General features: G+C 32.5%; 10 protein-coding genes, 1 non-coding gene and 2 pseudogenes across 17 annotated transcripts; 6 read left to right on the top strand and 7 right to left on the bottom strand.

Moving 5' to 3' along the window:
• Window positions 1–13,278: 13,278 nt before the first annotated feature.
• On the bottom strand, window positions 13,279–15,586 carry LOC107923606 (wee1-like protein kinase; annotated as a pseudogene).
• A 3,830-nt stretch (window positions 15,587–19,416) lies between these two features.
• LOC107924694 (wee1-like protein kinase) lies at window positions 19,417–23,188 on the bottom strand. Of its 5 annotated transcripts, none has more exons than XR_001691833.2 (5): window positions 22,962–23,182; window positions 22,260–22,846; window positions 19,940–21,674; window positions 19,797–19,856; window positions 19,417–19,693 (listed from the first exon to the last, which is right to left on the bottom strand). XR_001691833.2 is itself a non-coding variant. In XM_041081079.1 (2 exons), exons 1-2 carry the CDS (start codon window positions 20,221–20,223, stop codon window positions 19,820–19,822), a joined length of 321 nt encoding a protein of 106 aa, XP_040937013.1. In that variant the 5' UTR covers window positions 20,224–20,697; the 3' UTR covers window positions 19,781–19,819. The 5 variants fall into 5 exon arrangements, 1 of the variants encoding a protein (XP_040937013.1); XR_005904853.1 differs by having other exon boundaries at window positions 22,260–22,747; XR_005904854.1 differs by having other exon boundaries at window positions 22,260–22,747; window positions 23,024–23,182.
• Window positions 23,189–42,095: 18,907 nt separating this feature from the next.
• On the top strand, window positions 42,096–46,030 carry LOC107923991 (autophagy-related protein 18a). Its single transcript, XM_041081078.1, has 4 exons — window positions 42,096–43,373; window positions 44,019–44,217; window positions 45,140–45,266; window positions 45,743–46,030. The coding sequence occupies exons 1-4, from the start codon at window positions 42,528–42,530 to the stop codon at window positions 45,831–45,833; spliced, it is 1,263 nt and encodes a 420-aa protein (XP_040937012.1). The 5' UTR covers window positions 42,096–42,527; the 3' UTR covers window positions 45,834–46,030.
• A 2,320-nt stretch (window positions 46,031–48,350) lies between these two features.
• LOC121209754 (glutathione S-transferase F13) lies at window positions 48,351–49,523 on the top strand. The gene is made up of 3 exons (XM_041081077.1): window positions 48,351–48,605; window positions 48,714–48,762; window positions 48,860–49,523. The coding sequence occupies exons 1-3, from the start codon at window positions 48,459–48,461 to the stop codon at window positions 49,321–49,323; spliced, it is 660 nt and encodes a 219-aa protein (XP_040937011.1). The 5' UTR covers window positions 48,351–48,458; the 3' UTR covers window positions 49,324–49,523.
• Window positions 49,524–52,105: 2,582 nt separating this feature from the next.
• TRNAG-CCC (transfer RNA glycine (anticodon CCC)) lies at window positions 52,106–52,176 on the bottom strand. Its single transcript has one exon. It is a non-coding gene; the product is annotated as a tRNA-Gly (tRNA).
• A 137-nt stretch (window positions 52,177–52,313) lies between these two features.
• LOC121209972 (dephospho-CoA kinase-like) lies at window positions 52,314–59,275 on the top strand (annotated as a pseudogene).
• A 14,873-nt stretch (window positions 59,276–74,148) lies between these two features.
• LOC107923196 (desiccation-related protein PCC13-62) lies at window positions 74,149–75,661 on the top strand. The gene is made up of 3 exons (XM_016853416.2): window positions 74,149–74,602; window positions 74,741–74,966; window positions 75,051–75,661. Exons 1-3 carry the CDS (start codon window positions 74,274–74,276, stop codon window positions 75,429–75,431), a joined length of 936 nt encoding a protein of 311 aa, XP_016708905.1. The 5' UTR covers window positions 74,149–74,273; the 3' UTR covers window positions 75,432–75,661.
• A 19,346-nt stretch (window positions 75,662–95,007) lies between these two features.
• LOC121209753 (putative indole-3-acetic acid-amido synthetase GH3.9) lies at window positions 95,008–98,507 on the bottom strand. Of its 2 annotated transcripts, XM_041081075.1 has the most exons (4): window positions 98,064–98,507; window positions 97,840–97,941; window positions 95,999–96,822; window positions 95,008–95,756 (listed from the first exon to the last, which is right to left on the bottom strand). In XM_041081075.1, exons 1-4 carry the CDS (start codon window positions 98,351–98,353, stop codon window positions 95,185–95,187), a joined length of 1,788 nt encoding a protein of 595 aa, XP_040937009.1. In that variant the 5' UTR covers window positions 98,354–98,507; the 3' UTR covers window positions 95,008–95,184. The 2 variants fall into 2 exon arrangements, with proteins under 2 accessions (XP_040937009.1, XP_040937010.1); XM_041081076.1 differs by lacking the exons at window positions 97,840–97,941; window positions 98,064–98,507 and adding an exon at window positions 96,908–97,765.
• Window positions 98,508–108,589: 10,082 nt separating this feature from the next.
• On the top strand, window positions 108,590–113,268 carry LOC107924175 (protein LOW PSII ACCUMULATION 1, chloroplastic). Its single transcript, XM_016854488.2, has 9 exons — window positions 108,590–109,092; window positions 109,794–109,897; window positions 110,261–110,396; window positions 110,554–110,785; window positions 110,926–111,083; window positions 111,752–111,940; window positions 112,264–112,364; window positions 112,586–112,682; window positions 112,984–113,268. The coding sequence occupies exons 1-9, from the start codon at window positions 108,856–108,858 to the stop codon at window positions 113,056–113,058; spliced, it is 1,329 nt and encodes a 442-aa protein (XP_016709977.2). The 5' UTR covers window positions 108,590–108,855; the 3' UTR covers window positions 113,059–113,268.
• A 1,125-nt stretch (window positions 113,269–114,393) lies between these two features.
• Window positions 114,394–114,741, top strand: LOC121209971 (protein RALF-like 33). The gene has a single exon (XM_041082021.1). It carries the CDS (start codon window positions 114,394–114,396, stop codon window positions 114,739–114,741), a length of 348 nt encoding a protein of 115 aa, XP_040937955.1.
• A 500-nt stretch (window positions 114,742–115,241) lies between these two features.
• On the bottom strand, window positions 115,242–117,186 carry LOC107924177 (heat shock factor-binding protein). Its single transcript, XM_016854492.2, has 5 exons — window positions 116,951–117,186; window positions 116,406–116,459; window positions 116,174–116,197; window positions 116,067–116,109; window positions 115,242–115,618 (listed from the first exon to the last, which is right to left on the bottom strand). The coding sequence occupies exons 1-5, from the start codon at window positions 116,951–116,953 to the stop codon at window positions 115,473–115,475; spliced, it is 270 nt and encodes an 89-aa protein (XP_016709981.2). The 5' UTR covers window positions 116,954–117,186; the 3' UTR covers window positions 115,242–115,472.
• A 1,190-nt stretch (window positions 117,187–118,376) lies between these two features.
• Window positions 118,377–120,312, bottom strand: LOC107924741 (xyloglucan 6-xylosyltransferase 2). Its single transcript, XM_041081074.1, has one exon. It carries the CDS (start codon window positions 120,045–120,047, stop codon window positions 118,668–118,670), a length of 1,380 nt encoding a protein of 459 aa, XP_040937008.1. The 5' UTR covers window positions 120,048–120,312; the 3' UTR covers window positions 118,377–118,667.
• Window positions 120,313–138,642: 18,330 nt separating this feature from the next.
• Window positions 138,643–141,906, bottom strand: LOC107923607 (SNF1-related protein kinase regulatory subunit beta-2-like). Of its 2 annotated transcripts, none has more exons than XR_005904852.1 (2): window positions 139,673–141,070; window positions 138,643–139,567 (listed from the first exon to the last, which is right to left on the bottom strand). XR_005904852.1 is itself a non-coding variant. In XM_041081073.1 (2 exons), exons 1-2 carry the CDS (start codon window positions 141,226–141,228, stop codon window positions 139,114–139,116), a joined length of 606 nt encoding a protein of 201 aa, XP_040937007.1. In that variant the 5' UTR covers window positions 141,229–141,906; the 3' UTR covers window positions 138,643–139,113. The 2 variants fall into 2 exon arrangements, 1 of the variants encoding a protein (XP_040937007.1); XM_041081073.1 differs by lacking the exon at window positions 139,673–141,070 and adding an exon at window positions 141,077–141,906.
• Window positions 141,907–144,179: the final 2,273 nt, after the last annotated feature.

The following is a 144,179-nucleotide window of genomic DNA, read 5'->3' as shown; positions in this document are numbered from 1 at the left end:
TTGGCCCTCCAAAAATGATAACCACTAGTCACCAAGCCCCCTCGAGGCAGGAACCCAACACAAGCCCAACACAAGGACTAACACAGAGAGACTTAATTCACGCCCATTCCAATAACATACGGGGAACTGTATCAGAAGTTATTTGATGCACACATAGTATCTCCATTTTATCTCGAGCCCATGCAACCTCCATATCCCAATGGTATGACACGAATGCCCAATGTGAATACCATGCAGGGATACCAGGACATCAATTGAGAACTGCACTGGGTTTAAAAAGGCGGTGGAAAGGTTCATTAAGATGGGGATTGTGAAGTTTGACAACCCATTAGGACCCAACGTAGCAGCGAATCCGTTACCCAACCATGCTGATAAAGGGGTAAACGCAATAATCGAAGGTGAGAAAAAGAGAATCAAACCGACATTGCAGAGATAAAAACCCCATTGAGTTGGGTCTGGAGACAAATGATAGAAGGAGGTCTCATCAAACAAGATTCAAAAGAAATGCCCGAAGGAATGAAGACGTACTGCGAGTTTCATGCTGAAGAAGACCATGACATTCAAAACTGCACTGAATTCAAGGCCATGGTGCAAAATCTGATGAACAACAAAGAGCTAGAATTTTATGAAGAGATCAAAGGACTTGAAAATGGAAAGTTTATGCCTCGGAGGAGGGGCCTACGGGAAAGGCCCCAAATCACCCAGTGGTGATTATTTCAAGGCCAACGAGTACAGGATCTGGAATACAACTGGCGCCAAGGGTCATAATCCAAAAACCTGTAGCCTTTCCTTACAAGGATAGCAAAAAGGTTCCTTGGAATTACGACTGCAATGTGATGATCACGGGAGAGGAGAACCCGATAAATGCTTCAGAAGAGGGTAATGACGCAGGTTTCTATACGCGTAGTGGAAAACGTTACGACCTGGGAAATACAAAAAGGGAACCTATAAAAGGAAAAGCCTTGGCGGTTGAACAAGATAAAACGAAGACGACCGGAATTGAACCGCAAATTAACACACCGGTGACTGAAAATGAGGCTAGAGAATTCCTAAATTCTTGAAGCATAGCGAGTATAGCGTGGTGGAACAATTGCATAAGCAACCTGCTCGCATCTCAGTGCTCGAGTTACTTCTAAGTTCAGAGATACATCGTAATGCGTTGGTAAAAGTGCTAAATGAGACTTATGTCGCTAAAAATATCTCAGTGAACAAATTGGATCGCCTGGTTAACAATATAAATGCCGATAACTTCATCTTCTTCAACGATGATGAGATCCCGCCAGGTGGTATGGGATCTACCAAGGCCTTGCATATCACTGCCCGTTGCAAGGGGTGTATACTACCGGCGGTACTCGTGGACAATGGATCGGCCCTGAATGTTTTACCCCTGTCCACATTAAACAGGTTACCTGTGGATAGTTCTCACATGAAATCATGCCAAAATATAGTGAGAGCATTTGATGGCACTGAGAGAAAAGTGATGGGGAGAATCGAGATACCTCTATTGATTGGTCCAAATACATACGAGGTGGACTTTTTGGTAATGGATATTAAACCATCTTACAATTGCCTATTGGGGAGGCCTTGGATCCATTCTGCAGGAGCTGTACCATCGTCACTTCACCAAAAGTTAAAGTTGGTGATAGAGGGTCGATTGGTGACTATAGGTGCAGAAGAAGACATCATTGCATCAGTCACCGATGATATGCCATACATAGAGGCTGATAGTGAAGCGATAGAATGTTCATTCCGATCATTGGAATTCGTAAATGCCACATTTGTCATCGAGATGAGCAAAATCCCAGAGCCTAAGATATCCAAAGCTACGTCAATGAGCTTACAGCTAACGATAGGAAAGGGAGCATTGCCTGGAAGAGGATTGGAAAATACCTCCAGGGAAGGGTTGGAGTACCGATCCTAGTTAACAAACAGGACCGTTATGGTTTGGGATATAAGCCTAATGCGAGGGAAAGGAGGAAAGAGATGGAGAAAAAGCAAGAAAAGAGAAGTGCACATTTGGGCGGGATAGAAGTCAAGTGGGGACCGATAACCTTTCCCCATATATCTAAGACTTTTGTTTCAAGGGGAATTGTCTACCCTGAAGAGAAGGATGAGGTTACAGAAGGAAGGATTGAGAGGTTGGACATCAATGCCATATCCGCGGAAGAAAGGGTGGAAAGGAATTTATCGGGCATTCGTCCTTACGAACCTGGAAGTGTTTTGAATAACTGGACTGCAGAAGAGATCCCTGTAACATTTAGAACTAATTCAGAGTAATATTCAGAACACTTGTTGCCCTAAGCCTGGGGGTGATAAGAATCTTTTGTAAAAGGCACATGTCCAAAATCTGATTTCAGTGAAAACTTATCATTCAGTTTCATCTTGAGCAAATATTCTTTCATTCTTTTCATTCCCTTTATAATCATAGTATGCCTACAAGTATTCTTAGATTCTTTTATTTAGGCCTCCATTTGTTCCAATAACAGGTCTTCAGATATCAACGAGATGAGCGACTCTGTTACTAATTCAGAGTCTCTATTTGAGCAAGACATGAGTATAGATAATCCTCAAGATTTTGAAGGTGACCAAGACAGCGTTTTATCTCTGGATTTGTTAAGAATGATGGAAGAAGAGGAAAAACAAATTCTACCCTATAAGGAATCAGTAGAAGTTGTGATCTTAGAAGAGGGCAGAGAGGTAAGAGTTGGCGCTTGCATTGCCAAGGAAACAAGGCGAGACCTTGTTGAGTTGCTTCAAGAGTTTAAAGATGTCTTCGCATGGTCCTACCAAGATATGCCAGGTTTAAGTACTGATATCGTGGTACACCGATTGCCTATAAAGGAAGAATGCAAACCAGTCCAACAAAAGCTTCGAAGGATGAGGCCTGATGTCTTGCTAAAAATAAAGGAAGAAGTCAAGAAGCAATTTGATGCTGGTTTCTTACAGGTGGTCAAGTACTCAGAATGGGTAGCCAATATAGTCCATGTTCCTAAGAAAGATGGGAATGTGCGAATGTGTGTGGACTACAGAGACTTGAACAAAGCCAGCCCAAAAGATAATTTCCCACTGCCTCATATCGATACCTTGGTAGACAACACGGCCGGATACTCACTGTTCTCTTTCATGGATGGTTTTCCGGGTACAACCAAATTAAGATGCTTTCTGAAGACAGGGAGAAGACCACATTCATAACGATGTGGGGGACGTTTTGTTATAAAGTGATGCCTTTTGGATTGAAAAATGCGGGAGCAACGTATCAGAGAGCCATGGTAGCATTATTCCATGATATGATGCATAAAGAGATAGAAGTTTATGTTGATGACATGATCGCAAAATCCAGAACAGAAAAGGAACACGTGCAAGTTCTGAGAAAACTGTTTCTGAGGTTAAGGAAGTTCCAGCTAAAACTTAACCCAGCCAAGTGTACTTTCGGGGCTAGATCAGGAAAACTGCTAGGATTCTTAGTCAGCGAAAAGGGAATTGAAATTGACCCAGACAAAGTTAAGGCCATACAAGAATTACCTCCGCCAAGGACTCAAAAAGAAGTTCGGGGTTTCCTAGGAAGACTGAATTACATCGCTCGATTCATTTCACAATTAACTGAGAAATGTGACCCCATATTCCGCCTTCTTAGGAAACACAATCCAGGTGTATGGGATGAGGAGTGCCAGGAAACTTTCGAAAGAGTTAAACATTACTTGTCCAACGCCCCAGTACTGATGCCACATTGCCCTGACAAACCATTGATACTATACTTGGCAGTATTTGAGAATTCCATGGGGTGCGTGCTCGGCCAACATGATGAGTCAGGACGAAAAGAAAGAGCGATCTATTATCTCAGTAAGAAGTTCACTGAATGCGAAACGAGATATTCGCCAATTGAAAAATTATGTTGCGCATTGGTTTGGACTACTCGGAGATTAAGACAATACATGTTGTACCATACGACTTGGTTAATCTCAAAGTTAGACCCTCTGAAATACATGATGGAGTCAACTGCTCTAAATGGAAGGATGGCCCGATGGCAAATTCTACTATCTGAATTTGACATAACCTATGTGAATCAAAAGGCTGTAAAAGGGAGCGCGATAGCAGATTTTCTAGCAAGTAGAGCCCTGGACGATTATGAGCCTTTGAATTTTGACTTCCCAAATGAGGATCTGATGTATGTGGCAACTACTGAAGCGAGCACACAAGAAGGCAATACCTGGAAATTAAATTTTGACGGAGCCTCAAATGCCATGGGCAACGGGATTGGGGCAGTCTTGGTATCTCCAAACGGTGATCATTATCCTTTCACCAGTAAACTAGATTTTGATTGCACAAATAACATGGCGGAATATGAAGCATGTATCATGGGAATCCGCGCGGCTATGGAACGCAAAATCAAGGTACTTGAGGTATATGGGGATTCGGCATTGGTAATTTATCAGCTCAAAGGCGAATGGGAAACAAGAGACCCTAAGTTGATTAGTTACCGAAGGATAGTCCTAGAATTGATTGAGGAGTTTGACGACATCACTTTTTGTTATCTCCCACGAGACGAGAATCAGATGGCCGACGCGTTAGCTACATTGGCTTCCATGATCAAAGTAAATAGACCAGAGGATGTGAAGCCTATCCAAATGAGCATTTATGATGCTCCAGCCCACTGTTGTAATATTGACGAGGAAGAAGAAAAGGACGACAACCCTTGGTATCAGGACATATTGCGATACGTGAAAAATTGTGAATACCCAAACCAAGCAACTGAGAATGACAAGAGAATGTTGAGGAGGCTGGCCAGTGGTTACGTCTTAGATGGAGAAATCCTGTACAAAAGAGGAAAAGATCAGGTGCTGTTAAGATGTGTAGACGCTGTGGAGGCCAAGCAGATCTTGGAAGAAGTCCATGATGGTATTTGTGGAACACACGCTAACGGTTTCGCAATGGCCAGACAGATCATGAGATTTGGATATTATTGGTCTACCATGGAAGGAGACTGCATCAAGTATGCTAAGAAGTGCCATAAATGCCAGATTTACGGAGACAAAATTCATGTGCCTCCATCACCTCTTCACGTCATGACTTCCCCATGGCCTTTCTCCATGTGGGGCATGGACGTCATTGGGCCAATATCGCCAAAGGCTTCAAACGGACATCGTTTCATTTTTGTAGTGATTGACTACTTTACTAAGTGGGTAGAGGCTACTTCTTACGCCAACGTCACAAAGACAGCTGTCAGCAAGTTTTTAAAGAAGGAAATCATATGTCGGTATGGAATGCCTGAAAGGATCATATCAGACAACGCATTAAATTTGAATAATAGCACGATAGCAGAGGTTTGTAATCAATTCAAGATCAAGCACCACAACTCATCGCCATATCGTCCGAAGATGAATGGTGCGGTGGAGGCAGCCAATAAAAATATCAAAAAGATTGTGGGGAAAATGACTGAGACCTATAGAGATTGGCACGAGAAGTTGCCATTCGCCCTCTATGCTTATCGAACGTCCGTCAGGACTTCTACCGGGGCAACACCATTCTCTTTGGTTTATGGAATGGAGGCAGTGCTACCAATTGAGGTTGAAATTCCCTCTCTCCGAGTTTTTTCAGAACTAAAGTTAGACGAAGCAGAATGGGTCCAAGCCCGATATGATCAGCTGAACTTGATTGAAGAAAGGAGGTTAAGAGCTATCCGTCATGGTCAAATGTACCAGAAACGAATGATGCGAGCTTACAATAAGAAAGTTCGTCCTAGAAACTTCCATGAAGGGGACTTGGTACTGAAGAAGATCCTTCCCATACAAAAGGACTTCAGAGGAAAGTGGATGCCAAACTGGGAGGGACCTTATGTAGTAAAAAAGGCCTTTTCAGGAGGGGCATTAATTTTAACTGGGATGGATGGCAAAAGCTTGCCCAATCCTGTGAATTCGGATTCAGTGAAGAGGTACTTTGCCTAAAAATATATATATATATATATATAAAATAAAAAAGAAGGGAGAGGCCAAGGCGAAAACCCGCAAAGGGCACCTTGAGACCAAAGGGGCTTTGAATTGAAAACCCAGGAATGGGCAATTCAAATTTTCGATCAAAGATGAGGCATAGAGTAGTTTTGTCTTCTCCGAATTAACAAGAAGGAGAGATGCTACATCTTGGGGCATCAACAAAGTCTTTTAGGACTTCTAAACACAGAGTTTGTGCAGAGAAGCTCATGCTGCGATATCTGGGGCATCTTTTTTTATATCTTATTTACATCTTAGCAAAATTTGCTATTTGTTCATTTAAAGCTCTGCTCTCAATAAAGTTCCATCTTATTCATTGTGATAATCTTGTTCATCTTATTCATCTCATATCTCAGCAAAATTTGCTATCTTGATTTGTTTGTTTAGAGATTTGCTCTCAACAAAATTTCATTTTGTCCATTTTTCAAGCATTTTTCATTGAAATAACGATTAATGGACTGACAATACACGTGCAGAAGGAGTTCTGCATATTACTCTGAAAGTTTCTAAATAATACGAGGACCTGAAACAGGACTATTGTTTAGAACTAACCAAACCTAAGGGTTGGAAACATTTGAGAAATGATAGTCTAAATAGCGTCTATTTCTTTGGATTTTCTGTCAAAGGTACTGGCTGAACAAGAAGGCATCAATAATAGAACCTTGATGAACAATGAGGAATGACAACCTAAGCATTAAAAATGGATCATTCTCATGACATTCTACAAATATAATACATACACATCTAGTTAGGAGCATTTGATTCATTCTGGTCATGTCATCCTAAACACTAGGCATAAATAGGTCCATAAAATTGATTTTATAGATCGAAGGTAGCAGATCCTATCTTCCTATATTGGTAGGAAGTGGATCGAAGATGCAGATCTTGTCTTCCCATATTGGTGGCGAAGTAGATCGCAGAAAGCAGATCTTGTCTTCATGTATTGGCGTGAAGTAGATCGAAGGTAGCAGATCCTATCTTCCTATATTGGTAGGAAGTGGATCGAAGATGCAGATCTTGTCTTCCCATATTGGTGGCGAAGTAGATCGCAGAAAGCAGATCTTGTCTTCATGTATTGGCGTGAAGTAGATCGAAGGTAGCAGATCCTATCTTCCTATATTGGTAGGAAGTGGATCGACGATGCAGATCTTGTCTTCCCATATTGGTGGCGAAGTAGATCGCAGAAAGTAGATCTTGTCTTCATGTATTGGCATGAAGTAGATCAAAGATAGTAGATATTGTCTTCCCATACTGGTGGCGAAGTAGATCGAAGATAGCGGATCCTGCCTTCCTATATTGGTAGGAAGTGGATTGAGAAACAGACTCTATCTCTCTGTATTTGGCAGTGGAATAGATTGAGGATCGAAAATGACAGATTTTACCTCCCTGACTACAGTGGAGTACATTGAAGCCGATAACTCTATCTCCTTGCATTCAACAGTGGAATAGAGTGAAGATTACAGATCTTATTCCCCTAAGCAGTAGCGGAATAGATCACATCCAGTCTTATCTCCCTAAGCAATAGTGGAGCAGACGAAAGAAACAAAAATTTCATCCCCATGGAGTTGTAGCAGAATGGATTGAAGTCATGTTTCTCTGGGGCGCAGTGAAGTGGATTGCAGCAACAAGACACAGCAGAATAGAATGAAGCTATTTGAAGAAAATGACCCAAAGAAGTCAAGACTAGGTGGGACTAGGCAAATTTGGTCTTTCTCAGTCTTTGCTCTATTCTCGTTACACGAAAACGAGCAAAGAGGGGCAACTGTAGAAGCCCAAATTTGCCGGGCCTAGTGCCAAAAATAAAACAAAATAAATAAAATGCCACAGTCCATTAAAGCAGGCCAATATGGCCTAAATCAGGAAATAAAATACCCAGGCCCAAAATTAGGAAAACCCTAACCCACCAAACTTAAACAAAAATTTCAGATCAGAGGAAACCCTAGCCTCCAAGCGCCGCGTGTGTGCCGCCCCACCTTCTCGTCTGCCACGCCTCCGGCCCATGCCTCCACTCACACGTTTCTGCCACCACTGTCGGCCACGGACACCTGCAAAACGAAGCACACGCAACAGAAAAAGGCCGAATAGGAAAAGAAAATGAAACAGATATGAAGAGTTTGTAATCTGGCTATAAAAGCCACAAGCAATTTCTTGTAAAAAGAGAAGGGAGGATAGCAATAAAATATAGATCTTGAATCAAAGAAGGTGATTTTTTCGTTCTTTTTCGTGTGCGTTTTAGATCTTTTTTTTTCTTTTTATTTACGAAAATAAATAAAAGAGGAGAGAAGAAATTTACCGAGGATTGCATGTAAGGTCCATCGCCGGAACCGCCGTGGTCGGTGAAACCGGGACCGAAGAGAGGCCGTGGGGGTTTCTCTTCTCTCGACCTTCGAGCCCAGAGGCTTCGACCTCTAAATGGCCTTTAAATCGGGTAAAAGACTCGACCTTTGCGTTGCTCTGATCACCGATAACGGTGAGGGGCACGGCGGCGCCGGCGATGGCCCTATCGGCCGGACTTGGAGCCTGCGAGAGAGAGAGGGGCTGAACCCTCTGTTTTTTTCTTTGAAAAATGAAGCAATTTTTTTCTTTTTTTTCTTTTTGATGTTTATATTAGATAAAACGGCGCCGTTTACCCCTCATACCCGTATGCGCGACCCGACCCGCTGAGGGTCCGCGCATTCCTGTTAAAAGGGACATTTGCGCATTAAGTCCCCGGTTCTTCTAGGCGCACTCAATGTAGTTTTTTTTTATCTTGCGATTTTGGCTTTAAATTCTGCCTATGTTTCGATCTGGTCTTTTGACCACATGTGGTTCTTCGAGTTGAAACGCTGCGTTCTGGACTTGGGCATATTTCCCCAATCGGTCCTCCACATTTTGCGCGTGCTTCACTTCGGCCCTCGAACCTTTTATTTACGAATTTGGCCCCAATTTATGGGCCTGATTCCAATTCGATCCTCGACCCCTTTTTTTTACTTTAAGTTTTTTTATTATTTATTTATTTTTATTTCTTATAAATATGCATGCTTAAAAATCAGTTTTATTTAATATTTTACTTAATGCTATACATATATATATAAAAAAATTTCAGACTTCGTCATATACATGTACATGCATGCTTCTTAATACGTACATATTTTTACAATCAATATATATACATACTTATATTTTTATATGCTACAATCCATATGGTCTTTTTACTTTCATATATACACGTATATACACATTTTTTAAAATATACATGCGCACACATTTTATGTTATAGATTTGTACATACACGTGTTTTATATTTTATAACTCCTACATATGTATAAACATATATTCCTCTTTTTGTATATATTTTATAATCTAAAAAATAAGTATACCTATATACATTTTTAAGTGTACATATGCACATACTTACATTTTTATTTTATAATACTTACAGTTTTTATATATGTATATATTTATATACGTTTTCATACTCTATAATTTATATGCATTTCGTACTTTCATGGCTTATAGTTATACATGCATGCACATTGTTACATAATTGTGTTTATTGTCATCATTGTTATTTGGTGTTTGTTTCTTTATTCATGAACACTTTCACTCTTTAAATGATAGTTCTATTTATTTATTTGTATGCTTTGTTTATGTAATCGCCTCGTCATTTCATTTTGCCTATTGCATTGTTGTTACTCATTTTACTTTGCTCACTTCGTCGTATTCGTTGTTGTTTTGTCAAGCATTGACACTAAACATCAAAAGGAAAATTTTTCTAAATGAGGCAATATTTCGCGTTTGGAAAATCGAGAAACGTGCCCTAACGTGCTGGGTTTCGATTCCTCGTTCGACTAAATAGCCAAATATCCTCTTAAAGCTTCAAAGTATGGTTTCATTAAACTATAAGGTGATCTTGGTTTCGATGGTTTAGAGTATCGTGTCCTAACGTGCTGGATGGGATATTCCTTCGGAACAAGAGAATCTTATATTTCAATTCACGTTATCAGAGTTTCTTTTAAGGATCGCATTTTTAAAACTCTTCAAATTTTCAATTTTCGACACTAAGACACTGATTAATCAACTCGGTGCCAATTTTGGGCGTATCGAGGGTGCTAATCCTTCCTCGTGCGTAACCGACTCCCGAACCCATTTTTCTGAATTTCGTAGACAAAAAAAAAATCGTTGTTTTAATAAAATCTAAATCGTTTATTAAAAACAACCGTTTTACGATGTGACCCGATCACACCTCATCAAAAAAAGATTGGTGGCGACTCCCACTTTCGTTTTCATTTTTCGAAACCCAAGTTGACCCCGTTTTCATTCAAAAAAATGGTGTCAACAAAAGTAACATATTTTTAATCTCATTATTGATGCGTTTTTTGATGATTTATTATGTAAATTAATGAATTTGATACTCCTAATCTTTTAAATTCATGTTTCTATACTTAGGTAAGCACAGGGGAACAAAAGGAGCGAAAAATGGGCCAAAATCGAACAAAAAAGAGCTGTTTTCAGGATCCACACGGGCTGGGCACACACTCGTGTGAGCCACACAGGTTGGTCACACGCCCATGTGCCAACTCGCATCGATTTCGCACCCTATTTCTCTTTTACGCTGAAAAAGCCAATTTTTAATGATACTATGCATTCTAAAGTTTATAAATACATAGTAGAAAATGACCTAAAGGAAGCACGTAGAGAAGAACGAAGAAAAGACTCGAAGAACGCCACTGGATTCATTTCAGAAGCGGATCTCCTTTAAGATTGAAGATCTCCATTCAATTTCTTTAGAAGTTTTATCGGGTTTCTTTATGTCTTGTATATTAATTCATGCTTAATATGTTTATTTCAGTGGAGCAAAAGTCTCTGTTTAAGAATAGATCTAGCATAATTGAGTAGAATTGCATGCAATCCTAGAAATATGACGACATAAATCTACTGGATTAGAGTCAAATCTAATAGAAGAATCTATAGATCGAGTCAATACGACAATAGGGGTTTTAAATAGAAAAAATTTCAATTAATCAACCTAGAGTCAGTTGTTTTTACTCTTGAAAGAGATATTAATATAATTTAGGGATTTCTACGGATCAATGCGCAAGTGAATAAATCGTTTAATTCAGATTCAGAATAATAAGTAAAGTCTAAATGGATTCTTTCCTGGGTATTGCCTATCTCATTGGTTTTATTCGATTATTTTTCCTAATTCATTCTCTATTGCGTAAACAATTCCTTCAATTTACCGGCTAGATAATAGAAAAATAGTAAGTATTAGTACTTTTAGTCATTGTGGATACGATATTCCCGACTCACCATAGCTATACTATTATTCAATAGGTGCGCTTGCCTTTGTCGTAATTTTAGTGAGTTTAGTGACCATCACAAGTCCAACTCATGCCTATGATCTACTTTCCTAGATATCATATGGCTATATGGCTACATGCATAGTTCGAACTTCCCTGTGTAACAAGCTCAAGTCAAATATTAAGCCTGACAGCCCAAGTAAAGTACTAAGCCTAATTTATGCATGTTTGATCCAAAAATATCAAAGGAACCATGCCACTTGTAGATTCTTCCACAATTTTAGTTTAATTGATCGGATGAGATGAGAATTCTTTCACAAATTTGTAGATTTTGATTGTTTGGAGTTAAAAATATATATATATTTACGTTTGTATTAAAAAAAACATATTTACTTTTGTATATAATAACAACTCATATTTGCATTTGCTTGTTAATTTGTATATATTTTAGTATTATTTAAGTATATATATTTTAAAAATTATTTTGAATTTGTTGAAAAATATTTATTTTAATGTTTTTAATATTTTTGATGTATTATATATATTTAAAATTATATAAAAATTAATATAAAAATTAATACGAGCGGGTCAGGCCCGAGTTTTAACATTTTTATCCGGGTCAAGCTTGAACAAAATTTTAGACCCATTTTTTAGGGTTGGGCCAGACTCAAGCCTAGCAAATAGGCCTAAATTTTTTGGTTGAGCCTGACCCCAAACTCAGCCTGACCCATGAACACCTCTAATCCTAACTTCCTTGTGTTACAAGCCGAAGTCAAGTGCTAAGCCTAACAGCCCAAGTTAAGTACTAAGCCTAATTTATGCATGTTTGATCCAAAAATATCAAAGGAACCAGGCCACTTGTTGCTAGTCCTGCTTATGGGTCGGGCCACTTGGCCCGTCCTGAAGATTTGCTCAAAAAGTGAGAGGGTTTAGGCAAAAATATTGGCCCCAAAAATGGACTTAGGCAAAAAAAGGCCCGTTTTAAAAATAGACTGGGCCTAAAGTAAGACATTTTTGCTTGAACTCGACCCGGCCTGACTCGAATTCACTAAATGCCAAAAAAAAACTGCTATTTTTTTGTTATTTTAATGATTTTTTTTTGTTATTTTCTCCCTATTTTGCTACCATTTCATTATTATATTGCTATTATTTTGTTATTAGTGTTTGAATATTATATAACACTTGTTTTATTGTTAATTTTGTTATTATTTTAGAGACATTTTCTTGTTAAGTTGCATCTATTTTATTATATAAGTATACACATTTTTAAAAATTTATTTTCAATTTGTTCGGAAATATTTATTTTAACATTTGTAGTATTTTTTGATGTAATATATATATTTAAAAATTATGTAAAAAAAATATTTATAAAAAAATTTAATCTAGGCAGGATGAGTCAGACCTGAGTTTTAGCATTTTTATTCAGATTGAGCTTGGACAAAATTTTAGGCACATTTTTCAAACCGGGCCAGACTCAAACCTAACAAATAGGTATTAATTTTTGTTTAGGCCCGACCTGGCCCATAATCACCTCTGCTTGTAGCACCTGCCTTGAATAGTTAAATTTTAGAAAAATTGCACCATTACTGATATAAGTAGAATAGGAGCGCACTAATTGCTTTCACCAAACTTTATAAAATGCATATTGGTAAATTTGGTGCATAAGTTAAGCCACTTCCACAAAATGCCCACAATTCGAAACAGGATCAGCTGATTGCAAGGTCTCACCACTTCCACTCAACAGCCTTTCTAGCTAGCTGCATCGACACATATAATAAATATTCTCAGGCTTTTATATTTTTCGAAACCTTGTCAAAAATTAGATTTTCAACTAATTCTTTGCGGAAGGCCGCCGTATTGGATCATGATCCACCATGACCTGATAACAATTATTAGACCCATGAGATGAAAAAATCAACATGGACCAGCCAAGGATGAAGCAAAGAGAAACTTGCTTCTATATATGGTATGGAATCTGTATGTTTCATACGTCATAGGGTTACACATTTGGAATTTATTTATACTAAACTCACGAATTAAGATTCATTACATGTAATAATCCGATCAGATTATATATTGTAATATAAAGCTTCTCTGTTTGACAAGCTCTTCCTCACAACACCAGATCGGTTTTGCCTTGCATTTTTTTTAATTTATGACCACTTACATAATAGTAACCGCTAAAGAGAAGATATCAACCTTGTCAAGATGATCATAGTTCTCATTAGGATTTCTTGAGGCATATAATGTCAACTGGCAGGCTCTTATTTAGGAGAGTTGCACATCCAAAATCACCAAGCTTATAAACACCATTCTTCACATATGCATTATCAGGTTTTACATCCAAACGAACTATTCTTCTTTCATGTATAAACTGTAGTGCCTTTGCCATCTGCAAACCTTTTCACATCATAGTGGAAGATAGAAAATAGGGAGGGGTAAAACATAAACATAAAAGCATAAACAAAGAAACCTAGTGACTTAAAAAGTGTGACAAGAAAATACATTAAAAAGTACTGTGTACTAAGTAGAAGGAAAAACCATGGAGGACTGTGAGCAGGAAACTATTGTTTTGATCCTAAATTCCAAATACAACCATGTAAGCATAAGTTTAAAGGTTGAAAGATATTATTCTCATTCTTTGCAGAAAATGAAGGTCATGTATAGTCCTTTAATAACCATGAAAGGTGCAAAGAGAAGATATATTTGGCAAAGATTATGTGATGTTGAGTCATAAGAAGGTGATTCGAACCAACCTTTTCATTTTCAAAACATTATCTATACTTTTTTTCTCAGATAAGGGTAATTCAAATCCCCAACCATTTTTTTTCCTTTTGTAGAGATGCTGTATTTCCGCTAATGCAAACATGATGCATGGCTCTCAGGAATTCTCCTTCTGTGAACAGTTGAGTAGACGATTTTCTAGACAAGCTGTAATCACATAGCTCCATTTGAATATAAAGTTGCTTGTTTTCAAACTAAGAAGAGCAATATGCAACAATATTTTCATGAGATCCTGCAAAGAATAACTTTAGTACCAATGCCTGCGACTACAATTCAAATTTTGTTGCTATTAAACCGTGTCCAGTTTTGCCTAGCTTTAATCTTTTGTGTGGTCAGAGTGTTTTTGCTCATCTACCATCAGTATTTGACAACTCCCGTTTGTTCTCTTGCTATTAAACGTGTATTTAACATTTTTTAATAACTTCTTTAGGCCCTTTTACTTTTGGACTTTATGAGTATGGCATAACAAGTTCTCTAGTTTTAATTTCATGAACATAATTTTTTCCCTAAATTTTACTAACTTTAATTATGATATTTTAATATTAAAAGGTTTAATTTAAAAATTAAAATTCAATTGACGACATTCTATTAATTTTAAATTAAAATATAAAGTATTTATTTAAAAATCTAATTAATAACATATATTCCTATTAAAGAAAAGTGGTTTAAAAATATTGTTAATTGAATTTTAATTTTTAAATTAAACATGTAGAGAGACTATATTTCAAAAATTTTAAGAACATAGGGGTGGAAGTAAAATTAGATATTATGGAAACTATTGGATATAATATATGCTGATGATGTAGTTTTACATTAATCCCACTGATAAAAAAATCAATTGCAATTATATTGTCAGTTTCAATCCCTTAATACATAAATTATTATTTTACATGGAGCTCACAGATGTTTTAAAGTTGGTAAGTCATGCCAACTTTATGCATGCGCTTGTGAGGAATATCAAACACCGCCTCGTTTTGCTTCAGGTTTCTCTTTAACAAATTATAAGCATAATCAATCAAAATCCCTTTCACTATATTAGATTTTTTACTTGCAATTACCTCATTCTATCAAATCAAATGAACAATATTAGTTTCTTCTCCACTTGTTCTATTCCTTATTGCATTATCTCTTTTCTTTTATTTGCTTCGTATCCGCAATCTCGTTGTGTTCAACTTTTAGGTCTAATTCTCTACCGCTTTCGAACATGTTCCCACCGATGCATACTTTTTGAATTTGCATCAAGTTTCTTCTTGGATGAACTCTTTTAACCTTGTAGTTAATGTTTCCTCAAAAGCCACCTCCCGCACATCTTTGTATTCGTATTAAACGGTGCACTTAAAAGCGAGTAGCTCTCTCGATTCAACTCTTCAGAAAAAGTATCATTCCTCTGTCGGAACCTTGTTAATGTGGAGCGATTTCATGAAAAAAAAGACAAAATGCAATGAAGGTACATTAAAAATGTAGTGCCCCAAAAATGAGTGGAATACCTTGAACCAGCTCCAAATAGAACATTACAAGTCTAGGAATCCTAGACATGTTTTCGTTCGTAAATATCTCCGTTAACCTTGTGGGAGAAATCTTGTGGTCTAGCTAGTAATTGTACTTTCTTGAATATATATTGTTCCAAACATACATTACAATCATTATGAAGACCGAGAATGCCAACGACAATTACCCTCCTAAGGTAAATTTATAAAGAATTGAACTCAAACACATAAGCTCCACAAACCCAATGGTGACAACATACGAGAATATCAAGAATTTGCTAGTTCTCCATATCATGATCATGATGAGAATTGACAAGGCTAATGTGAGTGTCACTACAAACACTACCACAATCCCTAGCACATTCAATAATGGAATAAAAAACCAAAGAAAGGATTCCCAACACATCATCTCTGTGTTTTATTCCATTACTGAACGTGCTAGGGATTGCGGTGGTGTTTATAATAACACTCACATTAGCCTTGTTGGTTGTCATCATGACCATTAGATAGAAAACTAGCATAGTCTTATATGTTGTCACCACTGGGTTTGTGGACCTTATGTATTTGAGTTCAGTTCTCCATAAATTTACCTTGTAAAAGTACTTAACGTTGGCATTCTCGGCCTCTCTAATGGTTATAATGTATGTTTGGAACAATGTATATCCGAGGAAGTACCATTACTAGCTAGACAACAAGATTTCTCCCGCGAGATTAACGGATATATTTACGAACAAAAACATGGTCTGGTATTCCTAGACTTGCAATTGGAGTTGGTTCAAGGTATACCATCCATATTTAAGCACTATGATTCTTTGTTTCATGAAATCGCTCTACATTAACAAAGTTTTAACAAAAGAAAAATACATTTTCCGAAGAGACGAATTAAGAGAGCTCTTTACCTTTCAGTACACCATTTAATACAAATACAAAGGCGTGTAGGAGGTGGCCATTGAGGAGACATTAATTACAAGGCTAAAAGAGTTCATCCAAGAAGAAACTTCAATAAAAATTCAAACAGTATCCATCAGTGGAAACATGTTTGAAATCGGTAAAGAATCAGACCAAGAAGTCAAACACAACGAGATTGCGAACGTAGAGCAAGCAAAATAAGAAAAGCTTCGAGAGATAATGCAACAAGAAATAGAACAAGTGGAGAAAGCATGGGAAGAAGTTGTTATTGTTCATTTGATTGGACAGAACGAGGTAATTGCAAGCATAGAATTAAAGATTGTGAAGAGGATTTTCATTGATTATGCTTATAATTTGTTAAGGAGAAACCTGAGGCAAAGAGAGGCAAAGTTTGATATTCCTCACAAGTACACGCTTAAATTTAGAATACTTACCAACTTTAGAACATCTATCTGCTTCACGTAGAATAATAATTATTTTATTACATGAATGAAACTGCAAACATCCACCCCTATTCGAGCATTATGTTTTCAATGTACCTGTTAAATATGACTCCTATTTGTAGTCAAATTTAAGAAATAATCTTCTAGTTAAACTCTGTTTATTTGTTTCAATTAAACTTTGATTAGTCTAGATTATTTTATTATTATTTGACCTATGAATTTAGTCTATAAATAAGCTCTTTTACAACCTTAGAAAAAACACCCATTAGAGATTAGAACTCATAACACATTTAGAGAAATTTGTGTTTACGTTTTGAGGGTTCTTTGTTTTAGAATTTTCGGGATTTAGTCTTTATCTCTATCTTTTGTACTCTTCGTTCTTTTGCCATTATAGTAAAATTATCTTTGCCGGTGGTTTTTTTATCCTCTTTGGAGAGGTTTTTTCACGTTAAATTTGTGTGTTCAATTTCTCAATTTATTCCGCTATTTCTCTTATTTGTTGCTTAATAGGATCGATCTTAACAAGTGGTATCAGAGCTAGTTTAATTTTCAAAGATAAGCCCATTTAGAAATGACAGCAACAAAATTTGAAATTAAGAAGTTCGATGGTGAGATAAATTTCAATCTGTGACAAGTTCGGATGATGACAATTCCAGTTCAATCCAGTTGTTACCGGGAAAAAGCCTGAGAATATAAATAAAACAGAATGGAAAGAGCTTGATGAAAAGGCTTTGTCTGCAATCCAGTTGTGCCTCGCGAATATGGTATTGCAGGAGGTATTAATGGAGAAGACCTCATCTGCTTTGTAGAAAATGTTAGAAACTCTTTATGAGACTAAGTCTCTGGCTAATCGTTTAGTGTTGAAACAACGTCTATTTACGTTTCACATGAACGAAGGTGAGCATCTTAGAGATCAAATCAGTCAATTCATTACTCTTTTAAATGATTTAAAGAATGTTGAGGTTCATATTAACGATAAAGATCAGGCTATGCTATTATTGTGCTCTTACCCCATTTATACAAGTCTTTCAGGGAGACCCTGATTTATGGCAGAGACAAACTTTCGTTCGAAGATGTAAAGGGTCACTTGTTGAGTAGAGACAAACTCGACAATGAGTTTCATTTGGATAGTAAGACAGATAGGCAAGCTTCCGTTTTGGTAGCATCAAAGAAACGAGACAAAAGGTATCGTTATTGTAAAACGTTAGGTCACGTCAAAGCAGATTGTTATAAACTGCGAAATAAAAGAGCTATTGAGAGTAACGAGGAAGATGTATCTGGTGCTAATTTGGCCAATGAAAACAGTAATGATTTCTTGTTAGTATGAACGAGCGATAACTCCAAGCTCACATCCGAGTGGATCCTAGATTCAGGCTGTTCTTTCCACATGTGTCTCAATAGAGAATGGTTCTCCACATACAATTCGGTTGAAGGTGGAGTTATGCACATAAGAAACGATTCATCTAATAAGATAATTGGTATTGGTACTGTTAAAATTAGGATACACGATGGGATGATTAGGACACTCTCAGATGTCAGGTATGTACTTGATTTACGAAAGAATCTCATCTCCTTGAGTATTTTAGACTTGAAAAGATGCAGAATCAACATTGAGTCAAGCGGCATTAAAGTATCTCGTGGAGTTTTCGTTTTGTTAAAAGGTAAAATAACTGGCAGTCTTTATATTCTAGAAGGTTCTATAGTGACCGGTGAAATCAGACATCTCTCGTCCCTTGCAGAGTCAAAGTTAATTCGTTTGGAGCGGAGGCAACTTGGTTATAGGAGGGAAAAATGTATAACTGTTTCGTTGAAGAGAGGTTCTCTTTTTGGATGCAGGTTTTGAAAAGTTAGGGCACTGTGTTCGTGAAAATCATACCCGAGTTAGTTTTGATTTGGAAGTGTAGAAGTCGAAGGCTAGAAGTCTTCTAGTTTCTAAGCACAGATTCGACTCAGTTAATTCCCTGCATGGTTCAAGATAGGCTCATAACGAGCTTTGGCAAAGATGGCGTTGTGAAAATATGAGTGAAGGTGGAGATTTGTTAAATATGACTGCTATTTTCAGTTAAATTTAAAAAATAATCTTCTAGTTAAACTCTGTTTATTTATTTCAATTAAACTCTGATTAGTCTAGATTATTTTATTATTATTTGACCTATGAATTTAGTCTATAAATAGAATCTTTTACAACATTAGAAAAAACACCTATTAAAGATTAGAACTCATAACACATTCAGAGAATTTTGTGTTTACGTTTGAAGGGTTCTTTTTATTTTCGGGTTTTCGAGGTTTAGTCTTTATCTCCATCCTTTGTACTCTTCGTTATTTTGCCATTATAGTAAAATTATCTTTGCCCGTGGTTTTTTATCCTCTTTGGAGGGATTTTTTCACGTTAAATTTGCGTGTTCAATTTCTCAATTTATTCCGCTATTTTTCTTGTTCGTTGCTTAATTAGGCCGATCTTTACAGTACCAACATTAAATTCCAACATCTTTGTTTCCGTAAAATCAGTCCAACAATAATAAGAAAGTTTCGGCAGAGAAAATATAACTTTTTTTTTCTGAAGAGTCGAACCGAGAGAGATCTTCACCTTTTAGTGCGAAGTTCAATATGGATACAAAGATGTGTGGGAGGTAAGCTTTGAAGAGACATTAATTAAAAGGCTGAAAGAATTCATCCAAGAAGAAACTTGGATGCTAATTCAAACAGTATCTCCCGGTAAGAACATGTCCAAAACAGGTAGAGAATCAAACCGAGAAATCGAACGCAACGTGATTGAGAACACGGAACAAGCCAAAGAAGAGATGCTTCAAGAGATTATGCAACAAAAAATACAACCATTTCAAAACTCAAAAAACAAAAAACAAAAAAAACAGATATTCCTCGACAAGTTATAAATGATAGTAATACCTTGTTGCAATCAAAGTCATTCATCAGGTCTGATGATCAGGGGTGATATAATCAGGAGTGCTACATCCATCATCAAAAAAAAAAATTGAAGAAGCAAAACAACGAATTAGAAAAATACCTATTCAAAGTGTAAGAAGATTTACCAGAAGAAGTCTTGACTGACAATGAAATCTTTGTCAATAGCGGCGTCGAGGTTGGGAACAGAAGTGAAAGGGTCATCCCGACATCCAAAATCTAAAAGGCTCTGGGTGAAGATGGAGGATGAGATGGCGGAAGATGATTGGTGGTGGTGGAACTGAACTTGAAAGTGCTTCTCCAATGTTGCTTTCATCTGATTACTTGGCAATCTGCAAACCATCCTAACTCTCCTCCATGTTGGATTTATTAGCACCATTTCTAAAAAGGGAACTAACAACAGGCCTCCCATGAACTATTCTTGAGTTATTCTGTGGAGCCCCTGCAGCCATTCAAGAACTTTTAATGCTTTTGTGGTTAACGGTCGGTTCTTAGTGCTCTGCCACTGATTGTGCATTGTAGTATACTGACTGACCTCCGAAACTTTATATCAGGATGCCTCTATGGCTCAGGCTACACCACTATTTCTGATTGAAAGAACAATACATGTAGATACGATTTGTCACTATTTTGCACCGTCTCTGTAAGTAATGGTCAATCAGATTCAAAACCTATTGAAACTTGAGGAACGTCTATCAATGTATGTGACTGAGTTTTTGTTGAATATTCATCTCCATGCAGGCAGCTTTCAGTGACAATGCTTTCCTTTCCCTATCGGCATCGCCTTTAGGCAAAGAAGTCGCAGGTAACAAGTTCACGATCCTGTTTGAAAAGCCGTATCTTGACAAGCATCAGGTTGGTTGAAGCTACAGAGTGAATGTTTTTCATTTAACATCCTGTCAAAAGCCATGTTTCCAACACCGCAGCTTCATTACATGGTTTTCCACTGATACAATGCAGTTAGAGGTGCGGGGAATGCTAATATTTATATTACTATTTACACAATCTGAGAAGTCCACACATTCTTCTCCATCAACTATGGCCACCACAGCATTTGAAGTACTTATTTTTTCTGCTTCATATTCTGAGTCATCAGATGTGTCCTCCCCTGAATCACTGGATGTATCAGTAGGGTGGGACAAGCTAGTAGCTTCAAGAGGTAAGCTTCTCGGCTCTCGAACCTTGGATTGTTCATCCCTTTTGGGCCAAACTAGTATCTACAATCATAAATTATATTATATCCCTATTGCAACCAGAATTTCATGGCTTGAGGTAACGATTGTTTTTATCTACCACAAAATCAAGAGCTTGATCTATTATTGGCTCCCACTTATTCTCTTTGTTCTCTCTGCTGCCTTCAGGCACTTCGATTTCAAAGTCAAGAAACACTATTTCTGAAGCAACTTTATTTAGAATGTCAGTAACAGAATCAAAATAATGGTTCCCTTTCACTAGTCTCCTTTTTGAAAAATTTTTTACAACCGGTATAAGGAACACAAAAGAGTTCTTCAAACTAGCAAAAACCTGATCCTTTAGCTATTCAGAGTGCCAACCTCTGGCTAAAAGGCGAGGCCAAACAGCTTCCTAGAAAAGATCGCTGGATCTAGCTTTGCTCAACCTAAAATCTCCTGTTAAAAACTTGATAATATTTGCTGAGGTAAGAGCAGAACATGCTTTGCCGATTGGTATTTCAGGATGCCAAGAAACTATATGATTGGCTTTTACTGGCTCCATGGTAGTCAGGTCTCTCTTTTCTTTGCCAATACTTATAGCTTCTATGAGCATACCAAGGCCAACTGCATTCTTTATAGTAAACACGAATTCCTCGAAGAAAATTTTTCCCTCACCAAATGTCTTAGAAACCTGCAATAACCAGAACTCGTAAACCATCATGATGAAATATTTTTGTCAAATCATAGACCAAAATTGCTGCAAAATTAGGTTCAATGGTTCAGTGTAACGAGAAACTTCAACATTCTTCAGTAATCCGTTTCAACTTTTCTCTATCTCAAACCCTAAATAGCATCTATACTATTTTTTGGTTTAAAACTTTATACTCCACGAAATCATCACTAATTACCAGTCTCTAGTATGCTTCTTTCCAAAGTGATCTAACTTCAATCACCCTGAAAAGTTGCACAATCAACGAAAGACGCATACATACAGTTGAAACTAAATTTGCAATCCTGCATGATGCAAATTTATACAAGCAACACTGAAATAAAATTCAGAAGATGACAAACCATGCTAATTAACAAAATTAAGGTCCCCATGAACATAATGCAATGTTCCATTCATGTTTAAAGGAAACAAGGGAAAAATAAATAGATGAAGAAGCATATATGTGTGCACTTTACAGCACTCAAATTACATATAAAGGACTAATTAACGAATTAAATATATGCCTAATTATTTAGAAAGATTAAATGAGTTGGGTTAGAAAAATACCGATTCAGCTTAGAATCTGGCTCCTGCGGAAAGAGTAAATCAACGTCCATCTTCGATCTGGTTGTAAGATGAAATTCTGTATACCCTTCCTCTTCTTTCTGATCACCTTATGCAGAATACAGACTTTCAACTTTGTATTCTGCACATAAATGGCATGATGTAAAGTCTCTCTTTGCTTTTTCTAAATTCGAAAGCACCGTTTAATCTTTCAACCTTGGTCTTTGTCTAGAAAATAGGGATAGGAAATCCCGTTGGAATAGGGTTTGGCACATTCACTATGTCTTTTGAATCAAGTTATTCCTTTACAACTTGTAAACCATGACAATCTTCAACTAATGGGGGAACTTGTGCTTGGTATTGATATCCAACACGAGCACCACCTCTGGATATCCAAAAATTTCGTTTAAAAACGAATATGAAGCAAGTAATTCTTCAGCAGATCCCTCTTCATGGCCCTCTATATCTTTATCCAAAAGAGTGGTATCCGTCTGCTCAAGAATTGAGTAAAAAGAACTACACTCACCAAAAGGAAAGAGAAAAATACTGCATAAAAACAGCTCTGGAGTTGAAGTTTACTTCAAAGGATCCTGATTACAAACATAGGGATTTTATATGGATGGAAAAAACTATCATAGCAATTTTTCAACATTTTGAGATCGAAAAGAAAGAAAGTTCAAGTATGAAGCTCAAGTCATTACTGACATTTATAATTTTTAGTAATCATATGAATGCCGACATTCGAGCCCCAGGTACAAATTGCTTACAAAGCCTATTGAACAGAGAAGGATCTCGATGTCGTCCTCGTCGATGGAGAAGGATGCGTTGGCTACTGAGAAAGCCTCCTCCCCGGTCAACTTGGCCGCGACGGAAGCCTTCTCCTTTGGGATGGTTCCATAGCATTTGGAAGACCATATGCACTACAGGGCTGTGACCTGTGAATGTTGTGCAGAAATTTAATATAGTTAGTTGGATGAGATTCAAGGACTTTTTTGCAAATTTAATATAGTTGTTTGATGTTACTTCTTTGCAATATTGTGGATTCTCAGGCTTTTTTATAAAAATAATCCAAATAATTTAATTAATTATCAAAATGACCTACCTTTTTAATTAAGTACAAGAATGACCTGAAATCTACAGTAAAAGTTGGTGGAACCAAATGATTTGGCGCCTCCACCTGTATAAATACCAGGGAAATACTGAAATTTCTGAAAATATGGGGGGACTAAAAAAAATTAACCATTTTCTGGTGGAGCCAATTAATATGGCGCCACCAGATTCCCTACCTGCCATGTCAGTTTCTTTTTTTTATTACTTTTTTTGACTTTTTTAACTTTTTTTATGTTTATTTATTTATTTATTATTAACTTTAAAAGTTTTAAAATATTTTACTAATATATTAAAGTAAATATTTTAATATTAAAGTAAATATATTTTACTCAAAGTAAAGCTATTTAAAAAAATATATAAACTAATTCATAAAATTTTAAATACTTATACCTAATAAAACCGAGTACTAAAAATAACTTTATAATATTACCAACTTTCATCGACTATATAATCCACAAGTTTGCCTTAAATATTAATCTCCACATCTTTCATGTGTTATTAAAATGCATACTTTATCCGGATGAAATATGTATTAGCAGGTTCACTAATATGATTATAAATATATATTTACGCATGTATCACATTACAAAAACAAAAATTTAAATACTTATACCTAATAAAACATGTATCTCATTACAATAATAGTTATTTTCCAAATAACATATTGTTTTATAATTTTATTTCTTATTTAATATTTTAATTTAATTTTAATAATGCATACTTTATCCGGATGAAGTATGTATTAGCAAATTCACTACTGCTACTTTGCTTTTTTTTTTTTACTTTTTACACTTTCGTTTCTTTTTTTTTTAATTTTTTTATGTTTTTTTATCTTTATTTATTTATTTTATTTTATTTATTTTTTATGATTAATTTTAAAAAACTTGAAATATATATTTGAATTGTTTTATAATATTATATTTTTAAATTTTAAATATATATATTTTTAGATTTTTTTAAATTTTAAAAATGATTTTTTAAATATTGAATATATTTTTTAATAATATAAAATATTTAAATATTTTAAAGATATGACCTTTTAAATATTATTAAATTTGTTTTATAATATTTTTAATTATAATTTTTAAATTAATTTTAAAGATATTCGGCTTTTTAAAAAAATAACCTAAAAAATTTAATTAATTATCAAAATGACCTATTTTTTTAATTTGACTCCACTAACTTTTACTATAGAGTTTAGGTCATTTTCGTGAATCTGCTAATACATATTTTATCCGGGTAAAGTATGCATTATTATATTAGTGAATCTGTTAATACATATTTTATCTGGATACAGTATTTAAAATTTTGTGAATTAGTTTATATTTTTTTTAAATAGCTTTACTTTGGGTAAAATATCTTTACTTTAATATTAAAATATTTTCTTTAATATATTAATAAAATATTTCAAAATTTTTAAAGTTAATAATAATAAATAAATAAATAAACATAAAAGACAAAACATAAAAAAAAAGAAGTCAAAAAAGTCAACAAAGTAAAAAAAAAAAAAGAAACTGATATGGCAGGCAGGGAATCTGGTGGCGCCATATTAATTGGCTCCACCAGAAAATAGTTAATTTTTTTTAGTCCCTCCATATTTTTAGAAATTTTAGTATTTCCCTGGTATTTATACAGGTGGCGCTATTTTACATAGCTCCATCAAAAAATTAATTTTTTTATGCTCCCTACTGACGTGGCATGTTGGTGGCGTCAAATCATTTGGCGCCACCAACTTTTACTATAGATTTTAGGTTATTCTTATACTTAATTAAGAATGGCGCCACCTGTATAAATACTAGAGAAATACTGAAATTTTTGAAAATATGGAGAGACTTAAAAAAAATTAACAATTTTCTGGTGAAGCCAATTAATATGGCGCCACCAAATTCCTATCTGCTATGTCAGTTTCCTTTTCTTTCTTTTTTTACTTTTTTAACTTTTTTTTATGTTTTGTTTTTTATGTTTATTTATTTATTTTATTTATTATTATCAACTTTAGAATATTTTATTAATATATATTTTTCTAAATTTTAAATATATATTTTGAAATTACTTTTTAAATTTTAAATATTATTTTTTAAATATTAAATATATTTTTTAATAATATAAAATATTTAAATATTTTAAACTTTCAAATTTGTTATTAGTTTTATAATATTTTAAATATTATTTAATTTATTTTATAATATTTTAAATTATGATTTTTAAATTATCTTTAAAATTAAAAAAAAAATTTTACCCCAATATTATAAAAAATTTTATACACGAAAATGGGTTATCAGCCAGATTAATTACGAAAATGGTATATTTTTTTAGATCGCGCCTACGTGATATATATGTATGGGAAGATATATTGATCTTGTTATATTTGATTTCAGTGGGATTAAATGATGTTTTCTTCTGGACTTTCTTTCTTTGAAGAATTATCGGGGCATTCTGTATTTTCTCTATGAGTTTGGTTTTCGATTGTCCGGCATAGTATCGTATCTTGGGTTTCTTTATTCTAGATTTCTCTATCTTGGATTTCTTTATTCGGTTTCCTTGTTATCTTTGTTCCATAATTTGTCAATTATGACTCGTGTTCGAAATGCGTTATTCAGCTCGTGATAATCATGTCAAATATGACTATACTTCTAATTTGATCTTGGTAATGTGGAGATTTTAGTATTGGGGTTTTTTCTAATTTCTGTGTAAGGATTTGACATCAGTAAAGGCATAAGTGATAAAAGCGCGAGTTTCAGTTGGTATGGTGAATTATCTATTTGAAAGATTTCATGTGACAATTATTTCAGGATTATTTTTCCCAAGTCTGATAATAGAATTTCATTTTGTACGAATAAAAGAGTAAATAGTCTGAACGAGAAGTGTATATTTATTAGAAAGAGTTTGATATTAGTTAAAGTCACTACGAATGATAAGGTTTTCATCTTGTGAAAGCTGAAAAGTTTATTACATGTTGACAAAGTTCGGATAGATGAGAATATTGGTAACCGAAGCGTCTGAACTAGACTAGTTTACATTGAGTAAAGACTTCCTGACTTTCAGTAATGTACTGTTGTATGAATTGTGATGTGTTTCAAGACAATGAGGTAATGTGATAGTTTAGAGCATCCGATGTTACATAAAATCGGAGTTGTTAAAAGGGTTAAAGCCGAGCATTGGGATCTATCAAAATTATCATTGTCAGTGTTGATATTGGGATGGAAATGAGAAGGATTATTCTTGAGGCCATATCAGATTTATTTCTATGGCGGAAAGAGGAAAATGTGATGTATCCTATTGTTAAATGTTTGGCGAGATCTATAAATCATATCAGATTGTTGGATTTCTTGGAATTCCGGTCTCCATTAAATCAAGTTGAGATCCGGGTTTTATGTCATGATATCATGGGAAACTGAGAAGGGTTGAAAATTTAAGAACAGTTGAGAGTTGAGACTGTAAGCTTTCAGATCATATGAGAAATTAAAGAGGTGTATTGGAGGTACAGTCTAAGTGAAAGTTCTTTAGCACTGAATATGAGATTAAAAGTGAAGACCACTTTTCTAGTAAGATTTTTGGGGACGAAAATCCCTAAAGGGGGGAGAGTTGTAATATCCTAATTTTGGGCCTAGTCGGAATAGTGGTTTCGTGACCATAAAATTCGAGATAGAAATAATTATTTTATGATTATTTTAAGGTCTATGATATGATTGCATGATTGTGTGAAAATTTCGTGAAGAAATTTTATGCATAAAGTACTTAAATTGAAATTAGGGACTAAATCGAATAATTTGCAAAACTTGCATTCTAGAAGTTTCTAGTAAGAATTTGTTTTGAAATATTAATTAGGAGGTCTTAGATAGCAATTTTACCAATTTCTAAGTCTATGGACAAAAATTGGACATGGATGGAATTTTTGGAAAGTTTAGTAGTAAGGGCATTTTGGTCATTTAGGGGTAAAATGAATTAAAATACACAATTTAAAAGCCCATTTTGCTCATCTTCAACCCCATGGCCGAATATAGCAAGGATAAACCATGGCTAGGGTTTTTCAAGCTTCCAAGCTCGATTGTAAGTCCATTCTAGCCCCGTTTTTCAAATTTTTTACGTTTTTTGAGTCCCGGTAGCTCGATTAAGCTTATGCTAGCAATAATTTAACCTAGGGTTTATATTTGGAAAAATACCCATAGGTGAAATTTGTGTATTTTTATGTTTTATGATAGAATATGAGGTTTTAAATTTTGTTAGACAACTTGTGCTACTCGGTTTTAAGTGAAAACGAGCAAAAAGGCTTAATCGGTAAAAATACCTAATAGTCATAAGTACATGTTAGAGTGAGAATTTGATGTTGCCATAGAAGGGAAAAATGATCAGCATGTCATAAAACATAAAAAAATAGGTTGAAGTTTAATTTACGAGCTTTGGGGCAAAAGTGTAAATATGCAAAAGTTTAGGGGCAAAATTGTAATTTTTCCAAAATATGATTTTGGGTCAATTTGAATAATGTGAGTCCTAATTAGACTATATTTAAATGATAGAGCAAGGAAAACTAAAATTCGGGCTAAAATGGGGAAAATACCAAGTTGTGGACGAAATGGTAAAAGTAGCCATTTTCGCATACGAGGTAAGTTCATGTGTAAATAATGTAGCATAATTGTTATTTTTAAGTTATTGATGTTAATTATATGATATGTTGATTTTTATTATGAAATATATGCTTTGTGGTTATTTTCGAATAAAATGCAAATTATGTGTATTAATTGTTAAATATAAAGTATTACCGAGTATTGGTTTTGGTATTTTACGGAAGATGGCAAGGATATGTGTTCGAGGAAAATCCCGTTTGAACCTTAGGAATAGATTAGGATACAAGTGACATGTCACTAGGATGGTTGAGCATCCGAACTCGTTGAGTTGAGTCCGAGTTCACTTATGGATGCAAATGTCCGAACTCGTTGAGTTGAGTCCGAGTTCGTGAGATGTAACTAGGCATCCGAACTCGTTGAGTTGAGTCCGAGTTCACTCATGGATGCGAACGCCCGAGCTCGTTGAGTTGAGTCCGAGTTCGCTTATGGGCGGGTTACATAGTAGCTTGGCTACATATGTGGCACTTATGTGCAAACTTTCCATGTATCCGAATTATATTCTGATGTGTTCAACGGGTAAAGTTCTACTCAAATGGAGGAATACTCAAGATGAAAGGGACGTATTGGTAAGTGTTGTGAAATGGATACTTTGAACAGGTATGTACTTAACCCTCGGGTTGAAAACTCGATATAACAACAATATGGTAAGATGATAAATGAAAATGTGATATGAATGTCTTGGTGATGATTATGCAAATGATGTTTTATGTTTGCTTATATGGTTATGTTACTTGCTATTTGCATGTGAACTTAAGCATTTATGCTTACTCTCTCCTTTTCATTCCTTGTAGTTTTGACAAGCCAGCTCGGAAATCGGGAACGGTCGGAGGCTCGCTCACACTATTCGTATACCATCTTGGCATAATGGCTTGTATATTTTGAGTATGGCATGTATAGCATTATAATCATTTTGTATATATGGCCTTATGATATGGTTATTGAGTGGTATGGAAATGCTTGGTAATGATTAGCCATTGGAATGGCTAATCATGATCATATTTGGTGTTATGTATGTCAAATTGCTAGCTAATCCATGGAAACCATGAAATAGGTAAAATTTACCATAAAATAGATTCAGACAGCAGTAGTGACGTGAATTTGAAAAATCACTAAAAATAGTAGAAATGTAATTAAATAATGAATAATTTATGGAATCGAAGCTTGATGAGTCTATTCATATGGAAGAAGCGAAACAAGTATATGAGCTATATTTTATGAGATGTTTAAATTTTTGTGAAACAAGGCCAGAGCCATTTCTAGATCCCCTGTTCTGACTTTGGAAATTCACCATAAATTTTACAAAGATAATTAGAAGTCATTCTTTATATGTACAGATTCATTATTAAGCCTAGTTTTATTAGAGACAAACGGCATAGTCATTGAAGCTCTGTAAAGGGATATATCTGATTCGTAATACACAGAGGTCAGAGTAGTCGAACCCTGAAATAGGGGAGACTTTAACTAATAAACTGTACTAATTGGCCTGACCAAAAATTCTAGAAAAAAATTAGTAGATAGATATATGAGTCTAGTTTCAGGAAAAATTTACAGAATTGGATTTCGAGTTTCGGAACTTGAGATATGATTTTTAAAGAGACTGTGATGCAGTTAGCCAGCTTGTCTGGAAATTTTAAAATGAATTGTATGAGCTGTTTATGTAATGAATTAAGTCCGTCCCATTTTTTTAATATTAAAATTTTTTCGTTTAAAAAATTATTATTATATTATTTTTTTTGGAGTTAGCATAGAACCCAGGTATATGTACTGGAACCTACATACATGTTGCGCCTATTTGACAGACTCAACTAGTATGTTTAAACAAACCATTAATTTTAATAATGCATACTTTATCCGGATGAAGTATGTATTAGTAGATTCAACAATATGATTATATATATTTACACATGTATCACATTACAAAAACAAAAATTTAAATACTTATACCTAATAAAACATGTATCTCATTACAATAATAGTTATTTTCCAAATAACATATTGTTTTATAATTTTATTTCTTATTTAATATTTTAATTTAATTTTAATAATGCATACTTTATCCGGATGAAGTATGTATTAGTAGATTCACTAATATGATTATATATATATATGGATTTAGGCATGTATCACATTACAAAAATAAAAATTTAAATACTTATACCTAATAAAATATGCATCTCATTACAATAATAGTTATTTTCTAAATAATATATTGTTTTATAATTTTATTTATTATTTAATATTTTAATTTAATTTTAATAATGCATACTTTATCCGGCAGCAGTAGGAGCAGGTGGGGGGTGTTGCGCCTACCTGACAGGCTCGACCCGTTTTGGGTATTTTTTACCTGTATAAAACCCGTATTTTTACACATATATTAATATAAATATTAAAATAATAATAATTTTTTAAACAAAATAAATTTAATATTAAAAAATGGGTTGCCCCTGTCAAGTAGGCGCGACCTAAAAAAATATATCATTTTCGTAATTAATCTGGCTGACAACCTATTTTCGTGTATAATTTTTTTATAATATTAGGATAAAAACCCAAAAAAACGTTTGAATATATTTCAAGTTTTTTAAAATTAATCATAAAAAATAAATAAAATAAAATAAATAAAAATAAAAGACAAAACATAAAAAAAATTTTAAAAAAAGAAACGAAAGTGAAAAAAAGTAAAAAACAAAAAAACAAAGTAACAACAGTGACAAGGAATCTGGTGGCGCCAATTTAATTGGCTCCACTAGAGAATGGTTAATAACAAATTAAAATAAATTATAAAACTAACAAATTAAATAATATTTAAAATATTATAAAACTAATAACAAATTTGAAAGTTAAAATATTTAAATATTTTATATTATTAAAAAATATATTTAATATTTAAAAAATAATATTTAATATTTAAAAAAGTAATTTCAAAATATATATTTAAAATTTAGAAAAATATATATTAATAAAATATTCTAAAATTTTTAAAGTTAATAATAATAAATAAATAAATAACAAAACATAAAAAATAAAGTCAAAAAAGTAAAAAAAAGTTTAAAAAAAAAGAAACTAACATAGCATGTAAGAATTTGGTGGTGCCATATTAATTGATTCCAACAAAAATTGGTTAATTTTTTAAGTCTCCTCATTTTTTAAAAATTTTAGTATTTTTTTAATATTTATACAGGTAGCGTCATACAACATGACTCCGCCAAAAAAATTAATTTTTTATGCTCCCTACTGATGTGGCATGTTGGTGGCGTCAAATCATTTGATTCCACTAATTTTTATTGTAAATTTCAAGTTATTTTTATATTAATTAAAAAAAAAGCTATTTTAATAATTAATTAAATTATTTTTATAAAAAAGCCCCCAAAACAAATTTTAGTTGGCCTTATATTTAGTAAGTTCAACTCATCCATCTGCTGCCGGTGTGACCCATCATTTTCTCTTCCATTCTTTTATTTTTTTATCACTTTGTGTCAGGCCGATGTGACCCATCAGCTTTTCTTTCAATTATTATATTACCCATTGAACTCATGTCAACTGTTCATCAATTTTGACTCTTTAATTAGACTTGAACTCTTTCTACATTACCCAATTGCTAATGAATGATATATCAATTTTAATCATGCCTTTTCGATTCTAACATAAGTCCATCTATTTCTAAATTAAATACCAATTATCTTTTTTTTTAATTTAAAAATTGAAGTATACTTAAGTCCAATTCAATATGCAACCATTGCGTAAATTTTTAAAATATTAATATAAAAATTATTATTATATATATTAAAACTAATATTATTTTTTAAAAAAAATATTTTAATAATTATTTCGAAAGAGTATGAGGTTTTAATATTCAATTTTAGTATTGAGATGTTGGCTATCAGTGTCTAAACATCTAAAAAATAAATTTGGTTCTCGAAAAAGTGGGTGTTGGTTATCTTCTTCCTTTAACTCAATATATTTTTTATAATATGATAAAGTGAGTGTCGACCATCAATGTATTAGTATAAAAAAAATTATATAAAAAAATGGTATCGACCATTTAGTGTTCAACATCAAAAAAATTTTAAATTAACATAAATGTATATCAATATATTACAAATTTTAAAAAATAATAATAATTTAGTGTCAACCATTTAGTGTTTCACCTCAAAAGACAATCATTAAAAAATAATTGTGTCAAAATATTTAGTAGTGCTGAACATTTAGTATTTTTTATCCAATTTTTATTGTTTATTTTAAATAATTTAAATAATTATTTATTAACTAAAAACATTTACGTAAATAACTATTTTTTTAGATATTAGGGTAAAATAACCCATCATCAAAGCTTCCATGTGTAACAGCCAAATGAGCTATTCCTATTTCCTCTTTCATGTATAAACTGCAGTGCCTTTGCCACCTGCAAACCTTTTCACATCATAGTGGAAGATAGAAGATAGAAAATAAGGGGAATAAAAAATAAACATCAAAACAAAAACAAGGAAACCTATTAACTTAAAAAGTGTGACAGGAAAATACATTAAAAAGAATAGTATTTTAAGTCTTTTGCAAATATGTTTCAAGTTCCCTAAAAAAACGTACTTGCTTTATATAGTAAGGATAGCTCATGTCAGTGATTTCAACTATCTAACTCAAATTATCCAAATTAATAAGTAATTATATAAATTATCTTAGTTCTAAACCAATTTCCTAAATAACTTGAAATTAAAAGTAAAATAGTGGGAGTTAATGACACAATCATGTGTTAAAAAAAATAATTTTTAGGTGTTGGAAATTAAATAGCCTTAACTTTTGTATTTTTTTATCTCGTATCATATTGGTATACGATTATATTAGTATTTGAAAAAAAATTTGGGGTGCTAGTACACTAATGCCCAGCACCCCTTTATCAGATTAAAAAATTATTTTTTGTGATGCTCACACACCAATTGCCAACACCCCTTTTAAAAAAAAAACTTTTTTTGGTGCTGGTACTTTGATGGTCGACACTCTTTTTAAATTTTTTAAAAAATTTTAGTTGTTGGTATATTGATGGCCAACACCCTTGTACCCGATTTTACAAAAAAAAAGGGGTGCTGAGACATTGATAGCCCGCTTCCTAACTCTGACACCCAATTATAAAAAAATAATTTACAAATAGAATGGAATTTAATTAAAAATAATGAGTATGTCATCAACATATAAACATAGAATTACATATCCGTCATTGGTTTTGACATACACATATTTGTCACACTTATTAATTTTAAATCCATTTAGAATTTAGTGGTTTAATTCCCTGAGGTAAATTCACTAATTCCCACGTATGATTTTTCATGATGAAATCAATTTCACTCTTGATAGCATATTTCCAAAAAGTGCTTGCAGATGAACGTAAAACTTTACTATAAATTTGAGGTTTAGTCTCTAAAATATAGGTTAGAAAAGCTTATCCAAAGGATTTTTCCACCTTTGCCCTTTTACTTCTTCTTGGCTTTGTCTCGACTTCAACGTATAGTTGAAAGTTTTGACTATCAATAGTCTCTAAAGTTCGTTTTGTTGAAATTGGCCCAACTTCCCTAGTCTTACAAGGGCATATATTATTCAAAGAATGAGACATTTTTAGATTCCAATATCGTATTCTTGTGAATTTCAAGATTCATTGATTCATGCATAAGAAATCGAAATGTATTGTTGTGGCGTACATAACCAATGAAAATACAATCCACTGTTTTTAGGCTTATTTTTATCTAATTCAGTAAATGAACCATTACCTTTGCAAGACACCCTCACACTTTCAAGTAGTTATAGAAATGTTTCCTGTAATAACTCATTTTCAATGAAATCAAATAGTGGTTTTGGGACCAAAAATCCGAAGTCAGAGAAAATTTTATTTTATTATTATTTTATGGTCGACTGTATGATAGAAATACAATATAAATTTTTTGTCAAGAAATTTTACTGTTTACATACATAATTTGATGAAAAGGACTAAATTGCATTAAGTGCAAAAGTTTAGTTCTAATAACTATTGGTATTAAATAGCTATAAAATTTGAAATTGGAGGTTCTTATATAGTAATTAACCCATTAAAATGCTTAGTAGTCAAGAATGAATAGTCATTATTGGAAATTTCATGAAACACTAGGGTTAATTTTGGAAATTAAAGAATAAAGTTATATTAAATAAACTAAAAAAATCTATTATCATCATCATCCACCAAACATAAAAAAAAAGCCCTAGCCATGGAAGCTTGAGATATTAGCAAGCTTATTTTGCTCAGTTACGTATGTATCCTTGTCCCATTTTTTGATGATTTCTATGTTTCCGAGATCATAATAGCTTTATCTAGCTAGCTCGGGGATTAATTTGCAAAACGTTAAAGTATTAGAGTTTTTTCATTGATGAGTATGCTTGATTTATGAAGTTTTATGATAGAAAATGAAAGGTTGTTGTTAGATAAACAACTTTTATAAAGAGAATTGTGATGAAATTATCAATTAGGGATTAAATTGAAAATATGATAAATTTATCGTAAAATTATGAATTTTATAAAATATATGAGCTGCTATTAATATGTATAAAAATTGACTAGGCTTGAGTAATGATTAAATTGTATGAAAGTTATTTTTCGAGCTTAGGGACTAAATTGTAATGTATTAAAAGTATAGGGGTAAAATAATAATTTTGCCAAAAATATGTGCTAGACTAAATTGAATATAAATTGTATTGAATTGAGTTAAATTCATTTATATAGATTCTGATAGACCTAGTAGGAATTAGATCGAGGCAAAGGAAAAATATCAGATTAGTCGCCTTCGTATCTACGTACATTATCGAGGTAAGTTCATGTAATTAAATTGTACATTAATCTGTGTTAATTTGAATTATTGTTTGTGAATTATACAATTGCCATGAATAAATACCAGTTGTATATTTAACAATTATCGAGTCCCATATGAACCTTATGAAATTCGTAGGATACAAATGACTTGTCATTAGGGTTACCGATTTGGTTGGGGTCTTGCATGTGTTGCGGACACACCACAGCTCGCATGAATGTCCCGTTATTCAGCTCATATGAGCATACATGAATAAGAATTGACAGATTACAATTCAGTACACCTCGTGTGTACTACCCTTGTATCCAACGATATTTTAAATGGTTTAACGGGCACAGTTCTATTATGAAATTATATGAGTTCGATATGAACTATTACCAGTATAAACATGAAATTCATGAAATGTGATTACTTGATTAATTCATTCATGTGTGTTGGATCCTTTATGTGATTTACATGGCTAACATGTTGAGGATGTAACACCCCCTAGCCCAATTCCGTCGCCGGAAGGTTATGAGGTATTACCTAACGATTACAACAACATTTGAACACTCACATAGCAAAATTTAAACTATACAAGACTATGCTACCAAACCGAATTTAAAAATAACAATAAATATATTTTTAATCAAAATCTTAAGCTTATATATATATATAAACAACTCACTTATCACAAAATATACATATCATGATTAAACTTACACCACTATAACATATAATACTTAGACTCGATTAAGGCCCATTATTCCATCATATTCAAATTTTACCAAACTAATATTATAACCCATATTGATCATTACTATAATCAAATACGCATAGTTTAGGTATCACAAATAAAGGCAAACTCAAACTACAACCAAACATAACCAAACTTTAACATGTAAATTAAGTCATTTTCGCATGACTTAACCATTATACATATATGAAATTTAAACATCTCCAAAAGAGTTATTAGCTTATACATGCCATAAGTACCAAACCAACTTTTAAAAGTAACAAAATATTGAAGATAGTGTGGATGACTTTACTAACTATCTCCCGAGCGCGTAACGATCTCCAAAATCTATAAAATAAAGACAAGAAAAAAAAACACATCCAAAGTAAGCTACCATAGCTTAGTAAGTTATAAGCATCAAAACTCCAAGTTCAATTTAATAGTCTAGTATCATCTAACTAAGTCATGCTACTAGATCATTTAGTCAATATCTTACCACATTCAAGCAAATTTATTAATCATATACTCAATTTCAACTAAGTCCAATATGCACCTGCTCAACCACAATATACTACATTACTCTCAAACACAAAACCGAATGCATTTAACATTCCATCATCGTATAACATTAATATATTTGAGCACAAAGCCATTAAAACCAATCTATCTTTATACATACTTTCAATTTATAATATCCATTACATAGAATCGATACTCACCTGCACAAACTTGAGCTATACATCATAGTTGTTCATCAAGAAATTTGAAGCTTTAATTTATTCAACCATTTCCGATCTACTCAAATAAATCGCACACCTAGTGCTAATGTTTACTCGGAAAATATATATATAGTTTGCACACTTAGTGCTTGATATTTAAACTCGCACACTTAGTGCTCAATAACCACATTCGCACACTTAGTGCAAGATTCACACCCGTAATCGTTTATACTCGCACACTTAGTTCCTAAATTCTATTACTCAATACATATCAATTTAAATTCATCAATTTCCTTTAAATTCGGCAACATCAATCTTTCATGTAATTCAATTCCGCTCATATACTTAAATTTATTTAAATTTAATCAACAACAAAATAAAAAATTTGCTTAATAACTTACCTTGGATATAGATGGACAGTTAAATTCGACTACTCAACGATTTTTTATTTTCCCCGATCCACGTCCGATCTTTTTGGTTCTTGATCTAAAAAGTTCCAAATTAAGCTCATTCAAATAGAATTTCATTCATTTAGGTCCAAAAACACATAATTGAGCAATGTACGAATTTACCCATAACATTATGTACTTTTACAATTTAATCCAATTTTCACAAAACACAAAATATGAAGAATTTGCATATACAATGCTAGGGCCGAATGTTCACTAGGCTTACATAAGTCGTCCCCTTTCACTAATTTCACAATCTAGTCCTTCAATTTAGTATTTTTGCTATTTAACCCTAAATGCTCAAAATTACCAAAAATCCCAATACCAAAAAATGTTAATCTAACACATTTATTTTATTTTCTAACATCAAACATAAATTTCATCAAACTATCAACAATGACACTTCATAAATACATAATCAAATTTCAAAATTCGAGCATGGGCTTTATAGTATTCAAAGCAACGATCTCAAAAATGTACAAATTAATAAAAACCGAACTCAAATCACTTACCTAATTGAACTTGCAAGGACCGAAAATCTCAAAGCTTAAACTTTCTTTTTCTTTTTCTTAGTTTCGGCCAAAAATAATAAGAAAGATTAACACTTTCATCTTTTATCAAATATAATATTTTAACATGTATTAAAATATACCATAACCCCATAAAATATAATAAACAATTCAAGCCACTATTTCATGCATATTGGCCGGCCACTAATTCCTATTTATGGCGAAATTGCAACCTTAATATTCCATAGTATAAAAACAATCATAATTTGGCCCTTATACATTAACCCTTAAATTTTCTATTTTACGCGATTAAACCCTTTTTCATCAATCGACCTCCAAACACTAAAATTTTTAAACGAAACTTTCACAAAAGCAACATCACACATTTTAAACATAGAAAATAAAATTTAAATATTATTCTGACTCGGATTCGTGGTCCCGAAACCATCGTTCCAATTAAGGTCAAAATTGGGCTGTTACAGCGGACATGTGTTTAGGCTTTTGGCCAAATTGGTTTGGACATGTTAGTATGCTTACCTTAAATGTGAATAAATGGTAAGTTACATTCCAAATTATACGAACTTACTAAGCTTAAATGCTTACTCTGTGTTATTTTTCATGTTTTATAGTAATTCTAAAACTCGTACGGGTCAGAAGCTGGTCGGAGCTATTTCACACTATCCATCGGCTCTTTTGGTACTTTCAATAAATTAATTCCAGTTATAATGGCATGTATAGGATATTTTGGCCAATGGTAGTATATAAATGTTTTGTTGAGAAAAGCCATATGAATGGTTTGTGTTTGATATATTTTGATGTGTTTTATATATGTGGCCTTAACATATTTAATGTGTGTTTAGGTATATTGATAATTTGTACCAAATAGGATATTTGGTACAATTATGCATATATGCATTTGAATATCTATGTAAATTTTGGATATTTGGTTGACATGTTATTAAGTTGTCATTTGAGGTGCCTAAGAGTATATTGGTTGTATGTTGTGATAATACATGTTTAAGATTTGATTTTGGTTTGATTTGAATGCCTTGTTTTGGCTTGTTGATATGCAAATTGTTGTGTTTAGGTTTGTACTAATTCGGGTGAGAAATGTGGCTTGGAAATGGCCTATTTTTGTCCACACAGGCAGAGACACGAGCATGTGTCTCAACCGTATATGACACACGGCTAGGTGACACGGCCGTGTGTCCCCTGTATATTTAAAAATGCACAAGTCAGTATGCTCAACACGGCTTAACACACGGGTGTATAATTTGGCCGTGTGGCCAAGTGAGGAAGTTACATGGGCACAGACACGAGCTGGGACCCGGTTGTGTGTCCCTATTTCGAATGCCCACACGGCCGTGTGTCCATTGCAACTTTGAAAATTTTCAAATTTTTTTGAAAAAATCTTCGAGTACTCGATTTAGTCCCGAATTGTTTCTAACGTGTATTTTGGGCCCTGATGGTTCATATAAAGGACAATATGTTTGATTTCGATTGATTTTTGATATGAATGTTATATTATATGAAATGTCTGATTAATTGATCTGTAAACTCTGATAATGCTCTGTAACCCTGTTCTGACAATTGATTCGTGTTAGGGGTATTACATTTCCTACCCTTCCATAACTCATATGGTGTCTTGTTCTTTTTCTTGCGGGACACCTTATTTAAAAGGTAATTCATTGATAAAACAGCTTCCCCCCACATGTTCTGTGACAACCCAGAACTTCCTAGGATTGCATTTATCATTTCTTTTAGGGTTCGATTTTTCCACTCTACTGCTCCATTTGATTGAGGAGAGTATGGTGGTGTCACTTCATGAATAATACCATGTTGTGCACAAAATTTACCAAATAGTCCAACATATTCATCACGACGATCACTTCTCACCATCTTAATTATTTTATTAAGTTGGGTTTCAACTGAACAATTTAATAAAATGTTTCTAAAACTCGAAATCGGTTTTGAATTTTTATTTTTATTTTTATCAAAAATAATAAACGTAGGGAAATTTAATTTTTACTCTTTAAAATTGATAATTGATAATAAGGCGTAAAGTGACATGCAATAATTGTCACCCGCCATTTAACCACTAGACGGACACCAAATCATTGACGATGCTAAAAAGGCAAATCCCAATTTTAACAAATGAAATGAAATTTTAAATATAAAAGATAATATTCTGAAAGTTTAGGTACCACAATAAAAAAATTGCTAAAATACAAGAGTTATAAATGCTATCACACCATTATCCTAGCAAACTATACGAAGACAGTAGTAAGACTAACTTGAGCAAGTTTGATTCAAAAATATCAAACCTTGCCACTTGTAGCACCTGCCTTCAAAAGTTGAATTTTACTTATTTTGCAACATTACTAATATAAGTAGAGCAGGAGCCCACTTTAGTCAAAATAGTACTGCAAATCCTCACCGCCTGGTTGCTTTCACCAAACTTAACAAAATGCGTACCAGTAAATTTGGTGCATTAGTTAAGCCACTTTCAAAAAGTGCTCACAATTCGAAGCAGTGTCAGCTAATTGAAAGCTTCACCATTAATTATGAATTATAAATATCATTTATATTGTTTTCTTAAAAGATATTTAAAATTTATATTTTATATAATTAAAATGAATATTTGTTAATATCAAAATAAGTAATAATAAGGGATAATGATGAATTTTGTCCATGAATTTTACTAAATATTTGTATACAGTACATTTACTTTCATAGGTTAATTTTGATGCCTGAATTTATTTTTTCATTTATCAAAGAAGTATCTCTCTCTAGCTGTATTAATTTCTAATTTCATTTATCGCATAACTCAATTATGAGATGTCATGTTGTAAAAGTGATTAAAAATAAAGTGAATTAAATGAAAAATAAATTCAGGCATTGTCATTTCAAAAAAGTGCAATCAATTTTAGATTCAACAATTTTCATTTCAAAAAACCGTTTGAATTTGTCATTGTTGTTTCCTTTCAAAAACTCATTTTGACCGAGTTAAATAAACTAATTTTAAAAAATAAAACCAAAAAAAATATTAACTTATAAAAATACCTTGTATTAAAAAAAACATTTGGAGAATAATATGTTCAAAACTCAACTTGAAAAAAATTCAGTTACTCGATTCAAAAGAATACATTAATCAAAGGAAATTCATTGATATTTAATTTGATATGAGTTCTAGTTTTAAACGTGAACGTCATTCACCTCTTTGTCAATAATTTGTTTTTTATTGTTGTGCTTAAACTTGAAGAAGAAGAAAATGGGGGTACTTACAAACATGGTTGATGTGGAAAAATTGATATCTTGTAATGAGGATCTAGTAGAGGTATTGAAAGAAAAATGGAACATTAATGATTTAACGCAATCGATCTCTGTTGATATTGCAACCTCTGCTTCTAATGAGGTTTATGGATTACTTCAAAGTTTCTTGCTTCTAAAGAGGTTTATGGATCTCCACTGATATTGCAACATCAACTCTTAAAAAACAGACATTTACAATTTAATACAATGTTTCTAAAACTCGAAATAGGGTTTTTTTTACTTAAATAATACAAAAAATAAAATTAATAACTGAAATGGCATGGCCATTAGATTATTTATCAAATTGATGGCATCGGATTGAAATGTAATGATCTAAAGTATTCAGAGACTTTATATGTAAATTTACCGTGTTGAGTGATTGTGGCACTGAAGCTTAAATGTAGCTAATTGCCTTCTAAACCCTCATTATTTATTATTATTTTTATTCTTCTTCAACTCATTACATTGTATGTAATCAAACCCTCAACCTATTTTTGTAGTTAAATAAATTCTTAACCTATTATTTTTACTCATAAAAGTCTATTATTTTAATATTAAAGTAAATATATTTTAAATAAAGGGATTTTATGAATAAAAATTAAGAGAAGAGTTATAGATGCTATTATCCAATTATCCTAGCTTCCATGTGTAACAGCGCAGGTCAAGTGGTACAATGAGCAAACTGTATGAAGCCAATACTAAGACTAATTTGAGCAAGTTTGATCCAAAAATATCAAACCTTGCCACTTGTAGCACCTGCCTTGAAAAGTTGAATTTTATCAAATTTGCAAACATTATTAATGTAAGTAGAGTAGCTGAGTTTAGTTGGTAATAGTATTGCAAATCCTTACCGCTCGGTTACTTTCACCAAACTTCATAAAATACGCACAATCAATGCAAACACACTCAAATTCATATTGTTTTTCAAATATTATATAAACATACTTCTTAATTATGATTTAAAACTTTAATTATGTTTACTCTAAGAGCAAATGACGTAGAATAGGGTATGGAGTAAAAATGTTGGGTTGGTTTTAGTTGGCTTATTTTGTTTTGCTTTAATGAGTTTTATTTTTTCTAAAAGAAATATTTTTTGAAATAATTTTCATTTTATTTGTTTATAATTAAAATTGTTCGAATCTAATTTGTATTTTCGTACTATGAATTTAATAAAACAGAAAAAAAATATCTATAAACTATTAATACATTCAAAATAATATTAAAACCAAAATGTCATTTGATATCTATATTAAAATTAATTAATTTTACACTTATTTTATAATACACATTTTTAAGTGTTTCAATCCACTTTTGTTTTCTTTTTCTATATTTATATATATGATTATTTGAATCTGTAAAAATGGTTAGAGAAAACAATGCATGTAATGTTTTTGATTTTAAGAATTATTGTTGTTAACTTTTTTATGAATATTAAAATTTAAAGCAAGAGAATTATCAATCCACTCTTTTCTCTCAATTATCAATTTTCTTTTAAAATACTATTAATTATTAATTATAATTTTAAATTTATATTGTAGGTAAATCCTTTTATGTGTAAAAAATTTGGTATAATGACATTACGAATCTAATCAATGTTGAAGATAGAATTGATGGAATAAATCTTGGTTTTCATTAAGGAAGAAATGAGAATACAGGGAGAGGGAAGCTGGCGTAGGGACGAAGCGAAACTTGGCCGCTTTTGTCTATTCGCCATCTCTAAATTAACGAATGCATCATTCAAAACCCAACCCAACATGTATGTATTTGTATGTATAAACTGTTTTCTTTTTTAACTGTTGCCCCCAAATAAACCATAACGTCCAATCCAAAACAAACAACTGTCCTCCTCCTCCGATTTCCAGCACGACACCATCGGGATTTGCTTTCCCCTTTCTCTATCTATCCATCTGTTTCCGTCCTCTTCCTCTTAGTTAGCTCTTTTTTTTTATTTTTTTTATTTTTTGATCTTTGGCCCCTTAGAATCATCCATATTTCGTTTCTAAATCCTTCCATGGCTACCCTTTCAGCTAGCCCTAGCCCTAACCCTAACCCTAACCCTAACTTCCGTTCCCCAACAGACCAAACCGACCATGACCCGGAATCTCTACCTCAAATGGAGCTTCATCCTTCTTCTGACCAGGACCCCACCCCCAATTCTAACCGTAATTTCCACGCCGTTCTTCCGACTCCACCCGAGGCGACTGCTCCTGCAGCGGCGGCAGCGCCCTCTCTTCTCCACATCTCCTTCAACCAGGACCACGGTTGCTTCGCCGCCGGGATTGATCATGGCTTCCGGATTTACAATTGCGATCCATTCCGCGAGATATTTCGCCGGGATTTCGATCGTGGGGGAGGCATCGGAGTCGTTGAGATGCTTTTCCGGTGCAATATTTTGGCTCTTGTTGGCGGTGGACCTGACCCGCAATACCCACCCAATAAGGTTATGATATGGGACGATCATCAGAGCCGATGCATCGGCGAGCTTTCGTTCCGTTCCGAAGTAAGATCGGTTCGGCTTCGGAGGGATCGAATCGTAGTCGTTTTGGAACAAAAGATTTTCGTCTACAATTTCGCGGATTTGAAGCTGTTGCACCAGATTGAGACTATCGCGAATCCTAAGGGACTCTGCGCGGTGTCTCAGGGGGCTGGGTCCTTGGTTTTGGTTTGCCCTGGATTGCAAAAGGGGCAAGTTAGGGTGGAGCATTACGCCTCCAAGAGGACCAAGTTTATCATGGCTCATGATTCAAGAATTGTGTGCTTCGCGCTTTCGCAGGACGGGCAGTTGCTTGCTACCGCTAGCTCGAAAGGGACGCTGGTTCGAATTTTTAATACTGTTGATGGTAGCTTGCTGCAAGAGGTATACCGTTTAATACTATTTTGTTACTTCTTTCTCATTTATTTTGGAACTGAATTAAGCAGATTGGGTGGGTTTAAATTTCTGATAATGCGAGGAATTGTTTCAAAATTCTTTTGGTTGACTCGTGATACTGTAATTTTTTAGTCAAATTAATACGAAGACACATAATTTGTAAGAGATTTCGTTAGAATGTTCGCCCAATGATGCTCAAACTAGAATTCTGTACGTTTTGCTGCATCTGCTCTATTTCCATCTTATTATGTCAGCTTGAAAAAGGTTAATGTATTTTTCCGAGTTACTTGCAAATGCTAGCAAGTTGAGTTATATGTGAGAAACTGGGACCAAGATTAGGGCTTTCTAATCGAACAGATGGGGATTCTAACTAGTTCATAGTTAAATATGTGTCTAAGTAATCCAGTTTTTTATGGCTTTCTACTAAACTATCATGTCATGTGTTACGAGTGTTAGATATTGTTCTTTTGGATTTTCTAGATGCAGTGAGTGCAACATATTCACAAAATGATTTTAGTGGCTTAGTGATTCTTACGGCTCTGGGCTATATTGAGATTCCATAATTATCATCTTACTTACTATGATTCAAAACATTTGCTGACATTCTGGAAGTTTTCATGTATATAAATATAGGTAAGAAGGGGGGCAGATAGAGCTGAAATTTATAGTTTGGCGTTCTCTTCAAATGCCCAGTGGTTAGCAGTTTCAAGTGACAAAGGCACAGTCCATGTTTTCAGCCTTAAGATTAATGGTGGATCTCCAGGTATTGACAGGTCACAAAGTGCTTCCGACCCTGTTACATCACCCCATTCCTCTCTTTCTTTTATCAAAGGTACAGTGCTCTCTTTAGCCCACTACTTTTTCTGTTGCCATCTATTCGAACTTGTAATCTTGTTTTAAAGCAATTAATTTATTCGAACAGTTCTCTTATCGATAAGTTTTTGGGCAACGGAATAGAATCTATTATAGGAAAAAATTCGATGCCAATTGTCCCTTAAAACTTCCTATTCGTGATTTTCTGAGATTATTGTCACCTTTGCATGAGAAACAAAATTACAAGTGTTAGTTGATGCTGCTGGGGAATCAGCATTCTAATAATGATGAGCTCCTAGTTAATTGGTATTTAAAATAGGGTTAAATCAGTATTTGGGACCTGAACTTGGCAACAAGTTGGGGCCCGAACTAGGTAATTTTTTCCACATTGGGGCTTAAACTCTTTTTTTTTTTTGGTTCAAGTTAGTTCCTGAACTTGATAATTCTTCCCATGTTGGGGCTTGGACTTGGCAATTGTTACCATATCGGGTCCCGAACTTTAGGGTTCTTAAGGAAATATCAGTGATCAACTCGGATGCAAAAAGTGCAGGCCCTAATTTGGAAACACTTGCCAAGTTTTGGGTCTAACTTGGACAAAAAATGTTCAGGCCCTAATGTTAGAACAATTGCCTAGTTCAAGGCCTAACTTGAACTAAAAAAAAGTTTAGGCCCCAAAAAGTGGTTTAACCCATTAAATAATGTCTTCAAATTTTGTGAGTGATATGATGAGCATCTAAAATGGGCTTTCTGTTTATAAGAGAGTTGTCGAAGTTCTTCATCTAGCAGAGAAGGTAATCCACTTCAATAGAATATGACATCGAACAAGATTGTGTCAAATATATTTACTTGGAATTATGCATTTGATTTTCTTCTGTTTGGTTTTTTGGGGGCAGTAAACCAAGAAAAGCATCTAAAATCCTAAATTGATTTTCCATTTGCAGGTGTGTTACCCAAGTACTTCAGTTCAGAGTGGTCAGTGGCTCAATTCCGCCTGGTTGAAGGTTCTCAGTACATTGTTGCTTTTGGTCATCAAAAGAATACAGTGGTAATTCTTGGCATTGATGGAAGGTAAGAAAAATCAAATACTAGTAGATGTTATTTAAAATTGCTTAGAGCATCTATTTATGACCATGAGAATAAAGTTTTCCATATTTATGTTAAATTGAGTTTATAATGCTCTGGTAAATCAACAATCTAATATATAGGGCGGCTATAGTAGGTATTTTGTGATTAATCAATAACCTTGGCATAGGAGTGGTTGATCCGCCACTTTCCTAGAGTTAAATGTTTTTAGAAGCACAATCCATATGAAATTTCATCAGTACATGCTTAGGAAGTTTCGTTGAAGTATCTGTATGTTTTCAAGGTGGTTTCTCTTGATGGCCAAAAACCTTTGCCTTCTCCTCTGTGTGTGTGTGTGTGTTTGATTTGTTGTTTGCTGCTGCTACATGTTCTTTTTGTTTTAGTTTCTTATTTTGTTGAAAGAGAGAGTTTTACGAGACAAAGGCCACTGACTAAAGTGTAATGGGGTTTTATGGATGAAGCTTCTACCGATGCCAATTTGACCCGGTGAATGGTGGGGAAATGACCCAGCTGGAATATCACAACTTTCTGAAGCCTGAGGCAGCTTTCTAATGTGCTGCATTTATTTAAAATAATTTTCTATTTATCGGGCATATAAATATATTGTATATTTTAAGGTTCTACCACCTTTTCCCCTAATTTGCCTAATGTATTCTTAATTTGTAAATATACAAAACTATATATAGATTTGTATAGTTTGTAACGGTGTACCCAAGAGATATTTTACATATAAACACCTGTTCATATCATTGTTTAATTTCCTTTTCTTTTTAGGGTAGGTACGTAGAGGCGGCATAGCAAATTTACAATGCTTAATCCTACCCTAAAAGTAGTTTTAGTATAGTTTTTAATGAATTTTTAGCTTCTTTAATTAAAATTTTACTTTTGGTAAATTAAAAAAAAAATCTTATTACTAGTAGCTCTTTTGATCATTACCTTGTTACTGGTAGCTTAAATCACGGTTTTGTTGTTCAATGTGAAAAAATGTAATAAATATATTTATTAAAGTTTGATGTAAAATCTAAGAAATAAAATGGTAACATTGAAAACTATTTTGTCAAGATCTTTTTACTTTTAAAAAGGTAAAACGATTATTATAAGAATTTTCTATTTTGTAAAAATTAATATTTAATTTGGTCAAACACTTTCATAATATCAAAAAATAGATAAATTTTTTGGATCCAGTGCGTAATTATCTTTGAAATCTGATTGTAGCAAAATCAGAAATTGGAAAACTCGACCTAATGTTGAAATGGTTTTTGCTTAAATAATGGTTAAATTTCAAAGATGCTTTTTAGTTGTATCAATTTAGATGGTAAAAAAATGTTTGTATGTTTTAATTTATGCACAAATCAATTCACAAAGTTGAGTTTATTCTCCAATGAATGAGTAGCAATAAAATTTTTAATATAGTAAGGTTCCTTTGGAAATAATTGTTATTTAAATTAAAAGAAAGAGATTAACTTATTTCAATACAATAAAACAGAATATAAAAATAAATTTAGACCAGTGTAGAAGTCATAACCGAAAGCTGTTGATTCTCCTCGTATGAATAAATGTCCGAATAACATAATCTAAAGAACAAATCTCAAGATGATGCTTTGGTTTGTTATTTGACCATTTTTTATGCAGAGCACTGAAAACTGTGGTTTGACTAGACTCTGTCACTGTTATGCTAAATCAACTTCCTATTCAGTCTTGCTAATCTATCCAAATAATTTCATATTCCCAAGAAATTATATAAATCATCTATTAATGACATCACTTAAACATTTATTATGTATAATAAAGGCTAAATCAATTATCTAATCAAGCTTAATAATTCATTTATGTATTAATACATGATTATTAATAAGAGAGTAGGTTCTTATTTTTTTTTAACTTTCTTACAAATATTAAAATTACTCTTTAGTAAATGTGTCTTCTCTTTTTCATTTTCCCTGTTACAGGTTTTAATAATACTAAATTATAACACATTGAAAAATATATTTGTTAAAATATTTATATAAAAAGTTTTGGTCAAAAAAATTATAATGTTTTAAGACACTATAAAAATATTATAATAATTATAATAATATAATTTATGATTTTTTTGTTGTTGATTCCAAATATTGAAATGATACATTGAGATGTCAAGATTTTCTTTAAAGAGACAATTTTACTTTATGATTAGACTTTGTTTCCCTTGTAATTTGAAAGAGTGTGATAACTATAAGATTGTATTATGTTGTGTGTTCATAATCTTGCTCTTGCTCAACCAAGTTTTGTTAGAATTTTTTGTCCAACTAAAAAATATTGGTGAATAAATAAGACAATAGTGAGAGAATAAGTATTGGTCCCTACTTATATGTCCACTGAGACTTCACATGCTAACACTGCCCATGAAACTTACCTCTAAAAGGAAAGATATACTTATAGAAGGGAGATTTTTTAAATCAACAAACATCCTGGAAAGGTAGTTTCAAAACCCCTAACCATCCCTTCAATTTTTATCTTAATTTCAAAAATCACCCCATTCAAACTTTCTATCAACCTATTAATTATACTAAAGTTTTGTAATACAATCCTAAAAATATAAATTAATCTCTTCCAACTTCAAACCATCTTAATTAATCATAAATTTATAAGACATTATCAATTAAAGAAATGATATTTGAGTCTTTGATTAAGATTAGAATTCAATAAAGATACCGATCTAATAATTCTTTGAGTATATACTATAACCAATCTAAATGAAAAATTTTAATAACGATTACAAAACTCTTAAAGTATTATTTTATTTATTAAAAAAAAAATTCATCTTTTTATGGGTAGAGTACATATCATCAAATCAAAATTTTCTACAGGATAAAGTTTCAAGTCATTAGTGAATTACACATTTTATTAAATATTTATTATACTTTTATCCCACTCAATAATAATGTATTACCAATTTGGGTTTAGGTTCAATTTTTTATTTTTCAAAATAAGGGTAATCAAAAAGCTTTTCCTAATACAATATCGAGGTAAAGGCACTATCCATACAGTAGCCATCTATTTCACATTTGCAGACCTAGTATTCTATAAAGACAGTTGAAGCTCCCTTCCTTTCACTTGCGCTCTTTATCTCTTTCAGCTTCATTGCTTACTTCTTCTCCTTTATTTACTTTCACACTCAAATCTCAATAATAATAAAAAATGGCCCTCAAGTTGTACGGGGCAGCCATGTCCCCCTGCACTTCTCGTGTGATGACCTGTTTGCATGAAAAAGAAGCTGATTTCGAGCTCATTCCAATCGACCTTTTTGCCGGTGAACACAAGCAGCTTCCTTTCCTAGCCAAGAACGTAAACCCGCCGTTATTCTTTTATTTTAGTCACTACATATTGCGAGCATTTGATAATTGCTTAGAGTTTTCATGGCTTCTTTTTAATTTTGTGATATATATTTTGCAGCCCTTTGGTCAGATTCCAGCGTTAGAAGATGGCGATCTCAGTCTTTTTGGTAGGCAGCTGTTATCACTTTGTGATCCAAATATTTGATAGAAATAAAATAAACACTTGTTTTGATCATTGTTTTTTGTAATGTTTATGTACATCAGAATCTAGAGCCATCTCAGCATACGTGGCTGAAAAGTATAAGGAAGCAGGCCATGATCTAATCAGGTACCAAAGCCTAAAAGAAGCGGCTGAGGTGAAAGTGTGGATGGAGGTGGAATCCCAGCAATACCATCCCGCAATTTCCCCGATCATATTCCAGTTCTTTGCGGCACCTCTGCAGGGAAAAGTCCCCGATCAAGCAATCATCGATGAAAACTTAGAGAAGCTAGGCAATGTGCTGAGCGTATACGAGGAGAAACTGAGCCGCACCAAGTACCTTGCGGGTGATTTCTACAGCTTGGCCGATTTGTTCCACTTGTCTTTCACTTACTATTTCATGAAAACCCCTTGTGCTAACCTGATAAATGAGCGTCCACATGTTAAGGCTTGGTGGGAAGATATTTCCTCCAGGCCTGCTTTCCAGAAGGTGGCTTCAGCCATGACTTTCGGCGAGAAGGGGAACTAAACTGATCATCAAAGGGTTAACTTTTTTTAATTATTATGAAATTTGAAACAAGTTTTGGTATTGTTGGGACTTAGGGTTGGTTGTTTTCTGTTATGAAAATTTATAATAATTTCAAAATGTGATGCTTGTGGCGTTTCTCTCTGACCCTGATTACTATACTAATATCAATGTGACAATATATGCAGAAGATTCTGAGCTCATTGACTGTATATTAAACTGCTAATTATAGAGAACTTTGTTTGATATATTATGGGAGATTGTGATGCAATTATATCGAGGTGATCTGGCGTAACCCACAATGTTATTCATACGCTTCAGGAATTTTAAAATGAAAAATATATATACATATCATAATGCATACACTTGTGAAAGTGAAACCACGTGTCTTGATTGTTCATCTGAATTTCTGCTATATATAATTAAACCCTCTATATATAATCCATAAAATCTACTTTCACGTTCATCATGTTTATATATAGAGTTCCCATTGCAAATCTGCTGTTTTGTCTCCCATTCAGAAAGGTGTGGAGTTAATCCACTTTTCAATTATACATTACCGCGTTCTTTCCCTTCCATTTGAACATAAGAAAATCTTTGCTTGCGGCTCTTCGGTGCTAGAAAATGGTGATCATGTGGAATTTTCTTTTGAGTTTTGACAACTTTGTACTCTTTCCTACCTTAACTTTTTGTCCTTTTCTTAAAAAATTTCGTCGTCCAAATCGTCTGCTGTAAAAAATTTTCTATGGGAATGCACGGTTTTCTGTTTTGGCACTAATAAATTTGAAGTCGAAGTTGGGATGCAAAGCTCAGTTATTTTCATCTACAAAATTCAAAATTAACAACTTTTGTATAATTATACATGCTTTTGTCATCATTTATATTTTCATTACATCAACATTTTTCCTACCCTTAGTGAGTTTACACAAAGCGGAATATTAATTACTTAATTCGCTTTAGTAGATATATTAAGAAAAAATATTTTTTATTAAGACAATAAAGTAATAAATCAAAACGAGACAAGAACTATTATAAAAAATTATTTTGATGATTAGATAGATAATTGAAGCTTATTGACATATCCCAAAAATCACTAGTGTTGAGGTTGAACTTTAGTTTTAAAAGATAATTTATTGGGAACTTAAAATTACTCATCTAAAGATTGAAATGGATGCCATTACAATTATGCACACCGCTAGAGTCTCTAATATTTACTTATCCTCTTTAATTGTTAGTGCCGGATGCTCCTCCACAATATAATTTTTAAGTCAATCAAACATATCTTTTGGGAAGAAAATAAATGTGTTGATACACTAGTTCGATTTGGGAACAACTTTTAATTTAATTTGTCTACATGTTAATTTATTTTGGTTGTATAAGACTCCCCTAGTAGCTTAATTTTTGTATTTGCTAATGATAAGCACGATGGTATCGGATAATATTTTAATTTGATTTAATGGTAATCGACTAAAAAAACGTAAAGGAAAACAACAGTACTTTTGATCTCATTATATAATATATTCACCAAAATCTAAAAGAAGCTTTGCATTGTTATGTCAAAGACATAGACTCAAATGTGGATGGAGATTGAACCCAACAGCTTAACTCTGCAACCTTCACCTAAGTTTTTATTGAGCGGTGGTTGTGTTTTGAAATTAGTCGAGTGGACCACGTTCATAATGTCGAAAACTCAACCTGAAATGTGGTAAAATTGCTGTCACAATGCATGGGGTGGAGTTCAATGGCTGAGGCAGAGCTGGCTGATCATAAAATATTGAGTTTGAGCTACTTCCCATTATTTGTCTAAGGCTGGAAAGCAGAAAAACGAAAGCATTATTGATTAGTTTCTAGGAAAATGAGCATTAATTTCACGAATGCTCTCACTTTCTCAGCATCATCCCATTTCCCCATCTCTGCATACAAATTGAACACAATAAAGTCAGCGTTGATAGCTGGCTCCAACTCGCAAGTTTCTTAGCACCAATCTCACTGCATTCCAAATTCCCATATGCTCTACGAGCATCAAGCAGCATTGTTGTAAGAATAGGCTAGAATTTTCAGTTTAACTGATTTAATGGTTATAAAAAAAATTATATTAAAAAAGAAACTAGTTTAACTGATTTAATAGTTATAAAATAAAAAAATTATATTAAAAAAGAAACTAGGAGAAAATAAGAATAAATAATAGTAACATAAACATTCAATTTGTAAATTATAATAAATAAAATTAAATATTTAAAATAACTTAAATTCTGTTTAAAAGATTTTAAAATCGTTTTTTTTCCAATTTGACCAATTTTTTATCAATTCAATTTTCTTTTGATTTTAAAATATCGATTAAATATGTTGGACAGATTATCAATTCTTAATTCAAGTGGGAAAATCACCACAAGCATTAATATTGATCCGGGATAGACCCCTATGCTCAAACAGGCATACCCGGATAAATCTGAACCCCCCAACGTGCCAAGAGATCAATGTACTATGCATAATGATTTTTAGACCAGGCAAAAATCCAAACTTCCCTTGAACTAAACAAGCATAACGCAGCCCAGCTAAAGTTACATCATCATTCTTAAAGCCTTCTTGTTCCGTTCTATTAATCAAACCACCAGACAAAACCGTTCCACTTATATTGAAGGTTCAGCACATTAGTCTGAATTTATTCGAAGAAACCACCGAAGTGGGTCAAGCAAAAAGGGTAGCTTTCAAAGGTAAAGGAAATAAGTTCTAACATCTTATGTTATTTAACAGTGGTTGTTGGGCTGAGAGCAAAAGTGAAAATTGCGCATCCGGGGAATCGAACCCCGGTCAGTACCGTGGGAGGGTACTATGATACCACTACACTAGATGCGCTGTCCACTGTTCTCATACTTATCTATATAAGTATAAAACTTAGTCCTTTTTTTTTAATAGAGAAGTTAACCAGACCTGCATGGGAAACAAGAGGTTCATTCAGAGGTTGAAGAAAAAAGGAAAAATATAGAGGGAAAATGTTAATAGTAGGGTTAATCGGAGGGTCGCATTGGTGAAGTCTACAGTTTCTTCCATGTTATTTTATCTATAGTAATTAGTTTTGGTTTTGCATGATGCGTTGAAGAGGGACACAGACGGGTACAAAAAGGTGGTGGCTGCATTGGGGCCGGGACATTTAACAAGGTGATAGTCGAGTTGATGGTTTGAATTTGGGCCAAATTGTCTTCTCTGATGACTCCAAACGTCAACTCCTTAGTCGATAAATGTTCTGCAATTTTCTCGTTTTGACGGGCTGACCAGCTTAACATTGGTAATAGCCTTTCTAAGCAATGCTTGTTGAAACCATTTTTTTGAAAAAAGGTCGAATTTGATTTTGAAAACGAAAAAATGGGAGTCACCACCAATCCTCTTTATGAGGTGTGATCGGATCACTTCGTGATCGTTTTAATAAAATGTTTGATTTACTAAAACAACGTTTTTGATCTACAAAATTCAGAAAACGGGTTCGGGAGTCGATTACGTATGAGGAAGGGTTAGCACCCTCGTAAGGCCCTAAATTGGTACCTAGTTGGTTAATTGGTGTCTTAGTGTCGAAAGTAGAAAACTTGGAAAGAGTTTTAAAATACGATTCCTATTTGTATTAATGTTAATTTTACAAAAATGCTTAGATAAATCGAAATAGATGTTAAAGACCTTTTTATCTCGAAGTAATGACACATCCAGTAAGTTAGGACACGACATTTTGAACCCTCGAGAATAAACTTGTTTTTTAATTTTCAAAACTCATGTATTTTAATTTTAAAAGGATATTCAGTTATTTAGATTGAACGAGAAAAAATCGAAACCCAATAAGTTAGGGCACGATTTCTCAAATTTCCAAATATGGAATATTGCCTTTGTTTTAAGAAAAAAAATCTTATCTCGAGGTAACAAAATGTCACATCCAGTAAGCTAGTACACAACCTTTTGAAACCTCGAGAATAAGCTTGCCTTTTAATTTTTTATTTAAAATTTGTGTATTTTAATTCTAAAGGATATTCGGTTATTTAGGATCAACGAGAAAATCGAAACCCCGCAAGTTAGGGTACGATTTCTCGAAACTCCTAACACAAAATATTGCCTTTATTTTCAAAGTTTTTCGAATGAATACACGTCTAATGTTTAAAACTATGCGTATTTGTTTTATTTGGATTATAGTGTAAAGAATGGATATTTAAACACGGCTCGCGACATGATTGGAATAACAATAGAATGATAACATGAATAAGTGAACTGACGATATGCCTATAATAATGAGGCAACAAATAAGAAATGGCAATAATCAATTAAATCTAATGTTAATTAAACAATGATATACATAAAAATAATAATGAAAGAAAGTAGAATATGCATAAAAATATAAACATGAAAGTATAAAAAAAAATGAATAAGTAACAAAGAAGGATTAAAATAATATAATGCTGATAATAGTAAAATTTTGCGTAAATAAGATATTATAAACAATTATATTTTTAAAGGAACATATATAATAATAATAAAACAAGTAAATGGCTAAATTATAGATAAACGGGAATAAAAATATGCATATAAAAAATATATAAAAAAGGAATACACCATAAAAACGAGCCAAGAAATAAATAATAAATAATAAAAAACTAATATAAATTCAATAAAATAAAAAAATTGAAATAAAATATTAAATAAAACAGTTTTTTTTAAAAAAATAAAAAAATGAAGTAAAACCAATTAAGGATGAAAATGAAATCGAAATAAAATTTGGGGTACAAATTGAAAATAATAAAAAGAAGCAAGGACCAAAATAAGGCACGCTAAAAAAGACAAGGACTGAATGGGACAATATCCCTTTGTCCATATGCGTGTGTCTATCAGGTGGACCGAAATGAAACAGAAATAAAAATTTAAGGGATAAATTAAAAATAAGAAAAGAACTGAATTAAAAAGGTTAAAAATTGCGAAAGGACCCATGAAACAAATAGACCATCTGGTCTAAAACGCGCAGATCTAAGCCGGAGCAGGTCGGGTCAGTTCGTTCCACATTAAAACGATGCTGTTTAACGTCAGTGGGCTTATACCCCAAAATGACGCTGTTTGCAAGCTCTATAAATTAAAAAAAATTTGACAAAAAATTCATTCAGCCTCTTTTTTTTTTAAAAAAATTACTCCCTTTATTTTCTCTAAAAAGGGATTGGAGTCGGCCAAGGGGGCCCGATGGCCCTCCATCATGGCCCTATCGTGGCCCTGCCGTAAACGGATGTCGGAGGCGCACGAAATCGGGCCTTTTCAGCCCTTTCTAATCTCTCCCTTTTTTTAAACAAAAAAAAACCTTTTGAAAACCAAGATCTAGGGTTTAAAATAAACAAACCACAAAAGAGAAAAAAGGGAATCGATCTCAGAGGGAAGCCTTCGTCTTTGCTGCACTCCGAGCCTTCGTCGAAACCCCAGTGGATTCTAAGACGTTCAAGTCGTGGGAGCTTTTCTCAGCAGTGACGGAAGACGAACCGACGGTAAGCTTTATTATTTACTTATTTATTTCCAATAAAATAAAAATAAATAAAAGAGGCACCTTTTATTTTTTTTTGAAACTGTTTCAAACTTCTATTTTTTTTATATATTAAATTTTCACTTTTTCGTATTAAAAAATCTTTCTTACAATCCGCTTGTTACGGCCTTATATAGCCGATTTACAAGTTACTGTTTTGCTACTACTTAATTACTATTCATGCCATTTTATTTTGTTGTTTCTCTATTCTATTTCTTTACTCTGTAGACTTGCTTCTCTATTTTCCTTTCTGTTTCTGTTTTGCAGGCCTAGGGAGTCAACGGGGCAGAGGCTTGGTCATTTTGGTGTAAGGTTAGAAAAAGGGGTTAGGCATCGGGCCTTGGATGCGATGACAAGGCACATGGGGGAGCGGCGCCCCTAGGGTACTTTTACTAGAAACTATTGAGGGTTAGGGTTTAGTTTGGGTCTAGGGTTAATTTGGGCCTATGGTTTGGGCTTGTAAAACTTGATACTTGGGTTTTAAATAATTTGGGCTTAGATTTGAATTGTAATATGGACTGTTTGAATATTATTTATTTTGGTTGTCTAATTTGGGTCTGGGCTGGGCAAAATAGGCCTATTATAATGCTTATCTACTATTAGACTACTATTGTAGTCTACTAGTCTTGGAGGTGGAACGTTTACCATCAAAATGTTTAATCGACCTTTTAGTGTAAAGTTTGTTCTTATTTAGGTTGCTTAAATACTTGGCATACTCAAGTCATCCTATATGACCATTATCATTTACCTTGTCGTGAAACTGTGGATTCCTTTGATTTGGAAATATGGGTGAAGTTTGTTCTGGCATCGTTTTAGAAATTCTAAAGCTTTGGATAGAAGGGTATAAGGCAATTGTTCTTGATATTCCACTGTTGTTTGAGGCCAAGATGGATAAGTGGACGAAACCCATTGTTATTGTATGGGTTGATCCTACTATGTTGAAAAATGGCCAACCATACTGCTATTATGTTTTGTTAAAGTACATGCTACTATGATGACTTTGTTGAGTGCATACAGCTTGTATGCATGCTGCAGTAATTGTGCATGTTGTAGCAACATATTTTTTGTTTTAGTTGCAATGTAATTTAGTTTGGTTGAAAATGAACTTTGATGTTGATGTTTTGATGAGATGATTGAGTTGATAAGTGAGTTTATCCATGTTTACAAGCAATGTTCTAATAATCCTAATGCTGATTACTGGGGTTAGTTTAATATTTGGTGATGTATTTTGACTATAAATGTATTGTTTACATATTAAATGAGCAAGCATATCAGTTGTGTAAAGCAGATTGTTTGCTGCATGTTTGTGAGCAAGTAAATTGTTCTTTGTTTCTTCCTCCTTTGTTCTCTGTATTAGTCTCTTCTTTTGCTACTGTCAAAAACCCAACATACCTCTTCGAAGACTCGTGGGAAGAGATAATTCAACAGAGGAGGATGCCAGGAATAGGATCAATGCTCAGATATCTCTAGATTCAAAGAGGATACTAGCATACATAGTGATAGATAACACTAGATCACTTCACGACTTGCAGGAAAGGTTTGTCCTTGACATGGACTGAGTTGTGGCTTTCAAGGGAGGGAGCTTTGTTAGCAGCAATATATTATTTATCAATCTATAGGTACTACTGTCGAAACCAACCTTTTTAAAATGGGAGGGTATTTTGAAAACGGGAGTCGCCACCAACCTTTTTAGGTGTGATTGGATCACCTTATAAAACATTTTGGTCTACGGAAATATGAGAAGATGGGTTCGGGAGTCGATTACGTGCAAGGAAGGACTAGCACGTTGCACCAAAATTGGTACCAAATTATTTTTCTGTCTTGATGCCAAAAGTTTGAAGGAATTTAGAAATAAGATCCCTTTTTTAAGCTATAATAATTTGCTGAAAATCAAGGTTCTTTCGCTCCAAAAGAGTACAAACATCACATCGAGCATGATTGGACACGATATTCTTAGTCTTTCGAAATTGAAATTATCTTGTGACTTACAAAATCTATTTAGGAGGATACTTTAGACATTTAGACAGACAAGAAATCGCAACCCAGCATGTTAGGGTACTACTTCCCGAATTCCTAAATACCAAAAACATTGCCTCTCTTTTTTAAAAGTATTTTGGATTGAATAAGATATAAAAGTTCTTTAAAGTGATGATGCATTCAACTTATTACAAAGGATCAATATTAAACAAATTAACCTACATGATACCTACTTTATCATTCCATGCAAATATAATATAAAAATAATAAATAATGACATAAATTACACAATATACATTATCACTTTATGCATATATAATTATAAATAACATAAATATAAACACATTATTATTTCATGCAAAAAAATACAAAATAGCAAAATAATGAATATAACAATATAAATTACACATATATAATAGTATTTCATGTGAATATAATTTTTAAATAACAACATAAATAATCAATTCTCATACGAATATATAATAATAATAAAAAATAACATAAAGATAACAAATAATCTATGAGATAAAATTAACATGTTAAAACAATACCTAATAAATACAAAAAGGATAAAAACAAAATATAAAAAAATTTTAAAAAAGATATTTTAAGCAATATATAAGTAATAAAAGAGAAATTTTTTTAAAAATAATAAAAATATATTATATGATATAAGAGCTTAATATACTTATAAAAATAATAATATGTTAAATTGGAACAAAATTTTGTAGTAAATTTTAAAACATTAGACATTAAATATATAATAACAATATATGTGTTAGTTTATAATAATTTACAAATTTTAATTTTTATATACTAATAAATAATAAATAATGAAATAATATATAATAAAAGGAAGATAATATAGGGAATAATATATAATAAAATATAATGAAATATAAATAATATGATAAAATATCATATAAATAAAATAATATATACTATTTTTTTATATATAATTAAAAAAGTAAATAATAAATTAAATATATAAAATGGATTAAAATTGAATTTAATTAAAAATCTAGGGTTAATTTACAAATAAATAAAAAATTCGGGCCTAATTGAAATGCGCACCAAAATTTGAGGGACTCACTGGGCAATTAGCCCTAACCCCAAAAATGACGTCGTACTCAGAACAGGTCTTATAATGGCTATTGGGACCAAATTGCAATAAATGCAAAAGATTAGGGCCAAATTAAAATAAAAATAAAATAAATTTTAAAAACATAAAAATACGGGAGGATCAATTGGGCAATTAGCCCTTTAAACAAAAACGCGTGGATCCTACCCGGATCTCGGGTCAACGTGCGGATCCTAGCTTTGAAACGACGCCGTTTTAAAGCTTATTGTTTTAAGCAAAAACGACACCGTTTTCATAAGGCTATATAAGCCAAATTTTAACCTAAAATTTCATTTTAAAACCGATTCTAAAAAAAAAAGAAAAAAATCTCTGAAGGAGGGTTTGGGTGCGGCCCTCGGAGCTCTGTCAAGCCTCCGTCCTAGGGCTTACACGCTCCTACGCGCCACCGTCAACATCGCCTCTTACGGCGGTTGGAAGCTAGAAAGCTTCGTTTCTTAGTGCAAATCCATCGGCAAGTTCCCCTTCTTTATATTCTTAGCAATATTTATATGTATTCGCAACGAAAACAAAAAAACAAAGTAAAAGTAAATCACCTTTGTTTCTTTATTTTTATTGTATATATGCCTGTTAAAAAACCTCGTATCCTTGACAAACTGCTGTATTTTATTGTGTATATGAAAATCCGTGTTTACAAATTAGAAAAAAAGGGTTTTTATAACCCTCTGTTATATTTTTGGGGAAAGAATCCTTTGATTTCTTTCCAAGTTTGCTTCTTTTGCTGCTGTGGTTCTTTCCTTCTTTTGCAGATATCAGTGAGGATCTCACCGCGATGAGTGCTGGCGTTGATTTGTGCACTGATTGCAGCGTGATACAAGGCTGGAGTCACGTGCGCCGGTGGAGACGTTGGTGGAAAGTCACTGGAACGACGCGAAACGAAAAGGCGCGTCAGTTTGGAGTGCTTGCGGCGCCTAGGGTTTCTGAAACCCTAGGTCTTCTGTCTTCCGTTAACAAATTGGGCCACTTGGGCCCTGTGTATTTTGGGCAGCATTTGGTCTCTAGTACGGGCTTGGGTGTAATTGGGCATTGGGTAATTTAAGTATTTGGGTTAGGTAAACGGGCTAACAATTTTGGGTTTTGTAAAAGGACTGTAAAACTTTATTATTATTATTATTATTATTTTTTGTTTTTGTTATTTATTTATTTATTTTACGGGCCCGGGTGAATTTGGGCTATTACAACTACGATCACAACCAACTTGAGGATTCAAACTGTTTATATCCGTTAACTATTCTTGATAGTGGGAAGTGATATTTTCGAGGTTTTATATGAGTGAAGAGAAGATAGACGAGACTTATGCCTGACCAGTTTTGTAAATAAGAATTCCCGGCTGTACCGTTTACTTGAGGTTATCGAACTTATTGGTTTTCTTTTGATTGTTGCCCATAAACAGCGAAGTATCTACTTGTTTAACAAAATCTTACTAACAAAGAGTCGTGTGTGTGTTTGCGTCTATTTTTCTCTATCATTTTAAGACAAATTTTGGCAGTTGCCTTATGTCCAGCAGCAGGGAGATAGAATCCTTTGGAAATTACGTGGTTCTATAAACAAAGTGGCTCAATTCTGTAATGAGCTAAGGCATCAAAGGGAGAAGGTAAAATGGCACAGAATTGTATGGTGCCATCTTAATATTCCTAGACATTCTATTATTGCGTGCAAAAGTGTTTGACATGCGGTGTTACTATGTCACGAGGAAAGGTTAGTTTGGCAATGCTTTTGAGAAGCATTTTTGAAAAATGTTGTGGAAAAGTACTTTTGAGAATTCTTTTTAAAAGTTTGGTTTAAAATTTGAGTGTTTAGCATTGCTATTAAAGTACTTTTAAGAAATAAAATGTCCATTTTAGAATGTTATTATAAAGTAACAAATATGCATTTAAATAATATTTAAATTAGTTAATATTATTATATTTTAGTAAATGTAGAAGCCCAAACAGCCCGGGCCTTTTACAAAAATGAACCCAACAAAATTAAACCCAAACCCAACATTACAAACAAACCCTGACCCAAACCTACATAGCCCAAACTCTAGACCCAATCAGCCAGATTAGGGTTTCAAAAAGCTGAAACCCTAATCAACCCCTAGCGCCGCACCACAAACCCTCTGTCACCCCCACCTACCTCTGCCAAGGTCACGTCCACCGTCCTCACACCATGCTCATCCCTTGCAAGCAGCAACGAAAAGACAGAAAGTAGAAAGAAATTTTTGTACAATGGCTATAAAACCCGATTTAAAACTTTGTAAAAGGGTCGGTAATTTTTTCATCAATAAAAAAGTGATTTTACTCAACAAACTCAGCAAAGGCATAGATTAACACCAAAATAGTAAGAACAAAAAAGGAATCAAAAGCACCAAGCCCAAATCAGAGGTGATTTCTTATTTAGTATTTTTTTTATTTCGTTTCGAATTTTGGTTATTTTAGTTATCTCTTATTTCATATATATATAACATAGACATAAAAAAATATAAAGAAAAAAAACTAAAAAAAACTAACCTTTTCGAACTTCCGGCCACCGTACATGGTGGCCTGCGCCGGCGACGGACTGCGGTCCGATTGTCGGACTGGTGACCGGCCCATGGCCGGATATCTCCCTCTCCCCCTTCCCCCTTTTTTTTTCTTCCTAAGCTATCAAATGATTTAAAAAAAATTTGGCTTTTATAGGGACCAAAACGGTGCGTTTTGGTCCCCCATTAATAAAACGACGTCGTTTTGCCCTGGGTCGGACCGACCCGACCCATACCCGCTAGAGGATCCGCGTGTTTTTGATTAATGGGTTATTTATGCGCACGGTCCTTCCGCTTTTTCACTCTTTTACAATTAAGTCACTTTTTTATTTTCAATTTGGCCCTGAAATTTATTGCGCTCTGCGATTTGGTCCTCCCTTCAACGATGTCGTTTTACAGGTTCGGGTAAATTGCTTATTTGACCCTCTGCAGTTGCACGCACATTCAAATGGATCCTCTTGTTTATCTTTTATTTTAAATTCGCCCCAAAACTTTGATTTTAATCCAATTTTAGTCCTTTTTTCATTTATTTTTCGTACTTATCCTGAATTTTATATTATTTTGCTATCTAATTCGGCTTTAAATATTATTCATGTTATATATAGTATTGTTATCACTATTATTTTTATATTATATTTAGCTATATTTTTTTTATGTTTCGTTTTTTTTACTATTATATGCATATATAATTTTATTATTATATTTATTATTAATATTATTAGTACTAGTTTATATATAGATATGCATGTACGTACTTATGTAGTGTGTTAATTTTTTTTAATCATTTCTAATATTTGTATATATTATATGTATTTTATATATATTATGTATATATTTTTAATGTCATTAGTTATATATTTCTTATACTATTCCATGTATGTACTTTATATCATCTTATGTATATATTCTTAAATACTATTATATATATATATTTAATACCATATTGTGTATATATTATTATTACTAATTATTATTATTGCTAGTATTGTTATTATTATTATATTAGTGTATATTTTATGTACGTGTATATATATAGCAATGTTTTTATTACTTTATTTTAATATTTTTATTATAGTAGCTTTTGTATTTTAATATTATTATTATATTATTATTATTTATTATTATTTTTGTATATATTATTCATGCTATCATTATTATATTATTACCACTATTACATTTATTATATTAGTATTATTATTGCTATCATTATCAATATTAGTATTATTGTGTGTTTTCATTATATATATGTCGTTTATATTTATAGTATTATTTTAATATTGTGTTTACTATATATATTTACCCTTATTATTATTATTACCTATTATTTTATTTTTAATATTATTAAGTTATATTTTTTATATTCTTTTATTATTATTATTATCATTATTAACTTATATATACATATATATATTTGTACATATCATTATTTTATATTATTGTTGTAAATATTTTTTAGATATATATTTTATGTATTTCACCTAATATTTTCTTTTATTGTAGATATTATTATTATTATATACTTTTATTATATGCATATATACATGTATTTTTATGTACATATTATTATTTTATATTATTATTACCAAATATATCATTTGTTTCTTATTTTATTATTAGTACATGATTTCTTTTTATTTTCTTTTTTGTAAATATCATTATTATTGTTATTCTAATATTCTAGTATTCCATGTTAATATTTTTCATTAATGATATCATTGTTTGTGTCGTTTATCTATTTTTAAATTCTCACTTTAGAAATATTTTTCTCATGTTTTAATTAATTTCAAAAATAAGGCAATGTACCGATTTAACATTAAGCCATCGATTTCATTGCTATGTTGGGTGAAATTCATCAGCTCGTGTTAAAAACGGGACACCCTTTCTAAAAAAATCGAAAACTAAAAATTCTCATTTTTCAAATGGATCACGAGTAAATGTCAAATTGAATTCGTACTTTTGAAAATCAAGACAACACGAGTTTAATAAAAATACTAATTTTGGGCATCGCGAGGGTGCTAATACCTTCCTCGTGCGTAACCGACTCCCGAACCCAACTTTACTTTGGTTTTTTTACGTAGATCTAAATTTGGCCTTCATTTTTGTTCAAGAATAAACTTTCTTTTTAAAAAAGATGATTTATTAGGTGTCCGATCACACCTAAAAAAAAGATCGGTGGCGACTCCTTTTTTTTTAACAAAACCGAAAGTCATTTTTTTCAAACTTCCAATAAGTCACCTCAATTGACGATAGAAATTAAAAAATTTTTACATCAGAACAATAAAAATATAAAAAAATTTATTATAACTTGTTATTAATATTTTAATATATGAAATATAAATTTTAAATATTTTTAAACAATAAATATTAATTATTTATGAAATTTAATTAGAATATATAAATTATATTTTAAATATTTAAATATAACCATTAAATATTTGTAATTAGTATTTTAAAAAATATTTTTTTATTTTTAATTAATGATTTTAACACGTTTGTAACTAAGCACCAAGAAAAAAAAAGAAAAAGTACTATGTTATTAGAGGGGTGAAAAAGTAATTAAGCATTAAAAGTGCTTTTAGGAGAGGAAAAGCTAAAAATTTTAGCTTCTCTTTTTCAGAAGTGCTTGTGAATAGCACTTCTGAAAAGTTAAAAATTTCAGCAAAAAACAACTTGTTTAGCACAATTTTTCTTCCAAAAGTATTTTTGGAACTAGAAACGCTTTTTTTAAGCATTGCAGAACATGCTCGAAGTGGAAAGTAGGACCCCTTTTTGTTCAATTGTAAGTATTCTGGGCAGCTGTGGCAAGAATTCTTAATGCTTCTGGCATAGGTAGAGCTGCAGGGAGTTGACATAACCAACTCACTACATAGCCAAATTTGTGTTATTAAGTGATGACAATAGTTGTACTTGGTGGCTAATTTCACTTAACTGTATTGGTCGTTTGTTTTGTATAGATAATCATGATTGACTTATTTATTTTTTAAATTTTGGATAATCATGATTTATGTATGGCCATTACAGGTGTATTTTTTTCATTCTTTATTGAAATGGTAGTTTTTTCAATGAGGTACTTTGTTTTTCTTTTTTTGAAATGAATACTATAAAATTCATTAATTGCAAAGAGAAGTACAATCAAGACTAACAATATGCAAAACTACCCTGGGCACTTCATCTACCTAATACAACGGATCACTAAGATCAATGCCACATTTTGCAAGATAGTGTGAGCCACTTGGTTACCATCACGAGGAGAGTATTCATAAATACAAGTGACAAAACGTTTCTCCTTCAATTTACAATTTCTAAGTGCTATGCCCATTTCTGAAGGGTCCCTAGGACCTTTGCTTCAGACGTTCAATTATCACAGCCTCGTCTTCTTCAATCATTATTTGCCTAAAGCCAAGATCGCCAGTGAACTACGAAGCATGAAAGCATGCACAAGCCTCAACCATTTCTAGAGGGGACATATAAGGGAAAGGAACCATACTAGAATCCAACACCTCTCTGTTAAAGTTTCACACCACAAATCCAGCCGCTCCTCGTCTCACAGTAATACACAGAGTGATGGGTGCCGAATCCATCGTTAATAAAGCTTAAACCTAAACATAATATAAAATTTGCAAATATAGGATATAAGGTAAATTCCACAGATATTGATTTGGTTGAGTTCGAATTTCTCATAATTAAGACACTTGTGGACAGTTTCATGCCCACTAATCTTGCAGTCCTGCCTAAAAAAAAAGTGATTAAAGTATCATAAAATTAAATAAGTAAAAATCGAAAAAACAGTGACATAGTAAATAAAAAGTGATTTCAAAATTAAATAGAATCAATAATGTAACAGGCCCAATTTGCTCGGCCCGTTACAAACCAAAAAACAATAATAAAGCTAAATAAAATATAAAGCCCAATTTTTAAATAGTCCATCATCAAAGTCCAAATTACAAGACATTACAAACCCAAACCCAAATTTAAAACCCTTTACAAAAAACCCAATTACAACCTAAAATACATGGCCTAATGGCCCAAAACCTAGACCTAGGTTCGGCCAAACAAAAGCCTAGGGTTTCTCTCGCGCCGCAGCGTCGTACGGCCTCCTGGCGCCACAGCCATGCCCACGCCTCCGTACGCCAGCGCACAACCCTCGTACACGCGCCACGCACACCCCGTACCTGCAAAAAGAGACAAACACAACAACAAATAGGAAATAATAGAAAAAATTGTATTTTTATTTTGATTTTTTTTCTTTTCGGCTATAAAGCCAAGAGATTTGATTCTTGTAAGAGGTTACACACATTACGCATACTAAAATACACAAGGTGATTTCCAATTAAAAAATCTCTAAATGCTTTATTTTCTTTAGTTTCATTCTTCTGGATTTGTGATTCTTATATTCGAAAGAAAAAAAAAAGGAAAAGGGGCTTACCTTATAAATGTGCCATGGGTCATCTTCTACTTCGTTGAAATCGAAGAATAGAGGGTGTCTTAAGGCTGAAAAAGCAACTCCGAGGCTCGAGTAGGCCGGTCACCGTTCATGGTGGTGAATCTGCATTTAAGAGGAGCATTTAGGGTTTGCTGGTGAAGAGGAAATGAGGCTAGGGTTGGCTCGGCTGAATGAGGCTTGGGTTTAGCCTTTTTAAGGGACCAAAAACAGTGCCGTTCTGAGCTTGTTTCAATAGCTCCAAAATGACGCCGTGTCGTCCATACCCGATCCGATCCGGTTCTTTGCCTCTAGGATCCGCATGTTCTTACGGAGAGGGGATATTTACACGATAGGTCCTCCCCTTTCGCATGGGCATTCAATTACACCTTATCTACTTTGCTTTGTTCTTTTTTAAATTAGCTCTTTAATTTGTGTGTATTTGCATTTTAGTCCACGGTACAGCGCAACATTTTGGTCTTGGGGATATTTCTGTTTCTAGTCCTTATATATTTGCGCGGATTGCTTATTGATCCTATTTTCGATTATTTTATTTATAAATTATCCCTCTTATTTTAATTCAGTTTTAATTCAGTTTTCTATTTGTATAACTTATCATTTTGAAATACATTCAATATTTTTATATGTTAATCCATTTTAATGATTTTGTTTGTTTTTATTTGTACAATTAGTTTGAAGTTTCTTTTATCATATTATTTTTTGCATTTTGTATAATATTTCTTCGAATATTCTATATATTTGTACATATATTATTTTAATTGAGGTTTTAATTCATAAATGCTTATTATTTTAAAGTTCCTAACATTTTATATATATATATGTATATGTGTTGAGCTATTTTAATAACTTTATTTTGTTTTTGTAAAATCACCTTTAAGTTTTTTAGTATAATATTTTAACATTCTATATAATATTTCATTCAAATGTCTTCATTTTGTAACATCTATTTTAAAAATTATTTATATATTCATAGTTTCTATAAATTATCTTAAATTCTAACATGTATTGTTTACTCATCAATGCATCATTCTTTAGAAGTTGTTTTGTATCATATTAATTTAATGTTGTTTGGTGTCTCATGGGTTAATTGTTTTTACATTATTTTATGTATATTTGTTGTATTGTTGTTCTCCATCCATGTTTAGAAGTTCGATTACATTTGTCTTAGATTTGTTATACTTAATTATTGGTTTTGTTAATATGTTAATTATTAGTTTGTTAATTGGCACTGTATTTTATGAGTGCATATTACCCCATGTTTTTATTTTTCCTTTAGTCTACAAATGCTGCATTATAATTTTCAATTGAAAAAAAAATAATTATTCTATTCTATTTCAAGTCAAATTAATGCGTTTTAAGCTGGTTTTACAATTATTCGTTTGAAAATTCCTTAAAACGAAGGTAATATTTAATGTTTGGAAATTCGGGGAACCGTGCCCTATCGTTCTGGGTTTCGATTTCCTGTTTGTTCCAAATAATTGAATATTCCTTTAGAATTTCACTCGTGCTTTATAAATTCTAAAGCAAGGCAATGTTCAATGTTTGGACATTCGAGGAATCGTGCCCTACCGTGCTGGGTTTCAGTTTTTCGTTGGACTAAATAATTAGCCATCCTTTTGTAATTTTCAACATATAAACTTTTGGGAGTAAAAAAATTATCATGTTTTCGAGGGTATAAATGATCGCGTCCTATCGTGCTGGATGTGATGCTGTATACCTTTGAAACAAGAGAATTTTGACGACCAACTTAAGCAATTCAAGTGTTTCAAAAGAAATCATATTTCAAAATATTTTTTTTAGACATAAGGACATTATTTGATCAATTTGGTACCAATTTTGGGTGTAACGAGGGTGCTAATCCTTCCTTGTACGTAACCGGCTCCCAAACCCTTTTTCTCAAATTTCATAGGCCAAAATCGATTTAAATGGAATAAAATATTTTATTAAAGCGATCCAATCACACCAAAACAAAAAGTTGGTGGCGACACTCCACGTTTTGTTTTCAAAAAGCCGATTACCTTTGTTTTCAAAATCAAAAAGTGGTTTCGACAAATCAAACTAATAAAAGTTTTAATTTTGGATGCGACATCGAGCTTGATTTCAGAATTAATCACAGATTATATATGTCTTCTCGCTTATTAATAAGTCGGTTAAAATAATTAAGAAACAATTTCAAGCCACCAATTTTTACTTAATCGTGGAAACAACTTTATAATAATATAAAAAAATTTAATAATAATATTGTGCAACCCAATTTATAAGTAATTTTTTAAAGAGTTTTTAGAAGGGATAAATATCAAAACTATACATAAATTTTAATTCAATGTGCAATCTCATACATGAATTTTAATTTTATGCGATTTTATAAATTAAATTTTTATTTAATTTAATTTTAAAAAATCACAAACAACATTGTTGAATTAGCACCAATGTAATTTGGAAATTATATAACAAATACTTATATTAATTCAATAAATAAATATATGTATTCATTTCTTTATTAAATCAGTTGCTTAATTTTTTAATAAAATAAAATATGTTAATTAAATAGTTTTAAATTTATATTAGAAATAGTATTTTAAATACAAATTATGAAAAATATTTTATTTTAAAAATATTTTAATAAAAATTTAGGAATTTTTTTGTTACTAAATATTAGAAAGCACTTTTTGTATTAAAATTTATTAATTATAGGTTTTAAAAAAAATATGAAAGTAGCAATGAGTTTTGGTTTCGAGTCAATCTTTAAAGTTGGAATAAGAGCGATGTTGGAAGGATTATTCTAAACTTGGGATAAATGGTTTCAAAAAGTTGAAGTTAAGTGTGATAATACTTTGTTGGTTGAATTACTTTTGTTTGGTGGAGGAGCTAATAGTAGTTTAGTGGAACTACGGCTGTTACATCAAGTTTTGCGTCGGAAATGGGAGGTTCATATTCGACATATCCCGAGAACTTTTAATGGTGTTGTTGATCACATGACTAAATGTGCTGATACATGTAGTTCTTTGATAGGTTTATTTAGATCCCCAACGACTTCGGTCATGAACTTGTTGAGCAAGGGCGAAGCCAGAACAAAATTTTAGGGGGGGCGGATAAAATTTTAATTTTTTATAGTTTATATCTTTATAATTTGTAAAGGATTATATCGAATTTTTATAACTTTAGGGGGGACAATGTAAAGCCCCTCACCTGTATCCAACGCCGGGACAGGGTTCGAGGTGTTACCAGATTTAAACATTCACAACATGCAAAACTGGGCCACAAAAATTATCACCAAAAATTAAAACATCTCGAACACATGTATATCATCCCTTATATAAGTCTTCGAAACCTATAACATACATTGGGGTGGTTCGGTACTAAACTAAGAACTTTGAAAATCTTTGGGCAACTTAACTAAATTTTCTTGCTTCGGAGAGTCACACGCCTTTGTGGAATTGGGCCATCTGGTCACACACGTCCGTATGGCTTGGGACACGCCCCTGTCCTGTGCTCATAGAGCTCTCTGTCCATTTGGTCATGAACAAGTTAGGGTCACACGACCAAGGCACACGCCCGTAAGCTTAAGCCCTGTGTCTCACACGGCCTAGACACACGCTCGTGTTTCTATCCATGTAGACAATTTCAAGGCTATTTTCCAAGCCAATTGTCACCCTTAATTACCTACATACACTTATACATTTTCATAGCAATTGACATGGCATATTTGAGCAATTATATATCCACAATCAAGACACAAGCATGGCATTCTCACAACAACACATAACATATTACCAACCATTCATGGCAAACAAGCATATGTACATCACCAATATCAGACATAACATGAATAATTAGATTTATAAGTTAGAATCATTAGCTCACTAAAGACCAATATATTTGGCCAAATTATAATAACACATGTTATAAAACTAAGTCCCTATACATGCCACTCACTTGATAATTCTAGCATATTTGTTTATACTCTCAAGGTGTTGGCTTGATATTGTGATGCTGCCTCCAACGATTCTCCAACCCTGATCTAACCTGACAACACTAAAAGGAATGGAAAGGAGGGGGTAAGCTTTACGCTTAGTAAGCTCGCATGAAAATAATAAGCAATTTACTAACATGCTTTCCATAGTAAAACTATCCCAATTGTACATTTACACATGTTTTGGTTAAGTTGTTTTCTTGAGTCACAGTCACTAAATCATTTATATCTGGATCTACGGAAATTCAATTTAAGATCCGTAAATTTTTCCAGAAACTATACTCATATATCTTTCCACCATAAAATTTTCATAATTTTTGGTCCAGCCAATAAGTACAGTTTATTATTTAAACTCTCCCCTATTTTGCTGTTTGACAGCTTCGACCTTTCTTTACTAAAATTTAATTATCTTATAGTACAAGACTCAGATAATGTTCCCATCTCTTTCTCCTGAAATTAGACTCATTAAAGATTTCATTAATATTAATTTTAACTTATAACTATTTTTTCACAATTTCTAGTGATTTTCCAAAATTGAGACAAGGGAGTCTGGAATCACTCCGACTCTATCTCACAAGAATTCAAATATCTCATGATACAGAATTCTTTTGCTTTCATTGTTTCCTTTATGTGAAACTAGACTCATTAAGATTTAATTTCATAATTTATTAAGCTTCTAACTCAATTTCCACTATTTTTAGTGGATTTTCAAATTCGGATCAATGCTGCTGTCCAAATCTATTTTGGTACAATATAATGATCATTATCACAAGCTTGTCATAGAAATTATTCTCATAAATATCACTCATTCATTTGCACTCTCTTCACAAGTCCATTTCATTTCACATGTCAAACATGTACTCATGAGTTTCGAGTACGTACCTGTGCTATCTCTTAGCACAACCACTCATGCAAACAGGACAATCATATGCATCATATTAGTATCAACTAAGTACAGATGAGTTTATCATACCATTTTTCTTTATATCACTATGTATGTCATTATCGCTGAATTATTGAATTTCTGATGGACCTTTTCTTTTTCAATTGTACACTCGAGGTGTACGTTTCTTTCTGAGTGGTACACACAAAGTATACCTTTCCTTTTCATATGGTATACACAAAGTATACCTTTCCTTTTCATATGGTATACACAAAGTATACCTTTCCTTTTCAAGTGTACACACAAAGTGTACATAACCTTTTCAAGTGTACACACAAAGTGTACATAACCTTTTCATGTGATATACACAAAGTATACCTAACCTTTTCACATTCGATAGCCAAAGCTATCCCTTTTCACATTCGATAGCCGAAGCTATCTCTTTTCACATTCGATAGCCGAAGCTAACACTATTCACTGATCAGGTAGCTGGAGCTACCACTTTTCACTAATCAGGTAGCCGAAGCTACTACTTTTCACTGATCAGGTAACCGAAGCTACCACTTTTTACTGATCAGGTAGCCGAAGCTACCACTTTTCACTGATCAGGTAGCCGAAGCTACCGCTTTTCACATTGTACAAACAAGGCGTACATTTCCTTTTCATAATGAGATCAAAAGATTATCCTTTAGGGACAACCTTTATTGCAACATATGCAAGATCTCATATTCTCGGTAATCACCAATTTCTTTTAAATATCATATCCCATCAAATTTCTATTAACATCAAATTCAATACAATTATAACAAATTGTATTTCATGTATATCAATAATATCATGAATAATAGGTTTATTAAATCACGCAAACTTACCTTGGATCCAGAAATGGCAATTTACCATTCTAGTCATAACCTTGTATTTTTCCGATTTAAGCCCAAATCTCGATTTTCTTGATCTATAATATCACATTTAGCCTAATAATTAGTCACAATATTCACATAGGTCTAAAAATCATATTTTTAAAAATTTTCATTTTGACCCCTAAACTTTTGCATATTTGCACTTTTGCCCCAAGGTTCAAAAATTAAACTGCTTCATATTTTCTTATGTTTTATGACATGCTGATAATTTTTCTCTTCTATGGCAACATCAAATTCTCACTCTAACATGTACTTATAAACATTAGGTATTTTTACCGATTATGTCGTTTTACTTGTTTTCACGTAAAATCGCTTAGCAAAAGTTGTTTAACACAATTTAAAACTTCATATTCTACCATTAAACATCAAAATACATGCATATAATTCATGGGTAAATTTTTAAACATAAATCCTAGCTCAAAATAATGGTAGAAATGAGCAGATAATGTTATCGGGATTTCAAAAATACATAGAACATTAAAAACGGAGCTTGGAATCACTTACTATTAAGCTCGGAAGCTTGGCCAAACCCTAACCATGGCTGCTCTTGGCACATTATGCTATAGCAAGAAGAAAGGGACACATTTGGGGTTTAAAATTTGTCTTTTAATTCATTTTACCTCTAAATGACCAAAATGCCCTTCTTACTATTCTTTCAAATTTTACCCAACCAATGCCATTTTGTCCAAAAAGTTATACAATGGTTTAATTATCATTTAAGGACATCCCATTTAAAATTTCATGACAATTAGACACCTCTAACATATAAAACTCAACTTTTGCACTTTTTACAATTTAGTCATTTTTTCTAAATTGAGTGCCCAAACGTCGAAATTTTCGAATGAAATTTTCACGAAATCATTCCGTGAAATCGTAGACCATAAAAATATAATAAAAATGAAATTTTTCTCATCAAATTTGTGGTCCTGAAACTACTATTCCGACTAAGCCTAAAATCGGGATGCTACAGACAAAGTGCAATTTTACATTTACTAATTTAAATTTTTTAAAAAAATTTAAGGGCTAAAAGAAAAATTTTATATTTTAGGGGGCCGGGGTCCATGCTAGCCCCCCTAGCTTCGCCCTTGTTGTTGAGAAGAGATCGTAACTTGTCTATTTCTTATTGATTATGGTTTTATCTAATATAATCGCTTAATGTTGTCCTTTCCTAAAAAAAAATGAAAGTATATTGTTAAAAAATGTCTTTTTAATTTTTTTTTCAAAAACAGATTTTCAACAGTTTTAAAATTTTATTTTACTTTAAAAAGTTTGTTATTAATATTTAATAATTAGTCCTGCTTACTATTTTAAATTATTTAAAAATTTAGTCTAATTAAAAATTTATATTAATATGAATTTATTCAGAGAATTAATTAAATATAACATAGTAATTGATTTAAACGGTAAAAGTCTAATCATTATTTTGTAATTAAAGTCAAATTAATTATATTTTTAATTATATTTATTAATTATTTGGATGCATGGCCTTCAAAATTTGACGTTTTCTAAATTTTTAAGAAATTTTTACTTCTAAATATTGTTGCAATTTTAATTATATATATATTTAAAATTTTAACTAAAAATATTATATATTTAAAGGTTAATATTAATTTGCCCCCTGAACTTGTTTAAAACTATCTAGTTGGTACTTAAACTTTTTTTTTAATCTAGTTGGTATCTGAACTTGTATTCTATCACCTAGTTTGATACCTCCGCATTAATACTGTTAGTTTGTGCTGACATGATACTGATGGCCAATCCTATAATGATGTGGCAGCCTCTCAATATGACATGAGGTGAATATAAATTAAAAAAATTAAAACTCTTTTAAAAATATAAATTAAAGTAAAAAAGAATAATTTTTTGGACAAATTCAACTACTAACTAGATATTTTTTAACAAATTTAGGGACAAATTATGTGTTAATCTTTTAAAAATTAATGTTGTTAATAAATTAAAACAATATGAATCACAAAATACAAGTTGAGATAATAAAATTAAAGTACCAAAAGTTAGGTATTGTACGTTTCAAAAATTTAATTCTAATAATTAGAAATAACTGAAGATAATTAATTCCTATGATTGAAATCTTGTATTTTGTTAAAAATTATTATGCTCTTTCGAAACTTAAAATTTAGTACTTATATTTTAATTTGAGATTTTGAATTATTTTATTTCTTTTAGAAAATTTATTTTATATTTACAATTTCGAAACAGTTTATACTTTTTATAATGTTTTGAATTTTTCCAAATGAATTATTTTTATATTTTTATTTTTAAATTTTAATGAGTTTTTTTTGTAATGTTTTTAAAAAACTTTTTTTTATAATTTTTAGAATTTTAAGGGTTTTCTAAAAATAAAAAACTATAAACTTTAAATAAATTTTTATGTACTTTAAACGAGAAATGACAATATATATATAAATATTAAAGCCAAAAAAAGTTATGTTGTCATTTTATAATTGAAAAATTGGATAAAGAGATGAAGATTTTTAAAATTTAAAAATAGAAAGACTCAAAATTAAAATATAAAATATAAGAAGTAAAATTTAAATTTTATAGATTTAAACCATTAACAATACTATGCTTCAAAAGAATTGTTTTTGGGGAAGTCCTTCCAGATGTAAAAGCCGAACGCCCTATTAAGTTCGGTATAGTATTATCTCCTTTGTATTTTTTTATTTAAAAATTTTGATTCTTCATACGATTTTTCAATTATATTTTTTTATAATTTTTATTTTTTTATGATTTTTTAAAATATAAAATTTGAATTTTTAAATAATTTTTATTTATTTTTAAAGAAAAAGGGCCTGATAAAAAATATAAAAATGTTAAAAGTTAAAAAAAATGTTTTTTTTATAATTGCAAAATTAGACGAAGAATCATAATTTTTAAAATTTTTTAAAAAAAACATAGATTTAATGTCTCATATTTAAACCTTTTATCTACTACAATTTTTTTGGTAAATATGTAGTATACTTTAAAAGGATATTCTATGTATTTTAATCCATAAGAATTTTTTCAGCCTACAAAATATTGCCCCTATTAAGTTTGGTACATTTGTAATTATGCTTCATTTAAGAATGCTTTGGACTTTGGAGCTTCTGGTATCCAACTAGAAATCTAGAACAGGCTCTGCGTCATTTGGGATTTGGATGCTTCATGCTTGCAGTGTGATCGTAAGATCTTACGAAGCTTAGACCTCTTCTTCTATTCGGGCGACGTCATGGCGGTTCACAGGGTTCGGATTCAAAAATAAAACTGATTTTTTATCTTTTATAATTTAATTATAAAATTTTATTGTTAGCATAGATAAAATTCAACTTTAATTTTTAAAAACAACAAAATTTTAATTTAATTCTTTAAAAAAATATAAATATATAAACTATTAAAAACATACAATTTAATTTGAAGCTAAATATTTTTCAACCCCATATATCTCACATTAATTCCCTTCCAGCTCCAACCATTTTTCTTACACTTGTTTTTCTATAAAAGGCAACGGTGTGTTCGGTCGTGCTTGTTCACCCCATTCCTCCAATCTGGTTTTATACATTCATTTTAAAGTAGTCAAAACAAAAGATGGCTATTCGCACTTGCTTCTTTGCCTTCCTGCTTCTGCTTCTCCCATTGGAATTCATTGCTGTTATGGGGGTTACTCCTCCTCTTCCTCTTCCTGAGTGCAGACCCATTGTGGCTGTCGATAGAGACCAAGTCCAATTCGCTTTAAACTTGGAATTCTTGGAAGCAGAGTTTTTTCTGTACGGTGCACTTGGTACTGGGCTTGATGACATCGCACCTTCTTTGGCCCTAGGCGGTCCTCCTCCAGTTGGTGGAAGGAAGGCCAATCTGGATCCCGTCATCCGTACAATTATAGAGGAATTTGCTTATCAGGAAATTGGACATCTCAGGTTCCCCTTCAGCTATGCATCCCATATTTGCATGAGACTAACAAATGGAATTAATTATTCAAACATTAATTAATCAATGACGAAATCTTGTTACTTGTATATGTGTATGAAGTAATGCTGTAAAACATTAACTTGCAGGGCGATCACAGAGTCTGTAGGAGGAGTCCCAAGGCCTCGACTCAATATAAGTGCCGGGGCTTTTGCCACATTACTTGATCAAGCAATGAATACCACATTATCTCCTCCATTCAATCCGTACACCAATTCCCTCAACTATCTCTTGGCGTCCTACGTTATACCTTATGTAGGACTCGTAGGTTACGTAGGCACTATCCCTAACCTTGTCGGACGCACCAACCGAGCAGTAAGAACATTAACTTCTTTGTCCAAAAGCTATGTATATTCTTCCGTAATTTCTGTATTTATGGTATATTACTTTGTGGTTTAGCTGGCTGCTTCACTGCTGGGGGTGGAGTCTGGACAAGACGCAGTGATACGGACATTACTGTACCTGAGGGCTAATGAAACAGTGAAGCCATATGGAGTAACCGTGGCAGGTTTTACCGATCGTATATCGGAAATAAGGAACAGGCTTGGCAGATGTGGGATGAAAGATGAAGGCTTGATAGTACCAATGCAACTTGGTGCAGAGAACCGAACTACCAGTAACATTCTATCGGCGGATGCTGATTCCCTTTCGTATTCACGGACGCAGGCCGAAATTTTGAGGATAATATATGGAACTGGCGACGAGAGTAGGCCTGGTGGATTTCTGCCTGATGGTGGACGTGGGAGAATCGCCATGGGATTCCTCGCTACTCGAAACTAAGCGATCGCATATATATAAAATAAGGGTCATATATAATCTAAGAAAAGCTTTACATATTGGAACCACTATTAGCTGAAAATAATATCAGTAATAAATAAAGACAGAGCTGACCAAGGAAATTCCCACTTGTTAGTCACGGGAAACTCCCATGAAGAGGTAGATTTAGGTTGTTAATTTATACTGAAGCTTTACAACAGTTAATGGGCTACACCTTATAATTTTATTTTTCACTTACATTTGTAACAATTTACTATTAATATAATAATACTAAATCTTAAATCCAAACATTAAATGTTAAACTTTAATATTAACTCTAACTCATAAATTTAAACTTAAACTTTTTAAAAACTTTTAAACTTTAAAACATTAATCTTAAATCATAGGCGAAGGCAGAAAATTTTTTTATGGAGTGTCTAAATTAAATTTTAATTTTTTACTATAATAAAAATACAATTTTATCATTTGAATATTCTATATCTTTATAATTTTTAAAAGATTAAATCAATTTTTTATCATTTTTAAAGGGGGTCAGAGTGTAATTTTATATTTACTAATTCAAAATTTTAAAAAATATAAAAGACCTAAATGAAATTTTTTTCATTTTAGAGGTGTCAGGGCCTTGCCAGCCCTCCTAACTATACCCATTTCTTAAATCTTTTAAAAAATAAACATATTGTGATTTCAAAATCTCACGGATTTTATTATTCTATTATTTTCTAAATTATATTGTTGATAAAGATTATTTGTTAATCTCTCTTTATGTTAAAATAAAATTAGAATATTTTGAAAGTGACTAGATTAAATTAGCCAATATATTATTAAATAAATTAATTTAGCCTTTATATTATTAGAAAATCAAATAAGTTTAAATTGTAATAGAGTTAAATTTGATGGTATAAAAATTTATTGAAAATTATTTTTTCAATTGCGGTTGAATTTCAAATAAAATATTTCATTTACATAATAATAAAAACTTTTAAAATATTAACTTTGTTAAACAATAAACAATATCTTTTAAACAGTAAATGTTAACAAAGATGATGCATGTAATAGTTTAATTTTATAAATAGTTAAACAAATGTATTAATTGTAATTCCATTTGTGCATTGTAGTGATTGAGTCTAATTGTGCTTATGCAGATTACTTATAATTGTGAATTGCACTTGTAACTTTAAAAAATACAATTTGAAGTCTCTTGAAATGTTATAATAAAAATTACCATTAAAATTTTGCAAAAAATTATCATTAAAAAAATTGCGACCAATGTTTATCCCCTTAATGGGTCTACAGAACGCAGATGATTAATTATTAAGCTCGTTTCAGTGGATATTTGGGAAACAAAAAAATTACCATTAAATTTAGAAATTTTACTTGAGGTTAAAAAAATGGGATTTAGATTTTGGCTTAAATAAAAATTGGCCCCTAAGCTATGAAGTTTTCCCATTTAGGTACCTAATCTTTTTTTTTCCAAAAGTGGTACCTAAAGATTGATTCCATTATCACTTTAATCCAATTGTTAGCTTCCATTAAAAAAAATCTCTTATCCAGTCATATTATGACATGTGTTATTTTTAATTAAATAAAAAATTTAATATTAAATAAAAATGAACTAAATTATCATTTAAGGAATAAAAAGAGATAGAGGAGAAATATCATATTAAATGATAATTTAATTTAATTTAATTTTTATTTAATATTAAAATTTTTATTTAATTAAAAATTCCACATGTCACAATATGATTGGGTAATAATTTTTTTTAACAGAATAAGAATTTTTTTTAACGGAAGTTAACTGTTGGGTCAAAAGTGAAACATAGTCAAACTTTAGGTGCCACTTTTGACCGAAAAAAGTTTAGGTAGCTAAATGGGGATAATGTTATAGTTTAGGGTAGATTTTTAAATGTATACGAGTTAATTTCACTGTGCATCCCCAAACTATAACTTTCATTCTAAATTGGTCTTCAAACTTTCAAACATTCTAATTACATCCCAAGTTATCGAGATTATATCAATAAGGTCCTTTTGCTAAAATTGTTAATTTAACTGTTATATGAGATGTTAGATCTTATGTGGCATGTTTTAAAATGAAAATTTTAAACAAAAATTAATATTGTGAAAATGGATATTTTGTAATTTTTTTGAGATTTTCAAATATTTTAAAAAAATTTTATCGTTCACTCTCTCTTTTTTCAATTTTATTTTAATTTTAGTTTTTACTTTTCAAAGTTATGTGGTGTTTTACTTATCCCACATAATATTTGACATGTCATTTAATGATGAAATTAATTGTTTTAATGATAAAAAGACTTGCTTGATATAACATCAGTAGTTTAAGGATGTAATTAAAATATTTTAAAGTTTAAAAAACTAATTTAAAATAAGAATCATAATTTAGGAATGTTTGGTGCAATTTCTATATATATATTTTGTTTGGATATCTATTTGAATTTGAGTTGAAAAAAATGGATTTAGATTTAAATGATAATGTGGAAATTTTGTAGGTTTGTTGCCTTTTATTGAAGCTAGTAGGTTTTAGTGATATTGGACTTAGTGTTATGAGATTAGAATTTTAGTTTTGTAATCCGTGCGGCTTTAGGCGATTCATTTGCTTCAAAAACGCTTAAGTTAGCCTAACTTCCAACAATTAAGGATTCACATAGAATTCCTCTAAGGCACCAATGCAAAGCAAAATGGAAGCAACTCAAAAGATGAACGAATTCGAAAGAAAAGAAAATCCACAAAAAATCAAAAGCATAAGAGAGAATATTTGAGTGAATGCTCTCAAGAATTTTATTATTCAATAAAGTTGTTTACAATGAGTGGGAGAGACCTCTATTTATAGTTGAGCCTCCCAAAATCAATGGTATAAATTAAAATACATCAATGACTAGGATTAAAAGCTATCTATAAATCAAATCTCTAATATTATAGAATCATATTTTCTGAAACTATATATCATCCTAAGATTGCATATAGTTAAATATTATATTCCATATTTGTCATGCCTTGTAGATAGACATTCAATTCTTCCAAACAACAAATCAATTTTATTGAGCCATGTGACCTCTTATGAACATGATGGATCAATAAAAAATGTCTTATAGGTTCTCATACACAACCCATGACATAAGTAAGGACATGGAGGCTTCATCATGACGGCTTCTTCTTGACCATGACATAAGTAAGGACATGGAGGCCTCATCATGACGGCTTCTTCTTGACCAAGTGGCTGTCATTAGCAGTTCATTTTAATCTTTTTCATATTCTTACATTGGTTTTCCATGGAAACTAATTTATTATTGTTCCTAAACTTTTTTTAATGTGGGGGGTGTTATAATGGTATGACTGATGGTCGATAAACATGACTATTACATGGCTTTTCTTTTATATGATTGTATTACCTTCATGTTTTATGTTAGTTGCAATTTTCAAATTAATGTTAAGTTAAGCTGTGATATTTGGTATGATTGTTGATGGGTTGCTTTGAACAAGATAATTGCTAGAAATTCAGTCGAAATTTACAACAACAAAGAAGAAATGTTACCAGCAAAAGCTCTCCCATCGTAAGTGTCATTGTGACAAAAATAAAAAACACAAAAAAGTTGTTTATGCATATCAATTTTTAAATTCATTATCTTTAACCTCGTATTAATAGTGATTTAATTCCTATCACGCACTAATATAACATTCTCATTTTTTTAACTAAGATCTAAATAATTCTTAAAGAATAGGTTAAGTGTTAAAACAAAAACAATTTTTTTTTTTACAAATATGGGTATATATACTATACAGACGGAGATAAGCTATATGCAAAAATTTTATCTTAATTTCTTTAAAATTTTTAATATTATATAAAATTATACATTCATCCCTCAAACATAAAATTTTCACTTTAAAAATTCCGAGAAATGCCTTAAAATTTATAATTTAATTTAAACCATTTTTTAAAAATAAATTATAGCTTTGTCCCTTGTAGTGTTGAAAACGTGAGCTTTACTTTTAGCAATTTGGCCTTTTTAATTTAATATAAAGACATCTCATAATGGCTAATTTTTTTAGGGAAATCTAAGACATCACCTTAAAATAAATTCGTTTATATTTTGATCCTTTTAAATTTTTTTGTCAATTTAATTATTGTCATTAGAAATATTGACCAAAATAATCACTCAACCGTTAAACCCTTAATGAATTGCGAATTGGACTTGCAAAAAAAGAAAAAAATTATTCTTTTAGTCCTTTTAAAAATTACAAAATTTCAATTAACACCATTGCTATATTCGTGAAGTTTTAATTTTTTATGTTTAGATAAAGAAAAAGACAACTATTTACTGTAGCTCTACCCTCTATGACATCATCACCATCCCCGCTCTGTTATCTTTCATCCGAACAAAAAATCTTTGTTATGATTTCTGTTTTAAAGAAAAAGTCGAAGTAAATCAAATGAGGAAAACATATTGTAACACTGTAACTTGTCTCCATTACCAGATTAGGATTACGAAGATTACGACACACATTCAATCAAATGACATAACAAAACCATTCAATTATTAATTTAAATATGTACATTCACTCCACACATTAAGCATAGCATACATACACTTATAGGCCTTAAATCGAGCTTACGATACATTAAAAAAAGTTTGGAAACAATCCGTGACTAATTTGAACAAAACAGAATAACATAGAAAATTTTGAAAAACTTTGGAAATAGGGATCACACGGTTGTATGACAGAACCCAGATCACATGGCTCAAAAATATGGCCGTGTGGCCAAATCATGTACAATTTGAAATTTGGGTCGTACAACCATGTCGCAGACCGTGTGCCCGCCCTTGTGCAAACCAAAATATGGTCACACGACTATTTTGCAAACCGTGTGAGATTCGAAATAAGGTCATACGACCGTGTTTCTAGGCCGTGTAACAACTTGATGCCATGTGGAAAAACTTGCACTTAAAATCAATAAGACACATGGTCGTGTGAGGTGACCGTGTATGACACATGATTGTGTGACAACTTGTGTCTCAAGCCATGTGTGCTAAGCCAAATAAAAACAAGCATTCATATACCTTTAAAACACATTTAAATAAGCTTAAAACATACCAAATCATACAACCTAAGTGCCTAACCAGTGTGCCCTTAATGGCACCACATTTCATACACTAACCAATTCACATTCATCTACCACTAAAAATTTACCCGATGAATGATATAACATATATAGATACGTGGTTATCCACTCGAAACACGCCAGAAAGCTCAAACGAGCTAAACAAACCGAGAACACACCTTGGCATCAAATGCCTAGCCCGTAGGCTAACATTACTTCGGAAACACACCTAGGTACCAAGTGACAACCCTGAAGGCTTTACATCCGCCCCTGATAACACTCCAGAATCACTGTAAATATAATACGGCAGTCTGTAACAAATGCTAAACTCCGATATATTTAGTGGATAATAACAAGTTAGGAATCATCATCTCATCACAAGTCAATCCCGTACAACATGCAATATAACCTATTGGCATGCCAATTGTATCCTATCCTATGTTCATTCGAGCTCAATTCACATATTTGTATAATCATTTACATTTCAATCATTTCCTCACCAATTCAATCGTAACATTTCAATTTATAACCAATGTCATCGAATTACATAATTTTAATAATAACATTACTAGAATACACAAAATAATTCTATATGAACTTACCAAGGCTAAACTGCAGAGATAGCAAAATTCAAGTACAAATAAACAACTTTCTCTTTCCCCCTATTATCTACTGGTTCTTGATCTATAAAATAATTTATTTAAATTTATTATCTTCAATTTCATGTAGTATTCAATTTAATACATATGTTTTTCTATTTACAATTTCTCACATTTGCCCCAAACTTTTACACCTTAATCAATTTGGTCCCTAAGACCAAAACAAGATTATTTTAACAATTAATCCTTATACCCAAGTGCCAAATTCATTTACACCCAAATATAGTCCACACATGCTCGAAATGTTTTCAAGAAAACCATACCTATTTTAACTTGTTTTCAATTAAATCCTTGAATATAAAAACTAATGAAAAATTACTTTACAACTAGATCAAAACCATCATCAAGAAAATTTCAAGAACATCAATGGCAAACTTTATAAACTTTGACAGTATTTCAAAATAATCTTTAGGCTAACTAGATTAAGTTACAACGATATCAAAAACATAAAATTTATGAGAAATCGACAAAAATAACACTTACATGCATAAACTTTTGCTTGACAGAAACTTAAGTTTCTCTAATGGAGTTTCTTTCTTCTATTTTCAGTGGACAAATAAGGTAAAGATGATGCTTACTCATTTTAACTTTTGTTTTATTATTTTAATCATCGTATTTTAATTAAATTAAAACATATGTCCAATAGATTAACTTCGTGACAACCAGCCATTAACAAATATATGGCTAATTTGCCATATAAAACCATTATACTATATTTTGTACTCAATTAGCCTAATTATCCTTTAGCAAATGATTTTTACAAATTTTATGATTTAGCTCTTTTTCTTTAATTAGTCAACAAAACGTCAAAATTTCTAAACCAAATTTTAATACGATATTAATGACCTCGTAAATATTAAATAAATAATATTATAGACTAACATGTTAAAATTATGATCTCGAAGCCACTGTTTCTAATACCATTGAAAAATAAACTGTTACACGTATGATTTGAGTGGCTTGGCATGATGTTGAACTCAATTACATATTGTTTTTTTATTACTACTACCGTTGTTGTTGTTGTTTTGGTTTATTTATTTTATTCATTACTATGATTTATGTGTGCCATTTTTTAAGGTTTTTATTCTAGAACACACACCCTTGAAAGGAGGCAAGGCATGAATTTCCTGAAGGAGACTATAGCAGCTCAATTTTCAGTGGTGTTAAAAACAGTGGTTCGAGACCACTAAATCCTACGAGTGAGTTTGAAAGTTTATTATTTATTATTTATGAGTTAAGTGTGATTTTAGAAAGATTTTTGAATTAGTGATTTGTGTTTTAAATGAATTTATTAGGTTAAGTGGTTTCGAAAACGAGGTATCGAGACCTTGATTTCATAAATCTAGCCGTAAATATTTTTATAAATATCTACGGAGTGTCATTAAGTTAGTATTAAAGTTTCGATAGAAAATTTTAACGTTTTGATAGTTAATTAATTTTTAAAAAAACTAAATTAAAAAAGGTACAAATTTTGCCAGAGTGATAAAATAACCTAAATATTAAATGAGGAAGCATTTAAGGAACAATTATGCCTAAAATAAAGGCATGAGACGACGAATAAGGATTAGAGATGTTATAGGGACAAAAAGCATGAAATACAGTCATGGTAGAAAATTCTCTTTATTTTAGAAAGTGACCTCCCTTTATTTTTCTCCCTTTAATTTTGAGAAAAAGAAAAAAGAAAAAGTAAGAAACAAAATGACAACATGATAATAAAACTACAACTAAGCATTCATTAGCACTCTGAAAATCATTAGAGTTTGAATTTCACTAATTATTAATTATACTTTCTTGTGGGTACTTTTAGAAGTAGAAGAAGAACCCCGACCACCGTCAAGGTACCGAAATCTAAACCAAACACTACAGGAAAATAGACTTTTAGCGGCGCTTTTTTCAGCCTTTAGTGGCGCTTTTAGGCGCCACTAAAACTTTTAGCGACGCTTTCTAAAACGCCGCAAAAAACATTGCTATATGTAACGCCACAAAAATTTGTGGCGTTTATTGGGAAAAAATGCCGCTAAAGGTCAAGGCTTTTAGCGGCGTTTGTGGTAAAAGCGCCGCTAAAGGTCAAGGCTTTTAGCGGCGTTTGTGAGAAAAGCGCCACTAAAGGTCAAGGCTTTTAGCGGCGCTTGTGGTAAAAGCGCCGCTAAAGGTCAAGGCTTTTAGCAGCGTTTGTGGTAAAAGCGCGGCTAAAGGTCAAGGCTTTTAGCGGCGTTTGGGATAAAAGCGCCGCTAAAGGTCAAGGCTTTTAGCGGCGCTTTTTTTACAAACGCCGCTAATTTTGGCAGATTTGTAATATTTTTTTTTCACCAATATCCAGCCCTTCCTGCATTAAAATCCAACCAAATACAACAAATATAATATAAAATGCAGCCAAAAACAGCAAATTTAACATAAAAAATACAACCAAAAACATTAATTCTAAATGATACTTCAAATTTAACTAAAGATATATGATATAATTAATAAATAAAGTATAATTTAAAATATTTTTACAATAATGTTAAACGTGACAAAACTTAAAAACATTCTTACAATAAGAAAACTAATGTCTAAGACGGCGGCTTTTGCGATTGTTGAAACATATGCATCATCTGCTGAAGCTGTAGCTGGAGGTCATCGTACTTTTTGCTCTGTTCTGCTACCATCGCTCGTGCCTTTGCCTCTCTCGCTGCAGCCGCTGCCTCCCTCTCTGCTGCCTCCGCTCTAAGTTGTTGCTGGAGTTCTTCATATTTTCGTTGAACCTCGGCAATTTGCTCAACCGTGTTCGCTTGCATCTGAGCTATCTGGTCTCTTAACCTCTGAACTTCAGCTTGAGTTTGACTTCCGGAAGGCATGTATTGCTGGGAGCCGGATCCAAAATATTGGGTCGGGGTAACACCAGATCCTTGAAATCGAACCCGACCGTACCTTTCAAGACCCAAAACTTCAGTGATAATTCTGTTATCAATGTTCTCAAGATTAACAGAACTATCACTCGAAGCAATCGCTTCATATTCCGCCTTCTTCTCCTTTAGTTTCTCCTAAAAAATCAATTAAAGAATTAGAAACGAAATATATAATAAAAAGAAATGCAACATAACTTAACATTTTTTAAAACTACTAATGATGAATTGAATTAAACAATTATAATTAAAGATTATAAATATTTAGAATAAATCAAATATTATTAAATGAATATACCATAATTTCTCCAGCTTCGGATGTCATAGGAGATCCATTTTTCTTCCTATGCGTAATCTCAAAAAGCTGAAGGCGTCCAACTTTTTGTCCGGATTTGACTTCCTACAATATAGTAGTAAGAATATTATTTAATAATAGAAAGTTATTAATATTTGAAAGAATTAATAAATTCATAATACCTCGGCCTCAGCTACAGAAGCAAAACTTCTCGACCCTGCCGTGTGCGTGAATTTTTGTTTTTGCCTGCTGCTTGTTCCAACTCGCTCACGGTCCTACATAATAAAATTATTATTACGTATATAGTAAACACTATATATAAGAGTTTGGAAATACGCAATACCTCTCCTTTCTTTGAATTCCAAAATCTAACCGCATCTTCCCATTGATACCTCAGCATTCCTGGCGGAACATTTCTCAGTTTTTCCTCGAGGCTTATGTCTTTCTTAAAATATTGTTTCTTTAAAGTGCTTTTATTGTTTCTCCATCTTTTACCTAATGCCTTCTTGATATAATCATCGGAGACTTCTAAAGCAAATCTCTCCTAAAAAAAACATAAGTTTAGAATGTAAATATAAATGAAACTTAAGCCAAAGTATTATAAATTGCATTCACATTTTGTTACCTTAATATTAGCGAGAGCCTGGTTTTTGTTGCTATCAGGCATGTGATGCCATGATTCGTAGTTGATGGGCAACATATTTGCATTTCGTGCTAAAATGCCCAAATAGCCTGCTAAAAGTCGAGCTTCAGATCCAACAGGCTGACCATGAGTATTTCTACTTACTTTAACAGGCTCGACAGGATCTAAGTCGTATAAATCTCTAAGTAGCGTACGTCCTCGAACTCTGCGCGTCCCACCACTTTCAGCTGAAAAATGATATACTATTATTATATTAAAATTGACAAATAATTCAATAATAAAAGTCAACACATGTAAAATGAACATAATATTACTTTGAAATTCTTCAGGCTCATCAAGTGTCTCCGGCACATTCGAAGATCCAACAACTGTCTGCTGTTCACTATTTCTTTCTTCCGAATTTGGAGTATTCTGGACAATACTTAAATCTCGTACTCTTCTTCTACGCATTTTTCCTGCAAAACACATAAAATAATTAAAGTTTTAGTAACAAATTACAACAATAGTAGTACATATAAAATAGTTAAATTATATAACATGACAAAGATTAAAATTATAATATTACATATAATTTAAAAATTGTAAAATCTTACTACATCATTATTCGTAAATATCTTCATCCACATCATGTCGAACCCATTGATGTTGTGTATTAGTACTAGGGATATTTTCATCTAAGTTTTGTTCTGGAAAAGGTAATGTTTCTGATCTTTCAACGATGTTATCTCTACTTCCATTACCCATTTCAAACAAGTCTCTAGGGGTGTTCCGGAGTACAACATACCAACCCTCATCAGTTGGATCTTTCGAATAAAAAACTTGTTTCACTTGAGAGGAAAATACATAAGGCTCATCCATCAATTGTTGTCCAGTGTGAATCAAGCGAGAGAAATTCAACATTGTAAAACCAAATTGATCTTCTTTAATTCCTTGAGCAGTATTAACATCAGCCCAATCACACCGAAATAAGACAACTTTCCATCTGCCATAGTAATCCAACTCAATAATGTCGGTAATAAGTCCGTAATACTCCACATTACCCTCAACCGGATTACTGTCCCTAGCACTAGCATAACTCGTAATTGAAGAATTAATAACAACTCCACAATTTTGAGTTCTCCTCATTCTCTCACGATACTTTGTATGAAATCTGTATCCATTAATGAGGAAAGCACTATATCTTTTTATTATTCTGTTCGGACCTTGGGAAAGCCATTTAACTTCGTCATTGACGTCCTTTCCACTCCAAACCTATTGAATCGAAAGTAAATTGAATAAGTAACTAAATTTCGGGATTATATGTAACTTATTAACTTTAGTTACATACCGTTTGACTTAACCATTCATGAAAAAATTCTGTGAATAACTTATTAATCTCTCGATGTTGCAATCTTCGAGAGCGTGCATGAGATCTAAAAATTTGTTTGTACTCACTATGTTAAAAACAAGTGTATTTGGTTAGAAGATAAACAAATCAAAACGACAAATATGTGAGGAAATTTTAGAACTTACTTGCGTAACGGTTCAATTGAATCGTGGTGAAAAAGTACATATCGATGTGCTTGTATCCACGATATATCATCTAATTCTGCAATTTCAACTTTGTCGATTGGTTCTCCATAACTTTGAAATAAATAAGTTTCGGCCAAGTCATGATCATTGAGCCCAGCATTTCTACTTGGTCTATTCAATCGTGTTTCAGCATCTTCTAAATATCTAGAACAGAAGGTCATGCACTCTTCTGCCAAGTAGCCTTCAGCAATTGATCTTTCTGGATAACGCTTATTGCTACAATATAACTTCAATTTGCTCAGGAACCTAAACACGATATACAATATTTATCAAAAGCTGTAACTAAATGTATAGAGGTGAATGAATGAATACTTGAGAAATAAATTAGCACCTTTCTATAGGATACATCCATCGATAAAAAACCGGTCCACCAAGGATTGCTTTGTGAGGGAGATGGATTACCAAGTGCACCATAATAGTGAAGAAGGAAGGTGGAAAGATCTTCTCTAAATTGCATAAAGTCAAAGCCGCTCGCTCATGTACTTTCTCAAGTTCTTCGACATTCAAAACTTTGCCACAGATAGCTTTCATTATATTGGATAGTTCAATTATACAGGACGTTACATTTTTTGACATACAGCACCGTAAAGCAATTGGGAGTAAATCTTGCATCAAGATGTGGTAATCATGTGATTTTAATGAATATAATCTTCTATCTTTGAAACTCACACATCGAGATATATTTGACGCATACGCATCTGGGACCTTTATATCCTTCAACACCATGCAGAAAACTTCTTTCTCTTTCTTTGACATTGAAAAAATAGAAGGCGGCAACCGATATTTCCCATTCGGAAGTACTTGAGGATGAAGATCACGCCGGATTCTCATGTCAACTAAATCAAGTTGGCTCTGAAGATTGTCTTTAGATTTTCCATCGACATTTAAAATTGTCCCAATTATGTTCTCGCAGACATTCTTCTCAATATGCATGACATCAAGATTGTGGCGTAAAATGTTGTGCTCCCAATAAGGCAACTCAAAAAAAATACTCCTTTTCTTCCATAACTCTGCCTCATTAGGATCATCCTCTTCGTCAGATTCATCATCGGATTCATCCCTCGATCTTCTCCTTGTTTGCGTGATAGGTGGTTGATTCATCTTCCCGTAACTAAAGTTGCTATCTTTTAACATAAACAAGATTTCAGATCCAACGGTCTGCTCAGGAGCTCCTCTGTACTCTTCAGTACCGTCAAATAGAGTCCTCTGAAATCTAAATTTATGATTTTCATCTAACCACCGACGATGGCCCATGTAAGAGAACTTCTTCCCATTATACAACCACTTCGAACAAGTTTGCGCAGCACAATAAGGATAGGCATAACGTCTTTTGGTACTCCAACCCGATAAACTAGCATAAGCCGGGAAATCATTAATTGTCCACAATAAAGCTGCACGTAAATTAAAGTTCTTCTTTCTCGATACATCATATGTCTCAACACCCGACCATAATTGTTTTAACTCTTCAATAAGTGGCTGCAAATAGATGTCAATATCATTTCCGGAACCTTTCTCTCCAGGGATAATCATTGATAAAATAAATGAAGATTGCTTCATGCAAATCCATGGAGGCAAATTGTAAGGAACAAGCACTACATGCCAAGTACTGTACGAAGTACTCATGATTTTAAATGGATTAAAGCCATCAGCTGCTAGCCCAAGCCTCACATTCCGAGGATTGCTTGCAAAGCTTGGAAATTTACTGTCAAATGATTTCCAAGCTAAAGAATCCGCAGGATGTCTTAATAATCCATCATCGGTCCGTTGATCATTATGCCACGTCATAGATTCGACTGTCTTTGAGGACATGAAAAGCCTTTGAAGTCTTGGTATCAGGGGAAAATATCGCAAGACCTTAACTGGCTTCTTTCTTAACTGTGCCCCACCTTTATCCGTATTCACATCTTCTGTATTACTATTCATCCAACGAGACTTACCGCAAACATGACAAGATTATTGGTTTTTCTGATCACCCCAGTACAACATGCAGTCATTTGGGCAACTATGAATTTTATCGTACCCAATGCCCAAATCTTTTATTAGTCTCTTCATATCTTGACAAGACTGGGGAATTTTTGCAAATGGAAACATCTCTCTTAGAAACTCTAGCAGCATTGTAAAAGAGTTTCCGGTCCACCCTCCCAAACATTTTAAGTGAAATAGACGAATGCAGAAGGACAATTTCGAATATTTTGATCCCTCGTAAAGTTCTTCATTCATTTCATTAAGTAAATTGTAGAACTTAGCCGCTTCTTCATTTGGCTCCTCATTAGGTGCACTTGTTCCCGTTTCGCCAAAAACATTTCCACCAATATTACAATCATCGGATGCAATAAAGTCAGGTGGAAACGATTGCTCACCATGACTGTGCATATTAAATGCATCTCGCAACATACCTTCCATGTCATCTTGTCTAACTATATCCCTTAAACCTTAAACCACAAAATAAAAACCCCTAAGTATTAACCCCTAACCCCTAACCCCTAACCCTTAAATCATAAACCCCGACCCTTAAACCATAATACATAAACCTTAAAATAGTAACTCATAAACTTTAAACCCTTAATCATATAACCTAAATCGTAAACCCTAAATTTTTTAGCGGCGTTTTACCAAAAGCGCCGCTAATGCTCTTATTTTTAGCGGCGTTTTACCAAAAGCGCCCCAAATACTCCGATTTTTAGCGGCGCTTTACCAAAAGCGCCACTAATGCTCCGATTTTTAGCGGCGTTTTACCAAAAGCGCCGCTAATGCTCTTATTTTTAGCGGCGCTTTACCAAAAGCGCCGCTAATGCTCTTATTTTTAGCGGCGTTTTACCAAAAGCGCCGCTATTGCTCTGCTTTTAGCGGCGTTTTTGGTAAAACGCCGCTATTGCTCTATGTTTTACAATTTTTTTGGCGTTTTTTGAGAAAACGCCGCTAAAAACGCCGCTAAAGACCTGTTTTCCTGTAGTGAAAGTCAACGGCGGCAACAATGGAGGAAGAATAAGGTATTGAACTAGTGATGATGTTTTTTAGGGTAGAAACCATGATAAAATTTTCTTGTTCGGATGAAAGATGATGACGAGAAGACAATGACAACGATATAAAGGGTGGAGTTACGACAAATTGTTGTCTTTTCTTTAGCCTAAGCATAAAAAATTAAAACTTCGCAAGTATAAGAATGGTGTTAATTGAAAACTTTTAACTTTTGAAGGGACTAAAAGAATAATTTTTTTTCTTTTTTTTTTTGCAGGTCCAATGACGGTTGATGACCATTTTGGCTATTTTTTTAATGGCGGTGATTAAATTGAAAAAAAAGAAATTAGAATGACCAAATTAAAAATGACACTATTTTAAAATGGATTCCGATGTAATTTATTTATTTTAGTATAAAATAAGGTGGTGTAGAAGCTCAATTTAATAATTTATAGGTAAAATGAGAAGAATATATCAGTTAATTGTTAATTGCTAGAATCTTTAATCGAAACTAAAACCAGTTATGTAGGTAAGGCGAATGAATTTTTATGTTTAAACTCGGGCCATTCTTTTTTTGTTCTTTTTCTAATGCGAAACCCACTCATGTTAAAATGGGAATATCAAGTCATTCAGTTAATATTCTTAATCTGCTCCTATCTGATGAACCTCCTTATCCACAATAAACATTCTCCTTTTGAAAATTGCAGGTCACTTTTTCAATTTTTAGGATAAATTACACGGTAGGATACTTAACTATGTCTAAATTTCTTTTTTAGTTATTTAATTATAAAGAAAACTATAAAATAATCACCCATTAATATTGTACTTTACGGTATTAAAATTAATGTAATAATTGTGTCAATTTGATCATAATTTTAAAAAAATTAATTTTTGATGTTTATATATTATCTCAATTTGATCCTAAAAGGATTAGAGCTTATAAAATATTTAAAATTTTTTAAACATAAAGATTATAAAAGAATTTAAGTAAAAATTAAAAGAAAATCAAAGCTTTCAAAATTTTTATTCTTATTTTTTCTTTGCGCTTCAAAAGATTGGAGCTTACAAAATTATTGTTCCTTTAGAAAGAAGAAAAATCTCATTTCTAACATTGATTGAATTAGGAGAAACTCAAGAGGTTTTAAAATTTTTAATATTATCTTTTTAAATTTTTTGTTTTTGTTGTTCCTTTGGCTTTGTTTCATGGGATTAGAATTTTAGATTGTTAACTTGTGCGGCCTTACGTAGGAACTTAACTTTAAATTTACTTAGGTCAGTTTTATTCTTGAAAAGTGAAAATTTATAAACGAAATTCCCTAGAGTATTGAACTTAACAGAAGCAAACTCAAAAGTAAATAAGCAACAATCGAATAGAAAAACTACAAGGAAGCAAATAGCACGTCAAGTATTTGAGTAAATGCTCTCAAATATATTATATTACTCAATGATGAAGTGATTACAAATAAAGAGCAGGAACTCTATTTATAGTTGAGTTCCCCACAATTCATCAGTATAGTTTAAAATACATCAATGGCTGAAATTAAAAATAATCTACAAGTTGAAATTCCTAAGGATTTTAGATACTTTATAAGATCTTTTTAAGATTTATAATATTTATATTGATAAAATACAAATTATTGAAGTGTTTATATATCCATCAAGCTAAATAAATGAATATTAAATCTCTTCAAATAATGGATCAATTCTGGCGGGCCAAATAACTTCAAGGGAACAAGATAAACTATCAAAATATGTTTTTATTGTAGGTTTCTTTACACGGCCTATGACAGTTGCATGCACCTAATGATGACAGAACTAGTAGAGCCTCTTGATTGCATAGACTAGTAGGGGAATTCTTGAATAATTAGCTTACATATTTGACGTGGTTTTATAATGTTTTAGTTGCATCTTTTTTGAGGATGATTCTTGAGATAAGGTGATGTTTTTGGCTGAATTTTTTTGGTTTAAAATATGGAACGCTGGTTTGTGGTTTCAAATTCGTTTAATTCATTGATGTAAGAGTAATTACTAGATTTGATCATTTGATGCTTGAGATTCGACTTTTTCTGTTCTTTCTTTTTTTTTCATTTTTGAACTAACAAAAAGTTAATCTAATGTTTCAACTTTCTATATTTTTGTATTCAATTCACCCAACTATTTTCTTAAAGTTGAGCTCAACTTAAAATTAAAATGAAGAAAATACGCCAAGTACTATAATGGTAACTAATTATGAATGTTAACAAAATACCCCAAGTTTAGCTAAAAGTGGAGAATCAGATGAGGTTTTGGTTCATCTTTTATATGCTGTTGCTGCATTTTATTTGGTTTGGTAATAAACTTTGCTTTGTTTGATAAAAGGTAATTGGGTCCGCTCTTTATTGTTATTTTCATTAAAGATTTTTTAAATTTTAAATTTTCTATAACTTTTTTTAATAAATTTTGTTTATGATTTTTAAAAATAAATTTTAAATTTTAAAACGGTTTAATTGATTTTTTTAAAATTTGTTATTAAGGTCTTTTTGACCTTTTAATCTTATAAATTTCAAAAAAAAAATTACTTTTAATAAAAGAATAGTGGTCAAATTAAATAAATGTGTAAAAATTGATAGCTAAATTATAAACATTAAATTTTAATAAAGACTCTATTTTACACATTTATCTAATATATAAAGACTAATTTACTTTTTAATAGTAATTTTTACCTAAACTTAATCAATTAATATTTTATATAAAGAGCAATAAGAAGAGGAAGTCGAGGGATTCTGAGTTTATTGGGTATGACTTGTATGGGTTTTTTGGGATTTCAAATTTATTGGTTTCCTATTTTTTATGGCAAGTTTTAAACAATGGATTCAATATCAAGATAATATGCAACGTTAAGTATGTGTAAATGGTGAAGTCTAAATTTATTATTGTTTTAATTTTTGATATTGTGTTATATTATTCTAGATATATAATTTTGGAGAAAAGATAAATATATTAATTTTAATATTTCATTTTTTAAGTGTAAAGTCGTAATAGCAGCACAACTTGAACCTAGACCACATTTGATGTAATGAACACCCTAACTATTAGGCCAATACATGGGATTCATTTATTTCAATTTTTTAATAAAATAAAATCTTAGTATTTTCTACACTAAATGATAAGTAGTTACCTAACTACCTATCTTATTCAACATTTTTCTGTTGAGAATTTTTTATCAAGCAAAAAATTAAAATGATTATCAAACATATTTAAAAAATTAAATGTTGAAAATTTTCAATAGTTTATCATACACACCCAAAGTTAATGAAATTGGAGTAAAATAAATAAATATAATTAGTTGAATGACTATTTTATAATTTTTTATAATTGGATGGCAAAAAACTTAAATATAAAATAATTAAGTGTCTTGCAATGTAATTTATCATTTTTTATACTACGAGAAACAGCATTTTCTTTTTTGGTCGGTGTCGATTTTCCAACTACTGATCGAATCTGAAATAGATCATATATCTTTTGTCTTTGCCTTCTTATTACCCTCTTGTATTTTGTTTGGACACTACGCATGAAATGTTTTGTTCTTCTTTGAAAATATCTCCCATTTCGATCACAGACCCAGTGTGCAAAGATCCTTTAAATAATCGTCCCAATGAATCCCCTCAGTCATTCGATGAATTTAAGATAATGATCCCTTGCTAATTAAATCGTACCCACCTTAAACAAATCATTAATCTTTCATTATTCCCTTTTTTTCTTTTTTTTTCCTTTTACAGCATGTGGATCAAACGCCACATGAAACTGTTGGATTTGACATCATTATTGCTGAAAGATGCTACTGCCATTCATATTATATATATTCCGTACTTTTAAAAGCAGTTTACGAGTCCTTTTCTCCTTTTTTTTCTCCTTGTACCCCATGGATTTCTTTTGGCAGTGGAAAGTACAGTCATGACACTTCATGTGGTGAGGGGAGCGAGACGGACTGGGACAATACTTTATTTACTTTTCATAAAAGAAACTATATGCGTGTGTGTATATATATATAAGTATCTGGAACATTAATTAGGGTTTAGTGCTGGTAGTTCATACACTATATATAACAAATCCCTTCCGTTTTAGAGAGATTACCTTGTATATATAACACACTTGATTTGTGTGTGCCACAGTTTGAAGAATAAAGTGTGATTAAATTTTTTTTTTGCAAGTTCATTCATGCAAGACCAATATGTGAAACACGACAGATTCCAGGCAAATCTGTCGAAAAAGCAAAGATTTGAAGGTCATATCTGGTAGCCATATTAGGCACCTCTTCTCCAATCCATCATTTCAAGCTGAAAGCGATGTAAAAGAAGAGGGGATGCATGCGCATAACATATCATAAGGCACGCACGCTAGCTGGAGGTAGAAATGTTGGGAGTAAATGGCTGAAGTTATGATTATGTGCAAAGACGCGCACAGCGTTGCATGCAGGGATTTCAAACCGGCAGTGTGGGGCACATGTTTAAAGAAAGGCTATCAAATACTGGAAAAGTAAGGGGGGGGGGAATGCTACAGCCAAATATATATAATTAGCTGAATTGCACAGTTGGATTAGATTGATCAATGGATAGGAACATATACGATTGTGATTGAAAGAAAGCTAAGTGCCAAATTATCCGGAAATCTTTGTCAAGAATAAATCATTGTGAGACCTTGGTGACACATGCTTCTCCCAAAATATCGCAATAAAGCTCATAGATCATGATGGACTATACGCTATGGCTGTATACATGCACATGCGCACATGCACATACATATGCATGCACTCAATAGTTAAAGGTTGTCACTCTGCCAAATGCTCTTAGCGGAGGAATCCTATAGAACGATGGATGCATGTTAAAACTTTGGTGATTATATTCTCTCTCCATATCATCTATATATATTTACCTAATTAAGGATTACAGTAAACCCGAAACTTTTGCGTAACCCATTAATGCTAATCCGATATCTTACTTCTCTCGGTTCTGATGTGCACGATCTCTTTTTGGCTGAAATGTTGTTGGAATCAAAATCAAACTGTTAGTGCCTAAGCGCCAATGAAACAAAGGGAAAATGGCCATTATCAGAGTGTTTTTCTTTTTGATGTCTTGTCAAATTAATGTTTCGTTGAAGAATAACTGTAGAAAGCAGCTTTCCTATTCCTAGTTATCCAGTACCATACGTACTCCTTTGCAAAGACGTCTGGAAAGAAACTTAATCGCTTTATACTACCATACAACTACAAAGCACTTGGTGTTCAAAACACTTTTTCCAAATTATATATATCATAAAATTTTGAAGTTAAGTGCTCATTCACCTCTCATCCACTGTCTTTTGAGAAAATTACATAATCAAGCATTTTAATCAAAGAATGGTATGGAAAACTAAAGTTATAATATTAATCTTTTCATGAAGACACAAATTATATATGTAAGGTATTGGAGAGTAAGGTAGAAAACAGAAATAGTCAATTGCACATAAGATGAAGGTTACATTCATAGCTATAGTCTGATAAACTGGGTCATCAGATTGCTTGTGATACAACCCACTAGAAACTATAGCAATAATTTAGCTAGCTAGACTGAGTGGACAAACTAAACCAAAGAAAACAAAGTTAAGATTCGTTTATTAGCCATTCAAGGGAATCCATTTGGGATCCCTAGGACTAGAGAATGAAGCCAAGGCATGAGAATTAAGCAACTTAAGAGCAGTACTTGACTTGATGCACCTTGGTGTTTTGTACTGATTAATTGAGCCCCCTTGGCTGATGATCAAATCCATCAATGCCTCGAATGTCCCAGGCTCAACAACCCGTATCTCAAGTGGTCCTATGGTCTTTTCCCGGCTACGGCATTGCCTGTAGACATAATCGAGCTCTTCTTCCACAGTAACACAACATTCTTGTAGCAGCTTAGCATCAATGGAGGTGGCTGAGTCTACCATTTGAATTTCCCAGAAGAGTACGTAATGTCCAGGGACAGAGGATGTATCGGCATAGCTGGTGTACTCCACAAGCAAGGCGTTGTAGGGTTCTAACAATTTCTTTGCTGTGGTGATGCTTCTGTGAAGATCTTCCTCGTTGGTTTTGTCATTGTCAACGCTAAGCACAACATTCCTCCTGCATATGAATCGGAATTGTGGGGCTTGGTTGTGAAATCCAGTCACCTGGAGCACATCTCCGATTCGATATCTATAGAGACCTGAATCATTAACCAAGCATCAACTAGTTCAGATGGTGACAACAACGATAGCAACATGCAGAGACATATTTGTTTTCTAGAAAAGACTTGTTTAATTGTGATAAAATATTTTATCAGTAGCAAACTAAAGGAAACATGAGTTTTCGCGTAGAATTCATGTGAATTTGAAAGCTGACGGACTTAGAATTAATGACATACCATTTTTGGGCTATTTAATTGTCTTAACAAGGTACTGCTCTTACCAGAGAAAGTAGTAACCACCAATTCATAATAGCAGCCAACTTTAACATTCACCAAATCAACAAGCCTGTCATTTGGCACTGCCTCCTCTTCATCCATGTCCATGGCAAGTGCTCCATTTTCTCCCAAAGGTAAAAATTCAAAGTAACCCATGTTAGGCAAGAGAGTAAATGCTACTTCTGCAGGGTCACATATTGGTTTCAAGTTGACACCAAAGTAACACTCGGATGAAGCATACATAGTACAAACCAAAGGCAACTTTCCTGCACTGTAATACTCGAGAGGTGGTATATACTGTGCCATGGAGCCAGTAACTACAGCCTCGATGTATTTGGCCCTGGGCCATAGGTGACACAGGATTCCTTTCCAAGATGGACGGCTACAGATGCTCTCAATCTCATCAGCCAGATCGGGGTTAGGTGATGATAGTATAGACATCATTGCTGACCGGCATGCAGGGTCTATTATCGACAGGTCAAGATGGCCGGTGCGGATATCATTGCATAGTTGAGCCCATTTACGCTCAAGAAAAGATATGGCTCGGAGGAGAGCCGATGCAAATACAGCCCCTAATCTCATAACCTGGTGACGATGTACTAGACCAGCAAGCAACTGGCAGTACATGCTTTGGTTGCTATCATTGCACAAGATTGCCTGATCTGGGCTTGTAAAGTCATTAAATGGGTCTCGTGTTCGGCACTTGAAGTGCTTACTCTTGTAGTAGCTGGTGAGCACAGTGCGAAATGGCAGACCACAAGGTGTAGATAATTCAGCCTTGACAAAGTATAGATACATGGCCTTGCCGTCATCAAGACCGGGAATGTACCTGAAAATCAAAATGTCAATACAGGCATCATTGTAACCAAAACATCTACATTTAATTGGAGAAGTAATACTTAGTGTGTGCTTACTGAGAAATTCATTATTCAGTGATCTGAATATCTTTTACGATCATTATACTTGAGACACTATAATAGTGCTTTCATTAACCTCAATGCTACTATGCAAAAAGTCTGAATGCGGATGAGAGCAAAGTTCTTTTTCATGCATTACACGCAAACTTGCACTAATAACATCATCTAAATTCTAAAGACTGAGCAACTTGTGAGTGGATAAAAAGTTCTTTTACACACGCACAAGCTTTCTTTCTCTCTAAATCAACAAAGGAGACAGTAAATTGAATTTCACATGCAAGTACTAAACCCTACACTTTGTTTTTTCTGTCAAAATAGAGAAAGAGGCTATGAGATCAGGGACTAAAACAAAATATTCTCATACTATTCTGGCCCACCACGAGTCAGATGTTATACTAACAATGCTTTCGGTCTTTGGAGGGTTTTCTCGTGCACTAACCCCCGCATGATTCACCAATATTCATTTTAAACTGAAAAGTTTTGGTGGCTCAACTCAAGTAGGGATTGTTCCCACAAATACTGAGTTCGTAGCAAATTCTTCTTTCAGTCTTGTTAAAGGATAGTAGTGCGTACAGTTTACCCTTCAAACACTACACGTTATGGCTTTTTTCTATGCATCAAATCATATTCATCCTTAAACATTGCTCAGAATGGAGAATCCAAAAACTTGTGGTGGATGGCAGAGATCCAATAAACTTTTTTAAACAAAAATATGGAATAACATCTTCTCAAGAGCAAAGTGATAGAAACCACTTCAAAAAAGAATAAAGGATTAAAAAAAATAGCAAGATGGTATTAAGCTGCTACCAAGTCCAAGAAACGATCAAACATGCATGCACAAATGCATACACACAGAGTTATAATTGGCATGATGGAATCAATGGAAAACAATATAGAGAAAAGAATAAAGGAAGAAGATGTAAGATAACTGGTTCATAATTGGCATGATGAGATTATAAAGAAAGGTCCGACGGTCAAGATCTTCTGCTATTGATGGCGTTAATTTAGGCTCTCCAGCAGATGTTCCCGAGCTGCAAATTGAGAAACATGTTTCAATTAACTTACAACGTAGAACATAAAATATGTCCAAAAATAAAAACAAAGAACAAGCCATAAATGGTATAAAGAGTTGAGACAGTAAGGGAGAGGAAACCTGCACAGAATTTCAGTTATGGTTTGACCAGTGATGAGGAAAGAGTCTTCACCATTAGCAATTCTCTGGATATAAGGATATATATTCTTGTAGGTAATAACCGGGACACAACTTTTAAACTGAGAAACATCTATAGATCCTTTCATATACTTATTCAAATACTCAGTTTCTGCATTTCGCTTTAATATTTCTTTCAAGATGCCATACTGAACTTCACCAGCTGTCGTCGTTAACTTTTCAATCTCCTTCAAGGCATTTTCACCCTTGTATTCCAGTTTCTTCCCATCCATGTTATGATTTAAAGGAACAAGTAGAGAGTTCACAAAAGAAATAACAAAAGCAATACTTCTTTGATCACAACTTACAAACTAGAGGTTCTATATATAACAAGTTTGGTTTGTCATGTGCCTGGTGAATAATAGACGTATTTTCCCCACATTTACAAGCCGATCATTTGAAGCATATGGTGCTGGTTTGGTTTTTTCTTTTCAGATAAATCAATATTCCGCTGATATGATCTGTACTGTAATATGGGCCCTCACTTGTTTTTCTTGATTAGAAAACAATGACCTCATCCAACAATATAGTGGAAATGGTCTTTCATGAATTATACAATAATTCAACTAATAGTCCATCATTTAATGTAATGATTTAAGAGAGAAGATTCTAGTTTCTGTAGCAGCCATTTGAGCAAAAATGTTGAAGGATAAGTGTAAGGAACTAAGACGAGTAAAAGAGCCTTTCATCAAATATGAAACTATGAGTTTGCATACCTTGAAAAGTTGTACTAAATGGTCATGATATTTTTATGTGTACTGCACAACAGTATATCATACTGATTCTTCAATTTGACTGCAACATGTGACATATTTCATAATCATACATAGATCGTATATTCTGGTCAGTGGCAAGGTAGTTGGTATCTGGTTCTAATTCTAACATCAGTTATTGTCCATAAGATGGAACTTTTCATATTTCTTTTCCCCATAAAGGGATGCAAAAGGCCAAGAAAATCAAACTCCTTCCGTTTAGTATCTGTTCTCTTTCTCCTTCTATTTATTTTCCCCATAAGTGACATGTATAGCAACAAAACTGGAAACCATTCTCCCTCTCAATAGCCAAGTCTAATGGTTAACAGGCTGCCACGGAAGGTAATTCAGAACAAGTCAAGTTGCAGGTATAAAAGGGTCAATTACAACTCCCATTAACAAAAAGTTATTCATCAGTACCATATGAATGACATGGAAATGAAATGTAAGAAATTCCATCCTTGTCCTCAATGACAGAATTTGAACAAAAGCTCCTAAAGAAAATAAGAAACAATCTGGACCAGTCAATCAAATTTGAGATGCTCAAGGGGATTTGCCATTATTAGGAAATATCCTTATACAAGCGAGCCTGTATGCATTAATCAATACCTTTAGAACATATGCCATTCAGTAATATTGTGTCTGCATCATCTGTTTTATAGAATGGTGAGAGACACGTATGCTGGAGAAGTGCCAACAGATCCAATGTCCCTCCCACATGACAAATTTGCAAACTACACTGCGGTTGAAATAAAAACTTTTTTTTTTCCATATCTAGGATATTGGGAATTATCCATATTTATGGAAAATCAAATATATGGGTATCAAATATTGGAAAGTCAAAGATATGGGTATCAAATATTGGAAAGTCAAAGATATGGGTATCGAGATATTGGCATAATAAAATCTGAATATTTGCAATATATGGTCCCTAATTGTAAAGTGACTTTGCAAGTTGATCCCTGAACCTCAACTATAAATAGGCATAACCATCTCTCATTCTGTATCTCAAACTTACCATTCTCTACTTAAGGCATTGTTTTCTCTCTCTCTTTGTAAATTCTCACTTGTATTTTGGAGTGAAATATATTTGGTAGTGCCCGAGGACGTAGGCAAAATTTGCTGAACCTCGTTAAATTCTTGTGTTCTTTATTGTATTATTCTGCATGAATTGTGTGTGTGATTGTAGTGATTTATTGTGCTATTAAATTACGATTGAGGGATATTCTGGCTAGGAAAGACCTGGTACTTAAGCGATCCTTGCGATCCACCTCTCTTTCCTGGGAATTGAACTTAGTGTGATTTTTTAGTACAATAATTTTACTCTTTTACACGCTTCCGCACAACAATTGGTATCAGAGCTAGATTCGTACTTGGGGAATACGATCGTTCACGGCACTGTTCACGTACTGTAGTTGGGATTGAGGAGAAAAAAATAGAAAAGTCATCGTCAAAGACTACTGTGACCAATGCGAAATTTGAAGTAGAGAAATTTGATGATACCAATAATTTTGGTATGTGGCAATGTGAGATCCTGGATGTCTTATGTCAGCAAGAGCTGGATATAGGCCTTGAAGAAAAACCTGACAAGATGGATGACAAGGAGTGGGCCAAGATCAATAGACAGGCATGTGGAACAATTCGCCTATGTTTGGCCAAAGAGCAGAAGTACTCTGTCATGAGGGAGACATCAGCGAAGAAGTTGTGGGATACACTGGAAGAAAAGTTTCTAACAAAAAGTCTTGAAAATAGGTTTTATATGAAAAAGAAACTTTATCGATTCACGTATGCACCCGGTATGTCGATGAATGACCATGTGAACTCATTCAATAAAATTTTAGCAGACTTGCTAAATTTGGATGAGAAATTTGAAGATGAAGACAAGGCATTACTGTTGTTGAATTCTCTTCCTGATGAATACGATCATCTTACCACCACATTGCTTCATGGGAAGGATACAATCACATTTGATGCAGTCTGTAGTGCGTTGTATAGATCTGAGACTCGAAAGAAAGATAAAAAAGATCACAGAGATACAACTACAGAAGTCTTAACAGTAAGAAGTCGTTCGCGCAGCAACAAATTTGGTAGAAGGAGTAAGTCCAAAGGGAGACCTGCCAAAGATGAATGTGCTTTTTGTCGTGAGAAAGGGCATTGGAAAAAGAATTGTCCTAAGTTACAAAAGGGTAAAGCTATTTCTGATGCATGTGTAGCGGAGCATGATGAGGAGTCAGACTTTAGCTTGGTTGGCATGGCAATGGCATGTCAAACGGATGAGTGGATTTTGGATTCAGGATGTACTTACCATATGTGTCCTAATAAGGACTGGTTTTCTAGTCTTAAAGAGCTAGAAGGTGGAATTGTTCTTATGGGAAATGATAGTGCTTGTAAGACAATGGAAGTGGGTACAGTCCAATTGAAGAATCACGACGGCTCAATCCAAGTCTTGACAGATGTTCGCTACGTACCTAGCCTGAAGAAAAATCTCATCTCATTAGGTGCCCTAGAATCTAAAGGGCTCACAATCACTTTGAGAGATGGATTACTAAAAGTAGTAGCTGGGCAACTGACGGTGATGAAAGGCACAAGAAGAAATAACTTGTATTTTTTAAATGGAAGTACAGTTATTGGATCAACATCAACAGCTTTTACGAAAGATGCAGATTCAGAGGCTACCAGGTTATGGCATATGCGATTGGGACATGCTGGTGAAAAAGCTTTGCAGAGTTTGGCGAAGCAAGGCTTGTTGAAAGGTGCAAATTCTTACAAATTGGAATTCTGTGAACATTGTGTTCTGGGCAAGCAGACGAGGATAAAATTTGGTTCAGCAATTCACAATACAAAAGAAATTCTGGACTACGTTCACAGTGATGTGTGGGGACCTACTAAAGTGGCTTCTTTGGGAGGTATGCACTATTTTGTTACTTTTGTTGATGATTATTCAAGAAAAGTATGGGTGTATCTAATGAAAAGAAAAAGTGAAGTTTTGGATGTATTTCTGAAATGGAAGAAGATGGTGGAGACTCAGACTGGTCGAAAGGTCAAACGACTTCGATCAGATAATGGTACTGAGTACAAAAACGATCCATTTCTACAAGTATGCCAAGATGAGGGCATTGTGCGACACTTCACTGTTCGGGATACACCACAGCAAAATGGGGTGGCAGAACGAATGAATCGAACTATACTGGAGAAAGTTCGATGTATGTTGTCCAATGCTGGATTGGGCAAAGAATTTTGGGCTGAGGCAGTTACATATGCGTGCCATCTAATTAACCGTTTGCCATCAGCTGCAATAAATGGAAAAACTCCTATGGAGATGTGGACTGGTAAATCTGCTACTGATTATGATTCTTTGCATGTATTTGGTTCCACTGCATATTATCATGTAAAAGAATCTAAGTTAGACCCAAGAGCAAAGAAATCATTATTCTTGGGTATAACTGATGGAGTAAAAGGATATCGTCTCTAGTGTCCTGATACAAGGAAGATTGTTTTCAGTAGAGATGTGACTTTTGATGAATCAACCATGTTGAAGTACAAGGATTCACAAAAGGATGACAAAACCAGTAGTACTTTGCAGCAGGTGGAGCTTGAAAAGGTTAACGATGATCCAGCTAATATTGAAGGGACAAATGATGAAGAGGTTCCTACCCAAGAATCTCTACAGCAACAAGATTCAATTGCATATAGAAGGCCAAGAAGAGAGATTCGTAAGCCTGCTCGCTTTGATGATATAGTGGCCTATGCACTTCCAATTACAGATGATGATGTTCCTTCTACTTACACAGAAGTAATAAGTAACCCTGATGGTGTAAAGTGGAAGCAAGCAATGAATGAAGAAATGCAGTCTCTTCATAAAAATAAGACCTGGGAGTTGGTGACACTACCCAAGGGAAAGAAGGCAATTGGATGCAAATGGGTATATGCAAAGAAGGAAGGATTTCCTGATAAAAATGAAATTCGATACAAGGCTAGATTAGTAGCAAAGGGTTACGCTCAGAAAGAAGGAATAGACTACAATGAAGTGTTTTCTCCAGTTGTGAAGCATTCGTCTATTCGGATTTTGCTAGCCTTGGTTGCGCAATATGATCTTGAACTAGTTCAGCTCGATGTGAAGACCGCATTTTTACACGGTGATTTGGAAGAGGAAATCTATATGACTCAGCCAGATGGATTCAAGGTTGCTGATAAAGAAAATTGGGTTTGCAAACTGACAAAGTCGCTTTATGGATTGAAACAATCTCCAAGGCAATGGTACAAGCGATTTGATCAGTTCATGAAAGGGCAAAGGTATACAAGAAGTAAATTTGATCATTGCGTGTATTTTCAGAAGCTACAAGTAGGATTTTTCGTATACTTGCTCTTATATGTTGATGATATGTTGATAGCATCTAAGAGTAAAGTTGAAATTGAGAGATTGAAGACTCAACTCAACCTTGAGTTTGAGATGAAAGATCTAGGTGAAGCTAAGAAGATCCTTGGCATGGAAATATGTAGGGATAGAGCTCATGGCAGAGTTAGTTTATCTCAGAAGCAATATTTAAAGAAGATACTACAGAAGTTTGGCATGAACGAGCAGACTAAAGCTGTAAGTACCCCGTTGGCTTCTCATTTCAAGCTTTCTGCACAACTATCTCCTTCGACAAATACGGAACAAGAATACATGTTACAAGTTCCGTATTCTAATGCAGTAGGTAGCTTGATGTATGCAATGGTATGTACAAGACCCGACATTTCACAGGCAGTTATTATAGTGAGCAGGTATATGCATAATCCTGGAAAAGGACATTGGCAAGCTGTGAAATGGATTCTACGGTATATTCATAAGACCATGGATATTGGATTACTGTTCAAGCAGGATACTACACTTGGTAAAGGTGTTGTTGGGTACGTTGATTCTGATTATGCCGGTGATTTGGACAAACGAAGATCAACCACTGGTTATGTGTTTACTCTTGCTGGAGGACCAATAAGTTGGAAGTCTACACTGCAGTCTACAGTTGCGTTGTCAACCACAGAAGCTGAATACATGGCTGTAACAGAGGCTATAAAGGAAGCTATTTGGTTACAAGGTATGGTTAAAACCTTGGGATTGGTCCAGGAGCATATTAATGTGTATTGTGATAGTCAAAGTGATATTCGTTTAGCAAAGAATCAAGTCTATCATGCACGTACAAAGCATATCGATGTACGTTTCCACTTTGTGCGGGAAATTATTGATGAGGGGAAAATTCACCTTCAGAAGATTAAGACTGCAGATAATCCCGCAGATATGATGACCAATGTGGTAACAACAATCAAGTTCGAACATTGTTTGAACTTGATCAATATTCTGCATGTTTAACAGTTGAAGAAGGCACTATCAAGTGTTGTTGACAAAGGCAGAGAGAATTGTGTGAAGATAAGATTACTCGAATCAAATCTTCAAGGTGGAGATTATTGGGAATTATCCATATTTATGGAAAATCAAAGATATGGGTATCAAATAATAGAAAGTCAAAGATATGGGTATCAAATATTGGAAAGTCAAAGATATGGGTATCAAATATTGGAAAGTCAAAGATATGGGTATCGAGATATTGGCATAATAAAATCTGAATATTTGCAATATATGGTCCCTAATTGTAAAGTGACTTTGCAAGTTGATCCCTGAACCTCAACTATAAATAGGCATAACCATCTCTCATTCTGTATCTCAAACTTGCCATTCTCTACTTAAGGTATTGTTTTCTCTCTCTCTTTGTAAATTCTCACTTGTATTTTGGAGTGAAATATATTTGGTAGTGCCCGAGGACGTAGACAAAATTTGCTGAACCTCGTTAAATTCTTGTGTTCTTTATTGTATTATTTTGCATGAATTGTGTGTGTGATTGTAGTGATTTATTGTGCTATTAAATTACGATTGAGGGATATTCTGGCTAGGAAAGACATGGTACTTAAGCGATCCTTGCGATCCACCTCTCTTTCCTGGGAATTGAACTTAGTGTGATTTTTTAGTACAATAATTTTACTGTTTTACACGCTTCCGCACAACATAGGAAGCTTGTGATAGTGCAGAAGAAAGTAAGTCTACTAGGCATTGTTTTCCAATGACTCTCTAATTGGAGCATAAGGCATAGCATCACTAAAAGTATGATCTCCTACAATATATACCCACTTGAAATTGAGTCTGTGCAATTTTAATTTCAGCAGACTCATCATAGTAACTCGCCATCTTTTCTTTTGATTCTGAAACGATTTCTTTTCACAATCCTAAGATAGTTTGGATGTTTAGTGCTTTGAATACAAGCATTTAGTTTATTTTATGGTCCACCACCTTTACTTCAAGAAGTGCACGAAATAAAAATAAAGATGTTGAAAGGAACCTTAAACTAAATACTTATAAGTGATTAAGGAAAAAAATAGTGGTATTACAATTTATATGAATTATAATAATTGGAGAACCAAAATAAATAGTGCACATTTCTTCTTGCTCAAATGGAAGTAACATTTGCCAGAGATATAAATAATTTACCAAAGGAAATCATATCATTTCTTTAAACAGACAAGGTTTTAAATGGTTCCACTTCATTCTGAAGTCCTATCAAATCTACTCAAAGACAAAATGCAGTCATGGAGGATGCATGCATGAATGATCACTGTTACTGCAACCTATATTATTGAGCAAGACTTCGGACAGAAAGAAATATAAAAGAATGTGCCAAATAAGATGTACAGCCAGCTTTGAGGGAAAGGTAGGTTTTTTTCTTTTTTTCTTTTTTGAGAAATATGTGAGAATGAAAAATGTCCCTCCATAAACCTTAGCTCATTGATCAAGGTGATTCATTTAACTTTTCTGTGATATGGTGAGACAGACACTGTTGGTTTCCAATTTAAATGGCCTTTAACTCTTTCGTTTCTCGGTGTTAATCGAATCCTCTACAAGCATAATAAGGGTCACCTCATCTCATGTGGAACTCAGTGGAAGAAATATCATGAAACACAAATCCAAATTGATAGAGAGGTTCTTCTTTGACTAAGTTGTAAGGCAATTGCAAAACCAGTATTCTGGTTGTCTGAGGTCACCACTCACTTTCAAAGACCCATATTTTGAGAAAACGTCTAGATTTAAATCATAGAAGCTTCAATAAATGAATTTTTTGACAATACCTTGTCTCACCATCAGACAGGACAGTGCAAGTCTTTAAGTCTCAAACACTGAGTTTTGTCCTTGAAAATGAATTTTAACTACAATTTTTTACAAATCTTATTTATATTAGTAAATCTCATATAGACAGTCAGGATCGATTCAATTCTTTAATTAACCAAAGTAAGAATAAAATATCACCAAAAGTTTAAATGCTGCTTTTCTGGGCACTTTTTCCTCTTTTACCAGGGACAAAGGACTTGTCAGCATCTGATGCAATATTATTCTCGATGGTCAGTATCACAAACTTTCATTTTACTAAGACCGCTAATTTTTATCACTCCAATTATTAATTATTTCATATATATATTTTCTTTCTTTTCTTTACGTTTCTTCTTGGTCTTAGGCAGCATCATAACCCTTCTATAGCTCCAAAACATCATCATGAACCATTCTGGGAGGTATTGAGAATGTCTATGAGGGAGCTAAAATAATTCAGTGTCATTCCTAATCAATGAATTGCTTTGGAGTGTGTTAATGTAATTTAAGTAACAGGTAATATTTAGTTTACCAATAGAGAACATGAGATATCTCAATAAAAGACGCATACATTATCAAAATTTGAGAATACAAAAAAGTAACCTACTAAGTGGAGTGAGGGATCTCAAATTTCTAAAGCAAATACTTCGAAAGAAATTAGAAATAGTTGCTTTAAAAGTTTGAGGAGATATCAGAACAAAAACATTTATATGCAAAGCAGAATTTAAAGACGAGCATAACCTGATCAAGCTTTTTACAGAAGAGTTGGACAGGTCAGACATAACACAAGTGCAAACTAATAGTGCACTGCCTACATAATTGTTATTCAGAACTGTATATCCTGGATTTATTTCTGTGTAGTGCATGCCTCCTTTTGCCTATTTCATTTATTAAAATAGAAATGCTATATGCACTTCATTATGACCATTGCTCTAAGTGCCACTGGTCCACACCTATCTTTTGTGTGTGACCTAACCAATGTTTCTTGTGTAATATCTGAATAGCTACAAGAGAATAGCCATATTGATGTGAGCATAAATTAGAGATAACTTTTAATTATGAAAACTTCAACAATCCAAGAAAACCCATTGAACCGGAGTTGGACGTTTCCAAAAGAGAACAATGAAGTTACCGCAGCACATTCCATTTCCATCCAAATGCTCACAGTTAGTACAAGAGTGTGACCCTCTGGTAACAAGCTTGCCTGTTCCTGTTGCTGAACTTACGCAACTGGAATTCAAAAGATAATATTAACTTAGCTATGAAAGGTTTAAACCCCCAAATATTATTTCCCAATGGATGCTAGCCTCTTCACACATCATTAAGAACAGTGAAATTTAGTATCAGGAATTTCAAATTTAGACAAAAAATTTGTGACATCTATGACAAAAGGAAAATAGTACCAATTGGTCTTTTCACTCCCCACTACATCCACATTCCATAACGCCCCTGTTTGGACTGATCATCAAGCAAGAAGATATCTCGGTGATCAAAATTTATCTGCTAATTCTAATTACACAGGTACCTTCTGGCAAAAGTAAAATTAGTAAAAGGAAAAGCATTAATTCATAGTTGGGTAACATTTCACCTTGAGAATGGAAAACTTGCTGTTTTTTTAAGAGTTCCACTGTGAGAAAATCCGAATATAGCCAATAGCAATGAATCAGTACAACTCTTCCATCACATCAGTAATCTTACTTCCTAATCCACCAAATAGTCGACTGTCAATTGGCCAGAGTCATCAAAAGGCAACCCTATTTAATATACTTTTGAGCAATTTCTAAGACTCAAAAGCAGCGACGTCCCAATCATTATCCCCATCGCAACTTTAACAACAAACATCACCTCAATTCCACTAACATGACCACCAAAGCATTATACAGAACATCATGTACGCGTCTTATATGAATGAGAGTAGGTGTGATACAAAGAACTTCTATGTTGTTTCACATAGAATTAACAAATAATTTCTCGTAGAATAGGTAATATAAACGTAACAAATGCTTAAATATGAATGTTAGGGTGACAAAAATTCATTGAAAAAGAAATAAAAGAGAGAACAAAACAAAAACAGACATAAAATATCATCTATGAGCACCGTAGCAAAAGGAGAAAAAAAAATGTTACAGCTTAAAAGCACGTACAGTTCTTGTGCAGCCCATTTGCTAAGTTTCGACTTGATTCGATATCGAAAAAATGTGCTTAAAATTTTATTCAAGCTTAGTCTGAATAAAAATGCTAAAACACAAATTCGACTTGGTCAGTCTATTTTAAAATTTTTTTATATTATATTATTTTTTACATAATTTTTAAATATATAAAATACATCAAAAATATTAAAAATATTAAAATAAATATTTTCACCTAAATATCTCTAAAATAAATGCAACTTAACAAGAAAAATAAGTGTTATACAATATCCAAACAATAAAAAAATAACAAGATAATAATGAAATAATAGTAAAATAGAAAAAAAAATATCATTAAAATAACAAAAAAAAATAGTAATTTTTTTTTGTTATACCAAAAATATCTTAGCCGATGCTTGGCTCAATTTTGAAATGGACCTTATTTTTTTTCCTTAAACTCATTTTCTTCCTATATATTTTTGTTCAAACTTCTTCACTTTTCGGTTAGATCTAGGTTGTTCTGATTTGAAACTTCCCCAGTATTTTCAAGTCTTCAACAATTATATGTAAAACGACGACGTCTCAAGCATCAGTCAGCAGCCCCTAGAGTATGTGTGGAGTATTTAAAAAAGACTTTAATAAAATACAGTTGAGATAAAACTGTTTAGTTTGGTCGCGAAATCTGAATGGCTGTGGCTGCTCTGGCACTGAACCGGCAACTCCTTTGCCTTTCATACCCAAAGATAAGAGCAAAATCAAGGCCATGGTTCCCGCAAAAAACAACCCTTTTGAATTCTCAAAAGAAGCCTCATATCTTTATAGTTTCTTGCTCTTCCTCTCCAACTTCCCAGTCCCCAGAGGCCAATGTTCAGACTGCTGAGTCTTGTGTCAACCTGGGTCTGTCCCTCTTCTCCAAAGGACGCGTACGCATTGATCTCTTCTTGTTTTTGCAGTATTTTTAGGGTTTTATGGTGTTGATGTCTTCAATCTTGGTGAATTTTTCATAGAATTAGAGCCAAAGGTTTTTCTTTTCTTCTTGCAAATGGGTTTTCTTTTCCTTTGTTTCTTAAATGGTTCCCTTGGATAGTACACTACATAGTGATTTAGTTTGAATGTGTCTCTCATGGTCTGATATGTAGGACAGGTTTCTACTTGAACAAGATTGCATGATATCTTGTTTAAAAGTTGCTGCATTTCTTTTGTTTCTTTTTTTCTTTTGGCTGCTTGGTATGTTAAAGAGCTTAATTTTATTGTCTAAGTATTAAATTGCAGAACATTTTGCTATTCCTACAGTAGCTTGACTCACATTATAGTGCATAATTTAAAGAGCGAAATCACGCTGGTTTGATGACACGCAAATTCGTCCTAGCTCAATGAACAGCAAACTGTATCTAGGAAAATTGAGATTGAGTTCTGGATTGATTGATTTCCATGGAACGATCCTCTAAAGTACTCTTTTGAATTCATGAATTTATTGATCACTTTCTTCAGAAGTTCAGATTCTTAGATAGTTCATTGTTCTGCATTGCTTTAAATACTTGTCTTTACAAACCATACTTTTATTTGGAAATTCAAATAATATTTTTTTGTAAAAAGTGCTTAATATGTCAAATGGATATTTCAGGTTAAAGATGCCTTAGTCCAGTTTGAAACGGCACTTAGTTTAGACCCAAACCCTGTGGAAGCCCAAGCTGCTCTCTATAACAAAGCCTGCTGTCTTGCCTACCAGTAAGGATTTCTGATCCTTTTTCCTTTTTCTTTTAGTAGTTATTATTTCAAATTACCATGCATGATTCCAGAAATTCTCGTTTACTTTAGGGAAGAGGTGAATTCTGAAATATAACTCCCTTCAGGTGCATCTGTAAAGTATATAGCTTATGTATAATATTCATAATCACACCTCCATCTATCTGCCTAAGTCCCTGGATTCCTGTTATATGAAATCCGAAAGTTATGAGAATCAGGCCTCATCTATGTTTTTGTTATAATACTCTTCTGCATGAATTTCAAGTAATGATTTAGTACAAAATGGGGCTGTTCTTAGTAAGAATCCTTTTTTTCTTTTTATTTGTTTTGTTTTTATTGAGGAAGAGGGGAAGCAAAGAAAGCTGCTGAGTGTCTCCGTACTGCTTTGAGAGACTATAACCTCAAGTTCGGTACAATTCTCAATGATCCTGATCTGGCCTCCCTTAGAACATCACCTGAATTCAAGGAATTGCAAGAAGAGGTATGTTGCTTAGGTTTTCTTCCAGAGACTCCTCTTTCCCAATCCCCACCAAGATATCCAAGTGCTATGATTATGGAATCAAATGAATTTATTCATTCACATGAGGCTCAAATTACTAAAAGTTGGTATTGCTCATAAGTATTTGTTATCTTTCCAGGCCAGGCTGGGTGGAGAAGATATAGGCTACAGCTTCCGAAGAGATCTCAAACTTATCAGTGAAGTCCAGGCCCCGTTTCGTGGAGTTAGGAGATTTTTTTATGTGGCATTCTCTGCAGCTGCTGGAATCTCGCTGTTATTCACTGTACCCAGGCTATTTCGTGCTATTAAAGGAGGTGATGGTGCTTCTGATATTTGGGAAACTGTTGGCAATACTGGCATAAATATTGGAGGTAAATTGTGAAATGTGTTACATATATATATGTGTGTGTCATTTCATGAAATCTTGTTTACTTTCTTGGTGTGACCATCAAGCTAATAGTTTGTAACTGGCTTTTTAAAATGACTAAGTTCTTGAATCAGCTATCTACAGGTATCATTATTCTTGTGGCGTTATTTTTCTGGGACAACAAGAAGGAGGAAGAGCAACTTGCACAAATATCCCGAAATGAAACACTCTCTAGGTTGCCTTTACGCCTTTCGACCAATCGGATTGTGGAACTTGTGCAGCTACGAGACACTGTTAGACCAGTTAGTATTTTTTTTTTTCTTTTGGTTGAATATTTTTCCAAGTTCTTGCTGCTTTGTGTATGCAAATTTAGGTAGATAGTTATGCCTGTGTTGTCACTGTAAAAGTATATTCTTCAAAAGCAACGTTGCTAACCATAAGCAATTTTTTTTCGCCGTGACCATAAGCAAATTAAGAATTGAAAACCTTCATCTCATTTCATCGTGAGATAGAATTAGATTTCTTGCACTGGATTTGGTAAACATACTTGACATGTTTCCAAAGTAACCAAAGTATTAAAATTTAAGCTTATAATAATTAATAAATAACATGTTACAGCTCTATGAGAACAACCGTAACAATTATCAGTTTTGTTTTGTTACCTCATTATTTAGTGAATGCTACTGCTCTGAGTGGTGATCGAGACAAAGAAGACAAGTTGGAAGGCAAAACTGAGACCTAGACCATTGGATCAGAAGTCTTTTACACTTACCATAGAAGACTACATTAGTATTGACTACTTTAGTCGAGTATGGCTACATCTTAGTGCACTGTCATTTCCTATTTGGTCAGCAAAATACATGCCACGCGCAACTTGTATATTGCTAACTTGCATGTTGATGCATTATTTTATGCCTTCTCCTGTCTATTTGGTTTTTATCATTACATTCTAATTGAAGGTTGGATTCAGGTTATTTTAGCAGGGAAAAAAGAATCTGTTTCTTCAGCTTTACAGAAGGCTGAGAGATTTCGATCCGAGCTCCTTAGACGAGGTGTTCTTCTAGTTCCTGTCATTTGGGGTGAAGGTAGAACACCGCAAGTGGAGAAGAAAGGTTTTGGTGTTTCTAAAAAGGCAGCTACTGCTCTTCCTTCTATTGGGGTAAACTACAAGTTTCTGACCTATTGTAGATTATTAGCCATATAAGGATAAGTCTTGTCCACTGATCATATTTTCATTGTTCCTATAGTTATTAGGACTTCTTATAAGCTTACTTTGTGGCTTATATGTTATGTACTATGCATGTGACTCTCTTTATGCTCTGGTGTACTTGTGCTCATATGCTGAATATACATTTGGTTGCTGTCTTATATTAATCAACTTTACATGGAATTTCAGCTCTGGAAATATTACTGCATGCACTAGGTGTGTTTTTTTAATTAAATTCCTTTCTCCAAACATTTTATCTATTACTGTCATGGCAGGAAGACTTTGAGAAACGAGCTCAGTCTATAACTGCAAAATCAAAGTTGAAAGCTGAAATTCGATTTAGGGCTGAGGTTGTTTCACCAGAAGAATGGGAGAGGTTACCTGCTACTCAATAATTATTATTGTTTGTTCTTATTTTTCATTTAGATAGCGAAGGTCCTTATTCTTGTATCTCTTCAGGTTACAGGAGTTTGACTGTTTCCAAACATTGATTATATTTCCAGTTACCAGTCATATGCTCAAATCTTCATTCAACGTCTTTCCTTCTGTTAGCTTTACTATATATTTTTTTTTTACTGAAGATTCTTACTTACTCAGGTGGATCAGGGATCAACAAGAATCTGAAGGAGTTACCCCTGGTGAGGATGTCTACATAATTTTGCGCCTAGATGGTCGAGTTCGAAGATCGGGAAAGGTAAGAAAATTGTTGGAAACTTTTGCTGCCTCTTTTTGGCCTGAGATAATTGCAAATATCAATCATCAGAGGATGTCACAAGTTAGTTTAGGAAGGGTTATGACTGATTGCTGTTTTCTTTTCTTTTCTTTTTTCTTCAAAAATTTGGATCAATTAGCGTTCCTTCAGCTGGTGTTTTCTTTTTCCATGGCTGCTAAATTAATCAATCTTATAATTCTCTATCTAAGATTTCTAATATCAGTAATGCAATATTGGAAATTTTTTTCCTTTGTTATCATGGTAAATTTTTTCTTGTTTGCAGGGAATGCCTGATTGGTCACAAATAGTGCAGGAGCTGCCTCCAATGGAAGCATTGCTAAGCAAAATTGAAAGATAGAATTTATGTTACCAACCCTTATTTTAGTGCGCTACAAACTTGAAAGCTGATGGGAATCTTCTTTGTTTATCTATTTTTTAAGTATTGTATATTTATTACTTTGTACATCACAGCATGCAAGATTTTGAACACGGTAAAGAACTTAATTTCGATCTAGTCGTGTAGCCTTTATTTCACTGTTATTGAGCTTTTAACAATGTTTAATCATTACCCCCTTTTCTTCTCTTTTTCTTTTATTTTCTTTTCAGAGGTTGGCTTTATGGTGTACTTTATTGGTTTATTATATAGTTATACCAATCACGCTGTTTCCTTTTTCCATCCTTTGTTATGATTTGGTTGCACCAGCTGTTTATAACTCTCACCGCTTACCAACAACTCTGAACTGATAAAAAAAAAAAAAGAACCCTCTTCTTCTGGGATTTTCACATTACTATTTCTGTCATTTAGCTTGTATTAGGTATGGAAGAGGTCATATATTTACAGCTTCAACAAAGATTTCGAGGAAGTTTCTAAATAGCTATCCAGGCGAGTTTGACCTTTGTACAAGAGCCATTGAACATATCAGCTACCCGTATCACTGAATACATTTTTTTGTCTTCCATTGTTGGGTTAGGTTCTGCTTTTTATTATTATTCTAATTGTTCTTGTATTAGTCAAGGGATTAGGACAGCCAAACTATTGAAGGTTGTTGGACAAACTAGCCTCCTTTTTTTCTTTTTCTTTTTTTTTCTTTTTTCGAAGTTTGAAGTTTTAACCAAATTAATTATATCATATAAGCCTCTACCCATGACCCATGGGTCAACCATTTGCCGCCTCGGTGTGCTTGGACGTTAAACCATCATTATCTCTACATGTGCAAATCTACAATGTGGTTCAATGTAATCTGTCTAAATATTTTACTAAATATTTTACTTTTAATTAATTCTTTGAACCATATTATTATCTATCCTATCAATTTAATCTTTTAAAACAATGAAAACAACAAACATAAATTCTTCGGTTTCAGCTTGTTACATTATCATATTCAGTATTACAAAGTTATTAAGTAACCATATTTTGAAGCTTTCTTCAGATGTTGCTCTTTGGCCTTTTCTTTTTTTCGTTTTTATATTTATTTTTTGGTTTAGTGGGGGTACTGGTTTGTTCTTTGTCTGTAAATATAAAAAGAACCTAACCACGGGGCCAATGTCATTAGTCAACGACTCAATGTCGATCTTCCAACTCTCTTATTTAGTAGCTTTAAAAACAAGTTGCCGCACAATCTCTCTTCTTGTCCCAACTTAAGCAATTGCTTAATAGAAATATAAACGACAGCCAAAACAAAACATCAACAACATGGCTAATCCCTCTTGTTTTCTCCTGCCTGTTTCATTGATCTTTGTGGCTCTGATCATCGCCTTGCCGACCGTCGACGCAAGTGGCGAGCACCATTTGAGCTGGAGTCCAAACAAGTCTGGCTGCCAGGGCTCAATGTCCGAATGCATGGCTGAGGATGAGTTTGACATGGACTCCGAGATCAACAGGCGCATATTGCAGACCATGCAGTACATTAGCTATGGAGCTCTGCAGAGGAACACCGTGCCATGCTCACAAAGGGGTGCATCATACTATAATTGTCAACCGGGAGCACAAGCTAACCCTTACAATCGAGGCTGCAGTGCCATTACTCGTTGCCGGAGTTAAGGTTTCCTGCTCTCCTCTTCTTCTTTCGGTGTCATTCATTTCTCTGTTTATGTTGTTGAAGAAGTTCCCATGTAATTCTTTTGACCTTTAATTTGCTGTTTTGGAATTTGACCTTCAACTTTAAATAAAAAGGAGGAACATGAAGTTGTATTCTTCTAACAAGTACAGATCATAACCAACTTTGAAATGCTATTTACCATCCAATAATAATCCAAGTTAAGTTGAAGCACCATCCATTGAATTCAAAATTTAATATAACAACATATGATTATGTCTGGCTCCGAAGCATTTTCCAGATGAAGTGTGAACTAGGATAAATGTCTTCATTAAGACAACTTTAGTCATAATCTCATTAAGTTCATAAAGCATTTCAAGCACTGAAGTTTGGGATGTTAACATAGATTGAGGATTGAGGTTAATAGCAGCTTATCGTCTCTTTAAGTTTAATGAACAATCTTAAATTGTATCTTTGCTATTGCACAGTGATAAGAGATGAAATGTGAACAAGCCACTCATATCGTTAATTTCCTCGACTGGTGTTAAAAGCAGATAATTGTTTATCCCACTACAGAGAAGAAATACTTGATACAAATAAAAAAGGGGGATAAAAAAAGGGACACTCAGTAATGTCCCTGGTCTCTGGCCAAAAGTAATCTCAAATAAAACAACATATCACCAAATTACAATCATAATTTATAGCCAACTGTTAAAAACACCCTTGGGGCCAAGCTTTATGCTGAGCCTTCCTCTTGCTTTGCTTCATCCGACTTTTGGTTCGATGGGGCTAATGGGGATGGAGAGCCCTCCACTCCCATCTCTGCTTTTAGGTCATTAATGCTCTGCTCCAGCTCATTTACACGGTTTCCCATTTCATCAAGTGCTTTGGAGTTAAGTAAGAAATAGATGTCCCACAATTCACAATAATACTAAAGAAAAAAACTATTTGCATACTAATTAGTAATTAACTATCTATTTCCCTTTAAAGCATTATCGCTATAATAGAGCAAAAACATAACAAAGTTCCAAACTTCTTAAAATCTGGCCAGCAAAACAGTTATTAGATACAGGTTCACATCAGTCTCGCGAAGCTTAACCTTTTAGCCCAGATTTCTCAATAGTCCAATAATAGACAAAAGAAACTAAAGCGCACATTGCTTTAGGTTCAATAAAGAAGAGAAAAGGATAAAATTTTCATGAACCTATCTTTCACTAATACTTCATCCATGAAGCAACTATGCGACATTTTATACATTTCATAAAGCTGCTATCTTAGGATTTAAAAAGAAAACACTTCAATGAACTTTAAGAACACGAGAAAAGGATATTCTTTGTGATAATGGAATCAGACATTGTTTGAAACCTAGATTGCTGCAACAAAATCTTTGTCAATAACAGAACACCATTCCAATAAGAGAATCCAGTTATAACTCACCATTTGTTGAAGAAGACTTTGCACCTGCAAAAATTAGTCAAAGAAAACATTACTAGACTTATAAGAAAGGCACGTCAAAGACCACAATAAACAATTGCTGAATTACATCCAGTACAGACTATGATCTGGCTTGGCAATCTAAAAGTTCGGAATTAATGAAATGGTACTAGCAGAACAGCAAACATTAAAAGCAGTAATGGTTCATGTTATGAAGAAGGATTGATGAACTCACAAAAACAGTCATATCAGCAGTGCTTTGCTTTGAATCTTCAGAGCTATGCCCGTCCTGCAAAATGTATACCAGTCAGTACAAAGAACTAATCCCTAATACAGATTGTTTAACGCAAAAAATGCAGTTTGATCAAATTGTCAAACATCTGGAAATTATAACCCTCTTCTAACTTAAAACAAATCAGTAAAAATTTGGGTTGGCTGGGGTCTCAAAACAACTAAAACTCTAACAGCAGCATTGCAAGCACGACCAATTTTAATCTAATGAAGCTAACAATTTCTTTTATAAAGTTAAAAATCAAACGAGAGATGAGACAGAAATGCGTATTGTTGAGAAACCGTAAAGTTTCACAAGTCAGAGAAAACCGGGTCTAAAACAAGTCGAAAACAACGATCTTTTTTTATCAAAACTTCATGAACCATGACTTGACTTTTGGATCGTAAAATTTATGGGAAATTAAAAGAAATAGAACAAATGATAGCGACGAAGATGAACAGCTCCAGAGTTTGGAGAATGAAGAAAATAAAAATAAAAGTAAAATTTACCATGCTAGGCAGTGGATCTTGGGTAGTTGATGACGCCGCACCTCAGTTGCTAACCGTAGGTCCGTAGTTTCGATTCGAAAACTTGGAAGCGTCGAGGGAAAACAGAAGTGATCGCAGCTTGCTCATTTTAAAGACATGGGTCATGTTCAACGCCTTTAATTTACAAATATGCCACTCCCACTTCAAACTTTTTATTATTATTATTACATAAGATTCAACTTCAAATCTAGCTTTTTTATCTGCTTTATTACAAATTTTTTGTGAATATTAATGAAGTTTGGATGATGGCATTTTTGTCATTGTGAGTATTAATGCAAAGCCCAATAGGAGCGGCAAAGTACATTCAAAATTCAAATATTTGGGCTCAGTTACAACCTTGTGTGAGGCTTTCCAGCTTTTCATGAATGGACTGGACCAGGCCAGCGAAAATAATCAAGAAAGTGTAAGCTTCAATTTTCTTTTCAGAAATAAAAATGGTTAATTTAAGAATTATTATTTGATTCGAATTAACTAAAAAAAAGTTAAATAACTAATTAAGCACATCTGACAGTTTCCTAAATATAATAATTCTTAGCTTATGAACACTAATCTAGTGGATCCATAAAGAGAAATTTATTCCCATGTAGGGAAGCAGGAATTGTGTTTCCATTATTATAAAAAAAAATAATTATATTTCGTAATAAAATTGCGTAAATGTAAAATAATCTAAACTTAAAAAAGTTTAAGATTATGCTTGTAATCTAAGATACCTTAATGAATAAACCTTAATAAGAATACACTCTATGTTAAGGCATTTTGACACTATTTAAGAGTATAATATTATAAGGTGACCAAAATATTAACAACCAAACAACCGTAATGTAAAACTCAGCCAACCAATAACAGACTTGTGATCAGTATGATACGCTTTAAGATTCTCAAAGACAAAGTGAGAAAAGAGAAAGAAAATGATGGTGATGGTGATGGTGATGAGTCGGACGATCGTCGTCAACCCCCAACACATATGATCTTTTAATTGTCAATACTTCCGGACCATCCTCGTATGCACGTATCATATTTGCTAATACTATAAGTTATGCGGTCCACGAGTATCAGCCATTGAAAAGAATAAAGAAAGCAAGGAACTGCAGCACCCCTAATCTTATTCCTTTAAGACTCGTCTTCATCTTCCTTCTATTCTTTCATCATTCTTATCCTAATTACTCTAAAAACAATGAAAGAGGAGATACAGAGAGAGACTAATGATATTGGTTCAGCTTCCATACATCATCCTATCAATTTTTCTCACTTTCTTTCAAACTTAAAACCAGATTACATTTTTTCTTAATAGATGTCTGACTGATTTAAAATGCTACTTTCTTTCTTTCCTTCTATCAGTAAGTAATTGTATCAGCTACTTACAACAATAAATGTCACTGCTTCATGATGCAGAGCAACGATATATACATGCATCGGTATTTATCTCTCTGATTGAATTACAATGTAGCAGCTTTCTGGCTAACAAATCCAAGTGATAATCACAGATCCAAGTTTGCTGATATACTACAAAATTGAATAGCTGCACACAAAATAAGGCACTATTTTCCTCTGGAAAGCATTTACAACTTTTAGTACCCAACATGGATAAGAAACAGAAGGATACTATTTCTCCTAACCTAAAACATAAAGTTCCCACTGCATACACAACATTTGAACATCATAAGATCACATATACAACCTAAGAAGACGATACCTTAACCGCTTTAAAAGCTGGATGAAGCGATCTAAGTACATCTTTCACCTCAATGGGATTCCTGCTCTCGTTTCGAACTTTCTTCACCCTTCTACTAGCCAAAGGTTGCTGAGTAAACCCATAAATCTGAAGAATCTGATTATCCCCAAAGTTGAATGCTCTATCTATCTGCTTCAAGCACCTCTCAACAGGGTAATTCCCCAACTTCCCACAAGGCTTACACCCCACAAAGTGAGTCACCAATGGCCAACGATGGTCACCTAAACCTGGGTGATAAGTTTCAATCATTTCCTCGTACCTATCAACCAAAAGCCCCCAATAACCATGCAAATAGTAAGCATGCTCAAGGTAAACCTTATCACCCCACTGCTCCCTTTGAGTGGCCAACAAATAAACCATTGCAGACTGATCATCAGCTTCGAAAACAGGACGGTTCTTAAGTTCCCTGGTCAATACCTTCCCTGCTTCATCCCTAATCTTCCCTTTAGGATCCATTGGAACCCAAGCGTCAAGAAAACCAAGTGCCCATTGCCCATTCCTCAACAAAAAACTCCCAGTATTTAACCCAATCCAATTCTTTTGATCATAAACCCTCTCATTCCAGCCATGCATAACCAAGTTCGAGTCTTTATACCTTTCCCAAGGAATCTCAAAAGCCATGTCGGTAAACATCGCGTCACTGTCCATCCACCACAGGAATTCCACCTCCGGATGCGAAAGCAAAAGCCTCCGAATCAACGGTAATTTGGCCCAAAACCCTGCCATTTCTGCATCTAACAGTGCCATATTGTAAAATATTTCAATCCCGTGTAACCTACAGTAATCTATCTTGTTCTTCGTTGATTTTAACAAGTAATGTTCACCAACCGGGTTCTCACACGGCTTGGGAGATGAACCAGTGACTAAAAGAACCCTCGGTTTGTTTGGACCGATGAAATTTGGATAATCAGGATTTTCTTTCAGCCATTCAGATCGCTGCTTGTCCCAATCGGAGATTTTCGGCCCAAGAGAATATGGCTTGTCGGAGTCGAGTTTCGAGTCATCGGATTCCTCGTCAACTAATACCTTATTTAACTCGAAATCGTTGTAACTATTGGTTTCGGCGTTGGCGTCGCTGACGACCTCGTTATCGGACGAGGTCGTTTGAACTTCTTCGAGTACGCGGTGCGTCTCAGCGCGTCTCCGGAAATAGAAATGGTCGCGAATCTCAACGAAGTCCTGCTCCGGAGTCCCGAATTTCCCGGCACCAATAGTGCCACGTAGAACGACTACGGTGAGGACGAAGCAAAAGACCGTTACCTTGCAGTGACGGAGAGTCCTGTGGATCTTTCTACACCTTTGAGCTCCCAAACACTTGCCTATCATCTTTCCGGTTGCTTGCCCCACCCGCTCTTGGCTCAACCCAAACAATGCCGGATTGGAGAATTGATAACCCTATGATTTGGGAGATTCTGAGAATGATTATGGGAATTTTCTTAAGGACGCAAAAAAAGTTAAAAGAAAGATGTTTCTCTTTGAATCCAAAACGTCTTAGGATGCTGGAGTTTGATTTGTTATCCCGACACAAATTTGAAAACAGCTATGGGTGATGCCGGGACCCACCGCGACGTAGTTGGAACGAAAATAATAAAAATAAAAACCCTTAATTTAGGATTTATAAGTCTGCGTTTGTAATAAGCACTTAAATAGATAAACATTGTGAGCCGCTTAATCTATTTTTAGGTGGTATTTTACGAGTACGATAATCTGAAGTGGAAATTTCCTATTTTTATGAAAACTAATATAAAGAGTTATTTAGTTAATTTACCTTTTTTTTAAAAACAGCTAAATGTGGTTTGTTTTTTGTTTTAAGAGATAAAGATTGCGTTTTTTGTTTTTTGTTTTTTGTTTTAAGAGATAAATATTTTTTATTAATTATACAACATATAAAATTATTTTTTCTTCATGAACCGATTGTATGTATTAATTAAATATATTATATTATATTATTAAAAATCAATATAAAATCTGTAACATTTCATAAATAATATTATTGACCAATTAAAAATAATATGAATATTTAATTTTTATAACTATGATAATTTAAATTATAATAAATATGATAAAATTTTTAATATTTAAAATAAGCTTAAATGGATTGATATTACTCTCAATAATGATTTTAGTTTTACTATTTAAGAAAAGTTAGAGTATAATTTAAAAATGAAAAGAAAAAAGACCATGTAAATTAAGTTATTAAACAAAAAATATACAATCCATAACTAAATTAATAATTTAATTATGATTTCAATAATATTTATAATATCTTTCTCATTTATCTATTAAAAAAATATTTTATATATATTATATATGAAATTCATTTTTTAATAATTAAAAAAAAGTGCATGAATGAATATGTAAATTTTAAATTTTACTTCCTTGAAGCACATATTTATATTTTTCAAGTATTGGATATTAAAAACCATATATAAGGACTGAATATTAAGAATAAAATTAAAACGGAACTAAGTGTATACGCATTTATATTTTTTGTAATTTATGACTAAATTAATTATATCAAAGATTATTGACATATATAATTTTTATTATATAAACGAGTATTCAATTTTTGATATATTTTTATAAGGAAATTGGGTTGAAATAGTATTTATTTTAAGCTTAGTCAATAAAAGCGGCAAATAATTAGCACGCCAAATGGATATTTAGTTGTATCACATTGAAATAGTTTCCTTAATTGCAACTTTAAACTGCTATTCTCATTCAACTATTAATAAGTTATGTTTTTGGTCACTTAAATTTAAAAGATTATAAAATGATCATTGAACTATTCGAAAGTTTTTACTTAAGTTACTGAACTATTTGAAAGTTTTTATTTAAGTCATTGGATTTTTTTTTAAGTTCAATTAGTGAGCTCCAGCAATGATTTTATGATTAGTGCGATAGACTAGTACCCATTGATAAATAGAACTTACTTTAGATTTAAGTAGATTTGAAGGTAAGTGTCGCAAATCATAGGAGAAAGTTGCTAGGATTTTGGTTTGTAGATTTGTGTCGTTTAAAATTGTTTCATGAAAAAATTTTGAATTGTAGAAGAGAATAAGGAGAAGGGCTTCTATTGGTTTAGGCAAATTGAATGGAAAAGGCCATACAATAGTAATTTTAATAGTCCAGTGACTTAAATGAAAATTTTCAAATAATTCAATGATTAATTTGTAACTTTTTGAAGTTGAGTAACTAAAACGTAAATTTACTTTTTGAATGCTAAAATCGTTAATCATTTGGTATCGATTCTTTTAGTCTGCCCTTTTAGAAGGATTTTCCCCTTCACAGGCATTGAATAAGCCAAGAAAAAGGGTTTAAATTATTCGTATTAAATATATTAGAAAAGTAATTATTGGGTATACCAAGAGTGAAAATTTTTATTTTACAAATAAGTTTGAGATTTTGTCACATCTTATTTTTAAAAAAAATTAAATACAACATAGTTACAAATATTAAAATCTCAACTTTATTTGTAAATTTAAAATTAAATTTAACTACACAAATGGAGTTCATATGATAAAATTAAGGATATATTTTTTACCAATATCTCAGTCTCCATTATTTGTGTACTAAATGTGGTGACAATAAATTATGGAAAAGTAATGAGATTTTGGTTGATTTGCTTTCAAGATTTTGATGTCTTGAGTTAAAACATTTAAATTGTTTTTTTTATAAACTTTATATAAAAAGATAAAAAGATAAAAAAAACACTTATAATAATATTTGTTATGTACCATACGTACTGATGGACGTACCGTTCTTCTAATGGTAAGTACGGCTTAAATTCAATGTTATCAGAACAGTGGTTTCGTAACCACAAATTCAATTTAAAAAGAAATTTATTTTAATATTTTTGCATAAATATTGATATGATAGGAAAATCGTATGAAAATATCGATAGAAAAATTTTACCGATTTAGTGGTTAGTTAGAAAAAGAAATTATTGAAGAAATTGAGTAAAACCAAGGTATCGAGACCTCGATCTCGTAAAACCGAGTTGGAAATATTTTTATAAATATTTATGAAATGTTAGTAATGTGGTATTAAAATTTTGTTAGGAATTTTAATATTTGGGTAGTCAATTAAATGAAAATGGCTAAATTAGAAAGGTGTAAAAGTGGCTAGGATGATTAAATAGCTTAAGTGTCTAATGAGAAAGGATTTAAAAAGCAATTAGACCCAAAATTTATTTGGGCAGGACGCCAAGGGCATGAAATCAGCAAGAAAATGTATGGTTTAAGGGTAAAATTGGAAGATTGCATAATTAACTAAATAAATTTAGGACTAATATGAAAATATCTAGATTTCTTATGATTTCTCTTCATTCTCATCAGCCAAAATGCCATAGGAGGGGTTCTTTAAGCTGTTATTTCATAATTTTTACACCAAGTGAGTTAATCCTTACCTTTTTCTTGTAATTTTTGTGTTTTTAAGACTTTTACAACTAGGTCCTACTATTAAATTCATTAGTTTTTGATTTCATGGATGAAATTTAAAGTCACCATGGTTGAGTGTTGAAATTTTATGATGAAATAGCGTGAAATTGAAGCTTTAATTTGTTTATGAGATGATTTTATTAGGTAATTTCAATAGAAATTGATTTTTAGGACCTAATCGTGAAAAAGTTTGGAATTAAAGTCTAGTGCTGAAATACTGATTCCCAAAGGTTATAAAGTAGTTTAAAGTGATAGAATAAAGTGTTAATTGAGAACAATCAGCTCAATTAAGAGGTTAATTGAATAGGGACAAAATTATCATTTATTAAAAGCTTAGGGGAAAAATGGTAATCAACATCTTACATTAAAATAATTTTGGACAGCAGCAGTAGGCTAACTTTGAAAAATCACCATAAATTATGGAAATCAAATTAGAGGATGAACAAACTATCGAATTAAATCTTATTGAGTCTAGTTTCTCTTAAAAGAAATGATGTAAGAAATGAAATTGTAAATCATGAGATAAAATAAATTTTGAGAGACAAGGTCAGAATGAATTCGGGTTTCCCTGTTTTGAATTTGGAAAATTATAAAAAATTGGATAAAAATAATTAGGGGTTAAAATTTACAAGTTTAAAATTTACAAGTTTAAATTATTAATGAGTCTATTTTCAATAGAAACAAATAGAAACATCATCCAAATTTTGTATTAAGAGATAATTAATTTTTAGTAAAGAAATGTTGAAGCTGTTAGACAACAGAACAGGGGTAAGTTTGAAGATTTTACTGTACTTATTGGCTGAACCAAAAATTCTGAAAATTTTATGGTAGAAAGATATTTGAGTCTAGTTTCAAAAACATCAAGTGGTTTTTAATTTGGAATTCTGTAGCTTGAGATATAAATGATTTAGTGATTACAACTCAAGTAAACAGCTTTGAATGAACTATAAATAATAGTGGAATTATAGAGAATGGTACGTATGAACATGAAATGTATTAAATTAATATTAAATTTATTTATTTAGATTCAGAAAATTCAAATACGAAACTAGATCGAGGAAAGGAAAAATTTCGGGATTAGTAGATTTTTGTATACAAACAAGTATCGAGATAAGTTCGTGTAACTTGAATTATATTCTTAAATGCTTGAAATGTATGTTATTAATGTTAATATGATTTGAATGTTCATTGCATGAAAATTGATAAAACATTGATATATTTGATAAAAAGGGGAAGAAATCCCGATTGAATGAAAGAAAAATTCGATGTATCTGTGAAAATGAATTGACGGTAAAAAGGATCTAGCCCGAATGGGTGATCTTATCCTGATATAGTCCTCCCGAAGAATATGTGTAAAATGGATTTAGCCTAGATGAGTAATCCGAATTAAGACCTGAATTTAGCATAGATTGGTAATTCAGATCCAAGCTCATTACAGTAATTTTCGTTGCAGGGGATTTAGCCTGAACTGGTAATCCCGACAATACTCTATGAGTTTATATTACAGGGGATTTAGCCTGGATTGGAAATCCCGCATGAGGTTCACGAGAGTGTGCTCTCTGAAATGGAAATGTGCACACATGAATACCAATTGACAGACCCGAAATTGTACACTAAAAGTGTACCTCTGAAAATCCATCGAAATTCTGAGAAATTCAACGGGATAAATATGGGAAATAATAGGGGTAATAGAAAACATAGAATTGATGAGCTCATCAATCATTAATCTTTGTATTGAACTCATATGATGCTATTTGATTAATGTTTTGGTTGAGTTTGTGTGTGATAAGTAAATGGTAAATTGAAAGGATGTATGAATATTTATTGTATTGTATTGAAAATATTAGGTAAGTATAATTCTTGTTACATGGGCTTACTAAGCACAACGTGCTTAGGCTGTTTTCTTTTTCCCTGTTTTGTAGTATTAAGAGCTCGGAGGTCGGATTGGGTCGAAGACACATCACACTATCAACCTCAACATTTTGGTATATCAAGAAATTTTTTTTTTGGAAATCAATGGCATGTATAAGTTAATAAAGTAAATGTTAATGTGAAATGAATGTAAAGTTAGCCATTGGTATGGCTAACAAATCTTGGTTTTGGTATGTGACGAGGTTATCTTATAGATATCTATGAATATATCCTAAAAATATGTTGAATTTGATTGGTTGATTTGGATTGGTCTATGTTTAAAATTGCAGGGAAGGTTAGATATTTATAAAGGGGTTATATTGAATTCATAAAAAAAAATTAGGGTTTTGCAAAAAATTTCTTATGGTTTCGATTTAATCCCGTTTTGGCCCTGGTGTATGTTTTGGGCTTTGGAGACCCATCTAAGGGACGTCATAACATGTTTCGATAAACGAATAGTATTTAACTCGTAATAACGGTAAAATTAAATCGGTAAACTCCAGCAATGCCTCGTACCCTATTCCGGCGACGAATACGAGTAGAGGGTGTTACATACCAATATCGATTTATTTAAAAATATCAAATAATGACATTATTTAAATCTCAAATACTAATCAAAAATAAAACTTTGGTTCAAATAATAAAGAAAATATTTTAAAAATGTTGGTGGCATGGGTTCAAATCTTACCCTATATAAAATTTAAGATACCAAAAAATAAAAAAAAATAAAATACTCATCAATTATATAAAATATTCTTTAATAAGCTTCACAAATACAATACATCATTAAACAAATTCAAAATAAATAAGCAAAAAAATTATTTTATAAATAAGATTATCACATTCTATGCATATAACAATTCACAATTCAACAAATCCAAAATAAATAATTTAAATTTAATATATATTTTTAAAATTATTTCTTTAGTACTAGTCGGGACACCATGTTTCGACCGATACGGGGGAAATCAATTGGTATAGTTGATATCAATAAAATTTGCACCGAAACGGAACCTAAAATTTATTGTTCTAGTTTACTATTAGAACGAAACATTCCAACCAATACGTTGATACCACCTAAACAACTACCATACTTTAAAATATTTATCTAATTGAATTTATATTCGATTATTCAACTTAGATGTGAAATGTTTTAAGATTATAATAAATAATAGGATTAACATAGTTTTTATATCAACAATCCAAGGGGCTAAAAATACTTGTTTCACAGAGAGACTCAAACCTTTATGAGAAATTTCTAGTAGCGAATAAAGGTGTCATCTAGAAAGGTGAGGTAGTTTTCGGCTCCAAGAACTCACATCAAAACCAGTATTGACATGGTGCAAACTGTAAATCTACAAAAATGACCATTGCACAACCATATCAATCGCATTGAACCAAAACAAAAGAAACAATTAATCCTCTCTTACCTATGGAAATGAGAGCCGTAAGGCAGGCGGCAACCTCAAATACCATGCATATATAAAAACTAGGTTCCACCTTTTTCTTTATCATCTATACTATTGTTATTGTTACTTTACATAATTACACCTTGTTAGTTCTTTTATTACACCGCACCCTTTGTTAGTTTAAACATGGAAGAATATTTTGTAGTATAAGATTTGATGTTATTTATTTAATCATTGTTTTTTAAAGGTTGATATTTTTTTAAAAATTTTGATACTTGAAGTGTAACTTCCTGTCTAATTTGGTACTTACCCTTTTTTTTCATTTTGGTACCCCAATTTGTCAAATATTATACAGATGATTGCAATATATTAACAATGTTATTTTTTATGAGATAATAAAAATAATCAATTTATAATCTTCACGTGACAAATGACATGGTATTTGTCTTTTATATTTTAAATATTCAATTACTTTTTATTTAATTTAATTTAATTTATTTTACTTATTTTATTATATAATATTAATTCATTAAGTATAACTCAATGCATAGTTTTTTTAACACAATTTTCCTTTAACACTAACGATATTTTTTGTAGAATAACACAAATTTTTAACATTGTTAGTGTTTTGGGGTAATTTGTATAATATTCAACAAGTTTGGGCACCAAATTGAACCTAAAAAAACTTTGGTACCAAATTAGGAAAAGTGTTAAGTTTAAATACCAAATCAGATGCAAAAAAAGCTTAGGTGTCAAATTAGGAAAATTGTCAAATTTAAGTACTAATTTGGGTAAAAAAAATTAAATACCAAATTAGGAAAAAGTGTTAAGTTTAAGTACCAAATATTATATTAAACCTGTTGTAAAAATTCAATAATTTCATTTCAGCTCACTAGCCTAAACACTCAACCTCTATTCTAACCCACTACAAAAAGTAGTGTGGTCAATATTTTTATAAAGGAGAGTGAGTTGTACAGATTTGAATCTGAGATCTAATATCAACCAAAACTTCAAATCAATAGAAGTCTTTTGCCATGAAACTCGAATATTGTAAACATATATTAAGACTCAAAACTATACACTCTTCGTAGATTTGGATTTAGTCTCATTACTTTTTTTTTAAATTAAAAATGCAAGTTCAATTGTTAATATCGTTAAAATTGTTCTGTCAAGTTCAGTACAACCTTATTTTTTCTTGCATTACTACTAAGCGATTTTTTTATTACAAAATGTTACACTAACAAATTTATCCAAAAAAATGACAACATTGACAATTGGACCCAAACTTTGAAATCTAAAAAATATAGGAACTAAATTCCTAGAAATAACAATAGTTGGACTAAATTTCAAGTACATGAAAAATACAGGGACTTAGAACGTATTTTAAAATTTTTAAAAATAGTGTTTTAAATATATTTAGTGGATGTTAATACACTCAATCCTCACTTTTTTTTAGCCAAAAGAGATTAATTAAAGGAGAACCTAGAAGTATAAGTGATAACTCAGTGAGCATGACAGTTTATTCCCACCACCGTTAGAGAAGTACCTAGAAAGTAACAAAAGATAACCTACATTATCATGTGAGTTGTGTAGGTCAAAGTTAAACAAGAGAGGTAGGTAAGCCATCTTTATCCAATATGAAAACCAAAGAATATGAGGATCGATCAACCCAACCTATCAAGCACATCTCCTTTAAAGAGTGTTTAGCCACCTAATTTGCTACACAGTTAGTAGTTCTCTTCACCAGATTAAACTTAACATCAAGTAAACTTCTCGGCATTTCATCAATTCTTTTCAGAACAAGGTCAAGCTTCCATCCTGAACATTTTCCTTTCTTATGTATTGCATCAATCACTATTTTAAAATCAAACGTGACTTTCTCATATCTATTTTTAACTGGCAGCTTTACTCTCAACTTAAGTGCCAGAGCTTTTGCTACATCTACGCTATTAGTTCTAGGTTTCTTCCCAACGCCGTTAATAAGAAGATCATCTTTATTTCACACCATCATCACTATTTGATATGTCCTAATTTGATAGGTCAAATTAGGCTCCCCAGTACGCTAAAAGAGCTTATTTCTGAGCAATTTATATTTTTTTATTGTGTTTTTACTTAGTTTTCATTCTTTGCATTAATAAGTGAAATAGTGTGTTTTATACCACTTTTGAGTCCCAAAATGGTCAAATGCGTCATAGGGGACCTTGGTTGATTGAGTATTGTAGAGAGTCATCAGAAGCCCAAATGTGAGTGAAAATATCACCTAGCAAGGGATATTGCGGTATCGAAGCCTAGAAGTTGTGATGTAATACCCTGAATTAGGGCCTAATCGGAATAGTGGTTTCGTGACCACAAATCTGAGATAGAAATAATTATTTTATGATTATTTTGAGGTCTATGATATGATTTCATGATTGTGTGAAAATTTCGTGAAGAAATTCTATGCATAAAGTGCTTAATTTGAAGTTAGGGACTAAATTGAATAAGTTGCAAAACTTACATTCTAGAAGTTTCTAGTATGAAATTGCTTTGAAATATTAATTAGGAGGTCTTAAATAACAATTTGACCAATTTCTAAGTTTATGGACAAAAATTGGACATGGATGGAATTTTTGGAAAGTTTAGTAAAAAGGGCATTTTGGTCATTTAGGGGTAAAATGAATTAAAATACAAAATTAAAAGCCAATTTTGTTCATCTTCTTCACCATGGACGTGTATACCGAGGGATACTCCATGGCTAGGGTTTCCAAGCTTCCAAGCTCGATTGTAAGTTCGTTCTAGCCTCGTTTTTAATGATTTTTACTTTTTTGGAGTCCCGATAACTTGATTTAGCTTATGCTAGCAATAATTCAACCTAGGGTTCATAATTGGAAAAATACCCATAGGTGAAATTTGTGTATTTTGATGTTTTATGATAGAATATGATGTTTTAAATTATGTTAGACAACTTGTGCTACTCGGTTTTAAGTGAAAACGAGTAAAATGGCTTAATCGGTAAAAATACCTAATAGTCATAAGTACATGTTAGAGTGAGAATTTGATGTTACCATAGAAGGGGAAAATGATCAGCATGTCATAAAACATAAGAAAATAGGATGAAGTTTAATTTCCGAACCTTGGGGCAAAAGTGAAAATATGCAAAAGTTTAGGGGTCAAAATGAAAATTTGTAAAAATATGATTTTTGGACCCGTATGAATAGTGTAACTAATTATTAGGCTAAATGTGATATTATAGATGAAGGAAATCGAGATTCGGGCTTAAATCTAGAAAATACAAGGTTATGGATTAAAATGGTAAATTATCGTTTCCGGATCGAGGTAAGTTCGTATGATAATAATAATACAATGTTATGTTTGAATTATATTTCTTACTATTATTGCATATATTGTATGATTTAATATATTAGAAAAGTTGATAAAATGGTGTTTAAGATGTGAAAATATGACATGAAAGAATGTTACATGAAATGCAAGAAAATGATGATACATGACAAGTGATATATGAAATATGTGATATATGTTATGTAAATTCTTAAAAGCTGATTTGATATTTGAGTTATGTCTTATTATACTATGAATGGACAATTGGTACTATGGATAGTGAAATCGACACTTCGAGTAAGTTCGTACATAAATAATCTATCGATTCATTTTATGTTATTATATTTTGATATCATTTGAAATGTGGCTACTTATCAAATGGTTATTTGATGTAAGTTATGAATTTAAATTGATTACGGACAATTTAGTAAAATGTTGAAAAGTGAGGAATTTCCCGGTTGAACCTTCGGAATAGAAACGATACAAATGAACTATTGTGAGGTCACGGGTGTAGTACTAAGTGCAAGCTACTACGTGTACCGGATAATTGGTCGCATGTGTAGTACTAAGTGCAGGCTACTATGCGTACCCGAAAACTGTGATCACGTGTGTAGTAATAAGTGCAGGCTACTAGGTGTACCAGATTATTGGTCGCATGTGTAGTACTAAGTGCACGCTACTATGCGTACCAGATAGCTTCGGCTACAAGTGTGGAAATGGGAAAATGTGCAGGCAATTGTGTATCTGTTATTATTCCGATGAGTTCAACGGGAAATCGATTAAATGAAAATACATGTGAAAGTGATTATGTGATGAACAAGTGCAAGTATATGTTTATTTGAATTTATGCAAATATATGATTATGCGAACCTCGGTAAAATGGAATGGATTAAGTGAATTGCGTAAAAGTTAACTTTAGTAGTAAAACAGTGTTGAACAGCAGCAGTGCATGACTTTGAAAATTTACCAAAAATTGTGTAAGTTGAATTAAATTTCAAAAAATTATGGAATTAAAGATTAATGATTCTATTTTCATATAAAACAAACAGGGGGAGCAAAAGAATTATACATTATGTGATATTATAATTTTTGTGAGACAGTGCCAGAATAAATTCAAGATCCCCTGTTCTGACTTTAGAAATTCACCATAAATTGTAAAAAAATTATTAAGAGTCATACCTTACATGCATGGATTCCTTATTGAGTCTATTTTTAAGAGAAATAAACGGCATGGTCGATTAAATTCTGTGCAGGGAGAAATTTGGTTCGTAGTGCACAGGGGTCAGAGTAGTCGTACCCTGAAACAGGGGAAACTTTAATGAATAAACTGTACTAATTGGCTAAACCAAAAATTCTGAAAATTTTAAGGGAGAAATATATATGAATCTAGTTTCAAGGAAAATTAACAAAACTAAATTTGGAGTTTTTTAGCTTCAGATATGAATGATTTAGTAACTGTAACTCGATAGCACAGCTTAACCTGAACATGTGTAATTGTACAATTATAGTGTTTTATCTTGAAAATCGTGGTAGTAATTGCTTATTATTTTCATATGAACTTATTATTTTCATATGAACTTACTAAGCGTAAAGCTTACCCATCCTCTCCATTTCTTTAGTATTGGCAGGTCGGCTCGGGGTTAGAGATCGTCGGAGGCAAAATCACACTATCAAACTATCATTTTGGGAGAATTAATTCAAATATTAGAAATATCAAGTGAGTGGCATGTATAGGAAGTTGGTTTGTGATATGTATTTTTATTATGATTTTGGCCATACGTATCAGTCTGCATTGAGTTATCGTATATGATCATGAGATGTAGTCCTTATCCATTATGATTTATAAGTTTAATTAATCGTGCCATGTCCTATGTTTTGATGTGATGATATAGTTAGTTTTGTTTGTTATGCATGTGTTCGAAAAGTTTTGAATTAAATGAAATTTTATGGCCTGGTTTTCGTCTATGTGTATTGTTAAGTCTGGTAATGCCTCGTACTCTGTTCCAGCCTTGGATACGGGTAAGGGGTGTTACATATGATACCCTGAATAGTGTTGAATTGAAGAGGATCAAGGTCAACTATAATGGTATCACGATACCCAACTCCCAAGGATTCTCCCAAGTCAAAACCAACATGGGTATCGCGATATCAAACCATGGGTATCACGATACCCCTGACGTGAAGAAACAAAAAATGACTACAATGGCAAACCTTGTCCAACTTCAACACCAATAAAAAAACACATTCTAAACGGCATTTGGGGCATAAATGTTGGGTCAGAAAAAATCCTAAAAGAGGCCAAAATTGGCTGAAAAAGGGACACACTTCACGTTATCTAGTTTTACATATTTCTATTTATCTTTTAGAGTTTAGTTCTTCTTTTCCATAGCTTAGGGTTTATTTTCTTGATCATTTTTTGGTTTTTCTTAGTTCTATAACTAGTAGTTAAGTTAGTTATTACTATAGTTGGGATTAATTACTTGTTAAGCCCTTCAAAATTTCCTGTATTTTCAATTTAATCCATTAGTTTATACCAATCAGCTTTGTCATATTTCCTCTGTTAAAAATCTTGTATTGGGTGTTCTTATTTATATTCTTATTGTCATTGTTGTGTTCCTCAAGCTTTTGCTAGAAAGCTTGAATCTATATGTAACACCCCTAACCCGTATCCGTTGCCAGAACAGGGTTTCAGAGCATTACTACCATTTACAGATCACTAAAAAAATTTAAATACTTACCGATTCAATGCATTATATAAATAAATATATTACCCTTCAATCAACAGTTTGACACTTGTATAAGCATCAAACAGCAACATTATTAGTATACTTGCACATATCTCATATAAATTCAACATTGATATATCTATTTTCTCGACATATCGCACATGAGTTTAATAATAGTCTCAACTTACATAATTTCCTTGTATCAATATATCAAAGATAATCATATATGTACATGTCATGAAACATATCATGCTCTTACCGTTTCTTTATAAGCATATATCATTCATTTCATTATATCAATATTTCATGCTCCATCATTTCCATATATTTTATGTATATTTATTCCGGTAATAGCTTATATCAAACTTAACATAAATTATATTACATGTACTTATACTTATTTCGTTTATCTATCTTCATAATTATTTCATATAACCGTTCGTCATCTGATACATATTACCTGAATATCAATTGTTCAACAGATGTTAGAGCGTCTCCCATCCACGGTCTTATTTATCTTTGACATGATGCCATAGTGTCTTTCAACTATGGTCTTATTCATTTTCTGTCATGTTGCCATGGTATCTTTTAACCATGGTCTTGTTCATTTCATATCATGTTGCCATGGTATCTTTCAACCATGGTCTTACACATTTCATATCAGGTTGCCATGGTATCTTTCAACCATGGTCTTACACATTTCATATCAGGCTGCCATGGTATCTTTCAACCATGGTTTTACACATTTCATATCAGAGAGCACACTTCCGAGAACCTCATCCTTACAGTGGGATTACCAGTCCAGGCTAAATCCCCTATAATATAAACTCATAGAGTATTGTCGGGATTACCAGTCCAGGCTAAATCCCCTGCAACGACAATTACTCTAATGAGCTTGGATCTGAATTACCAGTCCAGGCTAAATTCAGACCCTAATTCGGATTACCCATCCGGGCTAAATCCATTTTACCCGTATTCTTCGGGAGGGCTATATTAGAATAGGATCACCCGTCCGGGCTAGATCCTTTTTATCGTCAATTCCTTTTCAGAGATCCATCGAAGTTTTCTTTCATTCAACTGGGATTTATTTTCAGTTTATATCGAGTATTATCAATATTTCATCAAATATCATGAATTGAACATTCAAATCATATTTTCATCACATAACCACATATTTCAAGTATTTAAAATACAATTCAGGTTACACAAACTTACCTCATTGCTTGTTTGGGTTTATAATTTCATTAATCCGATATCTTTTCTTTTCCACGATCAAGTCTCATATTTGAGTCATCCGGATCTTTATAAATAAATTTGATCATCATTTTCATTCATTTCATCTTCTAATGCATTTAATTAATGCTCTAGGCAAAATTACCATTTTGCCCCTAAACTTTTAATTAATGACGATTTCGTTCTTAATGTCAGGAAAATAAAATTCTTGCAATTTAATCCTTATTTCCAGCTATTATTCTCATATATATTGATAACAGTCCATGAATTCTATAAAATATCAGAATTTTCCATAATTTCAACACTTTTCAATTTAATCCCTAAAACATGTTTTCCCCCGATCTTGAACTAAATTAATAATTTCATTCAATTTTGTGATTTAAATAATAAAATAATCCATTTCATGCAATTTGGTCATTTTTGACATTTTTACAAAATTACCCATAAAGTTTTACTTTTATTCAATTTAGTCCGTAAACCTAAAATATGCAAATTAGCCATGCTTAATGAATGTTCATATATGTTTTCCTCCTCCTCCTCTCCATTCCACATCCTTGATGTATGTAGCACACTTGTAAGTAACATTATCTATAATCTTTATTATTTACTTTTATGAATATTCAAGCTGTCCATCTGTGTCATAGTCACTAAATTATTTATATCTGGAGCTATAGGACTCCAAATTAAGATACGCTAATTTTATCTGAAACTAGACTCATATATCTTCTTACCATAAAATTTTCAGAATTTTTGGTTTAGTCAATAAGTACAGTTTATTCTTTAAATTTACCCCTATTCTGCTGTCTGACAATTGTGACCCTTCTTCACTAAAAATTAATTATCTCCTTGTACAGAATTCTAATGATGTTCATATTTGTTTCTATTAAAAATAGACTCATTCAGGATTATAAAAATATAAATTTAAGCCCTTAATTAATTTTATCCAATTTTTTTTATGATTTTACAAATTCGGAACAGGGGAACCCGAAATTATTCTGACCTTGTCTCACAAAATTCATCATATCTCATGATTTAGAATTCCATTGCTTACATAATTTCTTCTATAAGAAACTAGACTTAATAAGCTTTAATTTCATATTTTATTCATCCTATAATTAGATTTCTACAATTTTTGATGATTTTTCAAAGTTAGACTACTGCTGCTGTCCAAAACTGTTTAATACAAGATATTAATTACCATGTTACAACATCCTTATTTTCTTTTTCTACACCATTTCTCATCACTTTCTCTTATTTTTTCTTCACTAACATATCAAGAACATAGGACCTTATGTAAGAAAACTCTACTATAATATTATTTCCATGCTTTATCAATAATAACAAACTTAAAAACATATTGAAATCTTGATGTACTTACCTTTTCTTATTGACTTCAATCTTTAACTTGATTTTTCTCTCTCCTTCAGCTTCGATTTCTTAAATCTAACTTGATATTCTTGCTCTCCATCATCTCCTTGCTATCTTTCTCTCTTGATGGCTATGGAAATTCTTTCAATTTTTTAGGTGAAAATAATGAATTTTTGGTAGAAGGACTAAATTGTAAAGAAAGCAAACTTCTTTTCTTCTTCTTATCTTACGTTAGTTTGCATGGGAAAGGAAATGTGTTGATAATTCTTCATCTTTCCTTCCTTTATACTAAATAAATAATAATATAATAATAATAAACATCTCATAAAATATTAATAAAATAATATTTATCTAATTAATTAATTTAAAATATCATCAACATAATCATTACATTCTAGAATTCTCTCTCTTACTAATTGACCATTTTGCCCTTCATGATCTTTTAGAATTCCATCCTTGAGTCATCACTTAATTTGATAAAATTGCGATTTAGTCCCTCATAATTTTTTTACCTATTCAATTTGGTCCTAATTCACCAATTTTTCTTGGTTTCTAGATCATTCCACCCTTAAAATATTTTCACCATTAGTCCTTCAAATTTTTTATATTTACACTTTAACCCCTTAAATTTTGAGTATTTACTCTTGTGCAACAAGACTTTTCTCATCTTTGCAATTTAGTCTTTTCTTGAATTAATATATCATAATATACTTCTCAATATTGACATCACTCAAAAATTCCCTTTTTGTCACTTTATTTCCTTATTTTACTATATCACGGATATATAATATTTTACTGTAAAAATTTTCGGGGTATTACACTATATCATTTTCTTTTAAGTTAAGTTAACAGAGTTTCTATTTGATTTCTTGTTGTTAATGGGTTCAAATATGAGTATGGGTAGCTAAATCCTACGTGGTTGGTTGATGGAAGTGATGGGTAATTGATTTTTGGGTTTGCGGACTAAATCACAAAAAAAAATTGAATAAATTTCAAAACTTAGGATTGACAATCCTAAGAGAAAATTAAGATAAGTAAAGACCGAGAAGAGATCTTATCGAGTATCAATTTGATAATCTAAGTTTAGTTTGGTGTGATCGAGAGATAAACCAGACTAATTTTTTGAAATTGGTAAAGTTAAAGTCGAGAGGTAAAATTGAACCAATTTAGGAGTAATAGCGATTTAGATTTCTAATTCGAAAGTTAACCAACCTCATGGAAATCATCCAACTGCTGTCTATTATCATATTTGTCTAAATTTGTTAGTTTCATATTTTGTTTTATTTACCAATAACTGTCTATTAATGTTGATCCAACCCCTTGATAGTTTCATTTCATAGCCCTCATGGTTGCCTAGTGGCTAATTGTTGGCAGCCACGAAACCCTTACACCTTCCACTATTATTTGCCATTTCCATTAAATTACCTAGAACCTTCACAAAACCTTCAGTTAAGTATAAACATGCATTATTCCTAACCTGCCTTTAATGTTTTTTGAATGTTGAGTTATTGTTTTTCTTTACTCCCTTATTCATATTAATTATCTCATTTTACTCTTTCTCCTCCTCTTGCTCTAACCCATATCCACTCAAATCCATTCGCCCTTTTTTTTTCACACCATTTCTCCCTCTCACTCATTTTCTAGACCCCTGTTCAGATTCAACCTCTTAAACTCACTAGGCAAAACCATATTCCCAATAACCTAAATCTCTTTTTTTTCAGTTTTTGAGACTCTCTCTTCTCTTCATCATCTGGCATTTCAACAATATAAGGACAATATAGCCTTACCTTCTCACTTTCAACAGTATTTGTCTTGTTAGCTACTAAAATGCTCAGTTCCCCTTGTTTCTGTAAATTTGGGTTTTGGTTTTCTTTGTATGGTATAGACGAGGCCAATAAGGTATCGTACTCAATCAAGGGTAAATTATTCACTTGTGTATCAATCATAATATTAGGATGACTAGACAATTTAATAGAAGGTTGAACAGTATCCATGTAGTTGAGGATAGTTAGAACTTCTTTATGATTAAATTAAATTTTGTTATTGTTAGTGGTAGAAACAAATTGTTTTTGAGGAACTTGTATGTCACAACATAGGGTACTCAAAAGTTCTAGAATAATGTTTCAAGTTGGAAGAATGACTATTGGTAAGGAACTGAGCACTAGTATCAATATTATGAATTAAAGCTCTCTCCTCAATATTATGAATTAAAGCTCTCTCCTCCCTCTTTCTCGTTTCCCCCTCACCCTCTCCTCCTCCTCCTCCTCCTCCTCCTCCTCTCTCTCTAATTCCTCCTACATCATTTTTTCCCATTCCCAACCTGAATGCATTCCCCACCTCTAGTCCCTCTTTCTTCAATCTCATTCCCACACTAAATTTACTACCCTTAACTCCATATGTTCTAAGATGCGGACAATATTTCAAAACCAAATCCTTAGAACCATCATATTTAAGAGGCATACTGCAATTTTTAACCGTGTGTCGTAAACAACCATAGTTATAGCAAAAATCATTAAGGGTGCGTTTGGTTCGCTGTATTGGATTAGAGGTGTATTGGGATTAGAGGTGTATTGGATTAGAGGTGTAATAGCTAATCCACTGTTTGGTTGAATGTAATGGAATAGAGGCGTAATAGTAATCTTGTGTTTGGTTGAATGGAATAGAGGTGTAATAGCATAATGGAAAAAACTAAAATGACTAGAATACCCTTAGCATAAATTTGTTTTGGTAAATGATTATTGTTATTGTTATTTAAATTTTAATAATATTATTATTATTAATAATAAATAATTTAATCATATTTAAACATAATTATTATTAAATATATTTTAATTAAAATATATAATTTAATAAAATTCTTAATAATCAATATTCTTATATGAATTTACTCAAATCATAATATATGATACTATAAAATATAAATTAACATAATTATTATTAAATATATTATAATTAAAATATATAATTTAATAAAATTCTTAATAATTAATATTCTTATATGAATTTACTCAAATCATAATATATGATACTATAAAAGATAATTTGAAATAATTAATATTAAATATATTTTAATTAAAATATATGATTTAATAAAATTTAAAATAATTATAACTAATAAATTATCTTATATGAATTTGTATAATTTAAAATAATTATTATTACATATAATTTAATAATAATATATAATTTCATAAAATTCTTGATAATAAATTTTCTTATATGAATTTATACAATTTAAAATAATTAATATTAAATATAATTTAATAATGATATATAATTTCATAAAATTCTTAATAATAAAATGTTCTTATATGAATTTACTAAAATCAAAATATAACTTGAGAATTATAATCTGCATAAACACTCAATCCGAGTTCCAAACATACGTGCCAAGGAAGACGATTATTAAACGTGTCATTGTATTATTTTGGCTTGTTTCATGTTTAAGTTGATAAGAGAATTCTTGGACCGCCAAGATTTACATAAATTAAGTAAAATTTAGTTTCAACTGTATCGGTTCAAAACAAGTAAGATTTGCCAGTCCATGCTTTGCTGGCTTTTAAGTTTAAAACAGATGGCATATAGCTGACAATTTTCATCGAGGAAAACAAGTAGTCTGTTCTACCCAAAATATCTCAAGAGTTTTAAACAAAAGGTAGTTAGTTAGATGTAAACACGCCTTTTCTGAAACCTACAAATGTCAATGGCTAGTTCTTAATTACAAGCAGATCATCCTCCTTGCATATGGGCACCTAGTTCACCAAACTGATCATCAGCTTCCACAGTATCCTCAGACAGGCGAACTGCATCCAGCTTCTGTTTCAAGATTTCTATAGCATTAAGAACCAACTGAGAAGCTTTGATCGCACCAGTGGATTCAACTGTAAAGATGAAACTGTCTTCTTTGGCATATATCTCCACAAGACCTGGCTTGCCCATAGCTTCAGCTTTCTTTAGCACCTCATCGTCATAGGTATACGCCTCTGGATCAACCACCACAACCTGTTTTCAAGATAAAAATAGAATTCATAGTTAGCAGCGCCAACAGCAGCAGCAGTGAAATAGCATAACCTCCAATTTTTGGCTCACAATATAGGGACTGAACGAATGCACTCAACATACATGAAACATATGATGCAGGTAGATTAAGGAGTGGAAGTTGTACGTGAGGAGGGACGAGTGGTGGCTCCTTAGCGAAATCTCTCGTATTCAATGAAAACAAATAGTTGGAAATCCTAAAACTACGAATACCATACCAAGATAAAGACAATAAATTTACCTGCAAGTCCAAAATGTTGTTAGCATTACCTGTGCCGTCTTGAGCCCATGGCAAGTCAGGGGCATACCTCCATTGTCCATCGACAATGAACCTATACTGGTAAACACCTGATGGTAACACTTTCATAATAGTGAAGTCTTTTCCACATCTCTGCAAAGGGATTCTGATTAAGATAGCAAACACGTGTTAAATGTCGCAGTTCATAAAGAGCTAACTATTTTTCTTTCGATATAAAAAAAACATAGGGAAGTATTCTTATATCGAGAACCTTGTCTTCCAATTATCCCATGCAACGTGTATGGGGTTAGGCTTAAATTTAACACAGACATGGAAGACATAAAAAAAAATTAAGAACTGCCTAAACTGCCCATAAAGGCTGCATTGAAGACAACCTATAGATTAGGTTAATTTTATCCATAATGCACCACAAGTTTTAAAGCTATAGCAGGAAAATTAACACGTCATGCATCAATGAATACCATTTTCTGCCATAGATAGCATAGACAGTAGCATTCTCGATCAGGTGACCAAATTTTACGGCCATTTACATTAAACCCATACAATTTCCACATAATAAGTTTCCTCTCTACCCGAGGCCCTTTGTATACACATAAATTCTTGCAAAAGTTAAATGAAACAAGCATTATAACTAACCAATAAACAAAGGGATCACACTAAGACTTTCCACCAAAATTGCAACACGAAAAAAAAAACATGAATTTATCAAAGGAATTAAATACAAACTAGGCTTGAATCCCTAATACATAATAGTCTCCAATTTTCATTTGTGACTTTCCAATTTCATTGAATCTTGAAGAAACATAAAAAGCCAAAACTCAAGATTTAAACTATGTATTCTTAAAAATGAAAACTCTATATACAAAATAGTTTCTAAACTATAATTTTTTGCAAATTGTGCGAACTTTAATTTCATTGAATCAGGCACCAACCACTAAGTTAAATACTCGAGTTTATGCGAAAATTACAGATCAAAAACAAACTCCTGCTACAATGTAAGAGCTTTGATTAATTATTTACATAAAAATCTTGAAACCTCTAAGTTAAATACTCAAGTTTAAGCGAAAATGATGAATCAAAATCAAACTCATTCTACAATGTAAGAGCTTTGATTCCTTGTTTACATGAAAATCTTGAAACCTCTAAGTTAAATATTCAAGTTTAAGCGAAAATGATGAATCAAAATCAAACTCATTCTACAATGTAAGAGCTTTGATTCATTATTTACATGAAAATTTTTAAACCTCTAAGTTTAATACTCAAGTTTAAGCGAAAATGATGAATCAAAATCAAACTCATTCTACAATGTAAGAGCTTTGATTCATTACTTACAAGAAAATCTTGAAGCCTCTAAATTTACAACACATTGATCCATTTATAAGTTTTCTTTTTTCTTTACATTGTTTTAAATAGAAACTCACAATATTTATTGAAAATTTACAGATACTTCGCATTAATTGGGAAAAACAGTTTTGCTAGTAGCTATGAACCAATAAACAAATGAACTACTAATTAAAAATTCACTTTCATAATCATTCTTTTATCTTGATATTATGCGTTCGAAACCAGATTCCCATGCAAGAAAATCAAATCATATTCCACGAAATCAAAATCCCAAGCAGAAAAATGTAAGAAAATAAAAGTAATTGAGTACCTGAGGAGTAAACATGAGAGGAGAATGTGTTGATGTGGGACTGTGTGGAGGTGAGTGACCCATAGGTGCCGCCATAGCTTCAAGAGCACTGTTAGCCCTTGTTTCTTCTTCTTCAATCCCTGATGGGCTATTATTCCCATCTTCTCTTCCATTCACATTCCCCATTTTTTTTAATTATTAGTATTAAACTATTAATTATTGTTTCTTTATTGATGATCAATTTATCACTTCTAAAAAAATTTATATAAACTAAGCAGAGAAAAAAAAACCCAAATTCCCACCACTCACGGAATCTTAAAATTGATTCATGATTCCCCCATTATAATAGATACCCATACCCATCTTTCAAAAACAAAAACCCAGATGTAGAATTGGGAGAATTTTGTAAAAAATTTGAAAAGAAGAAGAAGAAGAAATTGAGCGATGAGTTAGGAGGGGTGATGAAGTAGTGGGGATCTGGAATGGGGGATGAATGGATGATGGTCACGTCATCATTTGACAAAGTCTTTTGTTTCTCAGTTTTGGTTTGGTTTTTTATTTGGTTTTTTCGGGGGTTGAGATTAGGGCAATAACATGAGCCCTTTTTTCACCCTGTTCTGTCTCTGATTTCTATCGCCCAAAGGTAGAAGGAAAACAGAACGTGGATTTTGGGTAAAACAGAAGCATGAATCGGGAGGGTTAAATAGGGACCAAAATTGAAGCAGCACCTAATCTGAGCTCAAGGAAGGGATTAGAAAACGGTAGATTTTGGGGATTAGATCAGTAGTGTATTAGACCTGTAATAGCAATACACTGAACCAAACAAAGTATTAGGGAGGGATTAAGCGGGACTCACCGATAGCCAATACACCCAACCAAACATGGTGTAAGTTTCTCATACCTTTTTTATGCCTAAATTCGTTCCATGTTTGGCCTTGGTACCCAAAATCCCTCTACTAAGTGGTTGACAAATCAAAAGCTCAATTCGAATCCCAAGGAAGTTCTATCCAATTCTTTCCTTACTTACCAAGTCATCAATTTGTATCACATTCCCCAATCTCCCCCTATAATCTTTGCATTCTTATCTATCATCAAAACCAAAGGAAGATTATGAATCTGTGCCTAAAATTGAACACAAGAAAAATCCAACTCAGAAATTATCTAATCTCTCTGCCATTTATGAAACTGTATTGGGCATATCATGACTGCCTAGGGACCTCCATCGATAGCTCTTTTCATCCAATTCTCTTATCAAAATTGAGATTGCGTACGTATTATACCCCCAACTTTATGAATATACAAGCAAGCATCTACAACTCAAATCCCCTTTAAAATACCTAGCACTCGCTTTCAATTTAATACTCAATCTGAAATTATCCGTCCAATAACCATAAACTTTGTTAGTTGCTTTGATTGACTATACCCATCTTTCAATTAGATCTCCATATCTCCAAACCCAAGTCATACCACAAATGAACAGATTTTCAACTTAGTGATTGATAATGGCTAAAGAGTATTTTCAATTTATTTATTTAGAATGAAAAAGGAAAAAAAAGTACAAATCCTAATTTAGAATAAAAAGTTTTATTCCATGAGACTCAAATCTAAGAAAACCTAATCCTAATTGACTTAGGGCCAGTTCTTCATTACTTTTGAAAAGTGCTGTGAAAAAGTGCTTTTGATAAGTACTTTTGAGAAGTGCTTTGGAAAAATTTAAGTGTTTGATATTGCTGTTAAAAAGTGCTTTTAAAAAGTAAAATGTCCATTTTAAACATGATATTATAAAGTAACAAATATATATTTAAATAATGTTCAAATTAGTTAATGTTATGATATTTTAGTAAAAATATAAAAAAAATAATTTATTATAACTTATTGTTAATATTTTAATATATAATATTAATTTTAAATATTTCTAAGTAATTAATATTAATTATTTATTAAATTTAATTAGAATATATAAACTATATTTAAATATTTAAATATAATAATTAAATATTTGTAATTAGTTATTGACACAATTGTATTATTTTAAAAAATATTTTTTATTTTTAATTAATGCTTTTAACACATTTGTAAAACTCATATTAAATAACCAAGAAAGAGGACACAAAATAATAGCATCAAACACATTTTAAGTCAAAAAGTAAGGTTAAAAAGGTAAAATAACAGCCAAAAGTGCTTTTTGGCTGAAAAAGCTAAAATTTACTGCTTTTTCATCTCTAAAAAAGCTCATCCCAAAAGTTAAAAAAGTTGCCCCAATGATATGTGTTCTTCATTGCTTTTAAGAGAACAGCACTTTTTTTAGAAAAAGTTCATCCCAAAAGCAATGGAGAACACACTCTTAGACTTAATAAGAAAATATTCCTATGATGACTCAAATTTAGAGGGTATATAAATAAAACAATTCTACAACAAACTTAATAGTTATAATGAAATGTTATTACAAAGGATAATTGTTATAAATAAGGTCGATTGTAGTTAGATTTTCTACATAATTAAAATATCATCTGTATCTGTTTTACAATTCATGAAGAAATTTTCAAAATCTAAAATTGCATCTCCCAAAAATATTATCTCTAATATTTAAATTTAAATTCACTCTCTAAAAATATATCTATCTTACCATTAAATCTAACATTTGTTGGCAAAAGTATAGCTTATAACTATAATTAAACATTTTATCATTGTGTTGCAAGGCAAAGTGATATTCAAGAGTCCAAAGACAACCCCTCGTGGGCTTGAGGGTTTTCTTTTTAAAGTAATATATTATTTACATAATTTGAAATTCATTTCAATGACTATTTACAATTTTTTTTAAAATAAGGCTCGTTTCAGAAAAAAATAGAGCTATTTTTGTTTTCATTTTTGTGGAAAATTAAAAAATTAAAGAAATCTTGTTTGGTTTTAAATATTGAATGCGGTTTTTAAAAAGTGAAAATAAAAATGTGACAAGAAAAAGTATTTTCATCGTTTTCATTAAAATTATTTTTTAAAATTTAAAAAAAAATTGCAAGTAAGAGTTTTAACTTTAATTTTAATTAATTGAGACAGATTCAAATCCACAGAAATGTAAAATATTTATTTTCTTTTAGCAAATTTTAAATATTAAATTTTTGGTATT

Source organism: Gossypium hirsutum, chromosome A11 (genome assembly GCF_007990345.1).
Source record: "Gossypium hirsutum isolate 1008001.06 chromosome A11, Gossypium_hirsutum_v2.1, whole genome shotgun sequence".
Taxonomy (NCBI): Eukaryota; Viridiplantae; Streptophyta; class Magnoliopsida; order Malvales; family Malvaceae; genus Gossypium; species Gossypium hirsutum.
The sequence above is the reverse complement of the archived record's forward strand: the minus strand, read 5'-3'. Positions and strand labels throughout refer to the sequence as shown.

Excerpts from the sequence above, each read along its gene's own strand:
- LOC107924694 (XM_041081079.1), bottom strand. The coding sequence starts at position 20,223 with ATGGGAGGCCTGTTGTTAGTTCCCTTTTTAGAAATGGTGCTAATAAAT. Across the intron at positions 19,857-19,939 it reads GTCAGTCAAGACTTCTTCTG|CACTCCTGATTATATCACCC; the intron begins GTAAATCTTCTT and ends TGATGGATGTAG.
- LOC107923991 (XM_041081078.1), top strand. The coding sequence starts at position 42,528 with ATGGCTACCCTTTCAGCTAGCCCTAGCCCTAACCCTAACCCTAACCCT. Across the intron at positions 44,218-45,139 it reads CTCTCTTTCTTTTATCAAAG|GTGTGTTACCCAAGTACTTC; the intron begins GTACAGTGCTCT and ends TTCCATTTGCAG. Across the intron at positions 45,267-45,742 it reads ATTCTTGGCATTGATGGAAG|CTTCTACCGATGCCAATTTG; the intron begins GTAAGAAAAATC and ends TTATGGATGAAG.
- LOC121209754 (XM_041081077.1), top strand. The coding sequence starts at position 48,459 with ATGGCCCTCAAGTTGTACGGGGCAGCCATGTCCCCCTGCACTTCTCGT. Across the intron at positions 48,606-48,713 it reads TTCCTTTCCTAGCCAAGAAC|CCCTTTGGTCAGATTCCAGC; the intron begins GTAAACCCGCCG and ends TATATTTTGCAG. Across the intron at positions 48,763-48,859 it reads TGGCGATCTCAGTCTTTTTG|AATCTAGAGCCATCTCAGCA; the intron begins GTAGGCAGCTGT and ends TATGTACATCAG.
- LOC107923196 (XM_016853416.2), top strand. The coding sequence starts at position 74,274 with ATGGCTATTCGCACTTGCTTCTTTGCCTTCCTGCTTCTGCTTCTCCCA. Across the intron at positions 74,603-74,740 it reads CAGGAAATTGGACATCTCAG|GGCGATCACAGAGTCTGTAG; the intron begins GTTCCCCTTCAG and ends ATTAACTTGCAG. Across the intron at positions 74,967-75,050 it reads TCGGACGCACCAACCGAGCA|CTGGCTGCTTCACTGCTGGG; the intron begins GTAAGAACATTA and ends TTTGTGGTTTAG.
- LOC121209753 (XM_041081075.1), bottom strand. The coding sequence starts at position 98,353 with ATGGATGGGAAGAAACTGGAATACAAGGGTGAAAATGCCTTGAAGGAG. Across the intron at positions 96,823-97,839 it reads ATCATGCCAATTATGAACCA|GTACATTCCCGGTCTTGATG; the intron begins GTTATCTTACAT and ends TTTGATTTTCAG. Across the intron at positions 95,757-95,998 it reads GGTGGTTACTACTTTCTCTG|GTCTCTATAGATATCGAATC; the intron begins GTAAGAGCAGTA and ends TTAATGATTCAG.
- LOC107924175 (XM_016854488.2), top strand. The coding sequence starts at position 108,856 with ATGGCTGTGGCTGCTCTGGCACTGAACCGGCAACTCCTTTGCCTTTCA. Across the intron at positions 110,397-110,553 it reads TCAAGGAATTGCAAGAAGAG|GCCAGGCTGGGTGGAGAAGA; the intron begins GTATGTTGCTTA and ends TTATCTTTCCAG. Across the intron at positions 110,786-110,925 it reads TACTGGCATAAATATTGGAG|GTATCATTATTCTTGTGGCG; the intron begins GTAAATTGTGAA and ends AGCTATCTACAG.
- LOC121209971 (XM_041082021.1), top strand. The coding sequence starts at position 114,394 with ATGGCTAATCCCTCTTGTTTTCTCCTGCCTGTTTCATTGATCTTTGTG.
- LOC107924177 (XM_016854492.2), bottom strand. Across the intron at positions 116,110-116,173 it reads AAAGTCTTCTTCAACAAATG|CAATCTAGGTTTCAAACAAT; the intron begins GTGAGTTATAAC and ends ATTTTGTTGCAG. Across the intron at positions 115,619-116,066 it reads TGATTCCATTATCACAAAGA|TTGATGAAATGGGAAACCGT; the intron begins ATATCCTTTTCT and ends ACTCCAAAGCAC.
- LOC107924741 (XM_041081074.1), bottom strand. The coding sequence starts at position 120,047 with ATGATAGGCAAGTGTTTGGGAGCTCAAAGGTGTAGAAAGATCCACAGG.
- LOC107923607 (XM_041081073.1), bottom strand. The coding sequence starts at position 141,228 with ATGGAAGAGAAGATGGGAATAATAGCCCATCAGGGATTGAAGAAGAAG. Across the intron at positions 139,568-141,076 it reads CTCTCATGTTTACTCCTCAG|AATCCCTTTGCAGAGATGTG; the intron begins GTACTCAATTAC and ends TATCTTAATCAG.